At 40.9% G+C, this 144,179-nt stretch overlaps 2 protein-coding genes across 3 annotated transcripts in view; both read left to right on the top strand.

Moving 5' to 3' along the window:
- The first annotated feature begins 17,042 nt into the window (after positions 1–17,042).
- AICDA (activation induced cytidine deaminase) lies at positions 17,043–112,966 on the top strand. The gene is made up of 5 exons (XM_026687378.2): positions 17,043–17,342; positions 60,620–60,767; positions 84,795–85,065; positions 111,174–111,289; positions 111,558–112,966. Exons 1-5 carry the CDS (start codon positions 17,311–17,313, stop codon positions 111,609–111,611), a joined length of 621 nt encoding a protein of 206 aa, XP_026543163.2. The 5' UTR covers positions 17,043–17,310; the 3' UTR covers positions 111,612–112,966.
- A 14,059-nt stretch (positions 112,967–127,025) lies between these two features.
- PHC1 (polyhomeotic homolog 1) overlaps positions 127,026–144,179 on the top strand; it is a 169,912-nt gene continuing 152,758 nt past the window's right edge. Inside the window, exon 1 of one of the 2 annotated variants that reach the window (XM_087957117.1) lies at positions 127,026–127,317. The gene's annotated coding sequence lies outside the window, so the exon portion shown is untranslated. The remainder of the gene's footprint in view (positions 127,318–144,179) is intronic. The other variant, XM_087957118.1, reaches the window with a different exon arrangement.

Consider the following 144,179-nt stretch of genomic DNA (forward strand, 5'->3'; position numbering starts at 1 on the left):
CCCAGAGAATCTCCTCCCTCTGCACTGTCATTTTTCCAATTCAACAACAGAAGGAACAGGCTTCCTTTTGTCTACTTAGGTTCCTTTTGTCTTACTCTGAGGTTAAGGAAAGTCCCAGAATCATCCCTCAAGATCCTCCAATAACAGCAATAGCCTACAAACAGTTTTAGAAGCTGGGCTTCCAGAATAACTGGTGAGTGAAGTTGGGAGGTAGGGTCAAAATCACATGTCAACTTGTAAAGCATTCCTGGCCTGCTCTTGAGTTGCCATAGGCAGGAGGGAGGGAAAACTGACAGAGCAGCAGCCACAACCAGAAGCACATTCCACGCACACCTTCTTCAAGGCTGTATCCCAGGCTACCGGGACCAACTGGAGAGGCCTGATTTCTACAGTCCATGAAAGTGCTCTGTTGGAGAATGTGATTCTCACCCTGGGGGAAGGGGGAAACAGGGTCATAGGTGGGCAGAGCTAACTTCAATGCCAACATGTTGCTCCTAATAAATAACTGGATTTCTTTTGAAACTTGGCTTGAGGCTCATAGTTTAATCTGTCGGAACCCTGACAGCAAGTCAGTTCTCTACTTTGAACTAATCAAAATTACCGGAATTCCTGGGTCCTGGCCTCTTTAGTCACTCCCCGACATCTGGGGTCCTAGGAGAGAAACTCAGGCAATCATGGCAGAGGGCGGGTTGTCTGAAGAGACCCTGCTCCAGGCAACCCTGGGAGAGGCAGAGCTGGCCTCCAGCCAAGGACAGCAAGGAACCAACAGAATAAATACAACTGAACTGCCTGTTATCACCTTTTCAGCCTGAAGTTCTCAGAACATATTCACACCTTGATATTGGGCTCACAGTTGAACTGGACTTTGGAAGGGGCCTCAAAAGAAGCAGTTTAATCTAACATTCTGACATGGAAAATTCAGATTCTGCCTACATTCTTTCTGCTATCACTGTCTTCCAATAAAAGTTCCTTTTAAAAGTACTTTTGTTTCAAGAAGAGACTGGTGAGGCAGAACCTTATACTAGGGTTCAGTAGTGGGGACAGCCAGTTTGCTGATTCAAAGATAATGGTTAGCACTTCTATTCTATTTGGGAAAAGTTTCAGAAAGGACTGTGGTTATTGTGTAAAATACTTGTGGCCTCTCCATTCATTTTTTATAGCATGTGTATTTTACAGCTAATTTCTGAGTTCAGAAAATATCAACTGCTTAGAAACTGGTGCAGTTTCTGAAGACATTTGCAAAATTGCTTAGCTTTGTGTCCATTTCAGATAATCTTTTTCATTTTATTTCCCTGTCTCCATTTTATTTTGAACATCCAATGGTGTTTATATCTAAATACCTTTATATTTTAAAATAAGACTGCCAAAGGAAATGTGGGAACAGTGAATGGTTTGTCTCTTGAAATTGTGGATGCTCCATTACTGGAGGTTTTCAAAATAGATTGGACAACCAGTCCAGAATGAAAATAGGTCTCCTGCATATTGAAGGTTGGACTAGAAGATCTCCAAGGTCCCTTCCAACCCTATTGTTCTAGGTTCTCTTTGTCACTTGCTTTTGCACTGGGAAATGGATGAGATGCATATGTCCTATAGAAAAATCCTTTCTGTTTCATGGGCTTTGTGGGCTGAATGGATGAATTCTGCTTTAGGTTGTTGCAGAGTTTCTTTATTATCTATTTGATTTATATCCTGCCTTTTTAACAGTGTTGGAAGAATTATCCTTCTGGGTTCAGTTCCAAGTGGGGAAGAAAGACACTGGAAACATGGTGACTGTTTGGAAAAATGGTTTAATATAGGATAAACAGATAACAGATAATCAGAGTTGGAAGGGACCTTGTAGGTCATCTAGTCCACCACCATCCCGCCCAAGCGGGAGACCCTACACCATTTCTGATGGATGGTAGTCCAATCTCTTCTTGAAAGTCTCAAGTGATGGCGCTCCCACAACTTCTGAGGGCAAATGTTCCATTGTTTGATTGTTCTCACTGTCAGAAAGTTTCTCCTTATTTCCAGGTTAAATCTCTCTTTGTTCAGTTTCCATCCATGATTCCTACAGGATCAGCCTGTAGGATTCCTACAGCCTTGGGTGAAGAAAGAAGGAAAAGGGGCTGAGATGCTAAATGGAAAGGGTTTTATAACCTCTGTTGGGATTTGAATTTGTGCTTGTATTCTGATTGGTTGTCAGACTCCCATGGGGCCATGCAGGGGCAACTCTGTAGGCTGTCCTGAGTCCCAGGCGGTTGACCCTTGCTGGATAATGATGTAATGAAACGGCTTTGGGCAATTTCTATTATTGCTCTACTTGGGGATCTTTGTTATGTAAAATAGACTGGCCTAGGCTAGAGTAATGGTCCATTAGCAAAGGTGGGGGGTGAGCTTTTGCTTCTGAGGTGAGTTTCTGCTTCTGAGTTTCTATTCTTCTTAGGGGAAATATTCTGCCTTTTTAATATTTCCTAGAATATTTCATTTTTCTAGGAGAGGGGTGGGTGCTAACTTCCTACAATAGGATTTCAAGGCATCGTGCATAGCATTCCTTCCTCCTACTTTTCTTACAACCCCCATGTGAGTTAGGGTGGGGAAATAAGGAGGAATGACTGGTCTTGAAGTGTCTACCAATACATCACACCAGTTCTCCATCTTGCTGTCTTATTCTCAGTCTTTTGATGCTCCTTGGATCTTTGAATGCTCACCATTATTTTATTTTAGTAGAACAAAATAGTTCTGAACAATACAAAAATATAGATCCACATCTGAAATACATTTTGCATTGTGCTCGTTTCCATCAAGCAGAATTTGCAACTTGCAATCACGGTTCCCCGTTTTGTCTTTAGCAAGTGGAGAAAGTTTAACTGAAGTTTTCACTTTAGAGGAAAGGAAATGAATATTCAGATGTGGCTAAAATGTGGCCAACTGTAGCTGAAAGCGGTCGATTCAAAATGTGATTTCTGAGCAAGGTGATGAGTGGAAAACAAACAGCTATTTATATATCAACCAGATTGCACTACTTCCTGTTGATTAAAAGAGTCAATGTGTCCCTCCCCTTCCCCGTATTTGTCTTAGATTTAGTTCTTTTTGGTGTTGATTTTTCTTAGTTTTTCCTTAATTAATTCTAGAGGGAGAAGTATTAGTTCAAGAAGAATTAAGGAAGTGCCCCAGAAAAGCAAATGCAGCCAACTGGTAGGGGGATGAGAAGTGATGGACTGATTCTCTCTTTTTAGTGGCAGACAGTAACTTTCATAGATTTTCTAACTTAACAAGATGTTTGCTTTTTCAAGTTTCCCCCTTCACTGAAATCAGGGGAGGGCTCTATATTGCCTCAATACTGAAGTAATGAAATGACTTCTCTTAAGAATAAAGCAGACTGTCTTGCATGAAAAGCCTCTTGGGATCCTATCCTGTCTTCAGAACATCCTGGTTTGAGTCTATAGCAAGTGATGGCTAACTTTTTTGTTGTCAAGTGCTGAAAATGGGCACTCATAATGCAATGCACATGCGACCCCCTGTGTGCAACCCCTACCCCCTGCACATGCGTGCCAGACCCCTGTGCTCCCCTGCCACCTGCGCATGTATGCAGGACCCCCGCTCCTCCCACCTCCCAGCGCATTCACACACATCTCCCGCATGCACCCCACTTCCCACACATGCGTAGCAGATACCCAAAAATCAGCTGGCTGGCGGGACACGCATGTGCATGCGCAATGGAACTGAGCAAGGGCAACAGCTCACATGCTCACAGAGATGGCTCTGCATGCCACTTCCAGCACACATGTCATAAGTTCGCCATCACGGGTCTAAACACTAACCTCAACAGATTCATATCAATGCAGTTTTTCATAAATATAACCCATTACACCATACAGTAGTGAACAGTGGTGTGAGAAAGTTAAACCTCTCCTGGATAAAATGCAATCCGTCAGTGTCTAGAATTTATTTCTGTTATCACCACACCAGGTATAATTGTTCGATTATATCCCATCCTGAATCAGAAAGACAGCATTATAAAGTTGTCATCTTAGGTACCCAAGTTTTATTCTAAGACTATTTTCCTATAGACTAAGTGTTGCAAGTATTCAATTAATGATAAGCCCTAATTGAATAGCTATAAACATAACTAAGTTGGAAATAAAATGTAGGCATTTCAACCCTTTTGCTATAACTATTAGCTATATTTGAATTCATGTATATATATTGAATCAGAAAGACAGCATTATAAAGTTGTCACCTTAGGTACCCAAGTTTTATTCTAAGACTATTTTCCTATAGACTAAGTGTTGCAAGTATTCAATTAATGATAAGCCCTAATTGAATCATAATAGCTATAAACATAACTAAGTTGGAAATAAAATGTAGGCATTTCAACCCTTTTGCTATTAGCTATATTTGTTGTTGTCTGTTGTATTTATATGAATTCATGTATATATATTGGGGTCAAAGGGATGTCAAAGGGATGGGGGGATTGATCACATTCAAAGCTAAAGAACCAATCAACATCAAATAAATTTTCAGCACGGGAGCACACAAGCTCCAGTGAACTGTGTAACTCCACCTCAGAAAGACTAACTTATAATAGGGTTCACCCACATCTTGATTCTTCTCATTTCTAGTCAAAGGGATACTCAGGCAAAGAATTGGTGTGCTTGGTGACTCAAAGAGATTCCCCACAACAACCCTGTACAATCATGGACAGGTAAACCCATTCCTTCTGCCCTGGGCAAATTGCTAAAACCATCAATTCACTTGTTATGAATTTACTGTTTCTCCCCTTCTGACTCAGCTTTCCAGATGGCTTCTTCCATTAATTAATTATTCAATTCTCTGAAGCCACCAGTTGTTCTTTTTGTTTTTTGAAAATTGTTTTCTCTCATTATTGTTTCTGACTTTTCTCTGTTAAGGTTTCTCTATCTTTCTTGCACATAGTTGGCTTTATACTTTGTTTTTTAATGCAATTTATTCCATAAAGTTATAAAAATGAGGTAGACTGCTAATTATTGTTATTTCCCTCAACTCATTGCCTTTTTACAGAAGTTTTTTAAAAAAAGCCAGAAGCCATTCTAGGACCTTAGTATCAACAAGGAGGGATTAAGTAGGACAAGGGAAAAAGGAGAGAGACATACTTAAACTTTGCTTCCTTTCCTACAAAGATGAATTTAGTAGACAGATTCAACAAGACTGTGAAATTCAGATCTTCCTGAATCAGGAACAGTTTGTGTAATGAAGATTCATGATACATCATACATTTCTAAAGTAAAGATGAGTGGGTCTAAGTTTAAATTTTCTGTATAGTGACAGGCAGAAAACAGTTGTCCTATGTGTATATTTCTTCTGGGTAACTTTATTTAAAAGCAACATTTCTGAATCAGAGCTATTCATAAATATCTATCTGTCAACATCCTTCTTTCCCAATATTTCATGCAAAATGGAACTGCAGCGTAGGTTATTTAAATGTTTATAATTTAAAACATTTTAGTTAGATAAACAGATTTTAAACATGCTCCTTTCAACTGGCTGATTTTCCACAACTAGTATACAGTATTGCCTTCTAGACTCCTTTTATAATATACTTAGCCTTGGATTTGAGATCTATAATTAGCAAGTTCAAAAAATTCATAATAATATTATTCATGAAACATTTCAACCGTTATGTGGGTGTTTGCATTATCTCTGAGAAGAATAGCTTTCATTAGTGTCCCTTGGTTGCCTGATTTCTTTATATTGAATGTAATAGCGGTAAGAGAAGTAGATCCCCTATGATGTCTGCAACAAGCACAAAAATAGATCTTATTTTGTAACTGAAAATTTTTAACTATTATTCAAATTCCCCTCCCCCAGCAATCTGTCTCATCCTGTGCCCTCTATAAAAATTACTCTTTCAGGAAAGGGTGAAATTTTTGCTAGATCTGGACATTCACCAAGCAATTATAAGAGTTAGAAGATACTAGTTAGGCCACTGGCTCAATGCAATGGAATTCAAATTGAAGTAACCCTGACATTTGACTGTCAAGGTTCCACTTAAACCCAGAAAGTAATGGGGAACATACCACTTCTCTGAGTTCCACTTTAAAACTGTTATTTGTCTCAAGAAGGTTTTTTCCCCAGTATTCATTGAAAAACTCCTTTCTTGTAATTTATTAATAATCTGAACAAATTCCTCATAATTAATATTTTCCCAATTAAAACTGGGCAAAAATTGCCTTTTGAAATTCTATACTGTATTTGGGGTGCATGGTTTCTCTATATTCTCTACTTAGTTATAGGGCTCATAAGAGGCCTATAACTGGGATGAGTTACCATTTTTCAGTCTACATAAAATGCAGCTCTGAATTTCATGAAATAAAAAATAATCTTAAAAGGACTTTCTTTAATTGCAGGGATATGCATGTTTTGATTTGACATTTCATTAATTGAAATGTATAGCTCTGGAGTCAGATCCTTGAAAAGTACCAAGCCCATTTCAATCTTCTCAACATTACCCATCAGAGAGCTTCAATAATTCAAAGCAATTTCTCTAGCATTTATAGCAAGGGCATAGTTTTTCTCTTGAGTTAAACTGAAAGCTCATCTTCATAATGGGGAACAAAGATACCTTAATAGCTGTTTTTAAGAGCTAGGTCCTTGCAAAGTTTATTTATTTATTTAGAAAATTTATATCACTGCCTACTTGCGTATGGCAACTCAAGGCAGTTCACATAGATAAAAACATCATATAAAAGAAATAATAAAAAACAATAAAATAATAGAATAACCCCCACCACAACAACAACACAGATTCATACTAGCTATTTGATGGGCTCCATCCTCCTCTGGGTTCCTCAGTCCCGCTGACAGAACCACATCTTCAGTCTCTTGTAAAAGAGTGTTAGAGTGTGGGCCAGTCTAATCTCTGAGGGGATGATGTTCCAGAGAGAGGAAGCCACAATGGAGAAGACAGGGATGGGATTCAAATTTTTTAACAATCGGTTCTGTGGGCATGGCTTAATTTGTGGATGTGGCTTGATGGTCATGTGACTGGGTGGGCATGGCTTGCTGGTTGGGCATGGCTTAGTGGTCATGTGACTGGCTGGGCATGGCTTGGTGGTCATGTGACTGACTGGGCATGGTCAGGTGGCCATGTGACTGGCAAACCAGTCCTCGCTTAATGGCCGGTTGCTTAGCAAATGTTCTAATTTACGACTGGCCTCCTCAGAGCTACTTGACCTGTTTTTGGAGTTTTGACAGCCATGTGGACGCACACACACACACACTCCCTTCCAACCCTGCTATTCTATGATTCTGTAAGGATCTCCTGCTAGAGCAGGGGGTTGGACTAGAAAATGACCTCTGAGATCCCTTCCAGGCCAGCCCTAGATTGCTGTGCTGTTTCAAAGAGTCTTCTGAAGCCAAGGTTTGTGTCCTTCCCTCCTCTCCTTTTTTTCTCTCTCCCTCCTTCCATGTATCCATCCATCCATATATCTCATTAACTTTCTCCTCCCTCCCTCTCTTTCTTTCTTTTTCTTTCTGTCACTTCCTTCCATCCCCCCTCTTTCTTTGTCTATCCCTTTTCTTCCTTTCTTTTCCTTTCTCTTCCTTTCTCTCTCCCTTTTTCATTCCATTTTCTTTCTTTTCTTTCTTGTCTCTTCCTTCTCTCTTTCCCTCTCTCTTTCTCACTCTTTCTTTCTCTTTCTCTTCTCTTTGTCTTTCCCTCTATCTTTCCCTCTCTCTCTTTCCCTCTCTTTCCCCCCCTCTCTTTCTGTCTCTGCATCTCTCTTTCTCTCTTTTCTCTCTCTCTTTCTATCCCTTCCCTTCTTCCTTCCCTCTCTCCTTCTAAAGCTAGGAGACCCATCTGAAACAAACAAACACATACACACACACATGCTTCCAATGAAGTACCTGACAAGGGTTCTTCCCGGCCAGTCTCACAGAGTCCCAGGGCATGATCGGACCCAGTCCTGTGTTGTCCAGAAAGGCTGGCAGGCAAGGCTTCCGGGTCCAACAAAGGGGCTATGAGAGGGACTTCCTCCCCTCCCTCTTTTGGGGAAAGGATAGGGCTGGGAACTTCAAGTGAGGCATGTGCTGCAGCCTTGCCTACCCCGTCAGCAGCTCTGGGCTAGATAGCACTTTGGCTTTCCTGACTGCCTGCAAACTTCCCTTCCTCCCATGGCTGGTGGCAGAGAGAAAAGTGAGCCAGCCAGGGTAGAGCCGACACCACTTGGCTCCCCGCTAGCCTGCATCTTGTCCCCTGCCCAAATTCTATGCAGCTACTGGGGCTCACTGCTACTGGGGGTGTGGGAGGTGATCATGAAGCACAAGCCTATGCCGCCCCCATTGGCCCCTTTGCCAGCCGCCCCTCCCTCGCCAGGCTGAGCATTTTGGCCAAGTGCGGGCTGCCGCTGTGAGAACAGTGTGAGCTCCATGGGCAGATAAGGCTGATGGTGGGGAAAGAAGAGCAAGTCTGAGGCTGGGGATGGAGGGGGGCAGTTAGCTAGGTCACGAGTGCTGCATGAGATGGAGTCATGGCACTGGTGGTGAAGCAAGCCAGGCAGGGATGGCTTAGGCTGGGGGCTGGGGACTGGAATCAGGAGTCGACTGGGGCTTGTGGTGGCAGTGGCAGCAAGGGTGAGGGTGGCAGTGGTGGTGCGGAGGTGGCAGCCTAGGCTGGCCCAGGAGTCAGGGCTCAACTGGGGCTGGCGATAGCAGTGGCATGTAGGCAACTGGGGCTTGCAGAGCCTCACTCACCTAAGGAGATCACAGATCAGATTCAGATCAGGCAGGGTCGGGGGAAGGCAGGCAGTGATGGCTTGTGGGTGGGTGAAGGCAGGCTGCAGGCAGCAATAGTGCATGGCCAAGATAAGGAGGGGAGGGGAGGGGCCAGCCAGTGGCATGATTTGCTGGTTCTCTAAACTGCACAGAATTGTAACAACCAGTAGAATCCCACCCCTGGGAGAAGGTCCTTCTTCTGGGCCCCACCAGATGTATCTCCTTAGGAGATGGGACACAAAACATTCCTTGCTTCTCCACTCTAGTGGGTCAGGTAGATGTGACAGTTCCTCAGATAACCTGGTACTGAGCCATGAAGAGCTTTAAAGGTGACAACCAGGACCTGAATTGCACCAGAAAGCAAATCAGCAGCCAATGCAGTTTCTGCAGGAAACACCAAGGTCTGCACAAAAATATGCGGGCCACTGCATTTTGCTTGTAGATGCTCTTCAGGGGCAGTCCCATGTAGAGTGCATTGCAATAATCAAGACGGGGAGGTGACTAGCGAATGAGTGACCATGAGGAGGAATTGTTGTTCCAGGAAAGTGTGTAACTGGCGCGCAACTCACAGTTGCACAAAGGCCCTCCTGGCCATGACTGCCACCTGCTCTTTGAGTAGGTGTTGCAATTCCAGGAGAACCTCCAGATTATGCACAGGATCTGTTTGGGGCATAGTTGTTTATGTCATTCGCAGCCCACTGCAAAATAAAATTAACTTTGGGAACTCCAATCTTAAAATGGTGTTTTCCCTAACAAACACTGATATACAAATCATCTAGGATTCACTGGTGACAATATTGGCAATAGTGCACTGAAGGCAGTAGTGAAATTCAACTAATTTAACAACTGGTTCTTCCTAATGACCGGGTGGGTATGGCTTGGGGGGTGTCATGTGACTGGTCATGTCCAACTCAATGTCACTCATGGCAAGGTGGGGCAGCACAGGCAGGCCAAAGTGGCAGTGACAATGGCTGGAGCCTTAGACTTACATTTGTGCAACAACAGCCACAGTGATTCTCCAATGCCTCATCTCTTGCTGGGTCTTGCTGCCCAAAAGTCAGGGTTTATGAAAAAGATTTTTGCAACAGGAAACAGTGGGCAGCTACTTCCAGCCTTTGTTGGTACAGCTGGGCACACCTCTGCCCCGAGACACTGGCCTACCACCGGTGCTGCCTCTTTGCTGGCACAAACAGCTTACAGCTGCCTCTTTGCTGGTGCAAACAGCCTGCAGCCTCCGCCTCTTTGCCGGTGTGAATGGCCTGCAGCCACCACCTCTTTGCTGGCTCAAACCACCACTACCTCTGCCACTTTGGTTTGGGCCAGCAAAGAGGCAGCAGTGGGAGGCTGTTCACACCAGCAAAAAGGTGGTGGCAGCAGGCCATGCATGTTGGCAAACTGGTAGCGGGGGCAGGCCATTCACACCAGCAAAGAGCAGTGGTGGCAGGCCATTTGCACTGGCAAAGAAGCAAAGGAAGGCTCACCAGGCAGGCAGGGATCTGGGCCACATGGGAGGCTGGGGTGAAGGCAGGCAACTGAGCTGGGCCACGGGGTGCCATGTGGTTGAGGCAAGAGAGCTGCGAGTGAGTGAGCCAGAGCAGCAGCAGCTATGGTGCAGCCAAGGTGGGATAAGGAGTGGCTGGGACTCCTGGGAGGGGGGGGGCAGGGCCAGCCAGTGGTGGGATTGGCTGGTTCTCTAAATTGCACAAAAAGTTAACAACCAGTTTGCTTGAACCAGCGCAAACTGGCTGAATCCCACCTCAGGGCCTAGAATCTGTCCAGCTTCTGTTGGCTGCTTAAATCTGCTTAAATCTCTTTGTTTAGTCATTCATTGGTGGCCATTTCTGTCAATATGATAATCTTAGATTGCAACAGAGGTTGGGCATCTTGTGTATGCAGAGACAACTAGCAATAGCACTTAGACAGGGCTGGGATTCAAATTTCTTAACAACTGGTTCTGTAGGCGTGGCCAAATTTGTGGGTGTGGCTTGGTGATCATGTGACTGGGTGTGCATGGCTTGCTGACTGGGCATGGCTTGGTGGTCATGTGGCTGGCTCGGTGTGGCTTGTATATAAATATTGTAAATATTTATATAAATATTGAATCTTTTTATAAAAAAAGAGCAACTTTTACCCAAAATCAGGCAAAGCAGGCAGGCAGATTGAGTTGCTTGCAGAATTACAGATTCACTACAGATCTACCTTTCTGCGATCTGCTGCCTGCAGTGAAAAATAGAAGCTTCACTCCTAAGGAAGGTTCAACTCTGCTCTCAGGCTACTTCTCCCTCCCCAACCCCCTGAATACCACCCCTGACTGGGCCTCGGGGAAGCCTCCTGGGTGAAGGCAAAGCTATACAACAGTGATTTAGATTAGCTAGAAAGCATGAAATCCAATGATTTCCTGCTTTCTACCCAATCTAAATCATCCAGCACAGCTGATAGTCGGAACAGCTGATTGTCGGGGGGGGGGGGATAGCAACTTACCAAAAATTAGGTGAAGGCACAACACAGGCAAACTGGATGGCACACATGCCAGGTAAGGAGTGATTGGGCGTGGCGGGGCCAGCCAGTGGCATGATTTGCCAGTTCTCCAAACTGCGCAGAATTGTAATGACTGGTTCTATAGAATTGTAATGACTGGTTCTATAGAACCGGTAGAATTCCACTCCTGCACTTAGACTTATAGTGCTTTATAGCCCTCTCTAAGCAGTTTACAGAATCAGCATATTTCCCCCAATAATCTGAGTCCTCATTTTACCCACCTCAGAAGGATGGAGGGCTGAGTCAACCTTGAGCCTGGTGGGATTCGATCTGCCAAATTGCAGGCAACTGACTGTCAGCAGAAGTAGTTTGCAGTACTGCACTCTAAACACTGTATCACAGAGGCTCTTAACTATATAACTACCTGTGTTATATGCAGAGACAGCTACCCTTGCTTGATTTGGCATTGTAAGACTGCTTTTTGTAAATAACTCTGTTCATCAAGGGCTCCTGGGTGCTCACTGAGCTTGTTTGTTTTCTTCTCAAGGATAGGCAGGAATGACCATTAACATGCCCATGAGGGTCTAGGACAAGTTGGATACAACCAGCTTGGTGCAAGCAGCTTGACATGGCCAGTTCGCCACCTCCAAGTCCCCTCTGCCAATTCACTGTTCATTCCCATCATTGAGAAAATGGGAAAAAATAGTTAGTTTTCAAAACTGAAGTGTTGTAATTTGTACTGAATTTCACCTGAAGCAGAAATCTGTGGCACAATGGTGTAGGATCACAGTGGTATAATGCCAATTTGGAAAAAGTAATCAAATCTTCATATAGAGTCATCTACTGCAGGGGTCCCCAACCACCGGGCCGCGGACTGGTACCGGTCCGTGGAGCACTCTGTACCGGGCCGCAAAGGAAATTTTTTTTTTTAAAATGGCGGCTTTCTTCACCTTCGGTGAATGCTGCTGGGATCGGGGATCAAGGACACAAATGAGAGAAGGGGAGGGAGGAAGCAACCAAAGCCTGTCCTGCTCTCTGGCTCAGTGGCTTCGGCTTCCTCCCGCCTCATTCCTCTCTCAGTCGCTCTCTCGCTCCTCCACCAGCCCAGGAAGAAACTGCTTCAAAGAAGCCGGGGGGGGTGGCTTTTCCTGTCGGCGCAGATCCTCCGAAGCGCCTGTTTCACCCCCACCCCGCCGCCAATCAATCCAGGTTCAATCCAGTGCTCCATTCTGCCTGCCTGCCTGCCTTCGTTTCTGGTAGTTTCGGAGCAGCTTCGGCTGAGAATAATAACTATTCGCCTCTTTTTCTCAGCCGAAGCTGCTCTGAAACTACCAGAAACCAAGGCAGGCAGGCAGGCAGGCAGAACGGAGCACTGGATTGAACCGCGGGCGGCGGGGCGGGGTGGGGCGGGAGTGAACGGGCGCTTCGGAGGATCCGAAACCACCAGAAACGAAGGCAGGCAGGCAGAACGGAGCACTGGATTGAACCGCGGGCGGCGGGGCGGGCGGGCGGGGTGAACGGGCGCTTCGGAGGATCCGAAACCACCAGAAACGAAGGCAGGCAGGCAGAACGGAGCACTGGATTGAACCGCGGGCGGCGGGGCGGGGCGGGGTGAACGGGCGCTTCGGAGAAGCTGCGCTCCGAAACCACCAGAAACGAAGGCAGGCAGGCAGAACGGAGGATTGAATCGTGGGCGGCGGGGTGGGGGTGAACGGGCGCTTTGGGGAAGCTGCGCTGACAGGAAAAGCCACCCTGCCGGCTTCTTTGAAGCAGTTTCTTCCTGGGCTGGTGGAGGAGTGAGAGAGCGACTGAGAGAGGAACGAGGCAGACACCTGAGGGATGAGGCTGAGGGAGGGAGGGAGACACCTGAGGGATGGGGCTGATGAAGGCAGGGCCGAGAGGCGAGGCTTCTCAGCCATCCTGCAGGGACTATCTGTCGCTCAGGGTTGCAATGAGGAGGCATTGGCGTTCCCTGAACTTGGTGGTTTGCTGGCAGACGTTTTATTACCCGACTAGGTAACAACATCAGATGTTACCTAGTCAGATAATGAAACGTCTGCAAGCAAACCACCAAACTCGGACACCCCCCCCCCCGGTCCTTGAAAAAGTGTTTCTGAGTGAAACTGGTCCCTGGCACAAAAAAGGTTGGGGACCACTGATCTACTGTTCTCCCACAGTCAGTAAGTACAATATGTTTTTACCTATGGTGCATCAATTACAACTCCAAAATAGAAGGTCATGACAATAAATAGTCCTAATAGAGGAAATACCTGTATATGTGCCTGGTCTTCTAATCTGGAAACATAATTTCATAAGTGGCAATGATCATGTTGTTATCCATTCAGTCATGTCTGACCCTTCTATGGGTCAGTTGTCTCCACATCTTCCAATCTTGCACTATTTCTTTGAGTTGTTCTGGCTGGTGTCAGCTTTGATGGTGTCCAGCCACCTTGTTCTTTGTGGCCTGGTTTCCTTTTGCTACTGTCTCTTCCAAACATAATTGCTTTCTCCAGTGAATTCCCTTTGCTTTGTATAATGCTTTGTATAATGTAGTCATAATTATTTCTATTATCCTGTATTAGATCACATAGAATTACAGAATAATAGGGCTGAAAAGGACCTTGGAGGTCTTCTCTTCCAACCCCATTCCCAAGGCAGTAGTCTTTATACCATCCTAGACAAATGGATATACAATCTTTTCTTGAAAACCATCAGAGATGGAGCAGTCATAAGTCCAGGAGGCAAGGTGTTCCATCAATTGTTTTCACTGTCAGGAAATTTCTCCTTAGGTCCCGGTTAGCTTTCTTGTTCTACTTCTTGTGCTGCCCTCAGTGCTTTGAAGAATAAGTCAACCTGCTCTTCTCTGACTATCCCTCAAGTACTAGAAGATAGCTATCATGTCATCACTAATCCTTCTCTTTGTTAGGATAGACATACTTAGTTCCATTAATATTCAGCATATGCCCCTTGGCATCTTTATTGCTCTTCTCTGCACTCTTTCAAGGTTCTCAGCATATTTTTCTTGTGATGACCAGAACTAGATGCAGTGTTGCCTCTTTAGTGCAATATAAAGCAGTACCACCACTTCTCGTGATCTTGATATTATCCCTCTGTTAATACAGTGTAAGACTAATTTGGCTTTTTTTTTGCAGTTGCAGCACATACTTAAGTGGTGGTCTGCTAGGACACCTACATTCCATTGTAATGTAATTACAATGTAATTAATTACAATGTAATTAACAAAATAATGTAATTCTACATTACATTGATAGCTGTTTCTTCCCCAAACCCCAAAAACTTTAACCTTAGACTGTCTACTATTGACCTCACCCCTTTCCTAAGAGGCCTGTAGGGGGCGTGCATAAGCGCACCAACGTGCCTACCGTCCCTGTCCTATTGTTTCTCTTATTCTTTTATTTTTCTTATATGTACCCATTTCATGTATTCACAACTATGTATACATTTATACTTATTATCTTGTAAACAATTGGCAAATCAAATAAATAAATAAAAATAAATAAATAAATTCCTCTCACGGTTAGTAATGTTGATCCAGGTGCTACCTATTCTATATCTGTGCATTTGATTTTTCCTGCCTAAGTGCAGAATCTTACTTTTCTCACTGCTAAACTGTATCTTATTGGATAAGGCCTATTGGAAAAGGCTGTTAAGATCCTTCTGGATCTTAAAGTGTCAGGAATTCCCCACAACTTCTTGTCTGGAAATTTGATGAGATCTCCTTCTATCCCCAAATCATTTATGAAGATAATGAAGAACATTGGGCCCAAAACAGAAGCTTGATGCATGCATCCCTCCATATATAGAAGACTCCTGGTATAGTGTAAGAAAAACTAAGCCACTGTAGTATCAGTGATAATTTGCACAGATGTAAATTATTATTTTATTATTTCTATTGTATATTTTTATACATAATGTATTCTGTAATATTTTTATTGTAGTAGCAAGGGGATTTCATTTTTGTTTCTACTCTGGAATAAAGAGGTACCGGGTCTGATCGTCTGTTCTGCCCAGTCCCTGGGACTCTGGGAGACTGGCCAGGAAGAACCTTTGTCAGATACTTCATTGGAAGTGTGTGTGTGTGTGTGAGAGAGAGAGAGTTTGTTTGTTTGTTTTGAAATCCTATATGTCTTTCTAGCATTTTTGCATGTGTTAATAGTTCCTTCTATGTTGCTCCTTATCTCCTTCTGCTGCATCTTTTGAATATCCATCCATATCCCTTCCATTATTTTTGAAAAATCATTCTTTCCCCCTCCTCTTTTCTGTTGTAGGCTCTTAAGGGATTATCTATTTTATTTTTAGTATTTATTACTATCTTTTCAGTGTTTTTATCTGCTTTTTATTTATTTTTACCTTCTTGTAGTATATTTTGCTTTGCCTCCTTTGCCACTCCTTCTAAATTCTCAGCTGACTTTTGTGTGTTATATTCATCTTTTCCCACCATTTGTTGAGAGCCTTCTACTTTCACATCTTTATCTTTAAATATTCCCATCAGCTTCTTATCATTCTTTGTCATCGTTTCTAACATCTCTTCATAGAACTTTATTATCTCCTACTGGGTAATTTCGTAACCATTTAATATACCTCTAATATTCCAGTATCCCAATATCTAGAACCCCTCCCCCCAAAAAAACAATTGTTAATAAAATTTAGTCAATGCTAAAATTATTCCTCCAAGTCCCCTAAATTTCTGATCTTTAAATGCTATAAACTGGTACTTTTCAGTCTTTATAATTTCCAATTTAACCCTTCCCAATTGTCCAGATTGTGAAGTCTTATTATCTTTTCTTCTTTTCTTTTTCCGCTTTTCAGTGTACAGTTCCAATAAAGTTTTAGTGTTTAATTTGATTTGCCTTATAAATCTTCAAAAAGCTCAGTAAATATTTCCCAGCATTCAAATCGCCTATTAAGATAAAGTCAAGATCAAGTAGCTTTCCAGACATTCACTTTCTCTTTTCACTTTCCTTTGGATTTTAACATTGCAGTAATCTTCTTTCTCCAGTAGATGGCTCCCCTGCTCTCAAATCCAGCGTTAAGAGAGTGTAAAAAATTGAAAACAGCTGATTGCATCCAGTCAGGGGTGCAATCAGCTGAGATTAAATTTCAGAAATTTCTCCCAATAATCACTTTTCCCAATGTTATTCAGCTTTTCCAGGCTTTCTATGTTTTAAATCATCCTTAAGTATTCTTTTACTTCTATGCCTTTAATCTTAAATCTTCCTCTTTAATTTTTAATCTTTACACATTCTCCATAAATCCAATTGCCATTTGGAGATTATTTCTTGGAACATTTTACTTAAGTTATCCTTCTAAGGTAACAGCTGGAAATTATCTCATCCAGTTCACTGCTCAGTCCACACACCGCTCCAGCAAAAAATCTTAGTGTCCCAGTTCTCCCAGCTTGTGAAAGACCAAGAAAATGGCTGTCGTCCCGGATCAGTGAGGAAATTGCAGTTTCCTCGTGATCTCCGAAGTGCCTCTCTTTTCTTCCCCTCCCCTCCAGGGAGGCTTAACCCCGTAGGGTCTCCCAGCAAGCAGTTGCCAGCTGCATTTCTGTCAGAGTTTGCAGCAATCCAACCAACACACAAGTAAATAATTCAGCAGGATTCATTTATAGAAGAAATTTGTTTATATACAATAATATAAAGTATGATGCATGTGTACAATACCCAGAGCCAGAATTCAGAATCCGGAAGTCATCATCACAGAAGCAATATAAACACAGAACCAGAGGCAGATTAGTGAAACTAAGCCACACCCAGGCTCCAAGCTGTCTGGGTCACCAAACAGTCCTATGTCTGGTGTTACATGACTATTCCAATTTATGAACCTTGTACACTGACAATCCTTCCTTCATGACTGCAATAGACATAAAACTGATTGTTGACATGATATACTTAGACTTCAGCAAGGCATTCAACAAAGTAGACCACAGCTAGAAAAAAGTGAGATAGATATTGTGGTTGTTCATACCTGTAATGTTGCTAAAGTGGACCTATGTGTAGAAAACAAAAAAAGAGGAAAAAATAAAAGAAAAACAAAAATATATTTCCTGAGTAAAGCAGCAGAGTATGTTGTTGAATGACTGAATTAGATGTGGATTCTCCAAAAGGGTAAACCTCAATGTTATTTTAAATTTTAAATTAAATAAATTAATTTAAATTAATTAAATTAATATAATTGTTTAGATTTTAAGTATTAATAAATATATAATTAATAAAGTGGGGCATGGTTTTATCCCTCTGTTACATTAAAAAACTGAGTGGCAAACTATGGTGGGATTCTAAAATCTGTAACCAAAACTTTCCAGAATGTAAGTTTAGTACCTCTGTTTAGAGTTTCAAAACCACTTTCACCAGTTATGTCACTAGATATAACAGACATAACTTGGTACAGTATGGAAACCACAATTAGCCTTTACTGGAAGTAATAAAACTAGTCTAATAAAAGGAAATAGTATTGAGACTAGGTAGGGAAAATACCACATGCTTTTCATAATCAGAATACTGAATAACAGAGTTGGAAGGAGCCTTGGACGTCTTCTAGTCCAAACCCCTGCTCAAGCAGGGGACCCTATACCATTCTAGAAAAATGGCTACCCAGTCTTTTCTTTAAATCCTCCAGTGATAGAGCACCTACAACTTATGGAGACAAGCTGTTCTATTAATTAATTAATCCATTCTCCCTAACAGAAAAATTCTCCTTCATGCTAAGTTGGATCTCTGTTGCAGTTTGAAGTGATTATTTACACAAGTAAATAATTCAGCACGATTCATTTATAGAAGAAACTTCTTTATATACAATAATATAAAGCATGATGAATCATGCATGTATACAATACCCATGCAGCTCTTGCAACGTGATAGCAAGAACAAGGACATGAAGCAGAAGCACAGAACAATCTGAAGACAGAATACAGAATCAATATTGCAAGGACAAACAAACTCTTACAGACCAGTTAAGCTAAGCCACGCCCAGGCTCCAAGCCGTCTCACATGGCTCACAACAGATCCTGTTTCTTAGTCACCAAACAGCTGACTTGGCTATCCCAGCTCATAATTTCTTATACACTGACACTCGTCCCTTTATGACTGGAGTAGACATAAAACCGAATAACAATATTCTTCCCATGGTGCACTTGTCTTCTGAAAAACAGTGAGGCAAGCTAATTAATTTACATTTGATGGCTTCTCTTACATTACAATATTTAATATCTACATGCTTGGTTCTATTTTTTATTCTGTCACCTGTTTCCATTTTAATGCAAGCAGCATTATCTGTTACAACTTCATTTACTTTTACGTTTAAATCCTGTAACAGCTGTACATACCAAGTTACCTCTGAACAAAGTTCAGATAGAGCAATTAATTCTGCCTCTGCAGTAGAAATGGCTACAGTTTGTTTTCTGGACTTACAACCAATTAAAGCCTCTCCAAATAATACCACAATCCCAGAATTGGACTTTCTGGTTTTTACATCATTGGCATAATCACTGTCAACATAACACTTCAACTTCAATTCTTCAGATACCTGTATTTGAAGACCCAAATTCACAGTTCCCTTCAAATACTTGAGAATCCTTTTTACATACATCCAATGCAATTGTGTTGGTGCAGCAGTAAAGCGACTTAAGATGCTTACTGCACAAGCTATGTCTGGTCTGGACTACCGTGACAGATATAACAAGCTCCCTACTCTGACTGATATATCTCTTGATCATAGGTTTCATTTTTGTCCTCACCTAAATAGTTATGAAAATCTGTTCTCATAGGTGTTGGAGCAGAATTACAATCCTTCATGTTGTATCTCTCCAACAGCTGTTCAATTTCCTTCTTTGACTGAGAACATAACCACCTTTCTCAGTTTTTTGTATCTCTATACCAAGATAATTTTGTATTTCACCTAAATTTTTCAATTCAAATTTTTTCTCTAACTGATTAGCAAATTCTTTTACCTGTGACACATCTTTTGCAATGAAACAAAGATCATCCACAAATGCTAATAATTGACAATCCCCACCTTGTAACTTTCCAGTATATGTGCAACCATCAGCTTTGCAACTCTTGAACCCAAAACCCTTCAATGTTGTATCTAAACAGATATTCCAATTCCTGGCTGACTGCTTCAGCCCATAAATGGCCTTTTATACAGTGTTAGGCTTTTTACTTTCTTTCTTTTTGTTTTGTTTTAAAAACAATTTTATTTACAAATTTAAAAATGTACAATTTCAAAAATACAGAAACAATAATAACACATAATTTTTTACATTTGTTGTCGAATTTGGTAAGTCCTAAAAATCATTATTGGCTAGTACTAGTCACATATTCACACATTACCACATCCTAAGCGCTAAATAATTCACAATATACTCCATTTATTTTCACGTTGGCTTATAACTACTCTTCTATTATGAATACATTCATGTTTTTTAACTAACAAACACAAAAAAATATTATAAATGGCTAATACTAATAATAGTAGTAACAGAGAAAAGAAGGTTTAAAACCTTTAATTGTTTTTATGTACTTAATATATTATAAGCCGCTGGATATAATTTGTATCTTAGGTTCATTTACATTTTGCCCCTTTTATTGTCTACCCACTTATGCATTTATCCCATATCTGGTAATAATCTGTATCCTTCTTCCCGTTAATTTTAAGCGTAAGCCTCTCCAGTTGGGCACACTCATATGTTTTCTGAATAACAACCTGTATCAGTGGTACATTTGGGTTTTTCCAATATTGTGCTAGTGAGATACGTGCCGCAGTTAATAAATGGATGGTCAGATATTTTACTTTAGTAGAGTAGTCCCCTTTGATCATTCCCAACAAAAATAATTCCGGTTTCTACTCCAGCCCCCTCTCTATAATTTCTTCTATCCACGTTTTTATTTTTAGCCAATATTTCTTTATCTCAGGACAAGTCCACCATGAATGAAAGTATGTACCAAATTTCCCTTTACATTTCCAACAGCAAGGATTGGCTGTCGGAAATATTTTGGCCAATCTAGAGGGCGCTAGAGTGTAGTGTCAGTGTTTCAGCAAACATCCATTCTAATCACTAACTCTGAGACAAGCATAATCTCAAAAGTACCTTTATTAGTATAGCACCTGGCACATCTGTGGAATCTCAAAACTAAAAGTTTCCTGGACTTCCCACAATGTCCCAAACTACAATCCATCCCCTTTCCTCCCAACATCACATCACATGGACCAATCATGATCTGTCCCAGTGTAAGATCCTTTTTCTGTGCTGCACCACACTTAATAACCTTGAACTAAGAAAAGAATTTTATTTTGTCTACTTAGAACTACTCAATTAAAATCACCCCCTCCCACTTTCTCAGGCTATGGCTTCCAAAGCTGACAGGTGTTCTCCCTTGAGAAGTTCACCTCCTAAAAGAGATAATAAGCAAAACACAACCAGGGGTTAATGTGATGCCCTTAACCCCCTCTCCCCACTCCAAGAGGACCATTTGGTTTGTCAGGGAAATTATTATGGAATTGGTTAACCAATCTATCTGCATGTGCATCCCAACTTTTTACCCACATAGCCTCTGACAAAGGGTAACCCTTCCATAATACCAAATATTGTAATCTCCCTCAGTGCAATCTAGAATCAAGGATTTTCTTAATTTCATAATGTGTCTCACCCTGTACGATCAAAGGGTAGCTCTTGGGATTGGCCTTAGATTTAACCCTTCAGCTGGTTTCAATAAACTACTGTGGAACACTGGGTGTATTTTCCCCAATAGCCGGGGAAGATTTAATTGGAATGTGACTGGATTGATTATTTTTGATATAGGGAATGGACCTAAGAATTTGGGGCCCAACTTCCTACTGGAAAGTTTCAATTTCAGATATTTAGTTGACAAAAACACTTTGTCCCCTACTTTAAATGGTGGTTGGAGGGATCTATGTTTATCTGCTTGCTTTTTATATTCCTCAGCAGCTTCAGTCAAAGCTTTTTTTGTATCCTCCCAACCTTTTTTTAATGAGTCCATCCATTAAAGACATGTATGTGGGGGTTCCGTAGGTAATTCCAGCATAGGGACAAATTCCATGCCACTGTTGATTTGGAACAGAATCAGGCATGTGCTGCTATATACGGCATTATTGTAAGCAACTTCTACAAATGGCAACAGCTCCGCCCAGTTTTCCTGTTGATAATTTACATAGCATCTAATGTATTGTTCCACCATGGCGTTCACTCTCTCTGCTGCCCTATTGCATGCAGGATGGAACACTGAAGATAGCCCTTGAGATGACCCAATGGACTTTAAAAATTCCCTCCAGAACTAACAGTAAACTGTACACCTCAGTCTGAGATTACTCTACAAGGTACTCCGTGGAGCCTATAGATATGCTTCACGAATAGTTTTGCAAGCTTTTTAGCTGAAGGTAATCTCTACAGGCTGTAAATTGGGCTTGCTTAGAGAATAAGTCAATAACAGTCCAAATAACTGTATTCCCTCCACTCTCAGGTAATTCTACGATAAAGTCTATCACGATTTCTTCCCACGGCTTTTTTGGTTAGCTCCTTGTTGAAGGAGGCCAGGGGGTTTCCCAGTTCTGTGTTTCATCATGGCACAAATTGAGCAGCTTTTCACATAGTCTTCAACATCAGGTTTCATTTTTGGCCACCAGAACTGTCTCCTGACTAAATGCAGGGTTTTTAAGAACCCAAAGTGGCTCCCCAACTGTGAGTCATGGCTACGCTTCAGTACCATTAGTCTTAGATTATTGGGTATATAAAGTTTTATCCCTTTCCAAGCCAATTCCTCATTCATTGTCAAATCGGTTTGATGCTCCACAAACCAGGGATCGATCAAAAGGGCTGTTTTCAATTCAGTTGTCTGTCTTCTAGGCATCTGGGGCTGCGGTTGGCTTGGCCTCAGGTGGTTACTTGGCCTGCAGGTTGGGCTTTTGATATCATAGTCTGCACTACTTCCTCTCGGCGACTGCCAAATTGGGGTTTTCTCAACAGGGCATCCACCAGTATGTTTTTCCCTCCTGGGCTTGACTGGGCTTCGGTTTGGTGGGGGAAGCCCCAGTTTTCAATAACTCTGTCAAAAGGAGGGCGACCTTGGCAAAAGAAGGAATAAATTGTCTATAGATATTGGCAAAACCCAAAAAGCTTTGAAGTTGCTTAAGTGGTTTTTTTTTTTGGGGGGGGGGTTGCCAGTCTAGCGCCGGTCTCACTTTTCCAGGGTCGATATCAATTCCCTGGTTGGATACTCAGTAGCCTAGGTAATACAGTGACTCTTTGTGGAATTCGCATTTTGACAGTTTTACACATAAATTGGTAGCTAAAAGTTTTTTCAGCACTTGTCTGACTAATTTGACATGTTATTCAATGGTTTCGCTGAATATAAGGTAGACAAGGACCCCTTGGTACAGGTGTGGATGTAACACTTCCTTGGTGAGTTGCATAAATACTGCAGGGGTCCCTTGGAGCCCATAAGGCATGACTCGGAATTGGAAACTAACCAAAGGGCAGTTGAAGGCAGTTTTCCATTTGTCTCCCTCCTTTATATGGACTTGGTAGTAAGTTTCTCTCAGATCTAGTTTTGACAGGTGATTTAATAAGTCTTTCATGAGGGGGAGGGGTTATGTCAGCTGGTGCTCCATTCAAAATCCAAGAAAGAAATACTTAGACTCCTTTAATCAGAGAAAAGATATATTTTACTGGAAATCAAGTTTGAAACACCCCGACATGGATGCCCCTTTCGTGCAAGCGATGCAAGCGATGTGGTGGTGGGGGCGGTCTTACTTCAATTAAATGAGAAGGGGACACTATAGCCGTGCGCTTATACCTCCTGTAAATTGACTGACACTGAAAGGAGATGGGCTGTCTGGGAGAAGGAAGCGTTTGCAGTCCGTTGGGCTCTACTAGCCTGGAGACATTTTTTGGAAGGAGTGAAACATCCATTTGAGGTATGGACGGACCATAAAAATCTGGAAGCTTTAAAGACTCCTCGAAAGCTATCTCCTAAGCAGGTTAGGTGGGCTCAGTTTTTCAAGCGATTCAACTTCTCGTTGAAGTATATCCCAGGGGGAAAAAAATTTATGGCGGATGCTTTGTCTAGAATGCCTCAATACAACAGTATCTGAAAAGAAGTGGTAAGACCAATCGTGTCCACTACACAGTTGGCTGCTCCCGTAGTTACCAGAGCACAAAAAAGGGACCAAGAGAGAGATCTGTCCACTGACCTGATGGAACGATTTAAGGAGGCTTTGAAAACAGATGAGTGGTTCCTAGCAAATGCGAATAATTGCACCGTTCGAGATGGTCTAGCCTGGATAGGTGCAAAATTGTATGTACCTCAAATCCTGAGAAGCCAAGTTTTACAACAAACTCATGATTCTAAAGCGGCTGGTCATTTTGGGTTTGTGAAGACTCTACATTTGGTGAAGCGGCAGTTCTGGTGGCCTTCGCTGAAAAAGGACATTGAGACTTATGTGGCGAGCTGTCCAGTTTGTGCTTCAGCAAAGAGGCCTCCTGGTAAACCACCAGGTTTGTTGCAGAATGTGGCCAGGCCAACTGCTCCTTGGAAGGAAATTTCCATGGACTTTATAGTAGATCTACCCGAGAGTGTTGGACACACTGTCATTTGGGTAGTGACTGATTTGTTCTCCAAACAAGCCCATTTCATCCCTTGCTCCAAGATTCCTTCAGCGAAATCATTGGCCAGAATGTTCATTATACATGTCTACAGGTTGCACGGCGTTCCTGAGCGTGTAGTTTCTGATCGGGGGGTCCAATTTACCTCGAACTTTTGGAGGGAATTCTTGAAGTTGATAGGCTCCACCCAGAGCTTAAGCTCCGCCCATCATCCCCAAACTAATGGGGCCTGTGAGAGGACAAACGGGGTGTTAGAACAATACCTCAGATGTTATATAAATTATCAGCAAGACAATTGGGTGGATTTACTGCCTTTTGCGGAGGTGGCGTATAATAACTCTGTACACAGTAGTACGGGGTTTACTCCTTTCAAAGTAGCCATGGGACAAGATTTTGTGCCCATACCTGAACTGCCTCGAGAAAAACCCAATGTCCAATCGTTGGACGACTGGATATCTAAACTTCAACTAAATTGGCCAGTCGCTCGCAAAGCTCTGGACGAGGCGCACCAATCTCATAAGAAATTTGCTGACAGAAAGCGAGCCCCACAGATGTTGTATAAGGTGGGCGATAAAGTTTTCCTCTCGACCAAATACTTGCAGACTACCCAGAAATCGAAGAAGTTGGGTCCTAAGTATGTGGGACCTTTTCCCATTGAGAGGATTGTAAATCCGGTGACTGTTCAACTGACTTTACCAAAGACTCTTCGTCGTATTCATCCAGTTTTCCACGTCAGTTTGTTGAAACCAGAACATACCAGTACCTTGAGACCGACCCAGTCTGATCCCCCCGTACCTCTGTTGATCGAGGGGGAACAACATTTCTAGATTAAAGAAATTCTAGACTCTAGGAAATGGAGGGGTCGTGTCCAATATCTTGTAGCGTGGAAACATTTTCCTCCATCCTATGCTGAATGGGTTAATGAGAAAGACATTAGGGCCCCTGAACTGCTTAAGGAATTTTATGCCAAATATCCTGATAAACCATAGAAATGTATGCCAATGTTAATATATGATTGTTTTTTCTTACAGGGACTAATGTCCTTCTTCTAGGGGGTCCGAAGTCAGCCTCAAGTTATCTTCACCCCTAACTATCAAGATATCTTCACCCCTAACTATTGCTTATTTGTTGCTATGCTCTTTTTCTCTCTTTCGGCTGTCATGAAACAGTGGGAGGGGGGGAATCTTGGAGGGGAAGAAGGCAGGAGGTGTTTGCATTCCTTTGCTGGGTTAAGAAAGGGAGGGGGGATTCTTTGTTACGAAATGCCTTGATAAGTGTAGGAGCTCTAACATCCTTCTTATTCACCCACTCAGCCTGGGAAGGAGGAAAATGTTTACAAGCAACCAAATATTGGAGTCGACCCCTTCGTTTTCGAGAATCCAAAATTTCTTTAACTTCAAAATGTTGTTCACCTTCAATTAGTAATGGTACAGGGGGATTAACCTGAGTTGGTCTCAAGTCGGAGGTATGTTCAGGTTTTAATAAACTAACGTGGAAAACGGTGGATCCATCAAAGAGTTTTTGGTAATTTCAGTTGGACTGCCACATGGTTTACAATTGGTTCAATTGAGAAAGGTCCAACATATTTAGGTCCAAGCTTTTTTGACTTTTGTGTGGTCTGCAAATATCTGGTGGATAAAAAGACCTTGTCACCCACTTGATATGGTTTTTGTGGAGTTCTCTTTTTATCTGCAAATTTTTTATGAGCTTGATGAGCATCATCTAATGCTTTATGGGTAACCGGCCAGGTAAGCTGGAGCTGTGTTATCCATTCATCTAATGACTGAATGTTAGGTTTCTCCCATAGAAGCTCGGGTATGGGTACAAAGTCTTGTCCCGAAGCCACTTTAAATGGAGTAAACCCAGTACTACTATGTACCGAATTATTATATGCCACCTCAGTGAATGGCAATAGGTCAGCCCAATTATTTTGCTGATAATTTATATAATATCGAAGATATTGTTCCAATACCAAGTTAGTTCTCTCACAAGCCCCATTGGTTTGTGGGTGGTGGGTGGAGCTTAAGCCCTGGGGAGAGTCCAATAACTTCAGGAACTCCTTCCAAAAGTTTGAGGTAAACTGGACACCCCTGTCTGAGATTTTGCATTCAGGAACCCCATGTAACCTGTAGATATGTAAAATAAACAGTTTAGCCAACGTTTTTGCAGATGGGATTTTCGGACAAGGTATGAAATGTACCTGTTTGGAGAACAAATCAGTTACTACCCAAATAACTGCATTCCCCCCACTTTCAGGTAATTCCACTATAAAATCCAGAGATTTCTTTCCATGGAGCCGTTGGTCTAGCCACATTTTGAAGTAAGCCTGCTGGTTTACCAGGAGGCCGTTTGGCTGAGGCACAGATAGGACAACTAGCTACATAAATCTCAATGTCCTTTATCAAGGTAGGCCACCAAAATTGCCTTTTAACCAAGTGTAAGGTTTTCACAAACCCAAAATGACCAGCGGCTTTAGAGTCATGAGCTTGCTGTAATATTTGGTTTCTCAGCTTTGCTGGCACATATATTTGGCCCCCACCCATGCCAATCCATCTCTAACCGTACAGTTATTTGAGTGAGCAAGAAACCAATCATCAAGTTTTAGAGCATCTCTTAATTGTGCAGTCAAATCATTTGATAAATCAACCTCCTTCTTTTTCTGGGCTCTGGTAACCACTGGAGCTGCCAACTGTTTGGTTGGGACAATCGGCCGTACCACTTCTTGGCGAGCACTATTATATTGAGGTAATCTAGATAAAGCATCCGCCATGAAGTTCTTCCCCCCTGGAATGTATTTCAATGAAAAATTAAAGCACTTAAAGTACTGCGCCCAGCGAACTTGTTTGGGAGACAGCTTCCGAGGCGTTTTCAAAGCCTCCAAATTTTTATGATCTGTCCACACCTCAAATGGGTGTTTTGCCCCTTCCAAGAAATTCCTCCAGGTTAACAGAGCCCAGTGAACTGCAAAAGCTTCTTTTTCCCAGATGGCCCATCTTCTTTCAGTTTCAGTTAGTTTACAGGAAGTATATGCACACGGTTGCAGAGTCCTCATCTCATATGCTTGTAGTAAATACCGCCCCGACTGCTATGTCACTCACATCGGCTTGGATTACAAAAGGAGCATCCATGTCCAGGTGCTTGAGTACTGGTTCAGTGGCAAACAGTCGTTTCAGCATTTCAAAAGCGGCTTGACATTCCATGGACCACTCCAGTGGTTTACTAGGCTTTGGTTTCACCTCCCCTTTGGTTTTTAGGAGATTTGTGATAGGCATTGCAATCTTCGCAAAAGCAGGGATAAATTGATGGTAAAAATTAGTGAATCCCAAGAAACTTTGAAGTTGTTTCCTGGTGCGGGGAGCGGCCCATTCCAAAACAACACGAACCTTCCCCGGATCCATTTCTATGCCATCATGTGAGATGCGATAACCTAAATAGTCAATTTTTTCCTGGTGGAATTCACACTTGGACAACTTTGCATACAGCTCAGCAGCTCGAAGTTTTTCCAGAACTGACCGCATTAGTTTCACATGTCTTCCTTGCTCGAACCCACATCTGCTGATTGATTAGGTTCAAGTCTCGGAGTCACAACATCTTTTACTGGAAATCAAGTGGTAGCAACAAAAGAATTCTGAATCTGAGAAAATGGGTGCGTAAATCACATATACAAAGTAATAGCAACATTCCCACCCCCAATAGTTCAATTGGCTCATCCAATTAAAAGTTGTATATATCATCCTGTGGGCATCTCCAGGTGGTGATGAGGCTTCTGTCCATTGACCTTGACATAGTTTGATAAAGGGTTGCAGCTGCGCATAGCATAGGATAGAAACCTAAGCAAGAATGTACACCCCTCCCAGCTTATACAGTTCTGGTTTGTAACACCTCCAGCTCACTTCCCATAACCATTCCCCCCTCCTCCCCCCGCTACTTATGACAGCCGAAAGATTCAAAGCAAAGGGAGAAAATCTTGAAGGCTGACAGGTTACATGTTTTTTATGCACGCGGCATTTATGCCCCTAAAATCAACACATAATCTCAAGCTACCATCTTTCTTTTCTTTGAATAGCACTGGGGAAGCCAACCTAGATTTGGCAGGTTCAATGAAACCTCTGTCCAAATTGTTATCGATGTATTTTCTTAATTCAGTCATTTCAGTTGCTGTCATGGAATACATTTTTGATTTTGACAGTTTTGCCCCTGGTTCTAACTCTATAGTACAATCAGTGGCTTGATGGGGAGGTAAAACATTGCATTCCTCTTCACTGAACACCTCAGCCAACTCTCTGTATTGTTTGAGGACTTGGGGGGCACCTGGAGGAGAGTCTGAGGCGGTGGCTGCTGCTTCAGGTTGGGGATCCCTATTGGGTGGTAGTTTCTTCGTGGAAGAAGGGGGGCAGTGGGCCAATCCCAATTATGATTTTTCGGTATCTGTCCTCCCACTTGATGGTAGGGGCCCATTTATCTAGCTAAGAAAGCCCAATATGACAGATTCTGACATATTTGGAGCCACTACAAAGCATATGAGTTCACGATGTCTGCCCATCTCTGGTTTGATTAACTCTGTCATTTGCGTGGCCGGGATTCCCCAATTAAAGTCCCATCTACTTGTTCAAACCTGATTGGGTATTTCAGATTTTTTGTTTTTATTCCTAATTGTTCAACAATGGGGAGACCAATAGGGCATCTAGAACACCTGGTATCTATTATGGCTTCTATCTCCCCTGCCTCCCCTGTGTCAGGCACCACTAACTTCACTTTGACTGTAAAAGCTGTGATGGCAGCTGTAAAAGGTGTGATGGCATAGGGTCGTCTTCATCATCGGCTTCTCTCGGGAGAATTTCTTGGGTTGGAAGTTCATTGCTCCCTTCTGTGTGGAGGGAACCTTCTACAGTGTATCTAGCAAACCAGCTAGTGTCTGGAGACTAAGGCGGGGAGGTGGGATCGCCATAGCAACTGCGGGTTGAGCTGGAATGAATGGAGCCTGATGAGGAATGTATGAACTTTGAAGGGGTACTCCAAGACCTGGCTGAGTTGGAGCTCTCTGGAAGAAGGGCCTCTGCAGGGTTGCTCTGAGGGGGGGCTGATTAGGGCCCTGCCATGAAGAGGCCATTTGTTGCCTCCTTCCCTGCGATGGGAAGAGGGTGGTGGTGGCTGCCATCTGCTGCCTGTGCAGATCTCTTTGCTGAGAAAGGATCGCTGATTTTCTTTGGGGCCAGGGTGTTCCCTGACCAGATGGTGCAGCAGGTGTGAGCATCCACTGGCATTGGACCCACCCTTGACCAGGATAAAATCCCCACCCTGGAGGAATACTCTCTGTGGGGGGTTATCTCCTTTCTGGTTGTGGAGGGGGAGGGTTTGGGGTTTGTAACATACCTGTTGAGGTAATTCCCCGTTAGGAGAATGAGCGCATACAGGGAGACGTATAGAGACTAGTGTTGGAATAATACACACAGAGCACACAGATACACTGTACAGTAAGTATAGGTTTTTACTTCCAGAAAGGTTTAAGCAAAGTCCAAAATAAGCAGTCCAAAAATCATTCACAGGTAAATCAGTCAGTTTTTTCAATCCAGGGATAATCGAAATACCAAATTCCAGTGTCAAAAACAGTTCAGTATCAGACTTACATCAAATCCAGTAATATCAGTCAATTAGGAAAAATGGAGGAACGGCAATATTTTCCAACAGAAGGAAACAGAGATACACTTACACTCTCTTCTGAGACTCAGACTAAACAACCCAGGTTTCTGGCTCCATCTTATGGCCATTTGAGAAACCACACCTAATTACAGTTTTGCATTTTCTTAAAGATACAGTTTCAAAATGTTTATCCTGGTTTATATATTTCTAACCCAAATACCTGTTATGTGACTTATATTCCTAACAATACCCAATGTAGGCTGCATCTGCCATCTCTCCCTTGAAACTTGAGCTTGCCGGGCTAGGCTGCTTCACTGGCCATCTCCACCCAATGCCAGAGTGAATTCCCCTTCCCTTCTCAAACTGCGTTATGATCCAGCTCATCTGGAGAGGTTGTGGCTGTGAGACATAACTTTCCCCCTTAAGCTGCTGGAGCTGTTCTGGGATTCCTGCCAATGACTGGCTTCGGGAGGGAGGCCACTGGTTGCAGTCTTGGGAGGTATCTGATCCCAATGCCCCCCTGCTTCTCCACTCTGTCTCTTGAGCAGTCTGTAGAGGGCTTGAGAAAGAAAGTCATTCAGGCATCTTTTCCCACTCTTAGATCCAGCCCCATTTAGCAGCTCCTCCATGATCTTTGGCTGGGCTCCTAAATTCCGTCTCTCTTCTGCAGCTTCTAATGTCTGCATCACCTCTTCAGAAGGGAGGCTGGGGGCATCAATTAGTCTTTTGGTGTCCAGCCCCAAAAGCCCCTTCGGTCTCTTCTTCCATCTTAGCACTGCTCCATTTCTGGAATCAGTTCTGGGGCTCAGCATCCCTGATAGCTCCCCTTTTGGGGTGCTGGAATTTGTTATAGTTTCAAGATAATGTCAGCGTTCCAGCAAACCTCCATTCCAATCAGTAACTCCAAGACAAGCATAATCTCAAAAGTACCTTTATTAGAATAGTAAATGGCACATCTTCGGAATCTCAAAAGTAAAAGTTTCCTGGAGTTCCCACAATGTCCCAAACTACAATCCATCCCCTTTCCTCCCATCATCACATCATATGGACCAATCACAATCTGTCCCAGTGTAAGATCCTTTTTATCTGCTGTGCCACACTTAATAACCTTGAACTAAGAAAAGAATTTTATTTTGTCTACTTAGAACTACTCAATTGAAATCACCCCCCCTCCCACTTTCTCAGGCTATGTGGCAGTGTGGAATATGGCTTCCAAAGCTGTTTCTTTTATTTTTCTTATATGTACCCATTCATGTGTTCATAACTATGTATATACTTATGCCTATTATTTTGTAAGCGATTGACAAATCAAATAAATCAAATCAAATAAGTAGCTTGTCCATCTGTTGTCTCTCTTCTTTGCAAACAGTCTTTTTTCAAATGATCCTTATCATCACATATGAAACACCACTGCCCTTTTTCTTTTCTCTCAGAAAATCTTTGCTGGGTTGTAATCTGGTCTCTTCTACTCTGGTGTCCGCAGAAATCCTGTCTGTTTTGGAATGTTCAGACATCTTGTCTGTTGTTTTTTTTCCCCCGCTCCTTGGACCTCCACCTCAGGAATTTCTCCTCATGGCTTTTTCTAAAATGGGGTTTGTTTTCTTCAGAAAGCAAACAGTCCTTTAGAGCTTCTATTCGTAAGTCTTGTTCTGGTTTGCACTCAAAAACTGCTGAAACAATGTTCCACATTTCATCAAGACTGTTTAACACCAACAGCACCCTCTGAGATTCAGGAATGTTCATTCCACACTGTTCCAACTCAATAAATAAAGTTTGCATGCTCCACACTTGCTTGTGGCTGCAGCCTGGCTCTCTATAATTGTATTTATAATTGCACAATATTACATGCTGATGCATTCAGATGCACACTTCTCAATTTCAGCCAAACCTCATTTGCAGCCTTTAAATCAGCTACATTCAAAAATTGTTCATCTTCTAAACTTAAGATGATGTAGGCCAGTGCCTTATTATTCTTCCTTTGATCTGCTGCTGCTAATGGTACCTGGTGTGGATTAAGCTTCCAGGAAGCATTCCATTTTTGCAGCCCAAATAATATAATTCTTCTGTCTCAATCAAGGCAGAGAGCTCTCCATCCTGCAAGCTTCCTCAGCCTTGTTCTCTTTTTTTAAACTTAGGCTGTCCTTCAACTTAATTACAGTTCAGTCTTACTGTGTTCTTGGTGTGTTCTGGTCCCATAATCTGTCAGAGTTTGCAGCAATCCAACCAGCACACAAGTAAATAATTCAGCAGGATTCATTTATAGAAAAAACTTGTTTATATACAATAATATAAAATATGATGCATGTACACAATACCCAGAGCCAGAACTCAGAATCCAGAAGTCATAATCACAGAAGCAATATGTTGAGGTAATTCCCCGTTAGGAGAATGAGCGCATACAGGGAGACGTATTTGAGAGAAGTGGTTGAATAATACACACAGAGCACACAGATACACTGTACAGTAAATGTGGGTTTTTACTTCCAATAAAGGTTTTAAGCAAAGTTCAAAATAAGCAGTCCAAAGTCATTTACAGGTAAGATCAGTCAGTTTTTAGTCCAGGGATAATCCAATAACAAACTCCAGTGTCAAAAACAGTTCAGTAACAGACTTACATCAAATCCAGGAATATCAGTCAATTAGAAGGAACGGCAATATTCTCCAACAGAAGGAAAAACAGACTCACCGAGACACTCTCTTCTGAGACTAAGACTAAGACTAAACAACCCAGATTTCTGGCTCCATCTTATGGCCGTTTGAGAAACCACACCCAATTACACTTTTGCATTTTCTTAAAGATACAGTTTTAAAATGTCTATCCTGGTTTATATATTTCCAACCTAAATACCTGTTAGGTGATTTACATTCCTAACATTCTCCCCTTTTGGGTAGGACAATATATACAACCTTACATTCTAAGGGCATAATCTTCACAGCAAGCCTTATGCTTTATAGAGCCTTGGCCTTTGTAAAATGATCTGCTATATTGTTTTCTGACATACAGTATTCTAGCTTAATCATCTTACTTTGCACACATTGTCACACATTTAAATACCTTAAATTTCTGTTTTAACAGTGAGATTATTTTAATAGCTTCTTATTCAGTTTTGGTAATTAATACTATGTCATCAGTAAATAATAGCAACAATGAAATAACACCATTATTTTCTTTTTTAAACAAACATGGATCAGCCATGCTAGCTACAAAGCCTATCTTAGTTAATTCTTTAACTATACATTGGTTCCACTCATATCCTGATTGCTTTAAGACATAAAGACTTTTTCAATTTCCAGCAATCATCAGTATTATCATTTTTGAGACCTAAAGGTTTCTTTAAATATATAGTGTGTTGCAACGGTGCATGCAGGTAAACTGCCAGAGAGTCTGTTGCTTGCCTTTTATCGAAGCTCTATAGAGAGCATTTTATCTTATTGCCTCTGTGTGTGGTTTAGGAGTTGTACAGAGGCGGAGAAAAGGACACTCCAAAGAGTGATAAAAAGGGCACAAAAGATCAGCGGATGTCCTCTTCCCTCATTGGAGGATTTGTACAACATGGGATGTAGAAGGAAGATACAAAAGATCTTTTTTTTTTTTTTGGAACAAATTTTTATTAATTTTTAAAGACATACAAAACATACAAAAATTCAAGACATAAAAACATAAAAGATCTCTTTTCTGAAAGTTGCTTAATCCCGGGTCAAAACTCTTGGTACAGACACACATTCAAATTCCTATTCATTTTACATACCATTCCATTTCTTATTACATTTTCATTTTTCTATATAGCTTCTCCTTTCTTTTAAATTTTCTCAATTTTATTTTATTTATCTCCTCTCAATTCAAATCATAATATTTATTCTTTGTCTGTTCTATTTCCAACTATCCGTTTATCTTTCTTCTTAAAAGAAAAAAAAGAAAAACCTTCTCCTGTACACTGATTGGAGTATGACGCCTATGTCTCTTTCCCCTATATTTATAATACTTGATTTAAAGTACATAACTTACGTTGGGATTCTGTCTGGTACATTCTGACATTATACAATATCATCAAAACCAATACAAATCTATTCATTAATATTAATATTTATTCATATCTTAAACATCTAGCACATTTCTTATCAATTAGGTCACATATTTCTATGGGAGCACCTATTTGCCATATTAATTCCACCCCCACATCACATATTATAAATCATTATTACATTACATGTTCCCCTCTCCTTCTTCAAACCTCTCATTTCACGAATAGTTTCACTAGTATAACATAGCCTAATCATTGGTGTTAACAATCATTTATATCTTTAGACATTTTACACATTTCAATTAATTATCATACCTTTATGGGAACACTTCTTATACTTTCCAAAATTATTCCCCCCACATCACCGATCTTAAATCATTATTTCATTAAAGTACTCCCTCTCTTAACAAAAATTTCACTAAATTATACTAAATATTTATCACATTTTAAATTGCATATTATTTCCAGTCTTCTATAATTATTTCTAAATACAAATATAAAAATGCAATCTTATGTACCCTTCTAGAATCCCTTTTCCAATAAAATCTATCCATTATCTCTAAAAACTTTTTTTGTGCATTTTGCTCCCCACCATTAAAGCTTCTCATCCCTTCCTTTCTCCCTTGCTTCTTCTTCTCCTTATCCTCTTTACCCCCTTGTCTCTCCACCTCCCTTTTATCCTGTTTTCCCTCTTTCTGTTGTTTCCTAACACGATATCCTCTTTTCACCTTATTCTTCTCTTTTTGGATTGTTTTCCCAGGTCTTAAAGTCTTCTTCTCCTTTTTCTCCTCCTTCTTTTCTTCCCCAACCAAAGTCACATGTTCTTCAAAAATGGCTTCTTCTTTATCCTGCTCATACGATTTTACATAAGCACAGACCGCCATTTCTATAAACTGAAAAAGAGTGCCAAAGACATCTTTCCCTTCTTGCTTTTCTCTTTCATATTTTTGGTGTATAAGTTCTAGTTCATCCACAACTGATGCCATTGTACAGAGAAATTTTTTTCAAAACAACCACCCGAGTGCTTTTAGTCTGAGATAATTCTCATAAAATCCAAAGTCATCAAACAGTCCAATCAGCTGATTCTTTTTAATACTTTCTCTTTTTCCACTTTCTCTTTTTGGGATAAAGTTTGATCACAAAGTTCTCTTTAAAATATATCTTTAGGAAATCTTATTGCTGTTTAATAGCTCTTTAAAATTAGCTCTTTAAAGTTTTAGGCAGTCTTCTCCTTATTTTCAGGTTGCTCCAATTTTTTTTCCCCCTCTCCCTTCCCACTCACAGCCAAAAAAAAAATTCTTCAGAAATCTTCAGAAATCCTTGCTCCTTCAATATTCATTTACCTCCAGAACAGATTCCTGGATTTCTCTTATGGTTCCACTGCTGTCACGTTAGGGAGGAGAGTGAAAGGCAAAAAACAACAACAACAACTTACTCTTTTGAAATGTTCGCTGCTTGTATCTCTTTCTAGAAACAAAGTATCCTTCGAGGTTACAGGAACTCTCTCTCTTAACTTTATCCCAGTCAGAAGCAACTTCCACAGCTCTTCCCTCTTCCTCCAGCACAAATCTTACCCGGCTGCTGGCTTCTTTGAGGCGGCCATTACTGACCGCCGCTCCACCAGCTCAGGAAAAAGGGGTTATTCCGGCTGGAAAGGGGGTCTGCGTTACCCCCAAACCTCTGTCCGGATCCCCTCTCTCTTCGGCTGCCTCTACAAGGCAGCCATAGCCCCCAGACCTATTTAGATCGGGGGCACCTTGGCGGCGAACGCGGCAGGGATCGCAGAGGCGCGAATTCCTGCCGCTACCGAAACCACGCAAAACCGGAAGCCCAAGATACAAAAGATCTTGAGAGACCCTTCGCATCCAGGCCACCCGATGTTTGAGATCCTACCATCAGGAAGACGATATAGAGTGCTGAAAGCCAGGACAAGTAGATTTCAACATAGCTTTTACCCAAGTGCTGTGATTAGGTTAAATGCAGAGTTATGAATCTAGTGGTCTTAACATATATATATCCTGGTTGTACAGTTTTTAATTGTTATCTGTTTTAATTTGTTTTATATTGTTATTTGTATAGGTCTTTTGGTGTTGTTTAGTTGTATGTTGCGAAAGAGCACCTTATTTCATTGTTCTCAGGTTCCTGAGCACAATGACAATAAATTTATCTATCTATCTATCTATCTGTCTCTACATCCAAATGATTTATAACGTATTTCTCCTTAGCTGACCACACTAATGCTGCCCTTAATGTAGTAGCCTTCAGACTAGGTGCAAACACCTCATCATAGTCGTTTGCTGTCTGATTGAATCCTTGTGCTACTAACCTGGCTTTATGGGTAACAGTCCCATCCACACCTGTCTTTAGCTTATATATCCATTTACATCCTATGGCATGTTTACCTGGTGGTAACTTAACATTTTCATATACCTCCAGTCTTTTTAATGATTCCAGTTCCTTATCCATTGAGACCTGCCAAGCAGTCTGATCCTTAGCAGGATACAGTTTTAGTTCACTATAATTACTTGGAACTGTATTAACTTGGCATACAACACTAGCCTGATATCTATCAGGTGGTCGTGTTACTTGGGTTGAATGTCTTGGTAATACAGGGCTAACTGGTGGGCTCACCTGTGCCACCTGCTCCTGTTCTCCTACCTCCTCCTGTGCCTGTTCTTCCTCTTGAATGGCTATTCGTGGTTTACTGATTTTATCTTTAGGGACTATTTGGGTGTCAATAATAATATCATTACTGGATTCCTGTTCCAGTTTATCCCACCCAACGTGCTCAAGAAATTTTGCACTAGCACTACAATAAACAGGAGTTGTGCCTTGATCCCAAAATCTAAATGATCTATGGTTGGCTTCATAACCCACAAAAAATAACTTCTTAGCTCTATGTTGCCCTTTCAGTCCTACTTGTGAGGGAATATGCACCCATGCTGGAGCTCCAAATGTGTGTAAGTAACTTAAATTTGGTTTTCTGCCATGCCAACGAGTGAATGGCAATTCTCCACTTGTTGTATTTACTACATTGTTTAACACATGGTTGCTACACATTATGGCTTCACCCCACAGTGTTTCAGGTAAACCTGAATCAGATAACATAGTGCGAGCTGTGGCTCGTAATGTTTGCCCTCTTCGTTCTACAAATGAGTTATGTTGTGGTCTGTAAGGTGCAGAACATTTATGCTGGACACCAGCCAATTTCAGCATTGTTTGGAATTTTTTGTTAATAAACTCAGTCCCATTATCAGTAACTAAAGTAATTACTTTACTTTTCATTTTTCTCTTAGCAAACCTTAGCCAGTTAAAGAAATGTTGGAATGTTTCTGTTTTGTTTTTCATAAGATAGCAGAAACCGTATCGTGAGTAATGGTCCATAATACTCAAAATATAGCAGGCACCTCCTAAACTTGGTTTCTTAGGACCAATTATGTCAGCAAAAACAACCTCTAAAGGTTCTTTGGTCTTAAACCCATTAAGTCAGTTTGCTGGAGTAACCTTGCTTTTCTCCTGGCTACAAGCATTACAGTTTAAATACTTGCTACAGGGTTTCAATTTTACTCCCTCTGACAATTCAACAGTTTGTTTGAGCATTTTGAAATTAATGTGCCCTAGACGTCTATGCAGTAAATGTATACATTCATCATGTGGCTTAACATTGTTATAAACTGAGTTAGCCATCTTCAACTGGTCATCATGTATCACATATAAATCATTTTCTAATGTAGCAGTAACACATTTACCCTCTTTCTCTATTATACAGTTATCTCCCCTAAAGGTTACTACATGACCAAGATTAATGAAAGACCTTACTGATAATAAATTAAATTTCAGTTTAGGTAATATAACATAGTTAAATGTTTGCTTATACAAGAACAATATGTAGTACCTTCACCTGATGGTTTAATCTTCCATCCATTTGCCAATGATACATGTTGTTTACTCGTGGACATCTTTACAAACCTTTTTCTATCTTTAGTAATGCACTGTGATGCTCCACTATCAACAACCCACAAATCATGGTTTATAGTTGAATTGCTAGACATAGCTAAATTCTTCTTAGCCTTCTGGTGATTACCAGTATTCTGTTGTTTTCCCTTCTTACAGAATTTAGCTATATGTCCCCTAGCCCCACAAGAAAAACATTTCTAAACAGTATAGGCAGTTGAAGACATATCCTCTTCTTGTGGTTGTTCCTTCCTCAGTTGGTCCCTATCAAGCCGTCTTTTTACTTCTTCTAACAATCTTCCAGTTATGTCAGTCAATGTCAGTTTATCTCTGGGCAGGACTTCCAGTGAAGATACATAATCATCATAACTTTCATCCAATGAGGAAAGAATGATGTAAACTTGATGCAGTTCTGAAAATATCAGTTCCTTTTCATGTAGCTCTTGAAAAGTTCTTTTCATGAAGTTTAAATGAGCTAACATATCTCCACCTTTCAGAAGACGTGCTCTAAACAGTTTATGTGTAAGATGTATGTGTGCACCTACACTGTCACGAACATAAATCCTCTTCAAATTCTCCCAACACTTAGCAGCAGACTCTTCTCCACGAATATGGACTAGCTGCTGGTCACTCAGTGTTAGTCCAATTATACAAAGAGCTTGTTCGTTGTTCTGTCAGCAAGCTTCTTGGCATCATCCTCATTAGCTGGATCCCAAGCATTTACATCCGATGGGTCTTGAACTACATTCCATAAACCTTCTCTACGCAGAAGTAGACTCCACTTCATAGACCAGGAAACATAGTTTGTTCCATCCAACCGGGTTATCAGTGATAGACATGTTGAAGTGACTTGTGCCATCTTTACCAGGATAGTAACCCACAATTAAACATTAAACAGCTGTCTGTATACTGTACTGTGCATTCACACCAACTCTCAGTTATCTGAGCCTGGTATAGCCTGGGCCCATAACCAGTGTTGAGGTAATTCCCCGTTAGGAGAATGAGCGCGTACAGGGAGACATATTTGAGAGAAGTGGTTGAATAATACACACAGAGCACACAGATACACTGTACAGTAAATGTGGGTTTTTACTTCCAATAAAGATTTTAAGCAAAGTTCAAAATAAGCAGTCCAAAGTCATTCACAGGTAAGATCAGTCAGTTTTTAGTCCAGGGATAATCCAATAACAAACTCAGTGTCAAAAACAGTTCAGTAACAGACTTACATCAAATCCAGGAATATCAGTCAATTAGAAGGGAATGGTAATATTCTCCAACAGAAGGAAAAACAGACTCACTGAGACACACTCTCTTCTGAGACTAAGACTAAGACTAAGACTAAGACTAAGATGAAACAACCCAGATTTCTGGCTCCATCTTATGGCCGTTTGAGAAACTACACCCAATTACACTTTTGCATTTTCTTAAAGATACAATTTTAAAATGTCTATCCTGGTTTATATATTTCCAACCCAAATACCTGTTAGGTGACTTACATTCCTAACACAATATAAACACAAAAGCAAGATATTATAGAGGCACTCATATATATATACAGATCAGCCTAAGCCATGCTCAGGCTCTGAGTCATCTGGGTCACCAAACAGTCCCTATTGGCTGACCTGTTACTATGTCTATTCCAATTTATGAACCTTATACAATGACAATTTCACAGAGCCCAACAGAGCTCCTCTATTTTCCAGGGATCAAGGTTCCTCAGTTCTGGGGTGTTGACATTGTGGAGCATCACCATCCATCTGGCTGCTGCCCCTTCAAGAGCCAGGGTGACGACTCATACTCAGGACCTCTGGGTTGGGAAATTCCACCCATATTCTTGCATGTAGGTGAGCACTTGAGCCAGGAAAAATCCCAGTTTCTGGAGGTTTCCATTCAATTTTACTCCCAGGGGTGGGACCTTCCTCTGCAGTTGTATGTCTCTGCATTGGCCAGGGTTGATCTCCTGTTCTGGGGCGATAAGGGGTCAGGTCCCTGGTATGGCTGCTGGTTCTTCGACTTGTCCCACTGCCCGACCATTCTCAGCTGGATCTGGGGTGGTGGCTCAAGGCCCCTCAATTCCTGGTTCCCTCACCCCCCCCTACATTGGTGTCCTGATGCACCTCTCACATTGAGATCCTCCATGGCTTCCCTCACAAGGCGATTTATGTACCGTCTCAGTCGGTCATCGGCCGGTGGTTCCTTGATCCAGTCTTCCTGATCTGATAGGGCCTCCAGCTCCAATTTCCACCCAGGTTTACGATTACCCTGGGTGAGGGTTATTCCCTTGGTTCTTCTGTCCCAGCTGTCTCTCTTTCCTACACCTGGAGACCACCGGGGCTTTGCGGAAGCTTCACAGGTAGCTTCGCTATCCTCGATGGAGTGCACCGAGTCAGTATCTGACTGGGTAACTGTCAGCATTTCTCCCCAGCATTCGGCTTCCCCTTGCTCTTTGCTGTATTCAGACATTTTTCATCTTTGCAGGGTCCCCTCGGTAGAGCAAAGGTTCTTTTCAGAAAAAAAAAAAATCCTCTCCGGGCTGACCTCTATTGCAGATGCTGCTTTATGTCAGGCTACAGAACTTTTCCCATTCACTTAACAAGAATGAACTTTTGAAAACCAAACGTATCAAAAGGAATCCTTTATTGAGATGAGACAATTCATGTAGGGATTTAAAGCAGCGTCTAAGGTCTCTCAGGCATGCAGAAATAGATAAGGGAGTTTAAAACCCCTCCCCTATCTTAATGTGTATTTAGTAAAACAAAGAGCCAACATGTTAATTCCCCCCACCCGCTTTTCAGAACGATCTTTTTCAGAGTTTCCCAGGGCATACCTAATTCCCCCACCGCCTTTTTAGAACAATATTATTCAGGATTGCTTCAGGACACATCTCACTGTGGAATTTTTATGGTCTCTTCATCTCCTGGCTGTCTCTCCCAGAGGTGATAGGTTCAGGCCATCTGGGTTTTGTCCCTCCATTGTATCATGTGTAGGTTGTACAAGTTCAATATAAGATTAAATATATTCAGGTTATAGCTGGCTTTATAGGCAAAAGGGAGTTCTTTATCAGTGTTCCCCCTTTTCTTCTTCCATTGAAGAAATGACAGATACATGGATCTGACACTGTAATTGGTTGCTATAAGAGTAAAGGGGGAATTTCCTTGTTTTTCACTTTTTTGCCCTGTGTGTTGTGTGTGCTCTCTGTGATTTACCTGATGATGTTCCTCATGTGTTGATTTACTTGACTATGCTTCTGTTTGTCTTTCTTATTTACTGTAAATATATTTATTTATATAAAACTGCTGGTTCTTGTCAGTGTCTCTGAAGCCATTTGGACACCAGCTGCAAAATTCCCTGACAAATGATCTGACAGAAGGTAAATTCTTTTTTGCTGGAGGTATTTAAATGGAGGGTAGATAGCCATATGTTGGTGTGGGAAGAAATATCCATCTAGTTCAATTCCAAGCTGGGTGAAAGACACTGGAAACATGGAGGCTGATTGGAAAGATGGTTTATTGATGTAGCAGAACCACATGGGTTTGTGGTTCTGAGCAGCTGACAAAATGGAGTTGAGAGTAGGTGATTTTTATACCTTCTTTGGACTTTGCACTTGAACTTCCTGTTCCTATGCAAGAACATGTATTCTATTGTGTTGTGACTCAGAGGTTTGAGCCTGCTCTGTTAGAAGACACAGACTTGAGTAATGAAGAAGAGGAGGATTTGGCCTTGAGGTTTGAGCCTGCTTTGCTGGAGGATTTGGAATTGCCTTCCTCCCCAGGACCTTTCTCCCTGGTTGTGCCTCAGGTGTCGGCAGATAATCAGGAGAGCGTAGCGGAGCCTCTGGCTGAGGATCAAATTGAGGAATGTTGGTTTGATGCAAGGCAAAGATGCAGGCATAGGCGTGAGATGCAACACAGAGGGAAAGGACAAATCAGGGACTGAGATGAGAGACTGACACGCCCCTCAGGGAATAAAAGGGGGCATGTTAGCTCTGGATTTTCGTTCGGAACAATTTGTTAATTTGGGATAGAAGCTTCGACAAATTCTCTGTGTGGCGTTTGCCTGTGATTTATGTTCTTGTTTTATTATCGGACTTGGCAGGCAGCTCGTGGGAGACTGCCAGGGACTTCTCCAGCCAAAGGAATTTAACCTCACTGGTCTTGTCTGTTTGTTTATATTCCTTTGGAAACTTGGACTCTCACCTCGTGGGCACAGGTGAGACATAACACTATTGGCTGTTGTCAGATTCCTATGGGGTTATGTAGGGGTTATAGGCAAAAGAGGAAATGCCAATCCTAGGTATTTGTCTGAGCTAAGTTTGGTTGAAGTTTGGAGTGCTCTGGGTGTGCGTGTGCAATGAAGGGGCTTGTGTTCTGAAAGGATGTTGGGCAATTCCTATTGTGGCTTAATGGCTTTGCCCTGTGTTGGAACTTGAGTGAGGGCTAATCCTACCATTCTGCCTTTGTTCAGACTTTGCTGTAGGGAGTTTCAAAATATCCTGTCTTGAATGGATTTCTGCCTGCAATATTTGCTTTGCCTATGAATAGAACTATCTAGATATTTGTCTTCCTTTTTCAATAAGCTCTTTATCTCTTAAATGCTGGCATCTACTGTGGACTATTAAGGAAAGTGGGGGTTGCTTTCTGCCTCTAAAAAACTTGTTGTTCCATTTCTCCCTTTTGGGAAATAAAATATTCTGCCTTTTTCAAAATATTCCCCAAAATATTTCATTCTTCTAGGAGGGGGTAGGTGCTGACTTTCTACATTGAGGATACTATAGTTGTGGATCCTTAGTCCTTATATTCTGCAGAACTTTAATGGACAGTGAAGTAACTGCCTTCTATGACTTCTTTTGAGTGACTGGTGGTTGGGTTTTTTTCTGCCAGCAAGGGCAGAGTGAGGGAAAATGAAACTGATGGATTCTTCTTCTTTTTTTTTTTTAAATATAGTTTATTAATTTTTACAATTAAAACCAGTCACAATACATACACAAATAAGCAAAAGAAAGAAAAAAAAGAAAGAAAGAAGAGAGAAGAGGAAGAGAGGGAAAGAATTTTGAGAAAAGAAAGAAAGAAAGAGGTTACAGGATAAAAAGTATTCTTATTTTAACAGTTTGCAAGATCTTCTTTTGTTTTCATCACCTTAACTTGTGTCATATAACCACACCTGTTTTTAACTTATATCGCTACCTCATTATTATGTATTGATACTTTTCTTTTATGCCTTATGATATATAATTTATCTTTGGTCAATCCAATTATACCAACAATTCCAGCTATCGTAATATAGTGAAGTGTCTTTGTTTTTTAGCACCAAAGTCAATTTATCCATTTCTGCGCATTTTGAGATTTTTTCAATAATCATTTCTTCTGATGGAATTTGATGTTTTTTCCAGTGTTGAGCAAAGGCTAATCTGGCCGCTGTTAAAATGTGTATTGTTATGTATTTGGTTTTTTTGGAAATTTGCTTATCAAAAATCCCTAGTAGGAAGGACTCTGGTTTGTATTCGATCTGCTCTTTGGTGATTTCTTCCAACCAAGTTTTGATTTTCTTCCAATACTTTTGGGTTTCTGCACAAGACCACCACATATGGAAAAAGGTTCCTTCTTTTTCCTACACTTCCAGCAATGCGGACTCATGTTGGGGTGCATCTTCGCTTACCTCGAAGGGGGAGATGCCATCTATAAAACATTTTATAAAGATTTTCCTTGTATGCTGCCGATTTGGTAATCTTATTGTTTCTGCCCCAAACTTTCTCCCATTCCACTAATGTGATGCTGCGCCCTACGTTCTTACTCCAAGCAATCATATTTCCTTTTACAATTTCTTCTTCTAGTTCTGTTTCTAATAAGTAGTTATAAAATTTTGTTATGTTTTTTTTTATTTGATCCTAATAAAATTTTATCTAACTGTTGCAGTTTGTTATTAATTCCGAATTCTTTTTTGTCTTGTTTATATCTGCTTTGAATCTGAAGGTAAACCCATTGATCAATTTTATGTCCTTGCTCCTGAAGATCCAGCCTCGGTTTCAAATTTCCTTGTGGGTCTAATAAGTCTTTGTATTTAATCATTTTGGTAAGCTCCAAATTGTTTGGGTGAATCATTGCCTCCATTGTTGAAATCCATACTGGTACTTTTGTATAATGTTTTTCCTTATTTTCCTCCAAATTGTTAATAGTGCGTCTCTAATTAAATGTCTATGGAAATATTTTTGACTGGTTTTCCCTACGTCCCATAGAAAAGCGTGCCACCCCCTTTGTAAATCATGGCCTTCTAGAAATAGTATTCTTTTATTGGTTAAATTCACCCAATCCTTCAAGCAAACTAATGAGGTGGCCATATGGTATAACTCCCAGTTTGGAAATGCTAACCCTCCCCTGCTCTTCATATCCTGCATTGCTTTTACATTTATTCTGGGTTTTTTCCCTTGCCAAATAAATTTCAGGGTTGTTCTATTGAGTTCTTCAAAAAACTATTTATGTAATTTAATTGGGATCGTTTGGAATAGGTACAAGAATTTAGGGAGAATGTTCATTTTAATAGTAGCAATTCGGTCTAGTAGTGAAATTTGAAGTTTCCCCCACGATTCTAAATCTTTCTTTACCTGGTGTATCAGTTTATCATAATTGTTTTCTTTAAGTGTCTTACAGTGTGGGGTTAGCCAAATTCCTAAGTATTTCACTTTCTTTGTCACTTGTATATGCATTATTTCTTCTAGTTCTATTTTCTGTTTTTCTGTTAGGTTTTTGGTCATTAATTTGGTTTTTTATTTTTATTTTTATTTTAAGTCCCACTACTGCTCCAAATTTCTCTAATTCACTCATCAATTTTGGTCCCCTGTCTTTTGGTTCTTCAAGGAAGAAAATCATGTCGTCTGCAAACGCTTGCAATTTATATTCCTCTTTCTTAACTGTTAATCCCTTTATGTCTGAATTCCGCCTAATTCATGTTAATAATGTCTCTAATGCTAATATGAAGAGCAGGGGAGAGAGTGGGCACCCCTGTCTCACTCCTTTTTCTATCTTTATTGGGCGGGTGCATTCCCCATTCACTATTATATTAGCTTGTTGTGTATCATATATAGTTGTTATAATATTTTCAAATTTGGTACCCAGATTCAAATTATAAATTTTTTGAATTAAAAATTGCCAATTCAAATTATCGAAAGCTTTTTCTGCATCTAGGAACATGAGTGCTACTTGTCTCTCTGGGTGGGCTTCATAAAATTCTAGTACGTCTAATACTATTCTTAGATTATTCTTTATTTGCCTAGTTGGAAGGAATCCGTTTTGATCTTCATGTATATACAAGTTTAGCAATCTTTTTAATCTGTTTGCTATAATAGAAGTGAATATTTTATAATCAGTATTTAGAAGTGAAATCTGCCTGTAATTGTTTATATATCTGGGATCTGTATCCTCCTTCGGGATCAGCGAAATCAGTGCCCCCCTCCATGAGTCCGGCATCCTGGCTGCTAGTAAAACGTCATTAAAAACTTCCACCATAAGTGGTCCGATTTGATCTGCTATTGCTTTGTACAGCTCCCCTGGGAGTCTGGGCCCGGGGTTTTATTATTTTTCTGGCTCTCTATTGCTGATTTCAATTCCGATTCAGTAATGTCTTTATTTAATAGTTCAGCCATTTCTTCCCCAATTGCCTTATCCTTTACTTCATCTAGATAATTCCTTATTCTATCTTCACTGACATCCTCTCTCTTCAAAGTATTTATGAATGATTTCTTTTTTCTGTTCTATTTCCTGGTATGTATCTCCTTTGCTATCTATTAACTGGTATATCAATCTCTTCTCTTTCTTTTTTTTCAATTTATAAGATAGCCATCTTCCTGGCTTGTTGGCATATTCAAAATAGATTTGTCTGGTTAAGTTCAAATTCATAGTCATTTTCTCTTGATCAATTAAATTCAGTTTGTGTTTGGCTATACTTATCTGATTTTGCAGTTTGGATTCTTTTGGGTTATTTTGTAGAAGGGTTTCTAGCTCCTTAATTCTTTGTTGTAATTTGTTTTGTTGGGAATATTTTTCCTTGTTTCTCTTGGCATTATAAGAGATTGTTGTGCCTCTTATAACCGCCTTCATCGTATCCCAGACATTTTTTTTCGTGGTTTCTCCATTATCATTTTCTTTAATAAAAAAATTCAATTCCTCCTTTAATTTATTAATGTATTCTTTCTCTCTTATTAATTGAGTGTTTAAGGTCCATCTTTTCTTTGGTTTTACCCTGCCCTTCCATATTACCTGTATTGGATTATGGTCTGCCCATTCATTAGGCAAAATTTCCACTTCTTTTGTCTCGTTTGCTTGTATATATATATATTTTATTCAAATCCCCACCAAACATGGACACGGATTGATATGGCATGGATGAGTGGGGAAATAGCAAATGAAACTGATGGATTCTTCAATTTCTATATTACCATCCTGCATTATGTCTCTAGGAATGGCACTCCTCACCAGCCTTGTTCTGGAAGCAGAGTAAAGCTCAGTGGGGGTGATGGAAAGTGCAATTGTGTTGACATTCTTTTCTGCCAACTCAGAGACAGGGAGGATGTGCATTTATGCAGCCATGAGGAAGCTCCCCTTTTCCTCTACTTTATTATCCTAATCAGAAGACTGACATCCTTAGGCTTTCTCTTTGAGTTTCTACTTAGGATGGGAAGGATAGAGAAAGAACCCTCTTGACTGTTAGGACAGGAAAGTCAGAAGTATTGGCTTTCTGTTAGAGCATGTAACATCTATAATAAACTTTACTTGTCAGCTTGGGTTTTAGTAGGTCCTATTGAGATGTGAATGTTGAATAAAATGAAGAATTGAGGGATTCTGACCAGGGTTGCCTCACATTTTTAGCCACACAGTACTGTTTTGGCCACAGACTTTCTACATTAAAGTTAATATAGTCCTCCTCTGTATTTCCTCCTTTTATAGATTAGAGCTGTTGTGAACTGTTTTGCTGCTTGAATGTCATTTGGGGGGGCCACTTCTGAATACATGTAGAAAAGACATACAAGAATGGAATGGGCCAGAAAGCATCCTTTTAAAATAGAATTGATGGCAAAATGTGATAGAGAAACATGAAAAAAAAAACATTTAATGACCGTTACTCTGTGAATATTGGATGGATGGATGGATAGATGATGTGTCATCAAGTCAGTACCAATGACAACTTAATTCACTAATCATGTAAGACAAAAAGGGACTATAGAAAAAATTGGGCTTCCAGTTTATTCGTCATCAGAGTGGAATCCGCAATTGTGCGCAGTTTCGCTCCGAGCTCACTTGCTGGAGGGGTGGTGAAGAAAGGGGGAATCGTAAACTGGAAAAATGAGAAAATACCATCACAGGAGGAAATTATTAAGAAAATATTGGAATGTGCTGAAATGAGCAGATTGACATTTGAAATTAGAGAACAGGATGATAAACAATTTTATAAAGTTTGGGATCTATTCTATCAATGGTTAGACAATAAAGTATAGTAATGAAATATGTAGACTTTTAGAAAATACTAAATATATAAAGATTTATTCTTTTCTTATTATATCTACAAAATGTTTTTAGGATAGATTTGGGATGATAATATGAATTGTCACAAAACAAATTAAGTAAAATATGATCATTTTCCAAAGCATGAATGAATAAATGTATAGTCAAATGATTGATTAATAATGATACCAATTTAATATTGGATTGAAAATATGAGATCATATACAATCTAATTGTAATTGAAGACTACGAAATGGAAGCACAAAACAATTTGTAAATCAACTGGCACACTGTATGTACATATATGAAAGATGGCCTGATGTTTTTATGTTTTGTTTGTTTATGTTTGTTTTAAAAACCAATAAAAATTTTATAAATTTTTTTAAAAAAACTATAACGAAAAAAGAAAGAAAGGGGGAATCGCTTGGAGGGTCGAAGGGAGCCGCAACTCCCCTCCCTGACAGGAAAAATTCCTTCCAAAGGCAAGCTATAGGGATGGTCTAAAATGGCTACCACGAAGATGAAGAGCAGTCTGGGAAACTAAGACTGTGCTGGAGCAGAGAAGCAGCAAGCGGAGTGTGAACCAGGCAAAATGCATGGGCTTTAAGGTATCCTGGTATTAAAAAATAAAGGACTATTTTGGAGGAAAGTGTATGGAAGTGGCAACTAGAGAAAGTGAGAAGGAAATTGGATCTTATAAAAATGTCTTGAATTATTGTAATGGATTAATTTGGAGGAGAAAATTCAAAGGAAAATACTTGAACACAAAAATGGCTTGGAAATTAAATTGGACAACTATTGGATTTTTGGCACTCAAGGGGCATAATTAAATGCTGGAATTGAATGTGTTGAAAAGAAAAGAAGTAATAGCTAATAACTGAAATTAGCGAACTTAATAAAAGTACTATATTTAACAAAAAAATAAATAAAAGTAAAGGAAGGACTGGATTGTGGAAAAGAACCAAGAGCACCACCTGATGGTGCAGGAAACATTTCAGTGACTCTTTGAAAAGTGCTTGGTCTTTCTAAGAAATTGGACTTTGGAATTTAAAAGAAAGTAAAAGAAACTCCATTATAATAACATAAAAACTCTGGAAAGTTGTTAGGGATAACATTGTTTTACCCTAACTGTTTTGGGTAAAGATAATAAAATGATGAATCATGGTTTGTTTAGTTAAAGTGTCTGTAACTTTAACAGTAAGAAAGTAATTAAGGGTGTGGTTGTAAAAGCACTATATATGAAGCGAGGCAAATGCAGCTCTCTCTCTCTCTCTGACTTACTGATCCCTAATTACTGTATGATTGATGACTGCGTTCTTGCTGAAACGGGGAGTGAAGAAGTGTGTTGATATTTCTCAACGGAGAGAAGAAGATAAAGAGAGATTGGACAGATTTATTGTAAGTGAACTGACATTGGCTATTCAACACGGACTTTGCAAATAGAGTATCCCTGACAAGACTTGACTGATATGATATATGACTACTGGACTGTTTATTTGACTATGCTATAATTCTTAAATGGAATAAACTATATTTTTGATAGCACAAGCGTATCTGTATTTTTACTGCGTGTTAACTAGAAAAACTTATCTCACACATTTACCTGTCTTCCTATCTGACTTCGCTGCACGTTCTGTTTAGTTTGTTTTCCTTAACACCCGTTGGGGAATCCAGGCTTAACACTGGTTATGGGCCCAGAGAGACTGCAAAGTCAGTTTAACTAGGATAAAAACAGGTTTATGTAAAAAGTGAGATTTTGTGTTGTTACACGTTACAGTAAACAGACAGCTGTGTTTTATCAATTATAGTTTTATATCCATATAGTGAAACATGGCACAAGTCAGTCTACAAAGTTTGTCCCTTATATCCAAGCTGGATGGAACAAACTATGTTTCATGGTCTATGAAATGTAGTCTACTTCTACGAAGAGAAGGTCTGTGGAACATAATTGAAAATCCACCAAACGTAGAAGAATGGGATCCTGAAGATGAGGAAGATAGTCTAAAGATAGAAGAATTTAAACAGAAAAATGAACAAGCACTTTGCATCATAGGACTATCATTAACTGATCAGCAGCTTGTTCATATACGTGGAGAGCAAACAGCTGTTGGGTGTTGGCAAAAACTGAAGAGGATTTATGTCAGAGATAATGTTGGTGCTTGGAAGCTTTTCCGCACGTATCTCCAAAAGAATGGTGATATGCTGAGTCATTTGAATCCTATGAAAAGCATTTTCCAAGAACTGCATGAGAAGGAATTAATTTTCTCTGAACTACACCAGGTCTACATAATTCTATCTTCATTAGATGAAAGTTTTGATGACTACGTAACTTCCCTTGAAATATTGCCTAAAGAAAGCCTAACTTTAACTGATATCACTGGCAGATTGATTGAAGAGGCCAGAAGAAGGCTTGAAAGAGATCAGTTAAGGAGGGAGCAACCTCAAAAGGAAAATAATGAATCTCCTACTGCATACACAATTAAAAAGTGTTTTAATTGTGGAGGGAGAGGACATTTTGCAAGATTTTGTAAGATACCAAAGCGCCAGAATGCAAGCCAGAATGCTGTAAGCCATCAAAGAAGAAATAAGAATTATGAGTTAGCAATGTTTAGTAATGGAGTTTGTTAGGTATAACATTGATACCAAATATGGTTTGGGTGAATAAATATATAAAACTTAGATATCATGGTTTAAGTGCTTATCACTTTAAGCACAATGCAGCAGGCAATTAGCCGATTAAGGGTGCGGTTAGAAGTTACAATATAAGGAAGCATTAGAAGTTGGAAAGCTTACTGTCTCTGACTGTAACTGTTACTGGCTGTAACTGTGTGCTGCTGCGACTAACTGTGATTACTGACTGTGAGCGCCTGTGACTGAACTGTTATTGTTTGCTACTGTTTGCTGATTTACTGCGTAAGTCTACTGAATATCCAGCGTTTGTTTCTCTGGAGAGTGAAACCGGAGGAGGAGAAGATATCTTTATCGGCTGATAAAGATATTGCAAGGACTCTTAACTTGGACTATACTAGTGAGTCTTACTGGATGGAAATACTGTGAATGACTTAATGGACTGAATGACAATGCTTAAACTCTAACTGGATTAAAAACTATTTAAACTACAAACAGTGTTTGTGTTCAGTGTGTGCATACTCTGGGGCCCTTCCGCTCTCCTTTGGCTGCCTGGCTTGACTACTGCTGCAATACTCTGCTAGGGGTTAATTCCCAAACCCTAACATTGGTTATGGGCCCAGCAGCATAGTCTAACTAACCAGGATATAGCAGAGAGAGTTGGTGTGAGTTGCACATTACTGTAAAACAAACTGTTTTAATTAGTTTAAAATAGTCAAAATATCTGAAGAGTAATGGCACAAGTAAATTTGTCACAACTGTCCATGATATCCAGGCTGGATGGAACAAACTATGTTTCATGGTCAATGAAATGTAGTTTACTTCTACGCAGAGAAGGATTGTGGGACATTATAGCAAACCCACCAGATGTGAGTAGCTGGGATCCTGCTAATGATGATGATAAAGAAAAGTTACAAGACTTTAAACTGCAGAATGAGCAGGCTTTATGCATCATAGGACTGACTCTCTGTGATCAGCAGCTTGTCCATATTCGTGGAGAAGAAAATGCTGCAAACTGCTGGGAGAACCTCAGGAAGATTTATGTTCGGGACAGTGTAGGAGCACATATAAATCTTACACGGAAGCTTTTTCGAACGCATCTTCAGAGGAATGGAGATATGTTAGTTCATTTAAACTGTATGAAGAGCATTTTTCAAGATTTGCAAGAAAAAGAGCTTATATTTAATGAACTGCAACAAGTCTACATAATATTATCTTCATTAAATCAAAGCTATGATGACTATGTGACTTCGTTAGAGGTATTGCCAAAAGAAAGCCTCTCATTAACCGAGATAACAGGCAGGCTACTAGAAGAAGCCAGAAGAAGGCGTGAGCGTGACGAGCTGAGAGAAGATAAGAAAGAAGAGAAATTATCTTCAAAGCTTGAAAGAAACCAGCAAAGCAAAGTAAAACAGCACCTGGAAGAAGAGAATTTATCTTCAACGGCATACACAATTAAAAAGTGTTTTAATTGTGGAAGCAGAGGACATTTGGCAAGATTCTGCAAAAAGAGAAAAAGCCAGAATGTAAAAAAGCCAAAGAAAGCATTTGAACTAGCCACGTTTAGCAACTCTGATGTGAAGAATAATTTATGGGTGGTTGACAGTGGCGCATCCCACTGCATCACAAGAGATAAGACAAAATTTATAAAAATGTCTACAAGTTCTCAACATATATCTCTTGCTAACGGCTGGAACCTGAAAGCGAAAGGTCAAGGTTTTGCACGTTGTCCGTACATAAACCAGGATATAAAAATGTTGTATGTACCGCAACTAAAGTTTAATTTGCTTTCAGTAAGGGTATTAGATAAATTAGGTTATGTAATTACTTTTAAGGATAATAATTGCATAATTGAAAAAGATAACAAAAGGGTAACTGCAGCTTTAAATGGAACATTATATGTCTTAGATAATAGTAAGAAAGGGGAGGCACAAACTGTATTTAATAATATAAAGCCTCATGATGAATGTATCCATTTATTGCATAGGCGTTTGGGGCATGTAAATTTTAAAATGCTAAAACGTACAGTTGAGTTATCTGAAGGAATAAGGTTAAAACCTTGTGATAAATATTTGCGTTGTAATGTTTGCTGTGAAGATAAGAGCAAAGTATTGCCTGCAAATAGGCTAAATGGTTTCAAAACAAAAGAACCTTTAGAAGTAGTATTTGCAGACATAATAGGTCCAAAGAAACCCAGTATGGGGGTGCTAGATATATACTGAGCATTATGGACCATTATTCTAGATATGGGTTTTGCTATTTAATGAAAAGCAAAACTGAAACATATCAACATTTTTTTCAATTGGCTTAGGTTTGCTGAAAGAAAGTCTAAACGACAACTGATAACCCTGGTGACAGATAATGGTACGGAATTTATTAATAACAAATTCCAGAACAGACTTAAGGTAGCTGGAATAGAGCATAAGAAGTCTGCTCCATACAGGCCAGAACATAACGCTTTTATTGAAAGAAGAGGCCAAACACTACAGGCAATGGTTAGAACAATGTTAAATGATTCTGGGTTACCTGATTCTTTGTGGGGGGAGGCTACAATGTGTGCTAATAACATATTGAACAACGTTGTTAATACAACAACAGGTGAAATACCATTCACCAGGTGGCATGGCAGGAAACCTGATCTAAGTTACCTGCACACATTTGGTGCACCAGCATGGGTGCATATTCCTGCACAACTCAGAAAAAAAGGGCAACATAGAGCTAAAAGATTTTTCTTCGTTGGTTATCAGGCAAACCATAGGGCATATAGATTTTGGGAGAAAGGCACATCTAAAGTGTTATGTAGTGCTAGTGCCCAATTTCTAGAACATGAAGGATGGGAGAAATTAGAACAGGATGCCAATAAAGATGTAATTATTGAATCCTATAGAAATCCCATTAGTTATCCCTGTAACTTTAAAAATAAAGTAAAGAGACAAATACAGGATGAAATAGTGCCCATAAAGGAAGAAACAGATTCAATAGCTGAACAGGATGAGGAAGATGAACAGGTAGTAGTTCAACAAAGTCCTCCTGTAAGCCCTGTAATTCCCAGAAGAACTACACGTATATCTAGACCGCCTGATAGGTACCAGGCTAACACAGTGTGCCAGATTAATCAAGTTCCTAATTCTGTTGAAGAAATTAAAAAGTATCCTAATAAGGAAAAGAAAAATGGTATGCAGCAATGAATAAGGAACTGAATTCATTAAGAGATATGAAGGTGTATGAGAATGCCAAATTACCTGTAGGAAAGAAATCCATTGGCTGCAAATGGATATTTAAGGTAAAAACAGATAAAGATGGTAAATTAATCCATAAGGCAAGGTTAGTAGCCCAAGGTTTTAGGCAGAATGCTAATGACTATGATGAGGTGTTTGCACCTAGTCTTAAGGCAGCAACCTTGAGAGCAGCTTTAGTGTGGGCAGCTAGTAAAAACTATATAGTTAACCATTTAGATGTGGAAACTGCTTACTTGCACGCCCCATTAAAACATATTATTTATATGAAAAAACCTGTTGGTATTAAAAGTGAAAATAAGGATAATAATGATTGTTGGTTGTTAAAGAAAAGCCTCTATGGTCTTAAACAATCAGGCTATGAATGGAACCAGTATATTGTAAAGGAACTAGACAATATAGGATTTAAAGCTGGTTTAGCCGATCCATGTCTGTTTAAGAGGGAGACAAATGGGAAAGTATCATTATTATTACTGTTCACAGATGACATTGCTTTGATAACTGAAACTAATGATGAAGCAAATAAAATAATAACATCATTAGGAAAGAGAATAAAGATCAAGCAATTAGGGGAGATAAAGAAGTATCTCGGTTTGAATATAAAGAAAACACGGAAAGGTTTTAAGATATCTCAGGAAGATAAGATAAGCAAATTGCTAAAAGATTACAAGATGGAGCTTTGTAAGCCAGCTAAGACTCCAATGAGTCAGGAGTTTAGCAACACTGATGTACAAAGCCCTGAGTTTGATAAGGTGATTTATCAATCTTTAATTGGTAGTTTGAGTTATATTAGTAATTGGTCTAGACCAGATATATCGTACTGCGTGAATCAGTTGGCTAGATTCAATTCTGCACCATGTGAAAGACACTGGAATGCAGCTAAGAGGATATTAAGATATCTTAAAAAGACAATGAATTATTCATTGTATTTAGAACCAAAGGGTGATTTAATTCTGTGTGCTTATGCAGATGCTAGCTTTGCATCAGAAAGAGATACTAGAAAGTCGACTTCAGGAACAGCCATAATGCTGGGTAAGACATTAATAGGCTGGAAGTCAATAAGACAACAGCATATAAGTTTGTCTACTATGGAGGCAGAATTCTCCTGTTTATCATTGTTATGTACAGAGTTAATAATGTATAAACAAATGTTAATTGATATAGGTATAACAGTAGATTATCCTATAATTATACATGAAGATAATCAGGCAGCAATTCAAATGGCCACAAATATTGGAGTAAAAACAAGGAGCAAGCATACAGATCTAAGATACCTAAACGTGAGACAATCTGTAAGAAGTAAGATGATTCAGCTAGAGTACTGTATGTCGGAGGACAATTTAGCTGATAATTTTACTAAAGCCCAAGGTGCCAGTAAGCACCAGGAGAGTTGTGAAAAATATGGGATAAGATTGTAAAGGTATTATATATTTATTTCACCCAAAAGGGGAGTATGTTAGGTATAACATTGATACCAAATATGGTTTGGGTGAATAAATATATAAAACTTAGATATCATGGTTTAAGTGCTTATCACTTTAAGCACAATGCAGCAGGCAATTAGCCGATTAAGGGTGCGGTTAGAAGTTACAATATAAGGAAGCATTAGAAGTTGGAAAGCTTACTGTCTCTGACTGTAACTGTTACTGGCTGTAACTGTGTGCTGCTGCGACTAACTGTGATTACTGACTGTGAGTGCCTGTGACTGAACTGTTATTGTTTGCTACTGTTTGCTGATTTACTGCGTAAGTCTACTGAATATCCAGCGTTTGTTTCTCTGGAGAGTGAAACCGGAGGAGGAGAAGATATCTTTATCGGCTGATAAAGATATTGCAAGGACTCTTAACTTGGACTATACTAGTGAGTCTTACTGGATGGAAATACTGTGAATGACTTAATGGACTGAATGACAATGCTTAAACTCTAACTGGATTAAAAACTATTTAAACTACAAACAGTGTTTGTGTTCAGTGTGTGCATACTCTGGGGCCCTTCCGCTCTCCTTTGGCTGCCTGGCTTGACTACTGCTGCAATACTCTGCTAGGGGTTAATTCCCAAACCCTAACAGAGTTGTAAAAAATAATTTATGGGTGGTTGACAGTGGTGCATCCCACTGTATTACAAATGATAACAAAAAATTTGTAAAAATGTCTATGAGTTCACAACATATCTCATTAGCAAACGGATGGAATTTGAAGGCAAAAGGTGAATTGTTCTTATATAAATGAGAACGTAAAAATGTTATATGTACCTCAACTTAAATTTAATTTGCTTTCTGTTAGAATGTTGGTTAGATTAGGATACATAGTTACCTTTAAGGGAGATACTTGTTTAATAGAAAAAGAAGGTAAGAAAATTACTGCATCTTTAAGAGGTGACTTATATGTGTTAAATGATAATGGTTTAAAAGTGGCTAACACAATTTATGAAAATAAGAAACCTCATGATGAATGTATTCACTTGTTACACCGAAGGTTAGGTCATTTAAATTTTAAATTGATTAAGAGAACTGTTCAACTATCTAAAGGAATAAGTTTGAAACCTTGTAATAAGTATTTGCAATGTTCTGCTTGTAATCAAAACAAAAGCAAAGTTATACCGGCAAATAGAGTTGATGGATTTACTACCAAAGAGCCTTTAGAGGTAGTATTTGCCGATATAATAGGTCCTAAAAAGCCAAGTGTAGGTGGTGCTAGATACATATTAAGCATAATGGACCACTATTCTAGGTATGGTTTCTGTTTTCTAATGAAGAGAAAAACTGAAACGTATACAAATTTCTTTAATTGGTTAAAATTTGCAGAGAGGAAAACTAAAAAGAAATTAGTAACTCTTATAACAGATAATGGTGCGGAATTTACAAATAATAAATTCCAGAGTAGACTTAGAATGGCAGGTATTCAACATAAAAAGTCTGCACCATATAGGCCTCAACATAATGCATTTATAGAGAGACGAGGCCAAACACTGCAATCAATGGGAAGGACAATGTTATCTGATTCTGGATTACCTGACAATTTGTGGGGAGAAGCTATAATGTGTGGTAATCACATATTAAACAATGTTGTTAATTCAACAACAGGTGAATTACCATTCACTCTGTGGCATGGTAGGAAACCTGATTTGAGTTATATTCACACATTTGGTGCACCAGCATGGGTGCATATCCCTACACAACTCAGGCACAAAGGACATTGTAGAGCTAAAAGATTAATTTTTGTTGGATATCAAGCAAACCATAGATCTTATAGATTCTGGGAACCAGGTACATCTAGAGTATACTGCAGTGCTAGTGCACAATTCCTAGAACATATAGGATGGAATAGATTAGAACAGGATTCAGATAATGATGTTATTATAGAACACTACAAGAGGCAGAATGAAAAGACTAGTTATAAGAAAAGTCCAATTAAAGAAGTCCATGAAGAGCAAATAGAATCAGATCAAGAGGAAATAATTGATCAAGAGGAGATAGATAGTCAAGAACAGGAAATAAAGGAAAGTCCACCTGTAAGTCCTGTTATACCTAGACGCACAACGCGTATATCCAGACCACCTGATAGATATCAGGCAAGTATTGTTTGCCAAGTAAATAAAGTTCCTACTAGCATAGATGAACTTAAGATGTATCCTGCTAAGGATCAGGTGAATTGGCAAAAAGCAATGGAAAAAGAGTTAAATTCATTAAAGGAAATGAAGGTTTATGAAGAAACCAAATTACCTCCAGGAGAAAAATCCATTGGGTGCAAATGGATATTTAAAGTAAAGACTGGAAATAATGGGAAAGTAACTTATAAGGCTAGGTTAGTAGCACAAGGATTTAATCAAAATGTATATGATTATGATGAGGTATTTGCACCAAATCTTAAGGCTACAACTTTAAGAGCAGCTTTAGTGTGGGCAGCTAAGAAGAATTATATTGTTAACCATTTAGACGTAGAAACTGCATATCTGCATGCACCATTGCAGCATACAATATATTTGAAAAAACCAATTGGTATAAATGATAATAAAGTTAATAGCAATGATTGTTGGAAACTCAAGAAGAGTTTATATGGATTGAAACAATCTGGCTATGAATGGAACCAATATATTGTGAAAGAATTAAACAATATAGGGTTTAAATCTGGTTTAGCAGATCCATGTATGTTTAAAAGAGAAAATAATGGAACGGTGTCATTATTGTTATTATTTACAGATGATATTGCTTTGATTACTAAGACCAATAATGAAGCTACTGAGATTATTTCATTATTAGCCAAAAGGATAAAATTAAAACATTTAGGTGAAATTAAAAAGTATCTAGGATTGACAATTAATAAAACCACAAAAGGATTTAAGATATCTCAAGAGGATAAAATTTGCCAATTAATTAAATTGTATAAAATGGAACTTTGTAAGCCTGCAAAGACTCCAATGAGTCAGGAAATTTGCAAAATGGATGCTCAAAGTCCCAAATTTGATAAGACCATATATCAATCTTTGATTGGTAGCTTATCATATATAAGCAATTGGTCAAGGCCAGATATAGCTTATAGTATTAATCAGCTGGCACGATTTAATAATGATCCACATCAATGTCATTGGCAAGCATTAAAGAGAATTTTAAGATATCTTAAAGGAACAATGCACCATGCATTGTATCTAGAGCCAAAAGGTGATTTGAATCTTAGTGCCTATGCAGATGCAAGTTTTGCAACTGACATAAACACTAGAAAATCAACATCTGGGATGACTATATTATTTGGTAAGACATTAATAGGGTGGAGGTCAATCAGACAACAGCATATTAGCTTGTCAACGATGGAAGCAGAATTTTCATGTCTGTCATTACTATGTACTGACTTAATTCTGTACAAACAGTTATTATTAGACATGGGTATAACTGTTAAAGATTCTATTATTGTGTACGAGGACAAACAGGCAGCTATACAGTTAGCTAATATTGCTGTAAAGACTAGATCAAAGCATACTGATTTAAGATACTTAAATGTTAGAGAATCTGTGAAAAATGGTCTAATTAAACTTGAGTACTGCATGACGGAAGAAAATATTGCAGACCAGTTTACAAAAGCTCAAGGAGTTGTAAAATTTAAAGAGAGTTGTAAAAACTATGATTTAAAGATGTAAATGGTTATATTATTGTAATATTATTATTATTACCCAAAAGGGGAGAATGTTAGGGATAACATTGTTTTACCCTAACTGTTTTGGGTAAAGATAATAAAATGATGAATCATGGTTTGTTTAGTTAAAGTGTCTGTAACTTTAACAGTAAGAAAGTAATTAAGGGTGTGGTTGTAAAAGCACTATATATGAAGCGAGGCAAATGCAGCTCTCTCTCTCTCTCTGACTTACTGATCCCTAATTACTGGATGATTGATGACTGCATTCTTGCTGAAACGGGAGTGAAGAAGTGTGTTGATATTTCTCAATGGAGAGAAGAAGATAAAGAGAGATTGGACAGATTTATTGTAAGTGAACTGACATTGGCTATTCAACACGGACTTTGCAAATAGAGTATCCCTGACAAGACTTGACTGATATGATATATGACTACTGGACTGTTTATTTGACTGTGCTATAATTCTTAAATGGAATAAACTATATTTTTGATAGCACAAGCGTATCTGTATTTTTACTGCGTGTTAACTAGAAAAACTTATCTCACACATTTACCTGTCTTCCTATCTGACTTCGCTGCACGTTCTGTTTAGTTTGTTTTCCTTAACACCCGTTGGGGAATCCAGGCTTAACAAAAGTAACTTTAGAATATTACAAAGGGGAAGATATTTGAAAACATTGTTATAGAACCACCCAGCGATTGTGGGAAACAGCTAGGAAAGGGCCAACTAGAAGACCTGGAAACAAAGACCTCAGGACATTGATTGTTGAAAATAAATTTAAAAGACACTAGCTGAAATAATATACTGGACTTTGGGATTTATTTACATTTTACATTTATTAAGGAAGAGGAAAGAAAAGAAAAAAAGGAGCAGGCATAATGGAGGAATTATTTGTTGAAATAAGATTGGACTTGCAAGATAGAAAGGAAATGATGAAAATTAAACTTGAAATGTGCAACAATGAATTACAGAAATTAGAAATGGTGACTCATCTTGTAGAGGAACAAAAAAAACCAGAGGGGGAGGAGTTTAATAAAGAAGACACCAGCTTTGAAGAACAAAGGGAACAACAAAAGGAAGAATGGTTCAGAAAATTTAAAAAAGGAGAGGGAAAAAGCAGAAAAGGGAAGTAAAAAGAAAAATCGAAAGAGGGAGAGATTTAATAATTGGAATGAGAAATGGAGGGGAATAAGAATGGGGGGAAAGGGAATTAAGAGAAAGGACCAGAAAATAAAGAGAAACAGGAAGCAAACAAGGATGAAAAGGAATTACATTGCTAGGAGAGTGAGAGATAATGGGTGAAAAAAAAAGGATAGGGAAGGAGATTCCGCAAGGTAATATGTTGTGATATATAAGTATTGAAAATAGATAAGAATGTAACTGATATGGTTTTTTTCTTTAGCCCTCTTTTTTCTCTTCTTTTTATTAAAGGATTATCGCTACATTAGACATGGAACTTAATGAAATAAATATGGAAATGGGAATTTATAATAAGAATATTATATATTTATCGATGATTAGTGATGTATGAGAAAAAGAAAAAAAGAAATGAAATGAGAATCATTATGGAAAGATTAATATCAGTTGCTATAATTGATTGATTAGATTAATATTCTTGTAATGTATAGATGATTTATAAGGTGATTGAGAAAATGTAATGCGGAATCTGACAAAAAATATATGTATGTGTGATATATAGTAAATAGGGAGATTGGTATTAAGGTAGAATGAAGATAGTTAGTTCGAATTATTAACCAAAGGATATTAACCCAGGGGTGGGGTTGAAGATAGAATAAGGACTGATAAAATTGCAAATGTGACAGAAAAAGGTAATATGGGAAATGAACATAGAAATGAGATAAGAATTTTAGATAATATTGTAAAATAAGATATGAGAATATCCTAAGAAAAATGAAACAAGCTATAACATGAATTGGAATTGGATAAGTTTAATACTTAATATTTATAAGGATAATGTGATATGAAATTGGATAAATAAAATGAATAGGTAACTATGGTCATGTTTGTATTGAGATGTGAAACCTGGAACCACACTGCTTGCCAAATGAGAATTTTTTGTTTAAAAAAATAAAAATTGGAGAGGAAATTGAATAATGAAATTACTAGGTATGTTTAAATGATATGGTGGTTGGCATTAGAAGAGAGTATTGAAAGGTTGAAAATAAGCAATGAAGGTTGAAAGATTGAAAATAAGCAATGACTTAATGTGAATATGTGTATTTAGAAACATGATTGGTATTATTAACTTTGCTTATACTAAAATGTATGATATATTGATGCCACACTGTTTATGTATTGTTGTGTAGGTGTAGATTGAAATAAAAAAAAACTTGTTTAAAAAAAGAAAAAGAAAAAACTTCCAAAACTTACAGGGGAACATGTTGATCTTGTCATGCTAGTATATATTAAATTAACTATATCCATTGATTTTCTTTTGACTTTTTTGTATGTTATATGCTTGAATATATATGGTATATTCTTTTGCCTAACACAAAATGATAACACTTTAGTTGACTATCTGCTTCTGAGTACCTCAGTTTTAATCTCATCTTTGGTCAAGTTCTTGATTTGTCCTGTGGCTCCCCATATTGTCCTTAGTTTATAAATATATCCTGTTAATTTTCTTAATGTTCCTGCCTCCCTGCAGTCTTCTAATGAAGCAAAAGAAATTTGTCTACCATTTCAAGAACATGAGATGGGCTAAAGGCCGTCATGAAACATACCTTTGTTATGTAGTAAAACAGCGGAATAGTGCCACATCCTGCTCCCTGGATTTTGGATATCTGCGTAATAAGGTAAAGGTTTAGCTCACATTGAGTCTTTTCTAGTAGGGGCTTACAACAGTGAAAGCAAGGGGAAAAGCTACCTTAGACAGCTTGTGGTCAGGTAGCTCTAGGTTCCTGCATGTTTTATTACAGTACATCATTTTACATATTCAAATACTGCTCTTCCTGTGAACCAGTGAAAGGGCTGTGCATAGAGAATAGCAATGCTTCACAAGCACAACTGGAGTGAGTTCTTGAAATGCTAAAGCAGCTGTTCAAGGCAGCTATTGTATATATATATATGTGCGTGCACAGACCACACATCTGGGGCCACCAGCAAAGTCTAATGACATAGATGGGTGAGGAGAGCTTTGAAAAACCTTTGGTGGGTGCAATTATCATGCATTGAGGAGTATTAACATGCTTCATGAAGGATTTATTCTGAATGCTTTGGAGAGCATTAGTATTTATATTTTAAATTATTTTATTATTCCATGGTTTTGCTAATCCGTCACTTCCAGGTTAGATAAATTGCAATATAATATTGATGATATAGTTGTGATTTTTGCATAAAAAATCCTACCATTCTTCAGCTATTTTTGGAACATTGGAAAGAATGATTGTCCAAAAGATAGAGGAAGGAACTAGAGGGATAGCCTATTTTAGAAATCAGATAGATTCCTAGCCTACCTAGCTGACAACTTTGATGTCCAAAAGGTAGAGGAGAGAACTAAAAGAATAGCCATTCTGGACTGAATTCTTACCAACAGAAAAGAATTGATAGAGGGAGTTGAAACCGCAGGAACCTTGGGTAAGAGTCACCATGTCCTACTAGAATTCAACATAACACAAACACAAGCAATAGAACAGTGATCACCACCCAGTGGGCTGCGGTCCACAAGAAAATTTTTCAGTCCCCCCAAAGCAATTAATCCAGGCTGCGCGGAAAACAAGGCTGTGCCGCCCACATGGCCCACCCACCCAGGGGTGGGGTTCAAATTTTTTAACAACTAGTTCTGTGGGCATGGCTTAGTTGGTGGGCATGGCTTGGTGGTCATGTGACTGGCTGGGCGTGATCAACTCAACATCACTCACATTGAGGCATGCATCTCCTTGCCTGGCCTCTCATGACTGTGGGGATGCTGCAACAGTCAAGTGTGAAAAACGGTCATAAGTCACTTTTTTCAGTGCCATTGTAACTTTGAATGGTCACTCCACACAAGCAATGTTCCAGCAAAGGAGATTTAAAAAACCCCAGAGAAGTTCCAGAGACGGGAAGTCTAGTCCTGCCAAGAATGTAATAAGAGTTAAAGGAGAGGCAATTTCTGTAAACAATACCAGAATGTTTCCTTCCTGCCTTCCTTACAGGATTAGGCCAGTAATTTCTTCTAACAACTGGTTCTCCAAACTGCTTAGAATGTTAACAATTGGTTCTAGCGAATAGGTGCGAACCTGTAGAATCCCACCCCTGCCCCCACCCTTCAGCTGAGTGCAAATCTGTAAAAAGCAGCGCAGCCCTCGCCAGCCAGAATGAGGTAATGAGGCTGTTGCAGCAAGAAGGGGCTAGCAGCACAGGTGTGCTGAAGCTGCTATGGAGATTGCCGGCAGGTGCAGGAGTGCCGTGCTATTTGCATTTGTGCAGCGCTCCCGCACCTTTCAACTCACCTCACCTGGCCTGGGCTGTTCCTCGATGGCAGCGGGCTATAGGGATGGCCCGTGGCAGGAAAAGTCCTGGCTGATGGTGGTTGGAGGGGGTGGAGTGGGCAAGTCTGTGCTCACCATCCAGTTCAGAGGTCCGGAATGGGGCAGCATCATTGTTATCAGTTTTCTCATCCCACTCAGCAATCTGCTCTGTTAAGGGTGGGGCACAGTGCAATGGCCAGGTGCTCGGAACCCTTCCTCTTCCTCCAACCTGGGCTCACTGCTGGTGGGTGGGGGCCTCCTCAGGAGATGCCTTGCCCCATGGAGAGAGCCACACGCACGCTCCAGGGAAAGGCTTCGAGGCCTAGAGGGAGGAACCCTTCTCTGCTTGGAAGTGGCAGGAGAAACCTGGCACTTAGACTCTGGGAGTCCTCTTGTGTGGAGGCCGAAGGGGGGGGTTATTAGGAGCCCATCTTCCTTTGAGCTCTTTTAGTCCAGGCATCTGTCCTTCGCTGCCAGCTTGTTGCAGGACCGACAGCAACTCCGGCTTGGCTTGAGCTGAGCGCTTTGGAAGCCCCATAGTTTGCCTCATCGCTGTTTGTGCAAGTGAAAGCTCGAGCTTTTCTGGGCTTGACCCCCCCCCCCCATCTGCTCTCACTGGGCAAAAGAGCAGAGATCAGGGAAGGCACAGGCACAGGGGGGTGTTGAGCCCAGAAAAGCTTGAGCTCTCTCCTGCACAAACAGTGATGAGGCACACTATGGGGCTTCCAAGGCACTCAGCTCAACCCAAGCTGGAGTTCCCATTGGTCCCGCAACAAGCTGGCAGCAAAGGTCGGATGCTGAGACCAAAAGAGTACCAAGGAAGACAGACTCCTAATAACTCCCCCTTCGGCCTGCACACAAGAGGACTTCCCAAGGCTAAGCTCCAGGTTTCTCCTGCCACTTCCAAGCAGTGAAGGGTCCCTCCCTCCAGGCCTCAAAGTCTCTCCCCAGAGCGTGCGATTGCTGGGCTCTCCCCACAGGGCAAGGGCATCTCCTGAGGAGGCCCCCAACCCACCAGCAATGAGCCCAGGTCGGAGGAAGAGGAAGGGGCTCTGGGCGCTTGGCCATTGCGCTGTGCCCCACCCTTAGCAGGGCAGAGCCCCAAGAGGGATGAGAAAACTCACAACAATGATGATGCCCCATTCCAGACCTCTGAATTGGATGGTGAGTGCAGACTTGCCCACTTTGCCCCCTCCCACCACCACCAACCAGTACTTTTCCTTCCCCGGGCCATCCCTACAGCCTGCAGCCATCGAGGAAGAGCCCAGGCCAGGAGAGGCAAGCTGGAGGGTGCGGAAGTGCCGTGCAAATGCAAGTAGCACGGCACTCCTGCACCTTCCAGCCATCTCCATCGCCATTTCAGCCTGCCTGTGCTGCCAGCCCCCTCTTGCTGCAACAGCACCATTACCTTGTCCTAGCCAGTGAGGGCTGCACTGCTTTTTGCATGTTGCACCACCCACAAATTTGCACATTACAGGTGCCAGCCCCTATGGCAGAAATTTCCAACCCCACCATGGGCTGGTCCCATATTCCAGAGCTGCAGTAGTCACAAGACTGGCCCTTTGGTCATCCCAGAACAGCTCATCCATGGCAGACTGGTGCATAGGCCAGTCCTGTGACTACTGCAGCTCTGGAATATGGACCGACTTTTCCACCAACGTCAGCAAGCCACTGTCAATCAAAATTCATATTAGTGTCCCATGGGAATTGAAATTATGAGTTTGTTGGTCCCTAAGGTCCAAAAGATTGGCGATCCCTGCAATAGAACATAATGATACCAGAGTCCTAGACTTTAAAAGAACTCATTTTAACAAGCTCAGAGAAAACTTAAGACAGATTCCTTGAATGAAAATCCTTAACGGGGAAAAACAACTCAAGAAGCTTGGGAAACTGACTTCCGGCTGTACTTCTGGCACCATTGGAAGTGAGGACCGTGAGCTCCATGGCCCCGCTTCGAGCTCACTCCCTCAGAGGGCTCCAATTGAAACCATAGCCACCCTGGAAGGGTGGTGAAGTAAAGCGGGACTGCCTGGCAGGTCGAGGAGAACCGCATCTCTCCTCCCTGACTTGGAACACCCCCTCATCTGAAGACAAGATGCAGCAGCAACCCAAATGGCTGCCATGAAGCTGGGGACAGTCTGAACACCTAAGACAGTGCAGAAGCAAAGAGACATGGAATGGTGTGCAAACTGGGTGAGAGAATACTTTTTGCTAAAATCTGGCCCCAAGAAATCTAAGGGGGGTATATCTTTAGAACTACTTGTCATAGCAATGTACAAGCACTTTGAAAAAATACTGGAGAATTTAAGAAAAGGAATTTTGTTTAAAAAAAAAAGAAAATTAAACTCTCAAAGCAAAAAGACGTAGTATGGAGAAGGCATATTAAATGTTGGAATTATGGTCCCAAACTTCTTTTTTAATTAATACAGTTTATTTACTGGTTTTACAATTTATAATTGAAAATAATCAAATTGGACTTGTCAACAACAAAACAGAAAGGCTGAAACAGATTGAAGCAGAGAGCACCATCTGCTGATGGAAGGAGAATTATACAACTTGTGAATAACTATTTCAAGGATTGAAAATATCTACAGAATCACATGTATCTACTCTAAGACCATTGGAGACTTGAATCTCCAACAAGCAAAGTAATAACTAGCAGTAAGCACAGGTTTGTTAAAAAGAGATCATGCCAAACCAATTTTATTTCATTCTTTAACATAGTGACTAAATTAGTAGACCAGTGAAATACTGTGGACATGATATACTTAGACTTCAGCAAGGCATTCAACAAAATAGACCACAATCTACTTCTTGGTAAGCTAGAAAAAAGTAGGATAGATAGCATCACCACTAGATGGACTTGCAACTGGCTGACAAACTGTACTCAACGAGTAGTCCTTAATGGGTCTAAGTCTACATGGAGGGAAGTAGGCAGTGGGGTGCCACAAGGTTCTGTCAAAGGCCCAGTCCTCTTCAATATCTTCATAAATGACTTAGATGAGGGAATAGAAGGGGAACTTAACAAATCTGCAGATGCTACTAAGCTGTCAGGATTAACTAACACCCTAGAAGATAGGCTCAAGATCCAGATGAATATTGACAAACTTGAACACTGAGTCCTATTTAACAAAATGAAATTCAATATAGAGAAAAGTAAACTCCTACATTTAAGCAAGAAAAACCAAAAGTACACATATAGACTGGGTGAAACCAGGCTCAATAGCAGTAATTGTGAGAGGGATCTTGGACAACCAGCTAAATATGAGCCAGCAGTGTGCAGCAGCCGCCAAAAAGCTAATGCAATCCTAAGTTGTATTAACAGAAGGATACAATCGAGATCAAGTGAAGTACTAATACCACTCTATAAAGCCTTAGTAAGATCATACCTAGAGTACTGCATCCAGTTTTGGTCACCACATTATAAAAAAGATGTTGAGACTCTAGAAAAAGTACAGAGAAGAGCAACCAGGATGATTAGGGGACTGGAGGTTAAAACATATGAAGAACAGTTACAGGAACTGGACTTGGCTAGTCTAGTGAAGAGAAGGACCAGGGGAGACATGCTAGCAGTGTTCCAATATTTGAGGGGCTGCCACAGGGAGGAAGGGGTCAAGCTATTTTCTAAAGCACCTGTAGGCCAGACAAGGAATAATGGATGGAAACTGAACAAGGAGAGATTTAACCTGGAAATAAGGAGAAACTTTCTGACTGAGAGAACAATCAACCAATGGAACAGCTTGCCTTCAGAAGTTGTGGGAGCATCATCACTTGAGACTTTCAAGATGAGATTGGACTGCCATTTGTCTGAAATGGTGTAGTGTCTCCCACTTGGGCAGTGGGGTTGGACTAAATGATCTACAAGGTTCCTTCCAACTCTGATTATCTGTTATCTATTATTTGTTATCTTAAACAAAAACTTTACCTAAGAGAACCCTGAATATTATTGAATATATAAAAGTGACTAGAGGAGGTGTGGATAACCCCCTGATATATTTAAATTGATTAGACTGATTATTGATGAGACATTAAAACTGTGACCTGAAACCTTTGTTTTTGAATCAATAATTTTTGGATAATTGACTAAAAAGGAGATTATTAAACAAAGATGTAATGCAAAGCGAAAATGAGTGGAGATTCAAACAGAATGGAGCTAATGTTTCAAAGTATTAAAAACCTTATACAGGAACAATACAAGGAGATGGTGGAAATATTTGATCGTATAGACCGAAAACTGAAAATATTATGTAAGGGACAATGAGTAAAGTCCAGGACAACGAGGAAAAAATAAAGCCAGCAGAAGAAATGGAGAGGAAAGCAGAGTTGAGAAATCAGCAAAAAGAAGACAACAAGGAGATATTAAAAGTAACAATGATTAAGGAATTAATACAGGATGAAAATACTTTAAAAGATCCAAAGTGGAAGTGGGAGGAACAGGAAGATATTGTGGAGGGGGGAGATAAGGGTTCGCACAGACAGTCTTAAAACTAGACAGTGGGAAAGGGTAGAGAAGAGAAAAGGTTGGATTGTATAGGCAGAATATAGACTCAGAAGTAGAACTAGAAGTAGATGGAGGTAAAGACTTAAGGGAAGAATACGGGAGGCAAGACCCCAAAAAAGAGAAGATGGATAAGGGGGGAAAAGGGTAAAAAATCTTGAATGAATATATTTCAATAATATGAGAAGTAAATAGGCTGGATAATTATTTTGTACATAATTTAATAGACATTAGGATGAATATTTTAATATAAATAAATGTCAAGAATGAAATAGGGGAATTATGGGAAAATTATGAATAAGAACTCAGCATTAATTGGAAATTTAGAGCTTGAATGATGGTATTATTAAACATGTATAAAATATGATTAGCAGTGAAATGATAAAACTAAACAATGGATGATTAGAAAATGAAAGAATAAATATTAATGTAAACATATGTATTAACAATAGAACAACACAGATTGGAGGCTTGGAAAAAACATGAATGAATGTATGTTAAATGTTTAAATGATTGTGATTGGTATTAGAAGTGTATACTGAGACATTGAAAAAGGAAAGAATGAAGGAGGAAACTTCAACATAAATAGATGTGAAGAGCTCAATAAGGGACAAATAATAGAACAGGCAAAAGATGGGAAACAGAAAGGACACATCTTTGCATATTATAGCATAATGGGGGGAAAGTTAAAATAGAGACAGAAATAAGAGGGGAATAATAGTATATATATTTTAGTAGATTAAGATATATAGTATGAAAGAATAAGAGGAAAGTTTAGTAATGGAAGGGTGGTTGTAAGGATATGTGTAAATAATATGAAACAATGAATGTGAAATGTAACAACTATGAGTAATAATATTATGTTCATTTGTATTGAAATGTATGATACCCAGCTATCACACCATTCATACATTGATACGTATAAAAACAAAAACTTGGGGGGGGAAAGCTTGGGAAACTCTGAAAAATATTATCATAAAAGTCCAGTCCAGCACAATACCGATAAAAAACACAAACAAGAAATCCAAGAAGAAACCAGCATGCCTGCACAAAAATCTCTCTGACAAATTGAAGGACAAAAAGGACAAGTACAAAAAGTGGAAAGAAGGACACATAACTAAGGCAGAATATCAGCAGATAGCCAGAATTTGCAAAGACAATGTCAGGAAAGTAAAGACTCAGAATGAACAAAGACTTGCAACGAAAGTCAAAGATAACAAAAAAAAGTTTCTTCCAACATATAAATAACAAGAAAAAAATCAAGGAAACAGTTGGTCCACGCAAAGAAATAACAGGCAGCAGAGAGAAAACAGAGTTGCTTAACTCATTCTTTGCATCGATCTTCACGCAAAAAGAAACAATAGTCCAACTTACCAAAAAGTGCAGAAAAGAGCAACCAGGATGATTAGGGGACTGGAGACTAAAACATAGAAAGAGTGGTTGCAGGAATTGAGCATAGCTAGTCTAGTAAAGAAAAGGACTAGGTGAGACATGATAGCAGTGTTCTGATATTTGAGGGGCTTCCACAAAGAGGAAGGGATCAAGCTATTTCCAAGGCACCTGAAGGCCAGACAAGGAATAATAGATGGAAACTGATCAAGGAGAGATTCAACCTAGAAATAAGGATACATTTGAGAACAATCAACCAATGGAACAGCTTGCCTTCGGAAGTTGTGGAAGCCTCGTCACTGGAGACTTTCAAGAAGAGATTGGACCACCATTTGTCAGAAATGGTGTAGGGTATCCTGCTTGGGTGGGGGTGTGTGGACCAGATGACCTACAAGAGTGGTTGCCAATCGGTGGGATAAAATTTTGGTGGTCCGCAGAGAAATGTCACCCCTAGAGCACCCCCCCCAAAGCAATTTAATCCAGGCTGTGTGGGAACACAAGGCTGCACCGCCCACATGGCCCGCGGGAACCCTCCCTGCCCACTCACTCCTTATCTGGCAAACTTGCCTACTAAGTTGCTATTCCCCTCCCCCGCCCCAACCATTAGCTTCTGCTGTGCCGGGAGATTTAGATTAGCTAGAAAGCAGGAAACCATTGGATTTCTTGCTTTTTAGCTAATATTTAGATCTTCGGCTCTGCTTTTAAGGAAAGCTAAACCTCCCTTAGGACTGAAGGTTCTATTATTCAGTTGCAGACTCAGATAGCTGATGGAAGAAACACAGATCTCTAAATGAAACTGTGATTCTGTGAGCAACTCAATCTGCCTGCCTGCTTTGCCTGATTTTGGGTAAAAGTTGCTCTTTTTTAAATAAAAATAATAATATTTACATGCATGGTGTGTTGTGAGTTAATTTTGTGAGTTTGCTTGCAAGCAAATTTTATGTGACAGACTCTGGTAGCCAATGGCAGAAAGATAGATCTCTGAATATGTGATTCTGTGAGCAATTCAATCTGCCTGCCTGCTTTGCCTGATTTTGGATAAAAGTTGCTCTTTTTTTTATAAAAAAATTCAATATTTACATAAATATTTATAATATTTACATACAAGCCATGCCCAGCCAGTCACATGACCACCAAACCACACCCACAAATTAAGCCATGCCCAAGAATCGGTTGTTAAGAAATTTGAATCCCACCTCTGCCTCTGTGTGCTTGTGTGTGTGTGTGTGTGTGTGAGAGAGAGAGGTTAGATTAGATCTCTCTCTCTCTCTCTCCCACCAACATCAGCAAGCCACCGTCAGTCAAAATTCATATTAGTGGTCCCCGGGATTCAAAATTATGAATTTGGTGATCCCTGAGGTCCAAAAGGTTGGTGACCCCCAACCTACAAGATACCTTCCAACTCTGTTAATCTGTTAATTTGATTATTTCCTGGACCAACATTGCCCAGACTTTGGCAAAAAAGTGAAGCTGCTTCTAGAAACATTCTGCTTTCCTCTCCAATGTTTCCAGGTGACATTTCATTTGTGTAATGGGTTTCCATTAACCAATTAAAATGTTTTCCTTAATCCACTTTGGGAAGAAAGATTTCATTGCAGTCTTCTCATGAATTCCTTTAAGATATTTGAAGAGTGCTATCCCACATTCCCTCTTTTTTCAAAAGTCTGAGATAGATTTTAATATATTTCAATAGCAAAGACAGCCTAAAATGGTGGACAGCAAAAAATTGAAGTTCTGTTACATAGAACTTGGTGGCAGATGCCTAGATTGTAGAAGCAAATAATGGTGGTGAAAGAAAGAAATTTTGATTTCAATATAGTTCCTTCTAAAAACATAAGATCTTGCAGTGGATGTTTTGATATCTTTTCAGGTTCTGCCTATTCTATCCCTTTGGGCAAGGTGCTTAGAGTACAATGTACATTACATTGATTGTGGCTTGTGATTGTCCAGTGTTTTTGATCCACCAAATTTTCTATGGCCTTAACTTGATCCATCCTGATATTTTCTATTACCTAGACAGCAATAACACAGACTTATATACCACTTCACAATGCTTTACAGCCCTCTCTAAGTGGTTTACAAACTCAGCATATTGCCCCCAACTATATAGGTCCTCCTTTTACCAACCTCAGAAGTATGGAAGGCTGAGTCAACCTTGAGCCTGATGAGATTTGAACTGCCAAATTGCAGGAAGCCAGCAGTCAGCAGAAGTAGCCTGCAGTACATTCTAACCACCACGGCTCATTCCTCCTCTTTTTTTTATCAGTCCAATATGTTGGCCCCTCTGCTAAGATCTGAAAAACAATTGTTTTCTACCCTAAATTTCAAATTTTCATACCTAAATGAATTAGCAAGTTATATAACTAAAACCCATAGCAAATGCCTGACCTTCAGTTTTGTTAAAAAATCTCCATTCTTGTTTCTTAATACAATGCCATAACAAATACAAAGTGCTCAACAGTCCCACTAAGCAATAACTGCAGAACAATATGGCTCTTATTAAGAGTTTAGGATAGCAGCAAATAAATATGAGTTACAAAATGAAGAAATGTCGTCCATCAACATAAGTATATCTATGTTGTATAAGTAATTTCTAAATCAGAAGAAATTGTTCTATTTTATTCTGTTTGGTTCAGATTTCATCTTGAATATTATATCCTATTCTAGTATTGCATTTTAAAGATTCAGGGAAATTAAAACATGATTGGTAAAGAGTAACAAGGATGACTTTTAAGAAAAATGATGGAGTTGGATAGGTTAGTCTTGAAAAAAAAATCAGATGTGGGAGTAGTACACATTAGTCAAATATTTTAAAGAATATCATATTGAAGATCAGTACCTCTTGTCTCCAATGAGCAGCTCTGAGCATCCAGCAGTGGGAGGTGCTTAGACTTAGATTGGATAGGCTGGGCTTGATTGATAGGACACTCCTCCTCCTCCATGTACTCCTCCTTAGCATCCCCAGTTTTAGCTCAGCCTTCATGAGGTAGGCAGCTTGGTTGCTTCCTTGGCCAGACTAGGACAAATTAAACAGGTTTGAATTACTCTAATTGACAATTCTAAATTATTAGTCTATTACAATTCGAAATTGTTTGGCATTTCTAAATCATAAGTCTAATAGAATTCAAAAGTGTCTTTCTAATAACATTATTCCGACGGCAAATTGGCAAGACTGCCATCGGAATACACATCAGCTTCCCAGGGAGCCCTTAGCTGCTTCAGCAGCTATTAGAAACCACATCATCTTGACATCGTAAATCACTTGTCATCACGAAACCCTGCTATGCCGCTTGGAGAGATGAGCAGCCAGTTTAAATGATCGAAGCTTTTTTCCTGCTTCCCCGATCAGAACGCCTAAAGGAGGGAGCTTTAGAGCTGAAATTCTCCTTAGATCGCCTCGCTTTTTTCTAGTTAGCTTCGCATCGGCTTACAATAAGAGGTGACGGTTGCTGCTACATTTTGGCACCTAAAATAACATCAAGAGGGTTCCCTGCCTCTGATTAGAGCAGGCCCCTGGACTAGCCAACGATCCATAATATCACATATACATATACATGTACCTGTACCTGTACCTGTACCTATACCTATACCTATACCTATACCTATACATATACCTATACCTATACATATACATATACATATATATGATGGTCATCCCCATCTTCAAAAAGGGAGAGCCCAGCCTAGTTGAAAATTACAGACCAATCTCCTTATGCTGCGTCACCTGTAAAGTCATGGAATCCATTATTAACCAATCCATTATCCTCCACTTAGAGACAAACAACCTACTCTCTAATAAACAATTTGGTTTCAGAAAAAAACTATCCTGTAACCTGCAACTCTTACACTGCAGAAACATATGGACTACACAACTCGATCAGGGCAAAACAATAGACGCAATCTACATAGACTTCTGTAAAGCCTTCGATTCAGTGGTACACGACAAACTACTCCTAAAAATAAAATCCTATGGTATCTCTGGACAACTGCATAACTGGATAGAAGCATTCCTGTCAAACAGACAACAAATGGTCAAAATTGGGAGTGTCCTATCAAATTCTGTACCTGTCAATAGTGGTGTCCCCCAAGGCAGTGTTCTAGGACCAACTCTCTTCATACTCTACATAAATGACCTCTGTGATCATATTAAGAGCAACTGCTTTCTTTTCGCTGATGATGTAAAGCTGTTCAATACCACAGACAATACTGCTACCCTTCGAAAAGACCTTGACTATGTCTCAGAATGGTCAAACAATTGACAACTTCAAATCTCAACAAATAAATACCCTGTCTTATATTTTGGCAAAAAAAAATCAGAAAATAAAATACAAGCTGAATAGTCAAGACCTTGTTGAGGATCCAAACTCTGTCAAGGACCTTGGAGTACTCATCTCAAATGATCTAAGTGCTAGATCCCACTGTAACTACATAGCCAAAAAGGCATTAAGAGTTGTCAACCTAATCCTACATAGCTTTTTCTCTGGTAATATCACACTACTAACTGGAGCATACAAAACATTTGCTAGACCAATACATGAATACACCTCATCAATCTGGAACCCGCATTACGTATCTGATATTAACACAGTTGAGAAAGTCCAGAAATATTCACAAGAAGAGTTCTCCACTCCTCTACTCATTGCAGAATACCTTATGCCACCAGACTTGAAATTCTAAATCTAAAAAACCAAGAACTACACCGCCTTCGGTCCAATCTAAGTATAGTATATAAAATTATACACTGCAATGTCCTACCTGTCAATGAATACTTCAGCTTCAACCACAACAATACAAGAGCACACAATAGATACAAACTCAAAGTAAACTGCACCAAACTTGATTGCAGGAAATACGACTTCAGAAACAGAGTGGTCAATGTCTGAAATACTCTACCTGCCTCTGTGGTTTCTTCCCCAAACCCCAAAAACTTTAACCTTAGACTGTCTACTATTGACCTCACCCCTTTCCTAAGAGGTCTCTAGGGGGCGTGCATAAGTGCACCAACGTGCCTACCGTCCCTATCCTATTATTTCTTTTATTTTTCTTATATGTACCCATTTCATGTATTCATAACTATGTATACACTTATACTTATTATCTTAAAATTGCTTGACAACTAAAAATAAAATAAATAAATAAATAATACACACACACACACACACACACACACACACACATATATATATACATACATAGATACAAATATATACATAGATACAAATATCTATATATATTGCCTCGTGGGCTCTAGGTCAGGAATTGCAATGGCAAGCAAAAGTAACCCCAGAGGGCAATCCAAGCCATCATCTCAATCACAAAGTAAATCAAAACATCCTATGGAGACCTCTAAGGCTACAGAAAAGGATGCCAAGAGACACTAGATAAGCATATTAAAAAATGCATGAGGGAGGCTGAACAGAAGTTTCAGTCCTTTCTCCAGCCAGGCTGGTCCCAGTTCCAGACACCTTGCCACCATCCCTGGATCTCTCAATGACATCCAGGAGGGCCTCAGGTGGACTGGTTCAACCCAGGCCTTCAGCATCGCTACCTGCCAAAGAGGCCCCAGAGGCAACTTTTACCCCAACAGCAGCGGGACTATGCCAGGATGACCTCCTCCCGGAGGATATTCCTGACAAAATGAAGGCCTGGATGGAGATGGTGATTAGATGGGGCATCACAGCCGGGGTACAACAGATGATGAAGGCATTAATGATCCAGTCACTATGCAGAACGGACCTTCATTACCAGCAGGTACTTCCTTCAGAAGAGTATTATATAATTGAAAATACACATTCACACAATGTACAGGATAAGGGGGAACTAAAGGACAAGATAGAACATGTTGAGGAAGGATCTATTCACAACAGTGACCAAAACCTGTCACAGGCAGATCCCCTGAAAAGGAGCGTGTCAGACGATGAAGGCATTAAGCCAGACCAACCAACCTTTATGGGTCTGTTCCACCCTCAACTTTTCAGATCTCTGTTGTTCAAGGCAAAAACTACTGCCCACCTTGATATTCCATCCCCCTTGGCTCAACAATCTGTACTGCAAGGGGAGTCAGACGATATGATCTTCTCCCAACCAATAATGGAAGAGGAAGTCATACCTGTTCTGCAGATGTTCTCGGACCTCATCCAGAAACAATGGGCCTCTTCAGTGGAATATCCCCCTCCAACAGGATATGATAGACATTTTTTTAAATTTGGCTTCTGATTTCTCTAAATTTCTCAAGGCTTTTATTCGCTACTTTTTCTAGTCCCAAAGAGTTTGGGGGAATGGAGGGCAATTTTAGATTTAAAACAACGTAATCGTTCCCTAGTTTATAGGAGGTTTAAAATGAGTACACTGCAATCCATCCTTCTGAGCATAAGAAAGGGCGACTTTCTAACCTTCAATTATTTAACGGAAGCCTATCTCCACATTCCAATTAGACCCTCACATAGAAAATTTCTTAGATTTTGTTATAATAATCAATATTTTGAATACAATGTCCTGCCCTTCAGGCTCATCTGCCCCAAGGACCTTTACAAAAGTTCTGGCAGCTCTGGCCAACCATCTCAGGGGAACCCTTGTTAGACTGCAGTGTTACTTAGATGACATCTTGTTATCATCATCTTCATATGAACAGGCCAAATTAGACACCCAGATCACCTTAATGACACTCCAACAGCATGGGTTCTCTATTAACTGGGCAAAGAGTCATCAATATCCATCAACTAGCTTGACTCATTTGGGCACGATTATTAATACAGTTGAGGGAAAAGTTTTCTTATCCCCAGAAAGGCACAACAGTATTAGGAAGCTGGCTCAAGAAATTGGAACCCTTAAGCGTGTTCCAACAGCAACTTTATCTATCTTATTGGGGGAAATGATATCTTGTATTTCTATCAACCCTTGGACCCGGTTCCATGTCAGAACCCTCCAATGGTACCTACTACCATACCAACGGACAGGAAGAGGCAGCTCTAGGGCCTGTGTCATAGTGCCACCAAAAGTTCTGCTATCTCTGTACTGGTGGACCGTTCTGACCATCAACAAGGGTTGCCCCTTCAAAGAACCCCACAGATTTACTATCACTACGGATGCCAGCCTATTTGGATGGGGAGCTCACTTCCAGTCTCTCACGGCTCAGTGGTGTTGGTCGGCAAAAGGATGAGCACTCAGCATAAACTGGCTGGAACTCAGAGCGGTTCACCTGGCACTTTGGAATTTCCTTCCTCATATTCAGGAACAGAACATCCTTCTACTTACCGACAACATAATGACAAAAGCCCACATAAACAGGCAGGGGGGTACTCACTCAAGACAACTATTGAGAGAAGCAGAGAGACTGTGCCTTTGGGCAGAAAAGAACTTGGTCTCCCTAAGAGCAGAACACATCTCTGGCTTGGCAAACACCCAAGCGGACTGGTTGAGCAGGGCCACAGTTGATCAATCAGAGTGGTGCCTGCACCCGGCTTTGTTTCAGAAGCAGTACAGAAATTTGGGCAACCAGTCATAGATCTGTTTGCTTCTCCTCTGAACTCACAGCTTCCGGGGTTCATCTCGAGGTACCCAGCCCAAGGAACGGAGAACATCAACGCTCTTCGTTGTCGGTGGCCCCCAAGACTTCTGTATGCCTTTCCCCCTCTCCCAGTGATTCCCAGGGTGATCCAAAAACTGTTGAATGAAAAAGCAGACAGGCTGTTGGTGGCACCATACTGGCCCAGGAGGTCATGGTTCGCAGACCTCAGGGATCTGTCAACACAAGATCCTTGGAGGATTCCCACTCAAAAGGTCTCACTCAGCCAGGGTCCAATTCTGCACCCGGACCCTCAGTGGCTCCACCTAACTGTATGGAGGTTGAGCAGAGACATCTGAGGAGTGAGAATCTCTCATACAGAATGATCGAAACGATTCAAGCGGCCCGACACCCCTCAACAAATCGCATATACAATGCCACATGGCACATTGTTATGTCCCACCTTCTAAAATAAACAGTTAAGGCTGAAAGCAGCAGTCCTTGTAAAGAAAGGCAGCAAACAGGAAAATGTTATGTCCCACCTTTTAAAGTAAACAGATAAGGCTGAAAGCAACAGTCCTTGTAAAGAAAGGCAGCAAACAGGAATTTTCACAGATAGCTCCAATAAGTAAAAGTTCCAACGAACTAAATCCAAGACTCAACAAGATTCTTCAGATCAAAATCCTTCACAAAATAATTCCAATAAGTAGAAGTTCCAACGAATTAAATCCAAATCCCAACAAGATATTTCAGATCAAAATCCTCCAAACTGTGCTCTTCAGTTCTCTCTTGCAAATAGACACTTTGTTCCGGACAAAGTGCAAAGTCATATCTCTCCCTTTATAGAGTAACTAATTAGTCTAATTGCTGGTCTGCTCTCCTACTGTATCCTCGTTGGTTCCTCCTTGTCAGGAGACGTCTTGTCCTGACATCTACCCAGCAATCATCCAAATTATCATCTTCTTCACCTGAAGATAACATTTGTTCCTCATTATCACCCGTTCCCGGCTGACCACCTAATTGAAGGGTGGAGGAGTTTGAAGGTTCAAGCCGATCTTGCAAATCAAATGCATTCATCTCCTCCTCATCGTTAGAACTTGCTGATTCATATAAGTCCTCCTCGCTGGAGCTGTCATTCAAAAACCTGTAGCAGATGCCGGAATCACAACACTATCCTCACCGCAGGGCCCTTCCCCGGGTCTGGCGATCCGGATGCGGTTTCGAAGGGAAGCGTGCATGAAAGTCTCGAAGCAGATCCGAAGCATGAAGTGTAGACGCATCCGTCCAGGAACAAACCTCCGAGTCATCTACCCTCCTCCTGACCAAATACTGGAAGCGACCTTTGAGCCAACGGGAATCAAGGGACGTCGACCACCGTATCGTCAACAGCAGGCTCCTCAGAAGGCAATGATAACGGACCCGGTTCAGCAGAATCACGTAATCGACAAACAGAAGAATCAGGAATCAAAAGAGATAGATGAAAGACGGGGTGAATACGCATGGATCGTGGCAAAGTGAGGCGGTATGCCACGGGATTAATAACTGCCTCAATCGGGAACGGACCAATAAACCGATGATCAAGTTTTCTAATAGGGCGATCGACCTTCAGATGTTTTGTAGATAGCCACACTTTATCACCCACAACTAACGGAGGTGTATCTCGACGGGACCGATCTGCAAACCGCTTATAATCTTCTTTTGCCTTGTTCAATTGTTGTATCAGTAGACGGCGAACTGCGTGTAGTTCTTCCAAAAACTCTCGGGTCTCAGGAACCGGGGAATCCATCATAGTTAATGGGAAGAAACGCGGATGATAACCCATATTTGCAAAAAATGGCATGACACGGGTGGAGGTATGCTGCGAGTTGTTAAACGCGAATTCTGCTAACGGGAGGTATTTCACCCAATCGTTTTGTCGCAAATTAACAAAACATCTCAAATATTGAGTAAGAATCCCAATCACCTTCTCCGTCCCGCCATCAGTTTCCGGATGGTGCGCTGACGCTAAACATACTTTCACTTGCAAAGCCGCCATTAACTGTTTCCAAAATTCTGCCGTAAACTGGACCCCACGATCAGAAACCACTCTATCAGGCAGTCCATGTAGACGGAAGATATGTTGCAAAAATAACTGAGCCGTAGTGCGGGACGATGGTAATTTCCGACAGGGAATGAAATGGGCCATTTTAGTCAACATATCCACTACCACAAGCACTGTTGTGAACCCCGATGAAGACGATAAATGTGTCAGAAAGTCCATAGAGATCGCTCCCCATGGTCTACTTGGAGTCGGCAAGGGTTGCAAAAGTCCAGGAGGTGCACCGGATGCTGCTTTCGCTTGCCTACATTGAACGCAAGAAGCAACGTAAGAAGACACATCATGACGAACTCGAGGCCACCAAAAAGTCCGAGTGACCAAATGCAAGGTCTTGTGTAATCCAAAATGACCAGCGGCTGGGTTATCATGACATTGTGTCATGATGAGAGCCCTCAACGGTCTGGTAGGCACATATAATAACCCCGATATCGAAGCAGATCGTCTTCAAAAGACCATGGAGAAGTTGGGCCAATGTCCTCCCGTCTCTGCTGCGTCCACACATCCAAACGTTGCGCCTCTCGTAGTTGGGCCCGTAAATCTACCGGTTCCTGCAGTATGGCTAGAGATTCCGGTGGTAACACTGTCCGTAAAGGAAGAGGATCTTCGGCATAAGTATACTCCGGTTTCGAGATAATGCATCCGCCCTCCGGTTCTGACCACTTGGAACGTAAGTAACCGAGAAATTAAATCTGGCAAAAATAACGACCAACGAATCTGCCTTTGATTCAATTTCCTAGCCGTGGTCAAATGTTCCAGGTTCCTATGATCTGTCCGAACCTCCACCTTGTGTCGAGCTCCTCCAAATGATGTCTCCAAGTCTCAAAAGCAACCTTAATAGCTAACAACTCTTTTTCCCAAATGGTATAGTTGCGTTCGAAGCTGTAAGCTTCCTAGAATAATAAGCGCAAGGAAACAAAAGAGCGCCATCCTCCGAAGCTTGTAACAGCACTGCTCCAATAGCGACATTAGAAGCATCTGTCTCGACCACAAATGGGCGATCCGGATCAGGATGCTTCAATATGGGTTCAGTTATAAATGCTTTTTCAAAGTGTCAAAAGCCTGTTGTTGTGGAGGCCCCCACACAAATGGAACCTTCTTACAAAGAAGCTGGGTTATGGGATCCATTATCTTCGCAAAACCTGGAATGAAAGTCCGATAATAGTTGGCAAATCCTAAAAGTCGTTGCACATCTTTAACCCGACGAGGAGCTTCCCAACTACACAACGCCTCAACCTTTTTGGGGTCCATAGCAATGCCCACAGGAGAAATAATGTGTCCCAAGAATTCGATAGACGACCGAAAAAAGAAACATTTTTCTAATTTAGCATAAAGTTTATGTTCCAAGACGCTGAAGCACTTGACGCACCTGCTGAAGATGTTGCTCTTTAGATTTTGAATAAATCAAAATGTCGTCCAAATATATGACAACAAACTTATCCAACATGTCTCGAAAGATATCGTTCATTAAATGTTGAAATACAGCAGGAGCGTTGGTCAAACCAAATGGCATAACGGTGTACTCAAAATGACCATAACGAGTGCCAAAAGCCGTCTTCCACTCGTCTCCCTTACGCATCCGAACCAAATTGTAAGCTCCACGTAAGTCAAGTTTCGTGAAAATTGTAGCTTCCCGTAACCGCTCCAACAATTCGGAGATGAGCGGTAAAGGATAGCTATTTCTCACAGTGATAGCATTTAAGCGTCTATAGTCACAACAAAGACGAAGTTCTCCCGACTTCTTCTTGACAAAGAGAACGGGTGCTGAAAGAGGGGATGACGAAGGTCGAATAAATCCCGAGCTAGATTTTTATTCAAAAATTCTCGAAGTGCAACTAGTTCAGGCTCAGACAAAGAATACAACCTCCCTTTGGTAATGGAGCGTCCGGTATCAAATCCACGGGACAGTCATAAACACGATGTGGTGGTAATTGATCTGCCTCCTGTTCACTGAAAACATCGGGAAATCCGACAGCTCTGAAGGAATCGAGGCAGCAGAAGCGACAATATGTTGGCCTGCGCAGACATGTCTCAGGTGGTCCACACATTGCAAGCTTGGAAAAGAAACAGCGTTCTGCGCCCAAGCCACCAACGGATCGTGTAGACGCAGCCAGGATACTCCGAGCACCAAAGGAAGATGGAGGTTCGAAGTGATATAAAAACTTATCGCCTCCTCGTGATCCCCAATACGCATACGCAGTGGTTGGGTGGCAAGCGAATAGGTCCCGACTTGAGTTCGCGCCATCTACGGTTTCCACCTGCATGGGGGATTCACAGGCACTAAAGGAACTTTGAAATGTTTTACGAAATCATAATCCATAAAGCTAGTCGTAGCCCCTGAATCCACCAGTGCCACGGCAGGGATTCCCTCCTTCCGAGATTGCAAGAATATGCGAGTGTCCAAAAGTAAATGTCGAGGAGGGCCAGAATTAACTTCAGCAATTTGAGATGAAAGTGAATACTGTGCCCGACCTAGGGTTTCCCTGAGGTCGGGCCTACCCCGTTTCCCGACGGACCAGCAATGGGTTTTGATACAGGTCCACGAGTCCCCTTCCGAGTGCAGGAATTTGCAAAATGTCCCGAACCCCGCAATAAAGGCACAAACCTTCCTGAAATCTTCTCGATCGTTCCTGAACTGTTAAACGAGGGCGGAGTGCGCCTATCTCCATCGGCTCCTCTGCTGGAATTCTGGATTGGAAAACCCTCATAGACGGGTGCGTGAACGAGGAAACACAGGTGGCTCTGCAACGGTCCGTTTACACCCACGATGTTGTAGGCGAGCTTCAATACGTAAGCATTGAGTAATCAATGTGTCCAAAGTTGAAGCACGCTCTGCATGAATTAGTTCATCCTTGATAATGTCGGACAAACCCTCTTGGAATGCTGCCATGTGAGCTGGTTCATTCCAGGTGGAGTCCATACACAACAAGCGAAATTCTGCAACGTATTCTTGCAATGAGTGTTTACCTTGAATAATATCCCTCAATTTTCTGTCCACAGTTTGAGATTTAATTGGATTCTCAAACATAACGTTCATCTGTTGAATAAACCCCTGGAAATCGTCCAGTAATGGACTATCTTGTACTAATAAGGGAGTAGCCCATTTGGCAGCCTGCCCGGTTAACAAACTAATAATAAAGCCAATTTTAACTCGATCGGTTGGAAAATCCTCCGGCCTCACAGAAAAATACAATTGGCACTGACCCAAAAATGTTGAAAACATGTCCGTTTGCCCAGAAAATTTATCTGGCATAGCTATCGGAATTTTTCTCACAGGGGGTGCAGGGGGAACTCCAGCTGCAGCTGAAACAGTTTGAGAATTGGCAACGAACGATAATAATTGTGTTACCTGATTTTGAAGGGATACGTTGCTCTGGAGTAATTGATTTATTTGCATCTGTTGCTGCTCCACCAATTGTTGCATTTGAGTTGAATCCATCGTTGCAAAGATGGTCTGTTAGGTCCGGAACAAAAAATGTTATGTCCCACCTTCTAAAATAAACAGTTAAGGCTGAAAGCAGCAGTCCTTGTAAAGAAAGGCAGCAAACAGGAAAATGTTATGTCCCACCTTTTAAAGTAAACAGATAAGGCTGAAAGCAACAGTCCTTGTAAAGAAAGGCAGCAAACAGGAATTTTCACAGATAGCTCCAATAAGTAAAAGTTCCAACGAACTAAATCCAAGACTCAACAAGATTCTTCAGATCAAAATCCTTCACAAAATAATTCCAATAAGTAGAAGTTCCAACGAATTAAATCCAAATCCCAACAAGATATTTCAGATCAAAATCCTCCAAACTGTGCTCTTCAGTTCTCTCTTGCAAATAGACACTTTGTTCCGGACAAAGTGCAAAGTCATATCTCTCCCTTTATAGAGTAACTAATTAGTCTAATTGCTGGTCTGCTCTCCTACTGTATCCTCGTTGGTTCCTCCTTGTCAGGAGACGTCTTGTCCTGACATCTACCCAGCAATCATCCAAATTATCATCTTCTTCACCTGAAGATAACATTTGTTCCTCATTATCACCCATTCCCGGCTGACCACCTAATTGAAGGGTGGAGGAGTTTGAAGGTTCAAGCCGATCTTGCAAATCAAATGCATTCATCTCCTCCTCATCGTTAGAACTTGCTGATTCATATAAGTCCTCCTCGCTGGAGCTGTCATTCAAAAAACCTGTAGCAGATGCCGGAATCACAACAGCACATTTTTAATAAATGGTGTGTAAAATCCAACATTGATCCCTTCTCTCCATCAGTGGCACAGCTATTGGACTTCCTTCAAGGGGGCCTTAACAAGGGCCTCTCACTGAACACCTTGAGATGACAGGTAGCAGCCCTGGCTTCAGTAGTCACCTGGAAAGGTCTAAGATCTATATCACATCACCCACGCATACAAAGTTTTCTTTGTGGCGCAACAAATTTATGTCTTCCTGTAGTGCATCGCTATCCGACATGGGACCTTAACAAGGTACTCATGGCCCTTACAAAGGCTCCTTTCAAACCACTGAAAACCACGAGTCTCCACTTTCTCACCTACAAGGTGGTTTTCTTGGTAGTGATAACATCAACACGTCATATATCTGAGATAGCAGCCTTATCAGTTCGACAAGACCTCTGCATTTTTCATTCTGACACAGTGATTCTTTGTCCAGACCCGACATTCATTCCAAAAATTAATTAGGCTTTTCACAGGGCACAAGAATTAGTCCTTCTGAACTTTTGTCCGAGTCCGTCTCAGGAGTTAGAACATCAATGGCATCAACTAGATCAGGGGTGTCCAACCTTTCACCTTCCCTGGGCCACATTAGAAGATGAAAATTTGGTTTGGGCCGCACATAAAAATAAATAAATAAAATAAAATAAATAATAAAATAAAATAATAAAATAATAAAATAAAATAAAATAAAATAAAATAAAATAATAAAATAATAAAATAATAAAATAAAATAAAATAAAATAAAATAAAAAAATAAAATAAAATAAAATAAAATAAAATAAAATAAAATAAAATAAAATAAAATAAAATAATAAAATAAAATAAAATAAAATAAAATAAAATAAAATAAAAAAATCGGGCCGCGGGTTGGACAAGCCTGAACTAGATGTTAGGAGAGCTCTCCATACGTACATACACTGCACGACTGCCTTTAGAAAGACTGAGGTGCTCTTCATTTCCTTTCAGCCAACCACTCAGGGTCATAAGGTATCACCTTCAACTATAGGCAGGATGTTGAAAGCCACAATAGCTAAGGCATATGAGACTCAATTATTACCAGTGCCCAGAGACATAACAGCGCATTCCACTAGGAGTGCCTCAACTTCAGCAGCCTGGGTCACACAAGAGCCAACAACAGAAATATGTCCTGCGGCAACATGGGCTTCACCATCGCCCTTCATTAAACACTACAAAATTGATGTATTTGCCTCTGCTGAGGCTTCCTTTGGTAGGAGAGTCCATAGGGACCATGAGGGGACTCCAAGACAGACAGAGACCCTTCCGTAGGACAAGCCAAGCTTTGGTATGTCCCACTGCTGGATTTTGGAGCAGCTCATTGGAGAAAGGGCGTTAGTACTTATCTGATATGCCTGTTCTCTGTGAGCTGCGACGAGCATCCAGAACCACCAATTTCCATCTGGTGGGTTCCTGGTCTGGCCAATGACTACAAAAAAAAGAGGGCAAGTTTTCTCTCTCTTTGTCTTCACAAAAACTGGGGATGCTAAAGAGGAGTACATGGAGGAGGAGGAGCATCCTATCAATCAAGCCAAGCCTATCCAATCTAAGTCTAAGCACCTCCCACTGCTGGATGCTCGTTGCAGCTCAGAGAGAATGGGCGTGTCAGGTAAGTACCAATGCCCTTTCTTTCCTTGCAGAATACAGAATAATGGATTTAAATTTCAGAAAGCCAGATTCAGACCGAATATTATGAGTAAAAAAATATGTCATAAGACCAAAATCTTTGGCTATATTCCATTTTAGTTTTCCTTAAGATTACCTTGAATCATTTGACCACATTCATAGCATCTAAAGCAGCTGTGCTAAACTCGCATCACATTGTCATCACATGACATATTGTGACTTTTTCTCCTTTGCTAAAATGGAGGTGGGCATGGACAGCATGTGACGCATCCAGCCCATGGGCCACGAGTTTGGCACCCCTGATCTAAAGAGTTTATCTTTTTCCTGCTATGAAAAACCCATTGAGGGAGAAAATGAAATAGCTGCCTTTTAACTGATAGTTCTAGGAATTGTTTCTGGTAGTATCTCAATGCCAGCATGATCAGTGTAATGGGACTAGATGCATGATGTATAAAAACAAGACAGATATCTTAAAAAGGTTAAAGAAAGCTCTGGACCTTAAATCATATTTATGCAGAAATCTTATTTGAAATGACCTCCTGATTAATTTATCACCTCAGAAGTGCACCTTCATCACCCATTATTTCATTTTCTTTGCCAATTATCTAAATATCTTCCCAATACCAGCAAATTTATTTATAAATGGCAAAACAATACCTGGAGTGTGTTAAATTAAAATCTGTTGTCTTCACTCAGAAATATTATACACTTCATTGCAATTGATCAAGAGAGAGAGAGAGAGAGACAGACAGACAGACAGACATAAACAGACAGATAGACAGACAGACTTATTTCCATGTATGAAGGAGGGTGGATATAGGAGGAAAACAATCAGATATATAACTTTTCACTAGCAACTTGACATGTTGTCATCTAAGAAAATATGTTACTCCTGATCACACAATTTTGATTTGTAGATTGAGTAACTCAGTCCTGATCTGGGGAACCTCTTATATCCTTGGTTTTTTTTGTAGGTTCTGCCTTTCATTTTATGATGGTCATTATCCCAGTTTTTCTGTATCATTGCTATTTAGTCAGGTTGCCATGTTGAAGTTCTCTTCCTGCGTTATATTTCCACTTGGGATCTGGATCCAAGGCACTGCTATCGTATTACTTGGTTCACCTCCTGGAGCCCATGTTATGATTGTGCCCGGCATGTGGCTGACTTCTTGTGTGCATATCCTAACCTGACACTGCGCATTTTTGCTGCCCGTTTGTACTTCTGTGAGGAGCGCAATGCAGAGCCTGAAGGGTTGAGACGTCTACACCGTGCAGGAGCTCAGATTGCCATCATGACCTTCAAAGGTAAGGTATTGCAAAATGATGGGATCTAGAATAATAAATGTGATTGCAAAATATAGCCAACACAGTAAAGCAGATATGTCCAACACACAGTCCATGGGCCACATTATATTACCTATACATTAACTATATTATATATATTTTATAAAAGGCCCAGGATGATTCCTCTTCAGTTAATGCTGCCCTGGCAAGCTGAAAAGATTGGACCACTTATGCTGTCAAGGAATAATTGGCATTATGACATCTGTGATAATTTCTTACAAAATCCATGGAACTGTAAAAAAAAAAACACCACTAAAATAATTGAAAATTGTAGAATTGAAAATTGACTTTTTGTAAAATTTTGGTCTGTTTGACTGCAATCTTATGAAATTTCAAAAGGAAGGCCAAAATTTCAAGAGGTTTCAGAAGCAAAACTAGTATGATACTACAAGATTTTAGCAATACTGTACATTGTCAACAATTTTTATATTTATTTATTTTTCCTTTTTTGTATAATATTCATATCACTATTTAAACTTATGTGATGTTTCCAAAATGCTTCTGTGAAAGATAGAAAAACACCCCAAACCTCGCTAGGAAAAAAAAAGGCTAGTGCTAGTGCTAGGAGATTCAATTCTCAAGGGAACATAACCTGCCATCTGTAGATCAGACAGTCTATCCAAAGATGTTGTCTCCCTGGAGCAAAAATCAAAGAAGTGGCTGAGAACCTTATCAAAATAATAAAACCCACAGACTACTACCCCTTTCTATTACTACACGTAGGGACGAATGACACAAAAAAAGGACTTGAAATCAATATTAATTTTTTAATTTTTTTATTGAAAATAAACATTAAAAATATTGAACTTTCTTTGACATACATTTCAGTCTTTACCTTTTACATTATAAAAGATCATAAGGAAACACAAACATTTATACACACACACACACACACACACACACACACACACACACACACACACACACACACACACACAATATATATATATATATATATATATATATATATATATATATATATATATATATATATATATATATATATATATATATATATATATATATTCAGTATTTTCCCACGTCATTGTAGTTGTGATTTTAAAGTTGTAGCGTTTGGCAGAATCTCATCTGCCATCATCAGGCTTCTGGTTGTGTCCACTTGATGATGGCAGATGAGATTCTGCCAAACGCTGCTACAACTTTAAAAGCACAACTACAATGACGTGGAAAATACCGAACAAAGCTGAATGCCATACATGTAAGTACCCACGAAAACTTAAGAATACATACATACATACATATATATATATATATATATATATATATATATATATATATATATATATATATATATATATATATAAACTTTATACCTTTATAGATCTTATTCTTATATCTCATTTCTATTTCGCTTTAAATTCTAATTTCAATTTTATGAACTTCCTTTCATGTCCCTCCATATTTGTTCCATAGTTTATAATATTCTAATTTATTCTGATCTTTCAATTCTAGTGTTAAACTATACAGTTCCCATTCCAGGAAGCCTAATCCTCCTCTTTTCTTTGCATCTTGAAAATGTTTCAATTTAATCATTGGTCTCTTACGCTGTCACAAAAATTTTGTTCAAATCTTTGGGGGGGAAAATCCAATTTAATCGGTATATTTTGAAACAAAATAAGACTTTTGGTAGTATATTCATTTTAACTGTTGATATTCTGCCTATTAGTGACAGTTGTAAATTATTTCAGTTTTCTAGATCTTTTTTGATTTGTTTCAGTAGAGTCTCATAATTATCTTCTTTGATTGTTGAACCGTGTGCCAAAATGGTAATTCTTATTTTTTGAACGATTTGGATATCTAATTTCTTGGCCAAATTTTCTTTTTGTTTATTGGTCATATTCTTAGTATAATTTTCATTTTGAATTATTATGAGCAGCTATGCAAGAAAGTCAGGGACTTAGGTGCACAAATAGTTTTTTAATCTGTACTGCCAATGAAACGACATCTGGTAAGAGAACTAAGGATTCTGGAAGTGAATCACTGGCTTTGTTTTGCCAATAATACCCTTGGATTCCTGGACCATGGTCTGTACTATCTCCATGATGGGCTTTTGTCAAGGGATGGGCTGCACCTCACAAAGATTGGGAAGAATGTTTTAAAAAAACAACTGACTCAACTTATCAGGAGGGCTTTAAACTAAAATTGAAGGGGGATGGCTGACCAATCTTTAGGATCTCCAGGACCTAATTCCAAGAAAAAACTCCTAGAAAGCAAGTCAAATAATGAAGTAAAGAGGGATGGGAAGGAAGACAAACACAAACACAAAATAAGAGACACAGGAAGCATACCCAGTGTCAGACATAAAGATCTCAAGTGCCTATATACAAATACACAAAGTCTGGGGAACAAACAGGGTGAACTTGAACTACTAATACATGAAAGTAGATATGATATAGATGGAATAACAGAAACTTGATGGGATGAAACCCATGACTAGAACATACTGATAGAAGGATACAAACTGTTCAAAAAAACCAGACCCCACATAAAAGAGGAGATGGAGTTGCACTGTATGTAAATGACCACTATATTGCTACAGAAATGCATGAAACCAAAGTTAAAAACCTTGTAGAATGCATATGGGTCAATATAAAATATTTCATATAAAATAGATATATAAATTTATTTATTTATTTATTTGATTTGTCAATCGCTTACAAGATACAAGTATAAGAATAAACATAGTTTTGAATACATGAGATAGAAACTTATAAGAAAAATAAAAAGAAACAATAGGACAGGGACAGTAGGCACGATTGGTGAGCTTATGCACGCCCCCTACAGGCCTCTTAGGAAGGGGTTGAGGTCAATAGTAGACAGTCTAAGGTTAAAGTTTTTGGGGTTTGAGGAAGAAACCACAGAGTCAGGTAGAATATTCCAAACATTGACCACTCTGTTGCTGAAGTCCTACTTTCTGCAATCAAGTTTGGTGCGGTTAAACCTGAGTTTGTATCTATTGTGTGCTCTTGTTTTGTTGTGATTGAAGCTGAAGTATTCATTTGCAGGAAGGACATTGCAATGTATGATTTTATATACTATATTTAGATCAGACCGAAGGCGGCATAGTTCTAGGTTTTCTAGGTCTAGAGTTTCAAGTCTAGTGGCATAAGGTATTCTGCAATGAGTAGAGGAGCGGAGAACTCTTCTTGTAAAATATTTCTTGACTTTCTCAATTGTGTTAATTTCAGATACATGATATGGGTTCCATACTGATGAGCTGTATTCAAGTATAGGTCTAGCAAATGTTTTGTATGCTCTAGTTAGTAGTGTGATATTACCAGAGAAGAAGTTATGTAGGATTAGGTTAACAACTCTTAATGCCTTTTTGGCTATGTAGTTACAGTGGGCTCTAGCACTTAGAGCATTAGAGATGAGTATTCCAAGGTCCTTGACAGAGTTTGGATCCTCAACAAGGCCTTGACTATTTAGCTTGTATTTTATTCTCTGATTTTTTTTGCCAATATGTAAGACAGAGCATTTATTTGTTGAGATTTGAAGCTGCCATTTGTTTGACCATTCGGATACATAGTCAAGGTCTTTTTGAAGGGTAGCAGTATTGTCTGTGGTGTTGAATAGTTTTACATCATCAGCGAAGAGAATGCAGTTGCTCTTAATATGATCACAGAGGTCATTTATGTAGAGTATGAAGAGGGTTGGTCCTAGAACACTGCCTTGGGGGACACCACTGTTGACAGGTACAGAATTTGATAGGACACTCCCAATTTTGACCATTTGTTGTCTGTTTGACAGGAATGCTTCTATCCAGTTATGTAGATGTCCAGAGATATCATAGGATTTTATTTTTAGGAGTAGCTTGTCGTGTACCACTGAATCAAAGGCTGTACAGAAGTCTATGTGGATTGCGTCTATTGCTTTGTTCTGATCAAGTTGTGTAGTCCATATGTTTTTGCAATGTAAGAGTTGCAGATTACAGGATAGTTTTTTTTCTGAAACCAAATTGTTTATTAGAGAATAGGTTGTTTGTCTCTAAGTGGAGGATAATGGATTGGTTAATAATTGATTCCATGACTTTACAGGTGACGCAGCATAAGGAGATTGGTCTGTAATTTTCAACTAGGCTGGGGTCTCCCTTTTTGAAGATGGGGATGACCATAGTTTTGGCAAGGAGCTGGTCCTGAAAGATTTTTGAAAGATTATGCTTAGAGGTGTGGCTATGGCAGTGGATAGCTTTCTTAAGAAGTAGGCACATATTCCGTCCGATCCAATAGATAGGGATGGTTTTAGATTGTGCAGTGCTTTTTCAACAATGTCATTTGTAAAATTGATATGTATTAGATCACTGTAGTTGTCTGTGGTTTGCTTCGTTGTTGCAGTCTTTGCCATTAGGTCCTTTCAGGGGTGGGATGGACCTTGAGTCTTTTAGTTTGTTGTTTACAAAATTGTAGAAAGCACGGGTGGAATTTGTGCATAGAAGGTTTTCCTCTTGTTTCATGTGATAATTAGTGCATTCAGTTTTTATCTGGTGGCATAGATTTTTGTATCGGCTTTTGAAGTTGGCAAAGTGACCAGATTTGTTTTTTCACCAGTGATCTCTTTTTGGATCGAAGCTTCCTTATTGTTATGGGTAACCTGTTTTTCCTGATTTTGGGAGTTGTTATTGGTACATATAGTTTGATGGCTCTTTTGATTTCTAGTAAGAATATGTTGTAATGGTCTTCAACAGTATTGCATCCAGTGAATAGAAACTGCCAATCAAGGGAAGAGAGATTGTTGTTTATAAGATCATAGTTGCCTTTTTTGAAGTTATATAAAAGTTATATAAAATACATATATAAAAGAAAAAAGTATGACAGGAACCTTGGGTGAGAGTGACCATACCATAGTAGAATTCAACATAACACAAACACAAACAATAGAACATAATGACACCAGAGTCTTAGATTTTAAAAGAGCTGATTTTAATAAACTCAGAAAGAACATGGGAAAGATTCCTTGGATGAAAATCCTAAAGGGGAAAACAACTCAAAAATCTTGAGAAACTCTGAAAAGGCCATACCAGCACGATCATAAAAGCCCAGACCAGCAGAAATACCACTGAGAAAGAAAAACAAGAAATCCAAAAAGAAACCAGGATGCCTGCACAAAGATCACTCTGACAAATTGAAAGACAAAAAGGACAAGTACAAAAACTGAAAAGAGGGACACATCTTAGTTGGTAGAATATTAGCAGAGAGCCAGAATCTGCAAAGACAAAGTCAGGAAAGCAAAGGCTCTGAATGAACAAAGACTTGCAACAAAAGTCAGAGATAACAAAAAAGTTTCTTCCAACATATAAATAACAAGAAAAAAATCAAGGAAACAGTCAGTCCACTAAAGAGAGAAAACAGCAAAGAAGTAACAGGCAACAGAGAGAAAGCAGAAGGATCCCTCTTTAACCCAGCACGTCAAGTGTCCTGTCATGTCCCTCTGACATGGCAGACCAGAGGCTGTGACAAGTCACAACAGATGAGGAAGAAAAGATCTTATTGAACAGACTGTGACATACAGACCGTTGAGAAAATCCCAGATTTGCAGGGAGTTGAATTGAATTATTAAAGTGAGCAATCCCAGAAATTCTTGGTAAAAAAGGAAGCTCCATTGGGAGAGTTTCTACCTTGAAATGTTTAGCAGTGACCCAAAGGGAAAAGCTGTGATCTACAGAATCCGAAACTGAAAAAGTGGAAGAAATTTGAAGCTTAGAGCGACAGAGAGAGGTGCAATGAAAACAGAAGGAAAAGAAAGAGAAAAAACTGTGAAAGTGGAAGTGGGAAAGTGGAAGGCACCAGCGGCAAGAGTGGTGAAAGGAGAAACTCATTACTCGACTCGACTTGTGCTGAAAACAACAAAATAATGGCAGAGTGAACTGAGGCTGAAAGAATTGAAAGATGGAGTGTGCTGAAGAAAAACGGTGGAGAGCAGAGGAGAGAAAGGCAGGTGCTTTCAGCAGCTTAGAGACTAACAAGACAAGCAAAGAAGATCGAGAAAAGGCTGCAAAAGAGCAGAGAAACGAATCATAGAAATCAAACTGAGAAAGAGCAAAAACTTTATGAGAACCAGAGCCAACAACAAACTCTACAATTAGAAATACCAGCTGAGACGGAGGTGGAAATGAATACTGTGGCACTAAGAAACTGTATATTAACTGGCGGTCAAGTCCATTTGAGGAGTGCTACAGAATTAATTTGGTCATTATATTGAATGTTGTGACTGTATTGAATATATTGATTATAGTACTTATATAAACCTATAGTATTTACATAAACTCCAATGATTGAAATATATTTAAGATATAACTAAAATATATTTAACATTTATAATAGTTTAGTTTAGTTTACTTTATTGTCATTGCACCTTGTACAATGAAATCGAACACCATCTTCAGTGCACATCATGACCATGACCATGAAAATAAACACAAACACACATTCTTCACACTCCACACATTGAACCAAAAACCCCAGACATCACACACTATACAGCAGAATTCAAAAGAGCTACTGCCCTGGGATAGAAGCTGTTTTTCAGCCTATTTGTCCTTGTTTTTATTATTCTGTACTGTCTGCCAGATTGTAATAGTTCAAAAAAAGGGTTCCCGGGATGAGATGGATCTTTGAGAATCTTTCAAACTTTCTTAAGGCAGCGGCAGCTATAAAGCTCTTCCAAAGAGGGGAGAGGGCAACCAATGATCTTCTGGGCAATGACGTTAACCCTCTGGAGTGCTGTCCTATCTGCCACTGTGCAATTGGCAAACCATACAGAGGTGCAGTAAGTTAAAATACTCTCTATGGTGCAGCGGTAGAAGGTCACAGTTTTTCATTCAGTAGTTGTTTCTGAGAAGTCTCAGGTAGTATAATCTCTTCTGGGCCCTTTTGACCAGGCTGCAATGTGAGCACCCCAGGTCAGGTCCTCTTTTATGGTAACACCCAGAAACTTAAAACTGTCCACTTGCTCCACTTGGTCTCCATTGATAAGCAAGGGCTGAATGTCTGATCTGTTCCTTCTATAGTCCACTATAAGCTCCTTGGTCTTATTGGTGTTGAGGACCAAGTTGTTGTCTCCACACCATGAAAGCAAACAGTCCACCTCATTTCGATAGGCAGACTCATTCCCCCAGAGATGAGTCCTGCCATTGTTGTATCATCTGCAAATTTAGCAATAGTGTTACTAGCATGAGTGGGAATGCAGTCATGCACATAAAGAGTATAGAGTAAGGGACTCAACATGCAACCCTGTGGTGTACCAGTGTCAAGAATAAGGGCTGAAGAGGTATGATTACTTAATCTGACCCTCTGTGAGCGGCCAGGCAGGAAATCCATAATCCAAAGGCAGATTGAATAAGAAAGTCCAAGGTCCAGAAGTTTAAACACCGTGGAAGAATTGTGGAAGAATTGTGTTAAATGCAGAACTAAAATCTACAAAAAGCATCCTCACATATCCCCCCCTGCTGTTCTAGATGAGTCAGAGCAGTGTGAAGAGTGATGACTATAGCATCCTCTGTAGATCTATTTCTTCTATATGCAAACTGCTGTTTATCAATGTATGCGGAAGACCAGAAATGATGTGCCGACAGACCAATTTCTCAAAGCACTTCATGATGATAGGAGTGAGTGCCACTGGTCTGTAATCATTGAGGTCATTGATAGGGAACTTCTTTGGCAGCGGAACAATGGTGGAAGCCTTCAAACAAGATGGAATAGTGGACTGGGATAAAAACTGATTGAAGATCCTGGTAAAGACTCCAGCCAACTGATCAGCACAGTTTTTAAGCACTCGGCCAGAGATTCCATCAGGACAGGCAGCCTTTCTAGGGTCCACAGCCTTCAGAATGCTCCTCACCCCCTGTTCCTCCACAATGAGGTGGGGGCTACATTTGGCTGGTGGTTGTATTTTAGCTGTCTCTGATGTCTCCACTTCAAAGTGAACAAAGAAATGATTCAGTTCCTTGGCCAATGAAGCATCCCCCTCAGCAGGGATGACATTGGTCGGTTGATGTTTTGTAATTTGTTGAATCCCTCGCCACACCTGCCTCATGTTATTGCTATAAAAATTATCCTCAATCTTCCTCTTATAATCAGTCTTGGCCTTCCGAATACCTTTCTTCAGATTAGCTCTGGCAACACTGTATCTTGCCCCATCACCAGACCTAAAGGCCTTGGTCCTGTCACGCAAGAGGCACTGGACTTCCTTGGTCATCCAGGGTTTCTGATTGGGATAGATCCTAATATGTTTACCCACAGTGATAGTATCTGTGCAGTGTTTGATATAGCACAGAACAGTTACAGTGTGCTCCTCTCAGTCAGGGTGGTAAAAGATGTCCCAATTTGTGTTCTCAAAACAATTCTGAAGTTGTTGGGAAGCATCTTCTGGCCAAGATTTCACTGTCTTTATTATAGGCAGAGCCTGCCTCCTAAGAGGGATGTACGCTGGTGCTAAAAGCAGTGACATATGGTCTGATTGTCCCGAATGTGGTAATTGCATAACCTTAGAGCCATGTTTGATGTTGGTATATACTTTGTCCAATATGTTTGCTCTTCTAGTAGCACATTTAACATGCTGATGGAATTTAGGGAGCACTGCTTTTAAATCAGCTTGATTAAAGTCCCCCTCTATGATATGCACAGCATCAGGATACTTATTCTGCTGATTACTAACAATGTTATACGAGAATCCCAAAGCTATGGTAGTATTGGCATCAGGTGGGATATAGACTGCAGTAATCAAAACCACGCTGAATTCCCATGGAAGATATATGGGCCTACATTTAAGAGTCATATACTCCAGATCTATGGAGCAGTGGCTGTTTACAGTCTTTGTATTGATACACCAGCTTTTGTTCACATAAAGGCTTAAACCTCCCCCTTTGATCTTGCCAGAATCTCTACTCCTGTTCTGCCAGTGAGCTAAGTAGCGTTCCAGCTCAACAGCTGCATCTGGAATGAGTGAATGAAGCCAAGTTTCTGTGATTAGCAAAACATAGCAGTTCTAGATGAATTTAGTATTTGCAATCTGTAGCCTTAATTCATCCATTTTGTTAGTCAGAGATCTTGCATTGGTAAGAAATATACTTGGAATTGAAGGCTTGTGTGGAAACTTACTGAGCCTAAAGAAAACCCCAGCACGGCATCCTCTCTTCCTCTTCCTGTTCCTCTTTCTCTGCCTCTTCCTCCTTCCTACAGGAATAGTGATCCATGGCTCCTCCAGGGTCCTAACTACTTCCTTCGGTATGTTATGAGAATGTATAAAATCGTCCGTAATACTCTTTTCACATTTCAGTCCAATATTATTAATACCCATTAATAATATTATTAATACTCATATTAATAGCCATATCAAATATATATTAATTGTTAATTATTTTACATTATACCTGCTATAGCTTACTTTGATGAATTATAACTATTGACTATTTTGTAGAAAGCAATAATATTGTTAATAGATAAACTCTAGTGATTGAAATATAGCTAAGATATAACTAAAGTATATTTAATATTTACAATACCTATATTAAAAACTACATTAACTATATATTAATTATTAACTATATTACATTATATATTATATCTATTATAGCTTACTTCAATGAATTATAACTATTGATTATTTTGTACAAAGTAATATTATTCATTATATAGTTTATAAAATAGAAATAGAATAAATAAGTGACCAGGATAGTGAATGTTATAATATTGACAAACAAAAGGGGAGCACTTATAAACTAGTGGTAATTGATTTAATCTTACTTAACTTAATTTAATGCAATTTATGGTATTAAGATATAAAAGAAACAAGTAAGAATGACAAAAAGTTAGTATTATTAGTAATAAAGTGGTTGCATGGTAATTTGGGAAAGCATCTATAAAATTTTAGGGGAGCAGAACTAAATTTTGAAAGAAATGACGACAACTACCCTGAGGGCAGGGAGGAAAAAAACTTAATTGAGCCCATCAGTAGTGATCGCATCTCCATCAAACCAAAGGTCAATAGAAGGGATGTTAACTACAGAGAAATCAAATCTGACACAGAACACACCAACAATGCAATCCACTTTGTTAATGTTCCAAGAAACAATGGTGAAGTTACAGGAGACAATGTCAAGAAACTATGGTGAATTGAAAACTGATATCCAGAAACTGGACGACAAGGTGAGTTCAATACAAGAGGTGATCCAAAAATATGAACAGAAAATAAAAATGGAAGAAATAAAAACAGAACAAACAGAAAAAAAATTGGAATAGGTTGATCAACGTATGATGGCAATGAATAAGGATCTAGAAGTTTCCTTGATCCATCTAGAAATGGATCAAGCCTCCTTTTTTCTAAGATTCCAGAATGTGATTGACACTAAGGATGAAGATCTGGGAAGACTAATGGAGGAACTGATAGCAGAAACTCTGCAAAGGGATACACAAGAAATTATAAATGAGTTGGACAAAGTCTACAGAGTCCAAACAAATTATGCAAAATGACACTGGTTACCCAGAGAAGTACATGTCAGATTCACCCGAAAGAAAGTCAGGGATATTATCTAAAAAATAACAAGGGAGGAGCCAATGGTGCATAAGGATAAGAAGTTATTACCCTGAAACAAATACCCAGATGAATCCGAGAACAATATAAAGACTATCGTTTCCTGGCACCCCAACTGAGTAAATGGAATATATTATTTTGGGGGATCATCCCAGAAGGCATACTAGTATCCTGGCAGGACAAAAAGATTAAAATAGACAATCTAGATAAAGCCCAAGAATTATATGATCAATTGACAGGAATGGAGAAGAACGATAGCAGCAGAGAGAAATTAGAGGAGGAAAGTCAAGAAGATTGTCAACAGGAATCCGAAGCAGAAGACCAGGAAGACAAAACTAAAGAGGCACAAGAACCCCAGAAAGAAGAAGGCATCAGAACAAGAACACAAAGAAACAAGAAGACTAACAGAAACTAGAAACCAGAAGATTAACAAGAGAATGGAGAAGGAAATAAAACTATTGTCAATAAACATGAATGGGTTAAATGCCTTAGTGAAAAGGAAACAAATACTCACAAAACTGGTTGAACAAAAGGTAGATATTGTGTGCCTCCAAGACAAAAAATATTTAGAACTCAACAAACTGGGGAAACTCTATACAATATTGGTGGAGAAAAAAAGGGGGTAGCAGTATACATCAGCGAATAGATAAAAGCCAAACAAATTTATGCAAATTCTAAAGGAAGAATTTTAATGATTGAAATAAAGATAGGACAAAAATTGATGTTATTAGTAAACATTTATGCACCTAATAAAAATCAAAAAGAATTTTATAAGAAACTCCATGAAAAGATTATTGAGACAGGCCAAAAGGATGTATGTATAGTGGGAGACTATAATGGAATAATAGATATAAAAAAATATTATGTTAGTGATATAAGGAAACAAAAGAAAAGAAATATATATACAGAGACCCTGGGAAAATCCCCAAAAAAGTATGCTGGAAAATTCCCCACCCAGTTTTCCTACCGATTGATCATTCTTTATTTGGGATCTTTTGGCTTCATGTAAGGAAAGCAGCAAAAGCAGCAGAACTCCACCAGAAATGAGTCATTACCGGCACAGCCTCTTGGAGTAGGAGGCCTTGCAGGGTCCCAAAGACTCATTTCTGGTGGAGTTTGGGGGAGAGAAAGAAAGACTTTTGCTGCTTTCCTTGCATGCAGCCAAAAGCAGAAGAAGAAAGAAGTGGAAAGAAGCAGCCTGGTGGCCAGGCAAGTTCCCCCCTCCGCCCTTTCCCCCTCCCCTCACTACCTCGTGTTGTTCCAATGCAAGCCTTGTGTTCCCGTGGGCCTTGGGGCGGCGCATCCTTGTGTTCCTGTGCAGCCTGGATTAATTGCTTTGGGGTGTGCTCTGGGGGTGCCATTTATCTGCAGACCACCAAAAAAAATTCATGGACCACCAGTGGGCCATGGTCCACCGGTTGGTGACCACTGGTCCAGAGCATAAATACACATGTGTTTAACAGAGTTGAAAGGGACTTTGGAGGTCTTCTAGTTCAACCCCCAGCTCAGGCAGGAAAACTGAGGATGCCAAACTCTGAGTAGAGGTCCTAGGAAAGGTGCCAGAATAACAGAATAACACTTAGAAGGGACCTTGGGGGGAACCCTATACCATTTCAGAGAAATGGCTGTGCAGTCTTTTCTTTAAAACTTCCAGTGATTGAGCACCCAGAACTTCTGGAGACAAGCAGTTCCACTGGTTAACTGTTCTCACAGTCAGGAAGTTTCTCTTAGTTTTAGGTTGCTTCTCTCTTTGTTCAGTTTCCGTCCATTGCTTTTTGTTTGCCTTCTGGTGCTTTGGAAAATACATTGCCCCCCTTCTTTCTGGCAGCCCCTTAAAGCCTGTTGCCTATCACACTCTTGGGCAAAGCATGTGAGCCATTTCCTCCTTTCAGTGGTCCATGAAAGTACATCTATAGTATGTAGATAATAAAGTCAAAAAAAGGTGAACAACATTTTTACAGAACTATAGATAAATTGAGGCTGGGTGTGATAAGGAATGGCTGGGAGGGGAGGGGCCAGGTGAGGGACTCCTTGACATGAATGACATTGAGTTGGTCATGCCCACCCAGTCATATGCCCACCCAGTCACATGCCCACCAAGCAAGCCACACCCACAGAACTGGTAGTAAACAAATTTTGAATCCCACCACTGGTGGGTGGGGAATTCTCTCTGGATTGATCACTATTGCAGAACCTGCTTTATGTAAGGACCACCCTCTCTCCCCCCTTCAAAACAAACCTTGAAAATTTTGTATTTCAAAAAGGAACCTTTTTGTCAGCATTCCAGCAAACTTCCATTCCAATCAGTAACTCTGAGACAGACATATCTCAAAAGTACCTTTGTTAGAATAGCAGCTGGCACATCTGTTGGATCCCGAATCTAAAGTTTTTCAGGCTTTCCACAATTTCCCAAACTACAATTCCATCCCCCCCTTGGTCGTCATCATATTACATGGCCCAATCATGATCCATCCAAAAGTAAATCCTTATTTCATCCTGTGCCATACTAAATGACCTTGAACTAACAAAAGTATTTTATTTTGTCTACTAGAGTTACTTAATTGAAATCAACCCCCTCCCACTTTCTCAGGCTATGTGGCAGCATGGAATATGGCTTCCAAAGTTGACACTTTTATTGAAAAGGGGTGAAAGCAAGTCAAAGTTCAAAGCAGGCTCTGAGGTCTCTCAGGGCATACAACTAGGATATAGGAAATTAGAAACCCCTCCCAACAGTCCGATGTGGATTCCGCCAATCCGCAGGTGTGAAGATATTATTGTACCGGCATCTCTGAGAAAGCAGATAAGAAAAGTTTCTCAAGGCTATCTACCAGAGTTGCAATCCACATGTTTTCTTCAGAAATTAAACAGGCTTTAAGAGCTTCTGTCCTGTTCTGGTTTGCACTCAAAAACAGCTGAAAAAATGTCCCTCATTTTATCAAGACCAACAACACCTTCTGAGATTCAGGAATTTGCATTCCACGCTGTTCCAACTCAATAAATGGAGTCTGCATGTGCAAAAAATGCTTTTCCACACTGTCTTGTGGCTGCAGCCAGGCACTGTACAATTGATAATTGCACAGTATTGCATGCTGCACAATATTGCACTCAACATGCACACTTCTCAATTTCAGCCAAACCTCCTTTGCAGTTTTTAAATCAGTTACATTTAAGAATTGTTCATCTTCTAAACTGAAGATTTTTTTTTTTGCAATATGACCTTATTTTTCTCACTACTGAACTGCATTTTGTTGGGTAAGTCTGGTGTTCAAGTCTCTTAAGATTCTTTTGGATCTTGAACCTATCTTCTAAGGTGTTGGATATTACCAGAGCTTGGTGTCATTTAAAAATTTAATGAGCCCTTCTATCCTCTCATCTAGGGGAAGATACTGAAGAATATTAGGTTTAAGATAGAATATTGGAGTACCCCATGGCATGTATTGGAGAGTATTGGAGTACTCTCCATGTGAATGTAGTTTCATTAAGGATTATATGTTAAGTGCAGTTGGTCAGCCAGTTATGAATCCATCTGGTAGTATACTATCTATCCCACATTTTTCTGTCTTATCAAAAAGTAGGCTATGGTCTACTTTGTGAAATGCCTTGATGAAGTGTAGGTATACTATGTTCAGAGCATTTCATTGGTCCACTAATTAAGTCATTTTCAAAGGATGCAAAAAGGGCTGTCTAGAAAGATCTGCTTTTGACAAATACATACTGGTTTCTGGAAATAGCCTTGCTTATTTCTATGTGTTCACAGATCCATTGCTTGGTTATCTTTTCCAGAATCTTCACAGATATTAATGTCAGGTTGATCTGTAGTTTCTAGATCTCCCCCCCCCCCTATTTTTAAAGATTGGAAACATATCAGTTCTTTCCCAGTCCTCTATTAGTTCCTCAGTACTCCAGAATCCTTGAGAGATATGTTTAAGTGATTCCAAGATCACAACTGTCAATTCCTTCAGAACCCTGGGATATAAACCATCTGGTCCCGGTGATTTGAATCCATTAAGAGTGGATAAGTCCTTCCTTATTGTTGTCTTGCATATTTTGATTTATATTCTAGCATGTCTTTTACAGTATTGCTTTTATTAGATTGGACTGTTTTTTCCCCTTTTGTTTAAAGACAGATGTAAAGAATGAATTAAGCAGGTTTTTTTCCTCCCTGCTGTGCATCATCTTCTTGCCCGTTTCTCCCTTTAATGGATCAATAGTTTCCTTGACTGTTTTTTTTTCTTTTTGACATGTTAAAAGAAATTTGGTTGGGCTGTATTATCTTTTTGCATGAAAACAGTTATAAAAAATGAACTTAGCAGCTTTGATTTCTCTCTACAGCTTATTACTTCCTTATCATCTTCTCTCATTTGATCTGATAATTTCTTTGACATTTGTTCTGTTTTGTATGTGTTGAAAAAAGTTGGGTTTTTTTTGTTATTTTTGATATTTGTTGAAAGTCTTTGTTCATTCTGAGCCTTAGCTTTACTCACTTCATCTTTGGAGATTCAGGCTATTTGCTGGTATTTTGCTTATTTGTCTCTCTTTCCATTTTTAAATATTTGTCCTTTTTGTCTACCAATTTTTCTAGAGAATTCTTTATGCTATGCTGGTTTCATCTGGAATTTCTTATTTTTCGTTGTTGATGGTATTGTGCTAGACTGGGCTTTTATAATTTCATATTTCAGAGTTTCCCAAGCTTCTAGAGATGTTTTCCTTTTGAGATTTCTACCCATGGAATTGTTCCTGAGCTCTAAGTTTGTTGAAATCAGCTTTCTGAAAGTCCAAGACACAACTTAGACTTCGTTCTATTACTTGTGCCTGAAGTATGCTAAATTTCAATATGACATGGTCGCTCTCCCCCAAAGTTCCCACAACTTCAACCCCTTTTATCCTTTCATCTCTGTTAGTAAGAATAAAGTCCAGTATAGTTCAGTGGTCACCAACGGACCACAATGTCAGTCTGTGCTCCATTCAAAATCCAAGAAAGAAATACTTAGACTCCATAGATTAGAGCAAAGTTTTTCTTTTACTGAAATTCAAAGTGGAAGCTACAGGTAGAATTCTGAATCTAAGGAATTAGGCGCGCAGATCACATATACAAAGGGATGGAATTGTTCCCACCCCCCAAAGTCCAAAAGATTCTTCCAATTAAAAGTTCTGCATATGATCATGTGGGCATCTTCAGGTGGTGATGCGGCCTCTGTCCATTGACCTTGACATATTTTGATAAAGCTTCGCAGCTGCGCAAAGGAAAGAAGGCTAAGCAAGGAAATAGAAAGTTAAGAGCAGGAATTTATACTCCCCCCCCCCAACTCCTTATTTATACAACACAAGAATGTAACACCTTCTGTTCTCTTCCCAGACATAAACCCTCCTCCCCCGTTACTCATGGCAGCCGAAAGATGCAAAGCAGTAGAAAAGTAGAAAAGATCTTGAAGGCTGACATTCGGCCCCCCTAGAAAAAAGACGTTAGTCCTGTAAAAGAGAACAACATAAAAGTATTGATTAGCAATCACATACATTTCTAGGGTTTATCAGGATACTTTGTGTGAAAGTCTTTGATCAGCTTAGGGGCTCTAACATCTTTCTCATTAACCCACTCGGCTTGGGAAGATGGGAAATGTTTCCAAGCCACAAGGTATTGGAGGCGACCCCTCCATTTACGAGAGTCCAAAATCCCTTTAACTTCAAAGTGTTGTTCACCCTCAATCAGCAATGGTATAGGAGGATCAGTCTGGGTTGGTCTCAAGACAGAAGTGTGTTCAGGTTTCAACAAACTAACATGAAAAACTGGGTGAATTCGCCAAAGAGTTTTTGGTAGTGACAATTGGACGGTCACAGGATTCACAATTTGTTCAATTGTGAAAGGACCTACATACTTAGGGCCAAGTTTCTTTGACTTTTCAGTGGTTTGTAAGTATCTGGTGGACAGGAAAACTTTGTCTCCCACTTGATGGGACTTCTGTGGGGCTCTCTTTTTATCTGCAAATTTCTTATGGGACTGATGGGCCTTGCGAGCAACTAGCTAGTTAAGCTGGAGTTGAGATATCCATTCGTCTAGTGATGGGATGTTAGGCTTTTCACGAGGAAGTTCAGGTATGGGTACAAAGTCTTGTCCCAACGCCACTTTAAAGGGGGTGAACCCAGTACTACTATGAACAGAATTGTTGTATGCCACCTCAGCAAACGGCAATAAGTCAGCCCAATTGTCCTGTTGATAATTTATGTAACATCTGAGGTATTGTTCTAGAACAGCATTAGTTCTTTCAGAGGCCCCATTGGTTTGGGGATGGTGGGCGGAGCTTAAGCCCTGGGCGGAGCCTATCAACTTCAAGAATTCCTTCCAAAAGTTCGAGGTGAAATGAACTCCTCGGTCAGAAATTATACGTTCAGGGACACCATGCAGTCTATAAACGTGCAGTATGAACAGTTTAGCCAACGATTTTGCAGAAGGAATCTTAGAGCAAGGTATGAAATGCTCTTGTTTTGAAAACAAATCGGTTCCTACCCAAATAACCGTGTTTCCGGCACTCTTGGGTAACTCTACTATAAAGTCCATAGAGATGTCCTTCCAAGGAGCTGTTGGCCTGGCCACATTTTGTAACAGACCTGCTGGCTTACCAGGGGGCCTTTTTGCTGAAGCGCAGACTGAGCAGCTAGCCACATAAGTCTCAATGTCCTTTTTCAACGAAGGCCACCAAAATTGTCGCTTAACGAGGTGCAAGGTTTTCACAAAACTGAAATGACCAGCCGGTTTGGAGTCATGGGCCTGTTGCAATACTTGGCTTCTCAATGACTCTGGCACATACAGTTTCACTCCCACCCAGGCCAAGCCATCTCTAACTGTACAGTTATTCAAATTCGCCAGGAACCACTCATCCAGCTTCAGGGCTTCCTTTAATTGTGCTGTCAAATCACTCGACAAATCCGCTTCTTGCTTCTTCTTTTGCACTCTAGTGACCACCGGGGCAGCCAGCTGTTTGGTAGGAACAATCGGCCGTATCACTTCAGGATGAACACTGTTGTACTGAGGCAATCTAGATAAAGCATCCGCCATAAAATTCCCCTGGAATGTACTTTAGTGAGAAATTGAACCGTTTAAAATACTGGGCCCACCGAACTTGCTTAGGAGACAGCTTCCGAGGCATTTTTAAGGCCTCCAAGTTGTTATGGTCAGTCCATACCTCGAACGGGTGTTTCACTCCTTCCAAGAAATGTCTCCATGTCAGTAGAGCCCAGCGAACTGCAAAAGCTTCCTTTTCCCAGACAGCCCATCTTCTTTCAGTTTCAGTCAGTTTACGGGAGGTGAAGTAAGACCGCCCCCACTGCCACATCACTCGCATCGGCTTGGATCACGAACGGGGCATCCATGTCCGGATGTTTTAGCACTGGTTCTGCAGCGAACAGTCGCTTCAACTTTTCAAAGGCTGCTTGGCACTCCATGGACCACTCCAGCAGTTTACTGGGCTTCGGTTTCACCTCCCCTTTGGTTTTCAAGAGATTGGTGATAGGCATTGCTATCTTAGCGAAGGACGGGATGAATTGCCGGTAGAAATTGGCGAATCCTAAAAAGCTTTGAAGTTGTTTCCGGGTGCGCGGGGGGCCCCTACTCCAACACCGCCCGCACCTTCCCTGGATCCATTTCGATACCCTCGTGTGAAATACGATACCCCAAATAGTCGATTCTCTCTTGATGGAACTCACATTTGGACAGTTTAGCATACAATTTAGCGGCTCGCAGTTTCTGTAACACTGAACGCACCAGTTTCACATGTTCATCCCGAGTCTCTGTGTAGATAAGGATGTCATCAAGGTAAACCAAAAACCCCTTGTATAAATGTTCATGTAACACTTGATTGATCATTTGCATGAATACAGCTGGGGCCCCCTGTAGGCCAAAAGGAAGAACATTGAACTGGAAACAACCCATCGGGCAATTAAAAGTGGTCTTCTACTCATCCCCTTCTTTAATCCGGATTTGATATGCTTCTCTCAGGTCCAATTTTGTGAAAATTTTCCCTTTAGCCAGGTGGGCCAACATGTCCTTCATCAGGGGGAGGGGGTACACGTTTTCCACGGAAATTGTGTTCAGGTTTCTATAGTCCACTACCAAACGCTTGGAGCCATCTTTCTTTTCACGGAACAACACTGGGGCCGCTACCCGAGGCCTAGCGGGTTGGATGAAACCACGTTTCAGATTTTTATCAATAAACGATCTCAGCTCTTCCAATTCTCGTGGTGTCATCGAATACAGCTTCAGTTTCAGGAGCATCACCCCCGGCAGAATTTCAATACTATAATCGGTTGACTGATGAGGGGGGAGCTCATCTGAAGCCTTTTCGCTGAACACTTCTTTTAAGTCCCAATATTCTTTCGGAATTTTTTCCTCCCCCTCCAAGCTTTCGGTACCCGTGGAGGCTAACTCAACAGGATTTTGAAACTCCTGCTGGGATTGCCCCTCCCCTTCCGGCCGCTGATTTGTGCATATGCGCAGCGGCCCCTTCCTCCAGTTTACATGGGGATTCCATTTGCGGAGCCAGGGCAATCCTAGTATTAACGGTTGCTCCATCCCAGGGGCCAAGATAAAACACAAAGTCTCTTTATGCTCCCCCATGGTCATCTCTGGGGGTTCCGTTATGAAGCGTGCAGGGTAACCCCTCGCCACTGATCCATCCAATTGGCAAAAGGCTATGGGCGTTTCTAAAGTTCTCAGTCTGATGCCCATTTCCTCAACCACTTTCATATTGATTACACATCTCGTGCACCCAGAGTCTAGCAAGGCTAACATCTCCCCTTCGGTCCCTGAAGTGGGTGCCCTTAACTTTACTGGAATGATCATGGGGCCCTTACTTGGACTTACCAGGAAGTCATCTTCCGAGTCAGAATCACTCTCTTCAAGGAAGGTCGGAGGTCCCAGCTCCTCCCTTGCCGGGGGTGACCTCTACAACCTCTCCCGTCTTTAGTGCGGTTTCACGAGGCTTGGCTGGGGGGTTTCAGGTTTCCTCCCTCCTCTCTGCGCCCCCTTTGGATCCAACTTGACCCTGCAGTCTGCAATCCGGTGGCCCTCTTTTCCACATCGAAAACAGGCAGTGGATCTGGGTCTTGCCATCACTCCTCCTCTCAGTGGCTTAGGGGCCTCTTGGAAGTGTGGGGGGGACGGCTTCCTCCACCCAGAACCCCCCGCATCTGCTTCGGGTCAAATCTATCTCCACTTCTTCTGCCAGCAAGTACCACAGTTGCAAATCATTAGGATCCCTTCTGGAGATACACATCTGGTATACGTCTTCATTTAGACCATCTTTATAGGCTTCTATCAGGGCTCCCTGGGACCAGCCTCGGATATGGTACGCCAGCTGTCTAAACTCTTGGGTGTCATCAGCCACTGACCTCCTCCCTTGATTTATGGTCTTCATCCTGATCCTGGCCTTTCTCTCCACCAGTGGGTCCTCAAATCTTGCCCGCAATGCAGTCATGAATACGTTGTAATTCCACAGTTGGGGGGAGTTATCATTATGCAAAGTCACCATCCACTCTGCAGCTAATCCCTCCAGGGCCCTGGTAACACATCTTACTTTGGCTGCTTCAGAGGTGAATTCCCCCCCATATTCCTCCATATAGCTCCAGACTTGTGCTAGGAAGGAACCCAAGTCTTTGGGATTTCCTCCAAATTTCACTTCTAATGGAGGCAGCTTCAGAGCTATGCATCTTCTAGGGATCACACCTCTTGCTGGGGGCCCTGGGGCTGCAGCCGGTTGCTGCGCTGGCGCTGGCTGAGCTGTGGGGGTGGGGGCAGCTTGGCTGTCTCTGGCTGAACTTGCTCCCCCTTCCCCCTCATACCTTGGAGCGATGTGAGGCTGACCAAAAGCTTCATTCAGGAGCTGCCTGGCTTGATCCAGCATCAATTCTCTCTTTTCCTTCTCTTGCCATGGCTCGTCTCTCCCACACCTTCGGGTCATGGTGATTCCAGGAGGGGGAGGCTCTTCAGGATCCCTCCAGCTGACACCCAACGACCATCTGGGCCTCTCAGTTGAAACTTCCTCCAGAGTAAGGTCGGCTAGCAATTCAGCTGCTGGCATCTCCGGTATCAGCAACAATTGGTCCCCCACAGCTCCCAGGTCGTCCTCATCACCAGTTGGAGATGACATGATGTAAAACCCCCCCGCCCGGAAGAAAACTGGATATTTTCTCCGGGTGGCTGATGAAGAGATTCAGAATAATGTCAGTCTGTGCTCCATTCAAAATCCAAGAAAAAAATACTTAGACTCCATAGATTAGAGCAAAGATATCTTTTACTGAAATTCGAAGTGGAAGCTACAGGTAGAATTCTGAATCTAAGGAATTAGGTGCGCAGATCACATATACAAAGGGATGGAATTGTTCCCACCCCCAAAGTTCAAAAGATTCTTCCAATTAAAAGTTCTGAATATGATCATGTGGGCATCTTCAGGTAGTGATGAGGCCTCTGTCCATTGACCTTGACATATTTTGATAAAGCTTCGCAGCTGCGCAAAGAAAAGAAGGCTAAGCAAGGAAATAGAAACTTAAGAGCAGGAATTTTTAACCCCCCCCCCGACTCCTCATTTATACAACACAAGAATGTAACACCTCCAGTTCTCTTAGACGCAACCCCTCCTTCCCCCGTTACTCATGGCAGCCGAAAGATGCAAAGCAGTAGAAAAGTAGAAAAGATCTTGAAGGCTGACACACTGGTGGTCTGTGAAAAAATGTTGGTGGACCACAGAAAAATTATTTGCATTTTTTATATAAATACTATTTATCTTTTTTTTTTTAAAAAAATGTATTAGTGGTCCACAGCAGTGGTTGCCAATCAGTGGGCTGTGGACCACTGGTGGTTCACAAGAAAATTTTGGTGGTCCACAGAGAAATGTCCCCCCCACAGCAATTAATCCAGACTGCACGGGAACACAAGGCTGCGCCACATATCCATCACATGGTCCAACCAGGTCACAGTCACCATCTTGGCTGGCTTCGGTCCACACCTCTCCAACACCTGGTAAAACATCCTTGGCTCCCATGGGAAAGAATGTTGTTTTGGCTACACATCCCCAATTATCTCCATCTCCCCCCTTCAGTTCTCACAGCTCGAACTGGCCTGGCTGTGGCAGCCCTGAAGATGCTCCCAAAATGGCTTCAGCATAAAAATGGCTTCAGGGCTTACTGGCCGCCCCACCCCTCAATTGAGGAGGACCTCCTGTAAAAGAAAAGCAAGGGAGGTTAATCCATGTCATCTTTAATCTCCCCTTCCCCTGCCCCCTAAGTGATCCCTTTGGCTTATGAGGGTACTTGTCATGAAACTTTAATCAACCTGTCAGCTTTCACACCCCAGCTTTTTATCCAAGTTGCTTTAGAAAGTGGGTATTCCTTCCAATGAACTAGATATTGCAGGCAATCCTGATGCATGTGGGAATCTAAAATTACTTCATAGTGGGTCTCTCCCTGCACCACAATCAGTTTTGGGGCTACCTGGTCTACTGGCCTTAGTTGGGAGCCTGCAACTGGTTTGAGCAGATTGCTATGAAACACTGGATGCACTTTCCCTAGAAGTATGGGAGTAAGCTGAACAGCTACAGGATTTATCACTTTCATTATTGGGAATGGCCCTATGAACTTATGCCTGTTTCTTGCTTGGCAACTTTAGTTTTAGTTTTAGATACTTAGTCAACAAGTATACTTTGGAAAGGAGGATGGGGGAGCAGCATTTATTGGCTTGCTGTTTGTACTTTTTTCCCGCTTCTACTAAGACTTGCTTCATGTTTTCCCACCCTTGCTTTAATTGCTACATCCATTCATTCAGGGACACAGAGGAGGGGGGCTCCCCTGGTAGCTCAGGCCTGGGGACAAACTCCATGCCACTGGTGACTTGGAAAGGTGTCAGACCAGTGCTACTGTGGACCCCGTTGTTGTAGGCTACTTCTGCAAAAGGCAGCAGCTCTGCCCAGTTAGATTACTGGTAGTCTATGTACCACCTAATGTACTGTTCTACCATTGCATTCTTTTATTCCACCTCCCCGTTCATACTCAGATGAAAAGCCAAACTGAGCTCCTGGGTGGCTTCTATCACCTGTAAGAATTCCCTCCAAAACTTAGCTATGAACTGCACCCCCCATTTGAATTAATCCTGTGGGGCATCCCATGTAGCCTATATATCTGTTTTATAAACATCTTGGTTACTTTTCTGGCTGAGGGCAACCCGAACAGGCTGTGAAATGGGCTTGTTTTGAAAATAGGTCAATCATGGTCCTAATGACCATGTTCCTGCTGCTCTTTGGGAGCTAAACTATGAAGTCCATGGCGATTTCTTCCCAGGGATGAATTGGGTAAGCCACTTGTTGGAGGAAACCTGGGAGTCTTCCAAGTCTCTTCTTCATAGCAGCACAAGTGGCACAGCTCTTCACATAGTCCTCCACATCTGCTTTCATCCTCGGCCACCAGAACTGCCACCTAGTCAGATGCAGGGTCTTAAGTAACCAAAGTGCTCTGCCAGTTTGGAGTCGTGGCTGCACTGTAGGATGGAGTCTTAAGCTGGCAGGGACATACAACTTCATCCCTTTCCAGGCTAGTCCATCCTTAAAGGTCAGTGTGTCCTTGTTGTCATTTAGCCATGGATCTGCATGGAGCACTGCCTTCAAGGCTCCCACCATCAGGTCTCCTCCAGCATCATCACAGCCTTTGCTTTGGAGGCTGCCAGGATGCAGGCCTGGGGAATGGGTTCAGGAGCCAGGCACTCTGATGCTTGATGGCAGTGCTGGCCACATCTTGAAGCACTTAATGGTTGCTGCCAATGCTGGCTTTAGTTCATCTGGCTGCCTAGTAGTGGTCCAGCAACCCAGGGTTCGCTTGGTTTTCTTCTCCAGTGTGGTTTTTCAGTGCAGGCGGATTTTGAGATCCATGGCCAACGCCATTCTGTACCACTCCTGTATGTGCTTGGGAACCCCTCTGAAACCACAGGCTTGCCACAGGTCCTGATCCAGGGCTTCCTTGAAATGGTAGACCAGGAGTTGCTCGGGCCAGTTTCTCAGGTTCCCCACCACTCTCTGGAATTCCCACATGAATTGGGGCAGCCCTTTTGCTTGAGGTCCTTAATCTCAGCCTCTGCCTCTTGCCCCTGGGTCGTGTCTTCAAAGCGGGTTCTCAGCACCTGCAGGAACTCATCAGGTCATCGAGTTCAGGAGCTCCCTCATTGTGTAACTGGGCCACGCACTCAGCTTCCTCTTCTTCATCCATTGTCGGAGATGGCAGAGATGATCTCCTGGTCAGACTGGTACTGGGCCCCATATTGATCAAGGTGGGACCAGATCAGGTTCAAGAAATATGCCAGCTTCTCCGGGCTACCATTGAAAGTAGCTCTGAAGCATAGGGGGCAGCTTTGGAGTTGGTTAGGGCACTGGAGCTGGCATCCATTGGCACTGGATCCACCCTTAGCCAGGGTAGTATGTCCAGCCAGGAGGGATTTGATCTGTGGGGAGCAGCCTGAGAGGCAGTAGATGGCTGCCTGGCCTCGGCAGACCAACAGGATCCTGCCACAGCCCCCGGACTGGAGTGGCCTAGGGGCCCTGGTGGCTGGCTGACAGTGGTCATGGTTTGAGCTGTCAACCTGGTAGATCAGGCCCGGTGAGGGAGACTCCAGTGTGGTCTGCTCTGCACTGAATGGAACGAGGAGGAAACTAGACTCTGACCAGTCATGCTCCCTTGGAGGGGAAAGGTGAAGGTCAGTTGGGCCAAGACCAAGCTGGGAAGGCCACTGGTGAGCAGTTGTCCCATGCTGCCAGTGTTCAATTGGTCAAACTTCTCTGGCAACCCAGCCAAGGATTGGGTCCTCGAAGCCACCTGAAGTTCCCACTTTCTGGATTCACTGTGGCCTTGCTGTCAGGTTTCCAAGTGATGAAATTCATTTAAAAAGAAAAGAGCAAAGTCCATCTTCCAAAACAATTTCTTTTTTTTTTAGGAAAACATCAAATTGGCAAAGTCTGTTGTAATTCCAGATCTGACACAACCCGGAATTACACCACATAATATTGGAAGTTAGAAACAGCCCCCAAAAGTCACATTCTCCAATAAAGTAAATCAACATTGCCTGGTGTCATCAATCTCCACCTCAAGGCCTCAGCAGGGACAGCTCATGTTTCCATGAGAAGAAGAACCACCTTGCCTAAACAACTCTATCTCCACTCCTTCCCCCTTAGGAATGTTGCAAGCCCAAAACCCTTCCTCTCATAATCAGTGAAGAGAAAGAAAGAAAAGGAATATATAATAAGGCTAAATAAAATGGCTATGCATATATCAGATTTGGGCTTGACTCTCGCTGTCCTCCACTCTAGGACTGTGGTGCGTTCAGCTCAAGCCAAGGCTACGTGAGGCTCCTGGAAGACTGGCTGGCCAGCCAAGTCATCCTCAGCCCAGTACAGCTCCTGGGGCACCTGCCATTTCATCAGCTCTTGGAGCACTTGGAGTCCAGGGCTGCTCCTTGGTGGCTGAAACTCTTGAGCCAATGGCCAGAGCCCCTGTCCTTGGATTGTGCACCCAGATGGTGTTCGACCTCCACTGCGGCCGCTGCCAATTCAGCCTCCATGGATAAACTGAGCCTCCCAGAGCTGTCCCTGCATGCTCCACTGGTTCCTATGACTCTGCTGACTTCTCTTCCACATTCTTCTCCACCTTCTCTGAGTCTTCCCATTGCCCGGTCACCCGGGTAAGTGGTTGGGGCTCAGGACCCTGGACAGTGGCCTCGTGATTACGGGGAGCTTCTTTAGTTGGATTTTCTATTTGGAGAGTCAGGTTAATGTCAGGGCTCTGGCAAACACACCAAAAGGAATCAAAACTCCAAGGCAGGCATCTTCCACAAAGTATAGATTTATTAGGCATGTCATATTGGCACATCTGGGGGAAACCTGACTCTGGAGGACTCAGAATTTTCCCTACCCAAATCAAATCCCAAAGTTCTTCCCCTGTCACAAGTCCTTCACATGGTCCAACCAGCTCATAGCTACCATCTTGGCTGGTTTCGGTCCATGCCTCTCCAACACCTGTTAGAATATCCTTGGCTCCCACAGGAAAGAATGTTGTTTTGGCTACACATCCCCAATTATCTCCATCTCCCCACTTTCATTCTCACAGCTCCAATTGGCCTGGCTGTGGCAGACCTGAAGATACTGCCAAAATGGCTTCAGCATAAAAATGGCTTTAGGGCTGACAGGTAATATCATACAATGAAATTTAGGGAATATCTGTGTTATGACCTTGACGCAAAATAATTATACCTGGTATGATTATACATTCACATGAATATAAAGGCTGTACAAATCCTTCAAAAGATTAGCATGGGAAGACAGGTGGGAACAACTTCTAAAAGAGCCAAGTGAGCCAGTGAAGACAGAGTTGCTTTATTTCAAAAGAGTTGTTTTATACATGCTCCCGTAAATTCTCAAAGCAACTCTTTCAAAAGATTTGCACAGCCTTAGGAAATATCATCAACTGAATTTGAATGTTTCATGACTCTTTCTTATCAGACTATTTTTACTGTTGGAACACCTTTGTGGAAAACCGCAAAAAACCCTTCAAAGCCTGGGTAGGACTTCATGAAAATTCTGTACGTCTTACCAGACAACTCCGGCGTATCCTTTTGGTGAGCATTTACTTCTCCCACAGAGCTTCCTTCTTCTTTGCTACTCTTCACTCACTTGTCATTTCCCACTTCTCCTCAGTGTAAGCAGAATCACTGCCCTCTATTTGCTCTTCTCTTCTCATGCCTTAATTTTTCATTTATTCCCTTCACTCCACTTCCTGGCTTTTTCTACATTTTCTTGATGTTTTCTTTATTACTGTCCTTCTTTGTTATCTTTTCTCATATTCTCACAATTGCTTTTGGATCACTTATTTCTCCTGATTCACAGCCTCTTTATGAAATTGATGACCTGCGAGATGCTTTCCAAATCCTTGGATTTTAAATTCCTGCTTGGGGAGAAATGAAGATGAACAGATCCCAACATGTTTTGTGATGTCTTCAACATCAACTTTTTCTCCCAGTTCTTTCCTTCCTACCATAAGTATCAAATTCTGAAAAAAAGCATATTTTTTTTAAAAAGGCAAGGTCTTTTGAATGATCTTCTTTTGCATACTAGGACTGGGCTTGTTGTACTTTGTCCTCCATGGGAAGAAGTAAAACTAATCAAACTGTCCAAGGCATGTGGCCACATTTATTATTACTATCACAAAGGTCAGTCAGATAAATGGACAATTTAGGAAGATAGCCATTTGTACTACACAAAAGGATTTAATTAAATCTCCTAGAATTAATGATAGATGTGGAGGTCAAATATTAAACTTTTAAAATTGCCAAGGTATCTAGCATCCAAAAAACCCTCTGAGTTTACATGGAAGAAAAGATTTTGTTTGTGTTTATTTTCATGGTCATAGTCATGATGTGCACTGAAGATGGTGTTTGATTTCGTTGTACGAGGTGCACTGACAATAAACTAAACTAAACTCTTACAATATTGGACAACACAATATCAACAGTAGAGACCTTCTATCAGACCTTGCCCAGTCTCTCTCAGGAAAGTAATACTCGTGACTCCATTTTAATTGAAACAGAGGAACTTTTATTAAAAGAAATGGATTGCAATAAGGTCAGGAGGAATCTGGTGTTCCTGGACAAAATACAAAGCTATTCTTTTCATTTCCCACTCTCTCTCCCCTTGACCAGTGACCTGGCCAGCCAATGCTGGAAAGATATTTTGAGAAACTCTGAGGTGTCAAACTGGTAACATTCCATTCTCAGGGTGAACGGCTTTGAAGATCCTGGTACAAGCCAGCTTAGCAGTGATCTAGTCTTCTTTGAAGTTATAGCAATAGTACCCAATAAATCCCCATCCTCCCTTTCCCCTCCTACTTTTATGGCAGGACACCAGCAAGGCACTAAGCTGGTGATGATGGACCCTGACACTTTCAAGTTTCCAGGTCCTATAATATCTCAGGACTTAAAATGGACAGCTAACATCAAAACATCATCAAAAAAGCACAACAAAGAATGTTCTTCCTGCACCAATTCAGAAAGCTCAGACTGCCCAAGGAGCTGCTGATACAGTTCTACAAAGGAATTACTGAGTCTGTCATTTGTACCTCTGTAACTCTCTGGACTGTAAGGACTGCAGAAAAAATAATTGCATGCTATATAGAACAGATGGATAACCCAGGACAAAAATCCTCCAGAAAGAATGTAGTTCCATCTTTCTTTTACAACCTGCAGATTCATAAACTTTGCCCTGAATAAATTCTCCCTCCACTGGAAAAAAAAGTTAAATGGTTTGTCTTTTAAGTGTACAATCCATTTTTCAATGGAACGTAGTATTATTTCCACTTACTCACTTACCATTTCTTTTGTTTAGTCCTTCCCATTCTTACCATTTTAACAGGCGTGTGTTGGTGATAAAGGGGTAATATTGTTGATAGCAGATTCATTTTTCATTTCTGAACAATGGAATTAGTAATTTTTGATCAGATTATCAAGACAGATATCCTATCTCCCAGCAGCGAAGATCAAAGATGTGACCTGGTGGCTTGCTAAAATAATTAACCCCACAAATTATTATCCCTTTCTCCTCTTTTATGTGAGGACAAACGATATGACAATGAACTTGAAAACATTGTTAAAAGACAATAAGCGGCTTGCACGAAAGGTGGTGTATTTATCTGTATTTCTAATAGAAGGCTGTTGGAAGAAATACCCTTCTGGGTTCAGTTCCAACTGGGGAAAAGACACTGGATTCATGGAAGTTGCTTGGAAAGAAGGTTTATTGATGAACAGGATCATATGCCTTGGAGATCCTGCAAAAATGGAAGAGATGCTGAGAGTCCCTTGGTTTTATGCCCTCTCTGGGCTTTGAACTGGCTTCCTGTTCCTGTGGCAAGAAATGTATTCTGATTGCTTGTCAGACTCCCATGGGGCCATGCAGGAATAGCTTGGTTGCATCTTGCTGGGTGATGCAATCTTCCCAGGTGCCATGTGATGAGATGAGTAGAGGCCTAATCCTATCATGCCCTGATCCCATCACCCTGGAGCTGAAGTGCAGGGAGCTGCAGGAAGCTGCTTTGTCTTTAAAAACATGTTTCTCCTTTTCTCATCCATGGAAATATAATATTCAGCCTTTTTAAATATTTCCTAGAATATTTCATTCTTCTAGGAGAGGGGTGGGTGCTAACTTCTACAATATCCCCCCTTTTTGCCAAAATATGTTGGTGGAACACACGTTATTGGCAAAAGATTAAAAATTGATCAGATCAGGGAGACTTAATGGGTGCTTTTAATTTTTCTGGTGCAAAAGTGAAGGCATTGATAGAGGCAACAGAAAAGGATTCCTTCAGTGGCTTCCAAAAGCTTTCAACCATGAAGGTCTAGCAGCCAGGGGAAATGTTCTGGAAAGAAATTTACAGTATCCAATTTTCTATGCCAATTATTTTCAGATGTTTGATGCACTTTCTGTGAGCTTACAGTCAGGTTTCAAGCAAGCACAAGTCCCAAAGTTCTTCACAGCCATATTTTTCCTTTAAATTCCTACAGGCTACCTATTTCTAGACAAAGAACCTGTCCTAGCTCTTAGTTTCCAGGGTTTGTGAGGCCAAATTGAAGTTAGTCATTGTTCAATCCAGGCTATTTAGTATTTTTAAAATTACACACAATGAGCCCTGGGACACCTACTCATGAGACCACCAGTGCAACATATCCTGCTTTGCTGGGTAACTGGGCAGCATCATTTGTGAGTCACAGTCAGGGCTTGGAGATCTCTTTTCTGCTATCTCTTCAAGTGAGGGAATTGCCTGAGAGGGATGCCCCCTCCATGGGATTAGCAGAGAGATATGACTGCTTGGGCCTTCATGCCACAGAGCAAAACAAAAAACAAACACACATACACACACAAACACAAAAAAGGAGCTAGGAGAAGCAAAAGGAAGCTAGGAGCAGCTTTGTGTGGAGGTAGGTGAAGGGGATAACCTCTGTCTAATTCTGAATTGTGTGTCTCTGTGTGTGTGCTTATGTATGCAGCTATTTTTACAATACAAACATGCTGGACAATTTTCCCTCCCACCAGACAGAAGTCCAAAGTGTTCAGAACTTGCTGTGGCAACCACTCTCAAATACAATCCTTACATGAGTACATTAAATTGACTACAATATAAATGAGACAAAAAAAAATTACAATGAATTTCCACCCTCCCCCCATAATCTTTTCAACTGTCTTCTGCGGATCAAAAAGAGTCTTTCAGTGTTTTACTGGTCCATCTCAGGGTCCTTTCTTTCATGTCTTTGGGTGGCATTAGGCTTGGCCTGGTGGTATGGGTGATCAGTCAGGCTTGGAAAGGTCTGCTCCACTCTGGTTGCTGTGATGACTTTCTGATGGAGGGCTGGATCCAAACCCAATTACTGGTTCCAATGGATGGAATGTCTCTACATGTTGCAGGGATGAAAGACATAAGAACAAGGCCCCCTCCCCACTTTTGTGGGTAATCCTCCCAGGAAAGGCATTGTTTGCAGGATGAGAAATGAGGGGGAGTGGAGTAAATAGCTTGCAGGCAGGGTTTGAGTGAAGAAACCCACCTGTACTGTAGTTTATTTATTTATTTATTTATTTATTTGATTTGCCAATTGTTTACAAGATAATAAGTATAAGTGTATACATAGTTGTGAATACATGAAATGGGTACATATAAGAAAAATAAAAGAAGAATAAGAGAAACAATAGGACAGGGACGGTAGGCACGTTGGTGCGCTTATGCACGCCCCCTATAGACCTCTTAGGAAAGGGGTGAGGTCAATAGTAGACAGTCTAAGGTTAAAGTTTTTGGGGTTTGGGGAAGAAACTACAGAGTCGGGTAGAGTATTCCAGACATTGACCACTCTATTGCTGAAGTCGTATTTCCTGCAATTAAACAGATAAATCAGTTTCAACAAAATGGAGACACAACAGATGAGAAAGGAAAAAAACTGGATTTACGTGCTTCAGGAAAAGGACAGATGAAATCATTTAAACACACAGTAGATGCAAGAATGAAACTTCCTGTAAATTAACTTAAAACATTTGCTCATAACCTTGGGTTTTTCTTAAAAGCACAGAGAGGAAAGAAAATTGCGTGCATAAGCGCACCAACGTGCCTACTGTCCCTGTCCTATTGTTTCTCTTATTCTTCTTTTATTTTTCTTATATGTACCCATTTCATGTATTCACAACTATGTATACACTTATACTTATTATCTTGTAAACAATTGGCAAATCAAATAAATAAATAAATAAACTCAGTTTTCTTCACTATGTTCTGTGGGCCAGACAAAATAGAATGAAGGCTTTTTTCCCCTTTCCCTTCAAGTGCTCCCAACTCTTTTCTAATAATCTAAAATTCATATCTTTAGGGATCCGAGACATTTAACAGTTACAATTACCTCAAAGACACACAAAGACTTACACACACATATACACACAAAGACAAGAAAAACAAAACAGAAAAGGAAAACAGAACTCTCAGGTTTACACACACTGTTCATTCCCACCATAAATCTCAGTTAAATTAGGGAAAGTACAAATCTTAACAAACATATCACGTGGTTGCATGGAAGAGAGAGAAATAAACAAACAAAATAAACAAAACAAATAAACCCCCAACATTCCTATTTATATATTTCCCTTTTCTTTTAAGTACCTTTATTTAGCCAAATTGGTTTTCCAGCTTCATCCCTGAGCAAAGCCCACTTCTTACACAACCTTTTTTCTTTTTTTTCTTTTTTTCATGCCCACCTGGACAGGCAACTATCTCTTTTAGTCCCAGGCTTCAAGCAAGTCTTTCACTGGGGAACCTACAATGACCCTCGAGCTAGAGCATCCCATGTTTCCCCTCTGGTGCAGGGATTCAATTTGGCTCTGGCGGGTCCTGGAAAACTGAGTCTTCTACTGAGACAACCGCCCCGCCAGCAGTTTTCAGATCAAAAGGGATCCGGAGTACGCTGGTTCTCTATCAGAGTACAGACATCTCCTGTTAGCGATTCTCCTGCCTAGCAGTTTTCAAACCAAAAAGGAGTCTCCCTGCAGTGAGTACAGACACCTCTTGTTACTAGCTTTTTCCTCACTCACAGTTTTAGGATTCAGGAGAGTCCTCTGCTTGCTTCTAGAGATAAGGGCCTCTTCATTTCACAGGGCTTTGCTCAGTGACTTGCTCGCTGGTTGCCCCATTTCAACTCTCTCATTCACTTTTCCATTCCATTCCATTTCACACTCTCTCCTTTCCCTAACAGAAGGTTTTGTGCTCTGAAAATGCTAAACATAACTTTTTTGAAAATGCAAATAAGCCAGGAGGTTGGTTGGCGTATAAATTGAAAACAGAGAAAGGGAAGAAATTGATAAATAGCCTGGTAGATGAGAAAGGAACTTTATACTATCAAAATGAGGATTAAAAAGTAATAGTTCAAGATTATTATGAAAAGCTGTATGAGCAAGAAAAAGTTTCAGAAGAGAAAATTAAACATCATTTGGAAAAAGTGGAATTACCAGAAAAAGTAAAAAGTAAAAACTGTGTTAAATGAATGAATATCAATGATGAAATTATCAGAAGCAATCAAGAAATAAAAGAATAATAAAACACGAGGACCAGATGGGCGGCAGGCAGAATTTTACAAATGGTTACAAGATACTTTAGGCCCATCAATGTTGGAAGTCTATAATGAAGTATTGATTGATGCGAAGGTACCAAATTTGTGGATGGAAACAAATATTACTTTGATTTCAAAAGAAGATTCAGATTTAATGCAGATAAAAAACTATAGGGTCATATCTTTACTGAACACTGACTATAAAATATGTGCTTCAATAATGGCAGAGAGACTAAAAAGGCTTCTAAATGAACTTATATATTCAGATCAAAATGGCTTTTTGCCTAAGAGGCAGATTAAAAACAATATGAGAATAATTTTAAATACAAAGGCAATAAACCATAAAAAAATGGTGATGGTAAATAGAGATATGACAGAGAATATAAAAAAGGCAGAAGACAAGGATTTCTACTATGTCCTTTACTATTCATATTGACATTGGAATTGCTAAATAGAAATATTAGACAAGACATAAAAATTAAAGGTATGGAAATAAAAAAGGAACAATATAAATTAAAGGCATTCACAGATGATTTAGTCTTTATCTTGGAAGACCCACAAGAAAATGGACTCAAACTAATTAGGAAAATAGAAGAATATGGTAAAGTTGCAGGACTGCAAATAAATAAAGAAAAAACCAAAATAATAGTTTATGGACATACAAAAAAAAAAAAAAAGAACTAACGAGGAAAATAGGTATACAGATAGTCAATAATTATTATAAATTGGCGCAACAAATTAAAATGGATTTGGAGAATAAAAATGAATATCCTGCCAAGATTACTATATTTATTCCAAACAATACCAATAAAACTGGAGAACAATATTTCGAAGAATTAAATAAAACAATATTAAAATATATTTGGCAAGGGAAAAAAGCAAGGATAAACTTGAAAATGTTGCAAGGTTCTAAAAATAGAGGTGGTTTTGGGCTACCAGATTGGGAATTGTATTATCAGGCTTCGACACTCACATGGGTGAAAGAATGGATTGGATTGACATGATCTTGAACTAGGTTGGCATGCTTTTTTATGGTATGGAAAAACAAAATACATAGCTATTTTCAAAGACACTTTGTTAGGAATGCATTATTCACACAGAGGAAGCAAGATCCAGTTGAGTTTGGGAAAAGGAACCTCTCTCTCTCACACACACAGGCATACACACATTTCCCACACTTTTCTGGGCTATAAAATTAAAATTTAGAAGTACTCACCTTTTTTCCAAACAGCCTTTGAGCTCAACATTCAAAATCCCTTTAAAACCCATTGTTCCAAATGGCCAAGATCCAGGAAAACTCACCCACAGACTCAATGGGTCTGCTGCCAGCAAAGGTCTGCTTACCTGGACCAAGTCCATTTGTCAGGTTAGCTTGGAGTCCCATCTGGGGTCCAAATTATTGGAAGAAATATTCTGGGTTCAGTTCCAAGGGACACTGGATTCATGGAAGTTAGAATAGAATAGAATAGAATAGAATAGAATAGAATAGAATAGAATAGAATAGAATGGAATGGAATGGAATGGAATGGAATGGAGTGGAGTGGAGTGGAGTGGAGTGGAGTGGAGTGGAGTGGAGTGGAGTGGAGTGGAATGGAATGGAATGGAATGGAATAGAATAGAATAGAATAGAATAGAATAGAACAGAACAGAACAGAATTCTTTATTGGCCAAGTGTGATTGGAAGTTGTTTGGAAGTTTCTTGGAAAGAAGGTTTATTGATGAACAGGATCACATGCCTTGGAGATCCCGCAAAAAGGGAAGAGATGCTGAGAGACCCTTAGTTTTATGCTGTCTCTGGGCTTTGAACTGGCTTCCTGTTCCTGTGGCAAGAAATGTATCCTGATTGGTTGTCAGACTCCCATGGGGCCGACTTCTGGCTATACTTCCATCATAATCGGAGTGAGGTCTGCGATCGTCCACAGCTTCACTCCGAGCTCTACTCGTTGGAGGGTCCCAAGCGGGACCAGAACCACCCTGTAGGAGTAGTACATATCAATTTTACAGAAGACAATGTTGAAAAAGCACTATGCAATCTAAAACCATCTCTATCTATTGGATCGGACGGAATATGTGCCTACTTTTTAAAAAAGCTATCTACTGCCATAGCCGAACCTCTAAGCATAATCTTTAAAAATCTTTCAGAACCAGCTCCTTGCCAAAACTATGGTCACAAGCCATGGTCATCCCAATCTTCAAAAAGGGAGACCCCAGCCTAGTTGAAAATTACAGACCAATCTCTTTATGCTGCGTCACCTGTAAAGTCATGGAATCAATTACTAACCAATACATCATCCTCCACTTAGAGACAAACAACCTACTCTCTAATAAACAATTTGGTTTCAGAAAAAAAACTAGCCTGTAATCTGCAACTCTTACACTGCAGAAACATATGGACTACACAACTCGATCAAGGCAAAACAATAGACGCAATCTACATAGACTTCTGTAAAGCCTTTGATTCAGTAGTACATGACAAACTACTACTAAAACTAAAATCTTGTGGTATCTCTGGACACCTGCATAACTGGATAGAAGCATTCCTTGTCAAACAGACAACAAATGGTCAAAATTGGGAGCGTCCTATCAAATTCTGTACCTGTCAACAGTGGTGTCCCCCAAGGCAGTGTTCTAGGACCAACCCTCTTCATACTCTACATAAATGACCTCTGTGATCATATTAAGAGCAACTGTGTTCTCTTCGCTAATGATGTAAAGCTATTCAACACCACAGACAATACTGCTACCCTTCAAAAAGACCTCAACTATGTATCAGAATGGTCAAACAAATGGCAACTTCAAATCTCAACAAATAAATGCTCAGTCTTACATATTGGCAAAAAAAAAATCAGAAAATAAAATACAAGCTGAATAGTCAAGACGTTGTTGAGGATCCGGGATTTCTGGTTTGAGTTTCTTCGGCAACAGACCGAAACCTCATCTCTGCAAGGTTTCGATCCGTGCTCGCTGCTGGAGCGCCCCAAGCCGGCTGGTTTCGGGCTAAGCCACCCCGTAGAGGTGATGAAGAAGGGGGAGACTGCCTGCAGGGTTGAGGAGACCCGCATCTCTCCTCTCCAGCTGCCCATTACTCCTTTTCCTGAAGGCGGTTGTAGCAGTAGTCAGAAATGGCCACCACAAAGAAGAACTCGACCAGAAAAGAATGTGCAGGAGGAAGATAAGAAGAGAAAGTTTTGGTTGACTGGGTCAAACAGCAAAAGCAACAAATAAGGTACCCTGGAATTGAAACTATTAAAAAAAAACAATAACATTGTTCCCTAAGAAGATTTTTAAGCTGCGAAGGAGAGAGAAAAGGGAAAAGATTTTTTTTTCTCCTTTTCCTATACTGACAGCTGAGAGACTTAAGCAAGAAATTGGAAAAAAATCCACTTTGACATTAATAGGCATTTAATGCTGAAAATAAAAAGTCAAAGGGATAATAAAGATTTCTGGATAATCAAAAGCTTTTGAAAACAGGAAAGGAGAGAAAAAGAATAAAAGGGCAGGATCTGGAAGGGGGGAGACTGCCTGGAATTAAAAAGAACTTACAGCAAAATCTCAACAAGACTTCCAAAAGATACATTTTAACTGAAACATCGCAACAAAAACCCCAGGAAGAGAAAGTGGAAAAAGAAATAAGAAGAAACAGCTTAGGACTATTTGGATTACTTGATGATCTCTGGATTTTTGGTTATTGTATTTGAATGACTAAAATCAATCGGGTGGTTGTTTAAAACTGTTTAAAATGCTCCACTTTTAGAAGAACTGAAAATGGAACTTAAAAAGTACAAAGAAGATGCATAAGAAGGGAGAGGTTCTTTTGGCTTCGTATTTCAGTTCTTAGAAATGGAGATTTGGAACTATGAGAAACAACAAGAAATGCCTGCAGAACAAGAAGATTGCGACAAAGAAGAAGCCATCTTTAATGAACAAGTAATCTTAGGTGGGGGGAAAAAAGGAAAGGGGGGAAAGAGAATGAAAAATTTAAGATTGGGAAAAACAACCCCCCCCCAAAAAAAATAGAGTGAAAAATAAGTATAAAATCAGAAAGCAACAGAAGAGGGAAATGCAGAAGAGAGAATTAGAAGTAGAGAGACAAGGGGGTAGAAAGGGGAGGAAGAAGATGAGAGGGAAGAAAGGAAAAGAAGTTATAAAGGACAGAAACAAAATATAGAGAAACAGGGCCTATTTAGAGATAACGGGTGAAAATTTAATGGAAAAAGGGATTCTGCAAAGGTACATAAGATAGTATTGTTATATTAGAAATAGAAATAATTTTAGAAAATATGCAACAATGTATGATTAAAATGTTTGATAAAATAGCTATTGTAATTCAGTGGAATGCTTGTCAATAAATAAATGTAACAAAATGAATATTTAATGATTTACAAAACATATGTGAAGAGAAATAAGGGAAAAATTAATTATGGAGATTATATGTGTCTTGAAGGAAGTATGATATTTAATTGAAAAGAAATGTTAAAGATGTTAAGATTTTAATGATTATTAATGATAGAACTGAATTGGAATGGAATGAGGGTTTATAATTACATATATTTATAATCCTTTTTTTAAAAAGAATATAGTGTGTATTATAAGAATGTACCAAGCAGAATTCGATTGGAAGTTATGTATTATGTATTATATTGAAGGTCATAACCTTAAGGTATATATTGAAGTTTAAATAAGAGTTGAATGGATGTAATTAAAAGATATAAAGGTGTCATACTCCAGTTAGTAACTACAGGAGAAAACTTGTTTAATGAGAAAAGATAATATGAAATTGAAACAGAACAGTCAAAAGTATAAATAAATATAATGATTTGAATTGAGTTGAGATAATCAAAATAAAATTGAGAAAATTAAAAGAGGGGAGAAGCTATATAGAAAATGTAGAATAGTATAAGATATGGAATAGAACACAAAAAGGAGCATGAAATTGAGTGTTGTGTCTGTATAAAGAAGTTCAACCCGGGACCATGCTATTTTCAAAAAAGATGTTTTACTTGTATTTTGTATGTGTGAAAACCCAAATAAAACTTTATTTAAAAAAAAGACCTTGTTGAGGATCCAAACTCCATCAAGGACCTTGGAGTACTCATCTCTAATGATCTAAGTGCTAGAGCCCACTGTAACTACATAGCTAAAAAGGCATTAAGAGTTGTTAACCTAATCCTACGTAGCTTTTTCTCTGGTAATATCACACTACTAACTAGAGCATACAAAACATTTGCTTGACCAATACTTGAATACAGCTCATCAGTCTGGAACCCGCATTACGTATCTGATAGTAACACAGTTGAGAAAGTCCAGAAATATTTCACAAGAAGAGGTCTTCACTTGTCTAATCGATGCAGAATACCTTATGCCACCAGACTTGAAATTCTAGACCTAGAAAACCAAGAACTACGCCGCCTTCAGTCTGATTTAAGTATATAAAATCATACATTACAATGTCCTACCAGTCAATGAATACTTCAGCTTCAACCATAACAATACAAGAGCACACAATAGATATAAACTCAAGGTAAACCGCGCCAAACTTGATTGCAGGAAATACGACTTCAGCAAAGGAGTGGTCTGGAATACTCTACCTGCCTCTGTGGTTTCTTCCCCAAACCCCAAAAACTTTAACCTTAGACTGTCTACTAACTTTACTGTCTACTATTGACCTCACCCCTTTCCTAAGAAGTCTGTAGGGGGCATGCATAAGCGCACAAACATGCCTACCGTCCCTGTCCTATTGTTTCTTTTTATTTTTCTTATATGTATCCATTTCATGTATTCATAATTATGTTTATACAGGTGAAACTTGAAAAATTAGAATATAATGCAAAAGTTCATTTATTTCAGTAATGCAACTTAAAAGGTGAAACTAATATATGAGATAGACTCATCATATGCAAAGCAAGATAGTTCAAGCCATGATTTATCATAATTGAGATGATTATGGCTTACAGCTCATGAAAACCCCAAATCCACAATCTCAGAAAATTAGAATATTGTGAAAAGGTTCAATATTCTAGGCTCAAAGTGTCCCACTCTAATCAGCTAATTAAGCCATAACATCTGCAAAGGGTTCCTGAGCCTTTAAATGGTCTCTCAATCTGGTTCAGTAGGAATCACAATCATGGGAAAGACTGCTGACCTGACATTTGTGCAGAAAACCATCACCGACACCCTCCATAAGGAGGGAAAGCCTCAAAAGGTAATTGCAAAAGAAGTTGGATGTTCCCAAAGTGCTGTATCAAAGCACATTAATAGAAAGTTACGTGGAAGGGAAAAGTGTGGAAGAAAAAGGTGCACAAGCAGCAGGGATGACCGCAGCCTGGAGAGGATTGTCAGGAAAAGGCCATTCAAAAGTGTTGGGGACTTTCACAAGGAGTGGACTGAGGCTGGAGTCAGTGCATCAAGAGTCACCACACACAGATGGATCCTGGACATGGGCTTCAAATGTCGTATTCCTCTTGTCAAGCCGCTCCTGAACAACAAACAACATCAGAAGCGTCTTACCTGGGCTAAAGAAAAACAGAACTGATCTGTTGCTCAGTGGTCCAAAGTCTTCTTTTCTGATGAGAGCAACTTTTGCATCTCATTTGGAAACCAAGGACCCAGAGTCTGGAGGAAGAATGGAGAGACACACACTGCAAGATGCTTGAAATCCAGTGTGAAGTTTCCACAGTCTGTGTTGATTTGGGGAGCCATGTCATCTGCTGGTGTTGGTCCACTATGCTTCATTAAGTCCAGGGTCAACGCAGCCATCTACCAGGAGATTTTGGAGCACTTCATGCTTCCTTCCGCAGATGAGCTTTATGGGGATGCTGACTTCATTTTCCAGCAGGACTTGACACCTGCCCACACTGCCAAAAGCACCAAAACCTGGATCAATGACCATGGGATTACTGTGCTTGATTGGCCAGCAAACTCGCCTGACCTGAACCCCATAGAGAATCTATGGGGCATTGCCAAGAGAAAGATGAGAGACATGAAACCGAACAATGCAGAAGAGCTGAAGGCCGCTATTGAAGCATCCTGGTCTTCCGTAACACCTCAGCAGTGCCACAGGTTGATAGCTTCCATGCCACGCCGCAATGAGGCAGTAATTGCTGCAAAAGGGGCCCAAACCAAGTACTGATTACATATGCATGCTTATACTTTTCAGAGGTCCGATATTGTTCTATGTACAATCCTTGTTTTATTGATTGCATGTAATATTAAGATGAACTTAGGAATATTAATTGAATGATATAATTTGATAAAACTTGCAAATATGATTACAAGAACATGTATAAAATGATATTAAGAATATAAAAATTGATATAAAGTAATATATAAGAATATTGAATTATAAAATTGGTAATATGTAATAATATGAAATCAGATAAGAAAGTTAGTAGTTGGAATATGTAATTATGGTCATGTTTGCTTTAAAAAGTTAAATACCTGGAATCACATTGTTTACCCAAAGATGTATTTAAAGAAATAAAAATAAAAAATGTATACAAAAAAAAAAGAAACTCCCATGGGGCCATGCAGGGGTTGAATCTTGCTGGATGATGCAATCCTCCCAGATGCCATGTGGTGAGATGGGTAGAGGGCTAATCCTATCATGCCCTGATCCCATCACCCTGGTGCTGAAGGATGGGTGGGGGCAAGGAACTGCAGGAAGCTGCTTTGTCTTTAAAAATATGTTTCTCCTTTTCTCCTCTAGGGAAATATAATATTCTGCCTTTTTAATATTTCCTAGAATATTTTATTCTTCTAGGAGAGGGGTGGGTGCTAATTTTCTACAAGACCAACATCCAATGAGAGAATGGAGGGATTTAGAAGTTACTTAAGGCTATCAAGAGAACTTTGCATTCCTAGACCATGGCCTACATTATTTACAATAAGGGATTTTGGCAGGGAATGGCTGCACCTCATAAGAATAGGTAATAATGTGTTTGGAAAACAAATGGTTCAGCTTATCTAAAGGGCTTTGAACTAAAATAGGAAGGAGAAGGAGATCAAACTTTCTGATCTTTAGAACCTAATCCCAAGCATAAATCCCAGAATAACCAGGGAGTGGTGAGAAGGGGAACTCAGATATAAACAGGAGACATAAGAAACAAATGCAGTCAGCAAAAAAAGACTCAGATACTTATACACTAATGCTCCAAGTATGAAGAACAAACTGTAAGCAGATACATTGTTGCCATTATCAAAATTTGGGATGAAACACATGATTGGAATATACTGTTGGATTTAAATTATTCAAAAGAAACAGACCTAACAAAAGAAGAGGTGGGTTTGCATTATATGTAAAAAAATAACTACACAAAAACTACAGAGAAATACACAAAAACAAGAATGAAAATCTTCTTGAATAGATATGGGTTAATATAAATCATTGTCATAGGTTTATACTACAATCACCCAACCAAGAAGAGAAAGAGGATGAACTTTTTGCTAATCAGTTAGCTAAGGTGTACAGGAAATACACTATAGTAGTAATAGGGGACTTTAATTACCCTGAAATCAACAAGTGGGACAAATGGAAGCTCAGATTCCTAATGAACTTAGCAGACAACTTTGTTATCCAAAAGATAGAAAAGGTAACCTGAGGGTCAGCTATACTGGATTTAATTATTAGTAATAGAGATGATATAATTGAAGGGATGGAAGTTGCAGGAACTTTGGGGGAAGAGTGACCATGTCATACTAGAATTCAACATAATTCAGGCACAAATAATAGAACTAGCGTCTTAGACTTTAAGAGAGTTAATCTTCAACAAACCTAACCCTAACCCAAATTCCAAATAGCTTTGGAAGGATTCTATAGATAGAAATCTTAAAAGGGAAAACAAATCAAGATGCCTGGAAAACTTTGAAAAATGAGATTACAAAAGTCAAATCTAAAAGAATGCCAGAGAAAGAAAAACAAGGGACTCCAGACAAAACCAGCATAAAGAACTCTCATAAACTGTGAGACAAAAAGGACAAGTTACTAAAACAGAACACCAGCAAATACCAGCACTTGAATTTGCAAGGATAAAATCAGAAAGCTCAGAATGAACTAAGTAAAAAAAAGTGGGTAATGCTCTTAAACGTGTTTAAGAATAAAATAATTAGAAGTCTGGTTTAATATTAAGAAAACGATATAAGGTCCCTTTAACTATTTAAATGGATTAATTGCATGTGTTGGTGTCTCACCTAGGGATTTAAATGTGCATGTGCTCAATGTATTCAAAGCATCCCATGTTGTTCATTTATTGTTTCTGAGCAATTTTCAGGTAATTTCAGGTAATGTTGACTAGAAGCCCTCCGAGGTCCTTTTCAACCCTACATGTGTATGAATTTAGTATTTCCCTTTAGTCCCCATTTTGACAGCTTCGTTCAAACCCCATGTACTTCCCGCTTTTCCTTGAAACGGTGATCTAGTAGGGCCACGCCTTTCTGCCTCCCTCCCTTTCTTTCTTTAAGGCTCGTGAATTCTTGTTCCCAGAAATTCAACAAGTCAAGAAAAACGCATCCTTCTAAGCTGTATCCCCCGAATTCCTAACCGCAGCGAGGAGAGCAGCAAAAGCTTCACGCACTTCTGCGCTGCCTGGAAAAGAAATAAAGACCCGCCCAATACCAACGAGGATCGACCTCGAGCGCCCTCTCCCCATCACCATGGCAACTGCAAACCTCGCTAGTCAAGGGCTCAAGGCGAAGGCAAGTCATGTGCACCGGAAGAACCGCCTGTTGGCGCCCCCTTTGGCAGGAAGTGGGTAAACGAAAAGACAAGGAGGGGGCCTGAGCCAGGGAAATTAAAGGCTCGGCGGAGCTGGTCGTTTATATCGGAAAGCGGCTTTGACTTCAGGAAAGGCGATCCGCCGAGGGGGCGCGGTGGCAGCCCTTTGGGCCCCTCCCCTCCTTCCTGGGTTTTTTCGCGGCCGCCACAGGCTCCCGGCTCCGCCCCGCCCTCCCGTCGCTGGGAGGGCTGGTCTGGGTCGTTGGCGCGCCCCCTTCGGGGTAGACGCTAGGCCCAGCTGGAACCAGAGGTAAGAAAGTGCTGCCGGACCAGGACCACACCTGCAGGTCACTTTTGCTCCTGCAGCCGTTGTGATTCCCGCCCCTCCTTTCGCCCCATGCAGTTTCGGACCATTTTTTGTTAGTGTGCTTCTTGTTCGTGGTCTGTTTTTCTCACCGGTCTCTTGCTTGTTCATACAATGAGTAGCGGTATACCGGGTCAATTGCTCTGTCTTGCTGTGCTCCTGTCTGGTTCCTTTGATAGCTGCACTTGAAACACGTGTTTCCCGCGTTAATATTTTACCTGCACAATCTTTGTAGGGCATTCTGGTAAACAATGCTTGCAGTACTTTTCGCAGAATGAAGACTTTAGACCCTACCTGATCCTTCTCTGCCCGCCTACTCCTATCATCTATTAAAAAATCTTACTGGAACCTAGATGTTGCTTTCTAGTTAACTGCTGAAAAGCATCTGACCGACGACTTCTATAGAATAAGGCTCATTTAGATTCTTATTGATTAAAAGCGTCAAAAGGCAAGGGATATAACTCCGGAGCTGGCTAACAAACTTTCAAAATCTACTCAGAAATTCCACTCAGAAATTCAAGATTTTATTGGGAATGAATAAATGGCAGATAAAAGGTATGAAGAAATGCATCAGAATAAAAATTAAAACATAACATCTCTAGTATCTAGATATCCAATTTAGAATTAAGGAGAAATTTTCTGACAGTGAGAACAATCAGTGGAACAACTTGCCTTAAGAAGTTGTGGGTGCTTCATCACTGGGGGTCTGTGCTTGATCAGGAAGTTGGGCTAGAAGACTTCCAATGTCCCTTCCAACTCTGTTATTCTGTTACCTGTTCTTTCCCTAAGATTTATCCTAATTAAAACAAGTTTTATTTTTTTCTCTTGGAGAAAAAAACATTAGGTAATTGAAAACCTAAACTGCAAATTGTGCCAAAACCACTTGACAAAGATATAATTCATCCTTTTAAGGAGAATGGAAATGCAAACAGTTGAATATTGATTCGGGAGGCATGGGGGAATTATGTTATTTCTTTCAAAAACATTTCCCCTGCTTCTAGCAACACAATTTCTGATATTAAAGAGGTTCAGTGCCTTTATTATAAGTTTCAATAGAGAAAATACAATGAATATCTTAAGAAAAGGTTCTCCAAAGTTATAGCCATTAGCACCATTTGCTTGCAGAAATGACAATGTCTGCCAGAGTACATGGGCTAATTTTGCAATAGTTTTGGAATTGTTAACTTTACATTGACATGAGTCAGTGCAGAGAGCAGGACCCCTATTGATGTTTGAAAGTTTGCTCTTTTTTCCAGGGTTAGGGGTTAGAATGTTCAGGTGTAGGAGGGAGAGATACAGAAGAAAAAGTAAAATGCATACATTTTTCAAACAAAGTCATTAAAAGGTGAACTAATATTGTCACTGAATTGTGTATAAAGTGCTAGGAAAGAATATCTTAACATCACTTTATTGCTGATTTGCAGTCTGAAACCCAGAGCAACATGTAGGCTCCAAAAACTCTAGTACGATTCCTAGAGATCTCTAAAAGTTGTTACTAAGGATAAAGATTTTAAAGTTAAATTAGCTCATTTTTAGAAGGTTAGTTTTTGTTCCGGGCTACCTATTACTTTTTTGAGCACAATTACCACTCAAACTCTTACTGGAAGAAATGTCCATCTGGGTTCAGTTCCAAGTAGGAAGAAAGACACTGGAAACATGGAGACTGCTTGGAAGGATGGTTTTAATGGTGGACAGGACCACATTGAGGTCCAGGGCAAAAAAACACATGGTTGAGAGAGGGAGAGAGATTTATAATCTCTGTTGGGCTTTGAACTTGCTACCTATTCCTGTGGCAAGAAATGTATCCTGATTGGTTGTCAGACTCCCATGGGGCCATGCAGGGGTAACTTTGTAGGTGGTCTTGAGACCCAAGCTTGGTTGAATCTTGCTGGGTAATGTAATCTTCCCAGGTGCCCTGTGATGAGATGGGTAGAGGGCTAATCCTATCATGTCCTGAGGGCCATGTCTTAATTCCATCACCCTGTAGCTGAAGAGGGGGTGGGGCAGGGAGCTGTTTTGTCTTTAAAAACATGTTTCTCCTTTTCTCATCCAGTGAAATATAATATTCTTCCTTTTTAATATTTCCTAGAATATTTCATTCTTCTAGGAGAAGGGTGGGTGCTAACTTTCTACACTCTAGATATTGTAGTTCCCTTTTTCCAGAAAAAGGATTCTGCACAGTGTTTGGCAGAGACAAATTGTATAAGCTTTAAAATAATTTACTTTGGTTTGCTGATAATTATAAGTTTGAAAACCCATTGTTATGATCAAGTTTCAATAGTCCTGTAGCTATATATTGAACTAATTCAGGTTTCTGAATTATCTTTGAAGATAATCTCATTCAATGTTTTGCAGCAAACAAGAAAATATAAACATACAGATACAGATTAACAGAGTTGGAAGAAATCTTGGATTTCTTGTTTTTCTTTTTCATCAATATTGTGCTGGACTGGGCTTTTATTATCATATTTTTCAGAGTTTCCCAAGCTTATTGAGTTGTTTTCCACATAAGGATTTTCATCCAAAGAATCTATCCCAAGTTTTCTCTGAGCTTGTTAAAATCAACTCATTTAAGTCTAGGACTCTGGTATTGTGTTCTATTGCTTGTGTTTGTGTTACATTGAATTTTAGTATGACATGGTCACTCTTATCCAAGGTTCCTGCAGTTTCAACTCCCCCATCAATTCTTCTCTATTTGTAAGAATTAAGTCCAGTATGGCTGTCCTTCTAGTTCCCCCCTCTACCTTTTGGACAACTAAGTTGTCAGCTAGGTAGGTCAGGAATCTTATTTGATTTCTCATTTGGTGCAGAATTAGTCTTCCAATTGATATCAGGGAATTGAAGTCCCCCATTACTATTGTAGTGTGTTTCCAACATATATTTGTTAGTTGGTTGGCAAAAAGTACATCTATTTTTTTCTGCTACGTTGGGTGGCCTGTAGTATGTACAACTAGGACAGGGGTGTCAAACTCAATTTCATTGAGGGCTGCATCAGGGCTGTGGTTGACCTCGATGGACCGGGCAGGCATGGTTGACTGGGTGGTGTGGCCAAGTGGGTGGGAGTGGCCAGGTTGACGTCACTCCCCAAACTGCTGGCATGTTTCCTCTTTGCACTGGGCAGGTCCAAAGCCATGCTGGCCCAATGTTTCCTCTTCGCATTGTGTAGACCAGGCCGAACTATGCTGGCCTGAGGTTTCCTGTTCACATTGGGTAGAGTGGACCAAAGCCATGCTGGCCCAGTGTTTTCTGTTCACATTGGGTAGACTGGGCCACCACGACGCGAGCCAGCCTCTTACATTTTTTTTAAATTGTAAAAAGTTTTTTTATTTGTATCTTTTAAAAAACATATCTTTTGGTAAACAATGTGGCTCCAGGTTTTAACATTTCAATACAAACATGACCTTAGTTACTTATTTATTTTTTACATTCAATTTCATATCATATTTTCAAATATTTTTATATTTAAAATTCTTATTTCTTATTTATATTCATTATACTTTTATATTTTTATCTGTCAGATTTGCAATTTTATCACATACTTCTATTTCATTATTCAATAAATTCCAACATAGTTCTAATAATTCCAAAAACTTCCCCTTTTAGTTACCAATTTGAGTATGCCACCCCTTTGTCTTATTCATCACTCAGTTTACTCTCCTTTAATTCATAGTAAAAATTTATCATACTATAATCACTTTTAAATTATCACATTCTAGTTTAATAACAATAATCTAACTACTACATGTCACATATGCATATATTTATTTTAAGTCAGATTCTGCATGGTATTCTTTCCCTTAATTACATTCTAAATCATTTATTATTTCAAATATATTAATCTATTCAATTAATTGTAGAAACTGATATTAATTTTTTACTACAATCCTCATTATTCATTTTAACTATATTCTTCATTTTATTAAATATGATTAGTATTCTTATAACTATCCATTTTCACATTCTAGTTATATCTATATGCAATTTGACAATAATCCTTAGAAAAATTCAAATAAAAAGGAAATAAGGGTGAAACTTGAAAAATTAGAATATCATGCAAAAGTTCATTTATTTCAGTAATGCAACTTAAAAGGTGAAACTAATATATGAGATAGACTCATTACATGCAAAGCAAGATAGTTCAAGCCGTGATGTGTCATAATTGAGATGATTATGGCTTACAGCTCATGAAAACCCCAAATCCACAATCTCAGAAAATTAGAATATTGTGAAAAGGTTCAATATTCTAGGCTCAAAGTGTCCCACTCTAATCAGCTAATTAAGCCATAACACCTGCAAAGGGTTCCTGAGCCTTTAAATGGTCTCTCAATCTGGTTCAGTAGGAATCACAATCCTGGGAAAGACTGCTGACCTGACAGTTGTGCAGCAAACCATCACCGACACCCTCCATAAGGAGGGAAAGCCTCAAAAGGTAATTGCAAAAGAAGTTGGATGTTCCCAAAGTGCTGTATCAAAGCACATTAATAGAAAGTTATGTGGAAGGGAAAAGTGTGGAAGAAAAAGGTGCACAATCAGCAGGGATGACCGCAGCCTGGAGAGGATTGTCAGGAAAAGGCCATTCAAAAGTGTTGGGGACTTTCACAGGGAGTGGACTGAGGCTGGAGTCAGTGCATCAGGAGTCACCACACACAGACGGATCCTGGACATGGGCTTCAAATGTCGTATTCCTCTTGTCAAGCCGCTCCTGAACAACAAACAACATCAGAAGCGTCTTACCTGGGCTAAAGAAAAACAGAACTGATCTGTTGCTCAGTGGTCCAAAGTCTTCTTTTCTGATGAGAGCAACTTTTGCATCTCATTTGGAAACCAAGGACCCAGAGTCTGGAGGAAGAATGGAGAGACACACACTGCAAGATGCTTGAAATCCAGTGTGAAGTTTCCACAGTCTGTGTTGATTTGGGGAGCCATGTCATCTGCTGGTGTTGGTCCACTATGCTTCATTAAGTCCAGGGTCAACGCAGCCATCTACCAGGAGATTTTGGAGCACTTCATGCTTCCTTCCACAGATGAGCTTTATGGGGATGCTGACTTCATTTTCCAGCAGGACTTGACACCTGCCCACACTGCCAAAAGCACCAAAACCTGGATCAATGACCATGGGATTACTGTGCTTGATTGGCCAGCAAACTCGCCTGACCTGAACCCCATAGAGAATCTATGGGGCATTGCCAAGAGAAAGATGAGAGACATGAGGCTGAACAATGCAGAAGAGCTGAAGGCCGCTATTGAAGCATCCTGGTCTTCCATAACACCTCAGCAGTGCCACAGGTTGATAGCTTCCATGCCATGCTGCATCGAGGCAGTAATTGCTGCAAAAGGGGCCCAAACCAAGTACTGATTACATATGTATGCTTATACTTTTCAGAGGTCCGATATTGTTCTATGTACAATCCTTGTTTTATTGATTGCATGTAATATTCTAATTTTCTGAGATTGTGGATTTGGGGTTTTCATGAGCTGTAAACCATAATCATCACAATTATGACACATCACGGCTTGAACTATCTTGCTTTGCATGTAATGAGTCTATCTCATATATTAGTTTCACCTTTTAAGTTGCATTACTGAAATAAATGAACTTTTGCATGATATTCTAATTTTTCAAGTTTCACCTGTATCAGTTCCAATCTTTTCACTTTTAAAATCTATATTCTTATATTTCACAACAGATTACCTTGCAGAATCCCCTTTCCTATTCTTTATCTACCCGTTATCTCTAAATCTCCTAACTGTATAATTTCTTTTCATTTTTATTTGCTTTCTATGTCCCCCTATTTTCTGGTCCTTTCTCTTATCCCCCCTTTTTTCCTTTATTTTTTCCCTCCATTTCTTACTCCAGTTTTTATCCCCTGTCTTGAACTTTATTCGGTAATTCCCTTTTCTGCTGTTTCCTTTTTCTTTGTTTGACTTTCTAACCAATTCCCTCTTTAATTATCCCCTCAAATCTCCAGATTTTAATTTCCATTCTTTCCCCCCCTCGTTTGAATGTTTGTTGTTCCATTTGTTCATTAAGGCTGGCTTCTTTGATCAATTCCTACCCTTCTGGCTTTCCTTATTCTTCTTTGTTCTCCAGCATCACCATTTCTAATTTATGTAAAACAATACTGCACATTTCCATTCTTTCATGTAACATTTTCTTTATACTTCTTAGTTCCAATTTTATTTCCAAACATAGTTCTGCCATTTTTTGTGCACTTTTAATTTTTATTTATCCCTTTTTTAATATTTAAGTCCAGGCTTAATTTGTTGCCTTCACTTCCCACATTTGCTGCTCCGGCATCTTCTTATTTTCTCTGCCAGCTCCCTTCTGTCCTTCGATGCTCCGGTCTTTTCAGCCGGAGTCAGCTCTGGTCAGTTCTCTTGGCCTGCCGTACAGCTTTCTGGTCAGCTCAGCTCTGCTGTCCCATCTGTTCCACTAAGCCCTCTACTCAGCTCCACTATTGCTTTCCTCATTGCTCTCTGTGGTGCTCTCAGGCTCTGGTTCACTGAGCTGCCCCATGCTGCTGCTGGCTCTCTCTCTTCTCCTTAGAGCTGCTCGGATCGTCCAGAGAGTGGGTGGAGCTTCAGTCTCCGCTGTCGTAGGCTGAGCTTAATTTCTGAGGAACGCTCCTCCTTCCATCACGTAGCTCGTTACCGCATTCCCCAGTTTATGCTCAGCCTTCGTGCAGAGTAGGCAGTTTTTGGATGTGCTCTTGGCCATTTCAGGAAAGCCCTATTTGATTCATTATTCTTTCTTCTCCAGGTTGTATTTAATTCATTTAATTGTTTTCTTCTCTTAGCCCTGCGCAGTTGGTTCCTTTTTAATTTCTAGAGTCCCCTGGGAGGCTCTCCCGGCCCCAGGGGGTGCCAGGGGGAAGGCTAGCAAACCTTACAAGCTGCCCCCCCACCCCTTCCCATTGCCTTACTGCTGTTTTTTCCCCCGCTTTCATTAAAACGCTCCGTTTCGCTCCGTTCCCCCCCCACCGAACTCCGTTTTTCTGCCGTTTGAACTCTTTTTGGTTCCTTTCTCTCTGTCCTTCCCCTGGGGACCTTGGATTGCCCCTGGGGAGTCTCCTGGTCGCTGCAGAAGGGCCCCTGTAAGTCCACCTAGCAGGCGGCCGCCATTTTAAGCGCCGCCTCGTGGCCGGGCGCCATTTTGTTTTCTCCTTCCTTATCTCTCCGATCGCTGCAGCGTGCCTAGATTAAAGCAGCAGGACCGGCAGGCCTGCTCAGAAGCGATTTAAACTCCGAATTTGATTTGTTCTGTTGGAGGCTTGTTTTCCTACCTCCGCCAGCCGTAGCGGCCGCGGTTTACTATTCACCACTTCCGCCCGGTTCCGCCTGGGAAGGCAGTCTGGTATAGGCTTGGCTTCGCCCTTAAGGCCTCTGTCGTGCCTTGATCAACTTGATCAGTCTTTCTGATTCCAAAAAAAAAAAAAAGATCTTCAACAATTACAAGATCAGAGGAAAATTAAGAGACAGAGAAAGGTGGCTTAATTGAATAAGTTTACAATATATATATATATATATATATATATATATATATATATATATATATATATATATATATATACATACACATATATATATATATATATATACATATATATATATTAAAATAAAAGAAGAACAAATAAGATAAACAGATTAATTATAAACGAATAAGAAATGGGGGCATAAAAGAGTTTCCCAGGGCTCCCGGCCTTTGTTGCAGGTCGACCCCTAGGCGCGCCAACCGCCTCATATTTGATCCTTATCTTCCTCAATTATCTAAAAATGGCAGAAGGCAATCCTTCAAGAGGCCCTTCTTTAAAGGCCAAATCAAAAACCCACCATCTGCACAGGCAGGCTAAGGAGTCCTCCAAAGCCTCCCAAAGGGACGCCCTAAGACACCACAAGGCGCTAGAAAAAGAAATAGACAAACGCACCAGACAGGCAGGCTCAGTGCCTCCCGCACCAGCCACTCCTTCTACCTCTGCTCTATCCCCCCCCTCCTTTAGTCCTTTCCTCCCTATCCAGGCGCAGCTCACCCTCTCAAGGTCACCAGGCCCCTGGAACACCAGCCAGACGAACACCAGAGGCTACCTTCACACCCACAGCCGCCGGCCTGCGCCAGGAGGAACCTCTCATTCAGGAGGTTCCGGAGCAACTGAGAGCCTGGATGGAGTTGGCTATCCGCCAAGGAATTGTGGAAGGACTCCAACAGGTACCTCTTCAAGGGGAGGTTTCCCCCTCAGTCAGGGAGGACGAGGAGGAGGCGGAAGGGGACCTAGATTTGTGCAGGGAGGAGGAGGAGGAACAGTTTGATTTGGGGTCCTTACAATACAACGAACCCCTTTCTGACTCAGAACCATCAGAGGCAGAGATGTCCAAGGACGAAGGTCTCACTCCCGACCAACCCGCCTTTGTAGGGCTTTTCAAGCCTCAGCTATTCAAATCCCTCCTCTTCAAAGCCAGGAATATCTCGGGTCTAACCACTCAGAACCCCTCTGATCCCGCTCCTCTTGTTCCGGAAGGGCCAGAGGACTCCATTTTTAAACAGCCTGTGGTGAAAGCCGAGGTCATTCCAACCCACCCCCCATCTTCCTGGACCTGGTGTCCAAGCAACTTGCCTCCTCAGCTGCCCCCCCCGGCCCCTTCGGCCCATGATAAAAAGTTCTTCAACCTAGACCCAGAGCTTTCCAACCTACTGGGCACCCCGGAGGTTGATGAGCCCGTCGTGGGCCTGGCCTCTTCCTCCACCCTCAGCGACCCCTTAGAGGCCCTGAGGCCGGAGGAGAAACGGTCGGAACTGGCCTTACGATGAGCTCACCAGTCGGACGCGTGGGCGATCAGATCGGCCACGGCTGCTTCCTTCTTCATCAGGTCGTCCATTCGCTGGCTTCGCCAGCTTAAGCAACATGTCCCGGCCTCCAATATCCGCGCCCATCAGGACATAGCCAAGATCACGGCCGCGGCTGAGTTCTCGGCCGACGCCACCTTTCACTCTGTAAAATTCTCCTCCCGCGCCATTTCCTCCCACGTCTCTGCCCGCCGTCTGCTCTGGCTAAGGCACTGGCAGGCAGACCTCAAGAATAAGGTGAAATTAGCCTCTGCCCCCCTCGTGGGAAATAAACTGTTCGGACCATCCCTGGATCCTCTTCTAGTCGAAGGAAGGAACAAGAAGAAATTCCTCCCATCCCTCATCCACAAGTCAGAACCCAGATCCCTGCAGCCCTTTCGGAGAGCCCCCTTTCGTCCCTATTTCCAATCCCCCTTCCCTCCCAGGTACCAAAGCCCCCCCCTTTGGCTCGGGACAGCCCCAGGACAGGTCCGACTCCTCTGATAGGCACAGGAGAGGCGGTAACTTCAAGAGGCCCTTTCGTGGCTCTGGCAGCAGGCCCTTCCGGCGCTCCAGATAAGCCACCTGAATTAATTCCCATTGGCGGGCGACTTAAAACCTTCGCCAACCAGTGGGACTCCTCCACTTCTGATGCCTGGGTTAGGGACACCATCAGGTTTGGCCTTGCCCTCGAGTTCCTCTCTACCCCCCTGATTTCTTCATGGCATGTCCCCTCTCCAAGAACCACACCAAACGCAGCCTCATGGATTCAGCAATTCAGCACCTACTTGACATAAAGGCCATCCAGCCCGTTCCTCCGTCCCAAAGGGGACAGGGATTCTACTCCCACTTATTTGTGGTGCCCAAACACTCGGGGGGATGGAGGGCGATTTTGGACTTAAAGCGGCTAAACCGCCGATCTTGTATTTCCGTTATTCCCTGGGCCCGTTTCCACTCCAGATCCCTCCAGTGGTTCCTGCTCCCGTACCAAAGAGCCGGATCAAGCAACTCAAAGCGCAAGGTCAAGGTCTCACCAAGGGTTCTCACCTCCCTCCTTTGGTGGAGCAAGGCGTCGATCAACAGGGGCTGCCTCCTCAAGGAGCCCCCAAGACTCACCGTTACCACAGACGCCAGTCTGTCCGGATGGGGCGCCCACCTACAGTCCCTTACAGCTCAGGGCAGATGGTCAGCGACAGAAAAACTGTGCAACATAGACTGGTTGGAGCTTCGCGCCGTCCACCTGGCCCTCCGCAGTTTCCTCCCCCAGGTACACGGCTGCCACGTTCTCATTCTCACCGACAACATCACAGCCAAAGCTCATATCAACAAGCAGGGGGGCACTCAGTCTTCACGCCTAATGAGGGAGACCAAGTGCCTCTGTCGGTGGGAGGAGTCTCACCTCCTTTCCCTCAGGGTGGACCACATTTCGGGTATCGACAACACCCGAGCAGACTGGCTGAGCAGGGCCACCATAGACCAGTCAGAGTGGCGCCTCCACCCATCCCTGTTCAGGGAGGCGACAGCAATATTCGGTCTGCCAGTAGTAGACCTGTTTGCCTCCCCCCTCAATACCCAACTTCCAAGGTTCATTTCGAGATTCCCATCCCTAGGGGCAGAGGACCACAATGCCCTTCGATGCCCGTGGCCCTCGGGCCTCCTTTACGCCTTCCCTCCTCTGGCGCTGGTGCCCAGAGTCCTTCAAAAGGTACTCCACGAGAGGGCGGAACTGCTTCTTGTAGCTCCTTATTGGCCTCGTCGCTCTTGGTTCGCGGACCTCTGCAGCCTATCCGTAGCCCCTCCCTGGAGGATCCCAGCAGACAGAATCTCTCTGTCTCAAGGTCCCCTTCTTCACCCGGACCCCCAATGGCTCCAACTAGCCATCTGGAGGTTGAGCGAGAACGTCTGAAGAGGGAAAATTTCTCTAACAAAGTCATTGATACTATTTTAGCAGCCAGGCATCCCTCCACTAGAAGGATTTACGACGCCACCTGGGCCGCTTTCCGCAAATGGTGTGCCAATTTTCTCATTGACCCAACTGACCCCTCTATTGCCCAAATTCTCGACTTTCTCCAAGAGGGTCTCAGCAAGGGACTGTCCCCCAACACACTAAGGCGTCAGGTGGCAGCCTTATCCACCGTCATTTCCTGTGAGGGAGTCAGTTCCCTCTCTCACCATCCCCGCATCCGAGCCTTTCTGAAAGGGGCCACAAACTTACGTCCACCGTCCCTTCACCGGTATCCAACCTGGGACCTCAACAGAGTTCTGACTTCTCTCACAAAGCCACCCTTCGAACCCCTAAGAGAGGTCTCTCTCCAGTTCCTATCCTACAGAGTAGTGTTCCTGGTAGCAATCACATCAGCCCGTAGGATTTCAGAGATCGCTGCTCTGTCTGTTAGGAAAGACCTTTGCGTCTTCCATCCAGACCGGGTGGTCCTCCAACTTGACCCTTCCTTTTTACCCAAGATCAATTCGGTTTTCCACAGGGCTCAAGAACTTATCCTCCCCAATTTTTGCCCCAGGCCAACTCATGAAAGGGAGAGACTATGGCACACTCTAGACGTCAGACGTGCCTTGCAGATTTACATTAAACGTACTGAGACCTTCCGTAAATCCGAGGCCCTGTTTATATCCTTCCAACCAAAGTCACAAGGGCTCAAGGTCCCTTCAACCACCATAGGCCGTTGGATAAGGGCGGCCATTTCCAAGGCATACCAGGCTCAGGCCCTCCAAGTGCCCAGGGGTATCACGGCTCACTCCACCAGGAGTGCGACAACTTCAGCCGCCTGGGCTACCCAGGCACCAATAATCGACATTTGCCGGGCAGCAACGTGAGCCTCCCCGTCGCCCTTCATTAGGCATTACAAAATTGACAGGTATGCCTCAGCAGAGGCTTCTTTCAGTAGAAGGGTCCTTCAGAGGGTACTCAGGGAACCCGAGGAGTCTACAGACCAGACGGTGCCCCTCCCGTAGGACAGGCCCCAGCTTTGGTATGTCCCACTCTCTGGACGATCCGAGCAGCTCTAAGGAGAATGGGCGTTGGTTCTTACCTGACACGCCATTTCTCTTCGAGCTGCGAGGATCGTCCAGCCCCTCCCTTTTCTTTCACCGTCTGGTGGGGTCTTCTTTCGGCCAATGCACCCGTAGGTCTCGTAAGATGAGAGCACGAATTCCTGTTTCCTCTCGTCTTCGCATAAACTGGGGAACATGGTAACGAGCCACGTGATGGAAGGAGGAGCGTTCCTCAGAAATTAAGCTCAGCCTACGACAGCAGAGACTGAAGCTCCATCCACTCTCTGGACGACCCTCGCAGCTCGAAGAGAAATGGCGTCTCAGGTAAGCACGCATCAGGGTCTTCTGAGGGTATGACTTTGTACAGAGGTTCCTTTTCCCAGAGGGCATTAACCTGTGCAATAGCGCGCTTTTCAGCTAACAAGGAGAAACTATTGGAGATAGTGCGAATAAAAATTGGTAACACACACGGAAGAATAACGCATCCTGTAGCAATCATACCTATGAGAGCTACTATGGCTTGTAATCCTGGTAGTTTTGGGAACCAGGAACTAAAAATATTTTTAAGATTAATACCTTGCCATACTTGATCAGGATTATAGGTTAATTGTCGCATCTCAGTTGTTAATTGTGCTACTACTTTGCCTACTTTATCAATTTGAAGACAACAATTTGTAAGATTGAACCTACCACACACCCCTCCTTCTTTGGCTAGTATGTAATCTAAAGCCAAGCGATTTTGGTAGACAGCTGTGCGTAATTTGTCTGTAGCAGTTGCTAGAGTGTTTAGAGCCTTGTCTATTCGTTGGCCAGCTAAATCTAAAACAGCTTGTAAACGAATAATTCTATTAATCATATATATGGGGGTTCTATATCCATAGGACCCGTCTTGGGAAAATGTTGTGTCATTGAGATAAGGGAGGAGGGAGGTGTTGAATTTGGCAGGTGTGGTGGTAGCATTGTCAGGTGCTGTCCAAGTCTGGTAGGAATTATCCCATGTACCTAAGCAAAGGAGGTGTCCTACTGGAGTGGACCCATTTCGGAAAAAGCAGTTTCTACCAATTAAGTTGGTGGTGATTGTCCAGATAAGTGGATCGGAAACTGTTCTAGCTGTTATGTTTCCTATAGAAGACATGTTATTGAACAGTGATGGTGAGGCTTCTAAGGCTTGCCACGGCCACTGTTCTCCTGTGGTGTTTCCCCCAAAGACAAAACAATTGGTTATTGCAAGTTGTTTTGCAATTTTTTCTGCCATATCCATGAACAGTTTTTTTGCAATTACACTGGTATCAGGGGTTTTTTCTAATTTCCTTAAATTATTATATACCGACCAGCCTAACGATGTTTCCTTACCTTCATATATTACTTCGGTTTTTATGGTGATGTAAGTGTTTGGATCTGATCCTGTGCCATCAATCCCTATACCATAAGTATCCAAAGCAGGGTGTTGTCTGGATATGATGATTTCTACCTTATTGTCTGTGGTAGACCCTGATATTCGTTTGAAATGTGACAGATGATTGCAACCTGAGTACCCTCCCCCGGTATAATCATAGACACAAGACCAACCTGAGCACTCGATGGAACCTCCACAAGAGATCCACTGGTTGGGGTTCCCTATGGCCCAGTTAATGGGTGTAGGACACAAATATTTATGATTGTGGGCGTAAGTTGTTTTCCAGTCAGCCGACCCGCATGAATACCCCCCTGGTTTTGAACAAGCAATACAAACATCAAAGGTTAAAACAATTGGGTTAGTACCATCCTTGAGCACGGTGGTGTGGTTTAGGTAATAAAGTTTTCCCTCCCCCTCAGGATCAGATCTGCCAGAGGCTCTTGGAAGTCCCGCCCATAAGGTAACGTTGAGACGTACAGCCGTCTTGGGATCGTAGCAAATGGTTTTTGAGTTCATCTTACATAGATGGTACATGGTTCCGGTTTTTTGGCAAGTTTTTCTGGTAGGAAGGCACTTCTGCGGTTGTTGGGTATGGTAGATGAGAGTTAGTTGAATGAAGCCTGCTTGTGTGGTTTTGGTCAGGCAGAGGGTGCAGCCATCTGACATGCTGGTGGAGTTCTGCGATCTCTTAACCCGATGTAGAAAGTGGGGGGCCTGAATATGAATGTCAGGCTGATTCGTGAATTGTCTGTGATGACGATGAGGTGAACCAGGTCTGAGGACTGTCCATGAGTCATAAATGTTACGTATGGAATCATAGAGGCGTCGACCGGAGCAATAATAGGTGGTGGCAGTAGGACGAAGTATGAGGAGTGTAGTCCGGGGAGGGCGTTCAAAGGTGTTGATCTGGAAAGAAGCATTGCTGGAGATATGGAGCCATGGCTGAGGGAGTGTTGACCATCGGAGATAGGGGGGAAGATGTCCCCAGAGGCGGTGCAGGTCAGCAGGAGGGGGGTGCCTGGCGTGAAGTATGTCACTCGAGACGGAATGGAGACCTTGGAAGCATGTGCAGCAAGAAGGAGGAAGAGGATTGGCAAGGCAACGAGACGAATCATGTTGGTATGTCTGCGGGTGGTGATTTTTCTACCTTGGGGTGGTATGGTCTGACGTGTCATCCAGGAACCCACAGTACACGATCTGGAAGCTGGATAGCTGCATAGCCGTGACCCCAGGTGATGAGACCAGCAGGGCCCTTCCAAGTAGGGTCTGGCAATTGGCGGTAGTATACCTGTGGTTTGGGAGAATCAGGGGAAGGGGGGGAGGAAAAATGTCGCTCCGCTGCCGTCATAGCAGGGGTGCCTGAGAGATTGAGGAAGTTGAGAGTATAAAGACAGAGATTAAGAGTGTCTTGCATCGCCGGGAGGCCAAGTTTTTTTTCCCCTTTGATCAAATGTCGTTCTAACGCTGTTTTTAGCGTTAGGTTAGCCTTCTCTACCAGGGCTTGTCCTTGACTGTTATAAGGAATCCCAAATTTGTGAGTAATTTGCCACTTAGCGCAAAATTCTGACATAGCTGTGCTAGTGTATGCAGGACCATTATCTGTTTTTATTTCATTTGGGCGTCCCAACGATGCAAAGGTGCGAATGCAATGATTGATGACATGTTTGGAGGCTTCTCCTCTTTGCGGGGTCGCCATTATAAACCCTGAATAAGTATCAATTGTGACATGCAGATACTTCCAGGGGGCAAACGGAGGAAATTGAGTAACGTCCATTTGCCATATTTCACAGGCTTTCAACCCGCGGGGATTTACCCCTAAGGGAATGGAATGGGCTTGTTGACTGCAGGTGGGGCACTGCTGTCTAATGGCTGAGGCTTCAGCCATAGTAAGGTTGAAATGTTTCATGAGAGCTTTAGTGTTTTGATGGAAGTATGAATGGCTCTCCCAAGGAGTTAATGTGTGTGAGGTCATGATGCCTGCAGCCGCTTGATCAGCCACATCATTGCCTTCCTGGAGGATTCCTGGGAAGGGCTGGTGGCTGCGAATGTGTGCTACAAAGAGGGGGTGCTGGCGCTGTGCAACAAGGTGTTGCAATGTAACAAAAAGAGAGAGAAGGTTTTTATCAATAGCGGGAGAGAGGTAAGAATCGTGAATAGTAGAGACTATTTGGGTAACATATAGGCTGTCTAAGATCAAGTTGAGGGGTTCGTTAAAATTCTGGAGGACTAATATGGTTGCAGCAAGCTCAGCCCTTTGTGGTGATGTCTGCACAGGGGTGGTTTTAGTGTGCCACACCCCATCCCTTTGCCAAGCGCATGCCCCTCGTTCTCTACTGCCATCAGCAAATATAGTCAAGGCGTTGACCAAAGGTCCTTTGCTGATGGGAGAGGAGAAAGAGATGGGTATTGTCCGAATGATTTGAAAACTTGGATCAGCGGGCGGGTGGCAGGAAACTAGTCCAGGCCAGTTGGCTAAGGCAAACTGAATTTCCTGGGAGTTTTGGAATAGAGATTCCCATATTTGTAGCGAAAAAGGGATAAAAAGTGTGGAGACATCTATTCCCATAAGTCATTTTGCACGGCTCCTGCCTTTTATGATCAATTGAGCCAATTGAGCTGATTTGGAAGTGATGGAGCATCGTGGCGTATGGGAAAGATGGATCCACTCTATGATATGGAGCTTTTGGTCCTTTTGAGTTACTGCTGTGGTCATAAGCCTCGGGGTGGCTAAAATGACCATATCTAGAGGAGTATTGGCAGCAGCTCTGTCTACCCATATTTTTCGAATATTCTCTTCTATTTGAGTTATTGCTTGAAGCTGAGGTTGCTGCAAGGATATTATGTCAGCAGGCTTTTTCCCCCAGGTGAGGGCTTCAAACAATGGAGAAAGAATATCAGTGGTTAAAGATAGGAAAGGTCGAGCCCAGTTTACGGTACCCAGATATTGCTGAAGTTGAACCAGGGTGGGTTGAGAAGGTAGAGACAGAGAGGGAAGTGAAGGATAGGCAGTGGTTGAAAGCATTTTATAGCCCAGATATGTGTACGGAGTTAGTACTTGTACTTTTTCAGGTGCTATATGCAAACCTCCCTTTGCAAGAACGGCTTTCAGGAAGGAAAATGAAGTGAACACCGTACCCAGTGGCCCGGGAGCGGCAACAAGGATATTGTCCATGTAGTGATACACCAGAAATTGTGGAAAAGCAGAACGATAGGATAGCAGGACATTATTTACATAGTGTTGACACATGGTGGGGCTATTGAGCATACCTTGAGGTAAGACTTTCCACTGAAAGCGGGAGGAGGGAGAGGAGTTGTTTAAGCAAGGTAGTGTAAAAGCGAATAAGGCGCAATCTTGTTCATGCAAGGGGATAGAAAAAAAGCAGTCCTTTAAATCTATGACCATGAGATCAAATTTCTCAGGGATGAGAAATTTTTTATGGTATAAGGGAACTAAATCGCAGGGTTATTTCAGAAGGTACTATATATGGGAATCGTTATGGTTGAATTGGGAGAAAATTAAGAAACAATGTTATCTGAAAATATCAGTTTGGTTATCAACTATTGAAGCTTTTTCCTATCCTATAA

Source organism: Notechis scutatus, chromosome 2, assembly GCF_049901735.1.
Source record: "Notechis scutatus isolate UNSWTSFEM ecotype Mainland chromosome 2, rNotScu1.2, whole genome shotgun sequence".
Lineage (NCBI taxonomy): Eukaryota > Metazoa > Chordata > Lepidosauria > Squamata > Elapidae > Notechis > Notechis scutatus.

Excerpts from the sequence above, each read along its gene's own strand:
- AICDA (XM_026687378.2), top strand. The coding sequence starts at position 17,311 with ATGACTGAATTAGATGTGGATTCTCCAAAAGG. Across the intron at positions 17,343-60,619 it reads GATGTGGATTCTCCAAAAGG|TCTTCTAATGAAGCAAAAGA; the intron begins GTAAACCTCAAT and ends GCCTCCCTGCAG. Across the intron at positions 60,768-84,794 it reads TTGGATATCTGCGTAATAAG|TCAGGTTGCCATGTTGAAGT; the intron begins GTAAAGGTTTAG and ends ATTGCTATTTAG.